Source organism: Halictus rubicundus, chromosome 3, assembly GCF_050948215.1.
Source record: "Halictus rubicundus isolate RS-2024b chromosome 3, iyHalRubi1_principal, whole genome shotgun sequence".
NCBI lineage: Eukaryota > Metazoa > Arthropoda > Insecta > Hymenoptera > Halictidae > Halictus > Halictus rubicundus.
In genome coordinates this window covers 2475643-2594677 of record NC_135151.1, presented here as the reverse complement: position 1 = coordinate 2594677, position 119035 = coordinate 2475643, and the positions used below count along the sequence as shown (strand labels likewise).

At 42.6% G+C, this 119035-nt stretch overlaps 2 protein-coding genes across 5 annotated transcripts; one reads left to right on the top strand and one right to left on the bottom strand.

The window, feature by feature from the left end:
• The first annotated feature begins 1233 nt into the window (after positions 1–1233).
• On the top strand, positions 1234–23395 carry Mrpl24 (mitochondrial ribosomal protein L24). 4 transcript variants are annotated; one of them, XR_013081907.1, is made up of 7 exons: positions 1234–1461; positions 1534–1719; positions 1845–2047; positions 2140–2326; positions 2407–2524; positions 13342–13391; positions 21652–23395. XR_013081907.1 is itself a non-coding variant. In XM_076784791.1 (6 exons), exons 1-5 carry the CDS (start codon positions 1366–1368, stop codon positions 2491–2493), a joined length of 759 nt encoding a protein of 252 aa, XP_076640906.1. In that variant the 5' UTR covers positions 1234–1365; the 3' UTR covers positions 2494–2524; positions 21652–23395. The 4 variants fall into 4 exon arrangements, 3 of the variants coding, with proteins under 3 accessions (XP_076640906.1, XP_076640905.1, XP_076640904.1); XM_076784791.1 differs by lacking the exon at positions 13342–13391; XM_076784790.1 differs by lacking the exons at positions 13342–13391; positions 21652–23395 and adding an exon at positions 8204–8319.
• Positions 3356–109791, bottom strand: Bbg (PDZ domain-containing protein big bang). The gene is made up of 11 exons (XM_076784771.1): positions 109412–109791; positions 89503–89928; positions 87485–87952; positions 84524–86163; positions 79641–79732; positions 36056–36130; positions 9762–10325; positions 7946–8865; positions 5207–7622; positions 4363–4518; positions 3356–3875 (listed from the first exon to the last, which is right to left on the bottom strand). The coding sequence occupies exons 1-11, from the start codon at positions 109412–109414 to the stop codon at positions 3706–3708; spliced, it is 6930 nt and encodes a 2309-aa protein (XP_076640886.1). The 5' UTR covers positions 109415–109791; the 3' UTR covers positions 3356–3705.
• Between the last annotated feature and the right edge of the window lie 9244 nt (positions 109792–119035).

Here is a 119035-nt window from a genome sequence, read left to right as displayed (position 1 = left end):
TATATACCAGAATGTTCGTAAAGTTTTGTAACATCGCCAGACGTCGAACTAAGGAGCGGATACGCTGGGGTTCTTATCCCGTCGGTGGTAAATGTTTTTTCCCATACATCATCTTTATTTTTTCAATTTCTTATATTATTTATTCATGTGATTTTAACAATATTTTTTTAATGTTCTAAAAATATTGAAGTAACATTGATTAGGCAATGAATATTTATGTTATTGTGATCGTCCACGATTTCCGCCAGATATGAAATTGCTTGTGAAAATTGGTAAGATTCCGTGAAAAGAATTTTGAAATCCACTTCTGTCATTTCCAGAAAATCAAGAAATCAATACTGTTTGAAATGGAATCTTTTTGCGGTTCCAATTGTTTTGACCATCTTAATCGGCTATGCCCTTTTAAATCTTATCACCTATACGTGCACAGTACCGAATGACAGGCTGTTGGAACTTCCAACTTGGAAGGTTGTAGACTGGCACATATTGGCACGAATGCGTATAAATACATATCAATATTATACAATATTTATATATCCATTCCTTTCAAAAACTATTTAACGAAGTTTAACGTTAATTTTCAACATTATAAACAATTTTGCGATAACACATTTTTACGACTGTACACTGAACCGGAGTATAATATAAAGGAATATATAAAATACCGTTCTTCACATCTAGTTATTTACATAAATCTAGGAAATAGTTGTTATTGCATAATTATTTTCAATAAGGATTATACAAATTCTGAATCAACATTTCACTATCAAAATATATAATAAAACATCGCAAACATTTAGCATTGTCAATATACTAAAATGCTTGATAATATCGATGTGCTGATCTTCCTGCTGTAACTCGCATCATGTCATTTTACGCCTGATTTTATTTCGAGCCGTTCGCTTCGTTGCGAGCAGCTCGCATCGGTGCGGATAGCTCGCATCGGTGCGGGTAGCTCGCATCGTGCGAGTACTCGACTCGACTCGAAAAGCGAGTCCCGGCTCGACTCGACCCGAGTTCGGCTCGCATATGCGAGCTTGGCTGCAGGCCTACTAGAGCCCCCCGAGCGTGAGACAGAAAAATACATTGGGTGATTGGTCTACTCCTATACCTCGTCTGTGCTCTCATTCCTCTCTGCTTATATAACTCGTCTGTGCTTGTACGTTTTTGTGGATCTAGCGTTGTGTGCGGCACATGAAGCTTCTCCTAGCGGCCGTTTGGAGCGTGGCGGTTGCTGACAAGCTTTTCTTTAACAGTATATCCTCTCTGCCGAAGGCTCGATTGTTGGTGATTGTTGGTTCTGTGTGTTTACATACAATTTGAAACTGTGAACAACAAGTGATTTTCCAGCGATCATTTTGTACGATGAGACTCACAAATGGTTTATTTACGAGAATGAAGAAATGGTCGAAAGCGTATTCGAATTTACCAGATCGCTACATAGAACGAGTCACCGAACAAGTAATGATTTAATTAGTACTTACTGCAGCTGTTTGTACGTGTTTCTTTATATACAACTTAATTTTTATGTAGGTTTATTGGAAAACACCGCGTGGAAAACCTCAGTACCTTCCGCGGACGGAAAAACGCAAAAATATTTACTTCTCCCTCCATCGACCATGGACGTCTGCTTTTCAGCTCCAAAATGCGCCTGGGAAGAACCATGAATTCGTTCACGTTGAGCCTATAAAGAATTGGAGCTTCTTCCGCGGAGATCGTGTAAGTAACGTTAATATTAAATCCTATCCCATTTGCAAGAACGCTTATTTAAGTATCACTTGTCCATGTTATTCTCCTAACCATACCTAACCTTAAACCGCAGCTACATTGTGTCTTGGTTTTAGGTGGAAATATTATGTGGCCCCGACAAAGGAAAACAGGGGTACGTAAAGGATATTTATCATGAGAGAAATTGGGTTATTGTGGAAGGGTTGAACACGAAACTGGAATGTCTGGGAAAAACTAAAACTTTCCCTGGAGTTTATTCCCGTGTTGAACAGCCTCTATTGGTCACAACGCAGGTCCAATTGGTCGACCCTGCTGATCTGTGAGTACCGCAAGAAAGGAAATTGGAATTGTACTACCTGGGCATTCGAGTACTTGCATTACTAATACATTTATGTGCATTTGCTCGTTTAGACAGGCCACTACCATCGAATGGAGGTACACAGAAGAAGGTGACCATGTACGAGTATCCATCAGAACCGGTAGAATTATCCCAATGCCAGAATCGAGCAAAGAAACTATAGATTATAAAAACCCTGATTTATACCAAGAGAAAGCTAAAGATACAGTTTCGGAAGATGTATTGGAAGTGACGTTTGATGTACGTAATCAATGTGTTTGCATCAGTCTGTATCATTAATCACGTTCGAAGTTTGTCATTTCAATATTTTCTTGATTCAGGCTCCCCTGAAAACGTTTGAGATGGATTTGATGGACAAAATGGGCATCAAAGAGAATCGCGTGCCGAGGAAATACTATTGGTATTAATGTACAAACGAAATGGAATTAATAGAACTAGGTATGTTAATATTGTTTGCAAACCTGTGTACATTTTATTTTATCATCCTTGCAAATCCTTGCGGCGGGATATCGCTACATCTAAAAAAAAGGGAAAGGACGAGAAGCAATGATACGTTGAAACATTTGCAATTCGATCATATCGTTTATTATCGACAAAAGTTACATTGCAGCGATTCCTATTCATGAATCTTGTATAGAAAATATGTACGAGGGGGTTGGGTGGGGGGGGGGGGGGTGAAAAAGCAAAAGTAAACGTTAAAGAATCAAAGCGATTAATCAAATATCTCGTAAATATTTGTTAGGTTAGAATATATTGTTATTGCGAGTGGTTTTCTGCTCTCGTTAACGTTCGTTAGTTTTTAATATTAACACACATACATATCACAGCACGATTTTTAACAAACGCAAATCTAGAAACGAATGTCAGTCTACAATTAAATAATCCAGTAAACGTAAACGCGTTATATTAACATCTTTTCCCCTCCGGCGGTTCCCTTTTTTTTTCTTTTTTAATTATGTACGACAGTTTTCTAGACACTCGTGTTGCATCTCGAATTCTTGCGCATATATTTACAAATTCCTTCTCTTCGTTTCGGTCCTGGCAAATTCGCGTTCCGCGAGATTGCGAGGACGGAAGCCTGTCTCTACTCTGTCTTTCTCTCTCTCTCTCTCTCTCTCTCTCTCTCTCTCTCTCTCTCTCTCTCTTTCTCTCTCTTTCTCTTTAAGATCTCGTTGTGATCTAGGTACTAGCTAATTAGGAAAAGCGTTCCTTCATTCCTATTGATCCGTGTTCGAAACAACGGCAACACGTATAAATTATAATTCGACGGATACCACAAAACAAAACGAACAGGACAAAGAAAAATGATCTCCCTGAAGAACGGAGGTATCCAAACAATCACGTAACAATAATACCTCGGCAGAATAAGCACGATACCGACGATCGTAAGTAACGCTCCTTACGACTGAACAGAATCCATTTGTTATCCTTAAAACCAAAAAAAGAACTTCGAACAGAGGACATTTCAGAGATACAATCTCGCGTTCGCATTGCATCGTTCGATTCTTCGAGCTCGAATCTCGTCTCGCCTCGCAATCGTTCGTTCAACAATCACGGGGGTTCTGCCCTTTCGATCGGCGTTCCTAGTAGGGCGCGTCCCCCATCTAATTGACTATCATTCACGACGATTTGGTGGCAGGATGCCTGACTAGGAGGTTCACTTCGCCGTCGTGTAGTTTCTTCATCAGCGACCACGCCTCGATCCTTGACATTCGTGTCACATCGTTCCCATTCACTTCCAACAATTGGTCACCTGCGTTCAAGGCACCTGTTTTCTCGGCAGCACCTCCTATAATTATTGTCGCCAACAGTATTACACGTCTGACGCTCGATAAGGCGCGATGATGGTCGAAAGAGGCATTCTCTTTGAGACGTGTCGGGACTTTCAGTGAGGGAGGTTCATTTATAAATAAGAATCCAAGGAGAAGGAGGATTTGAAGTGGAAAGGAGTGTTTGCACAAGCGGCAGGACTTGGGTATCAATCCGCCCGGGGTCTTGTAGCGTAGGCAATGGGGGAGGTTAACCTCTCCCCCGGGGTGTGATGATAGCTGGGAGGTGACCTGTTGAGTACTCGCGTGATCCAGGCACCTCCCCTTTAGCTTAGGTGGGCGTGGGTTTTTTAGTGGGTAGCCTTCTGGGGATTTTTCCCCAGGGGTAGTCCCACATAACCCCGGCTTCCCCCAGGGAGCCGGGGTATGCGAAAAGCATTTTCCCCACGAGAAAAAAAAAAGGACTTGGAAATCAATTTGATAAATCGAGAGACTTCTGCAACTCACCGGTAAATATTTTCTTAATCACCAGCGGCCTGTCCCCAAGAGGACTGTCTCTGCCACCCTCTAAGCTGAATCCTAAACCAGCCCCATCTTTATACACTGCTACCACCGAGGGAGGTCCCCAAGCAGTATCTTCTGCGACACCGTTCACCTCGAATCCTTTGGAAAAGAGAATATATTTGTGAAATATACCATTGCTAAAAACGCAGCTATCGTTATTGATTCTTGTCGTTCGGAGTTTCATGCTCGGAACATTCTTTTCAATGTACTGTGCCTATGACAGTGTCAATACTCAGCTACACGAATCCAGTTTGAACAGCTAGCAGTTTAAAAATTTGATTATGTACACTTATGATTTTCAATGCGCTGTTCGAGAGGTTTGCAAACAGTTTGCCACTAGTACAATCAATACTATGTACACTGATAAATTGTACTCTTAGCCGAACGTGTACTTTAAGGTGTGTCTTGATACAGTATCAGTATCATCGTTAGCAATACTTGCGAAATGGCTAATTTTTCCGGGGAGACTGACTAGAAACACTTGACAATAACTGTCAATGAGCCTACCAAACCTCAAACATCAATTTTTAATTTGCAAACTTCAAGCCTTAAGCCTCAAGCTGCAAGCCTCGACCTTCAGGGTTCAAGGTTTAAGGTTTTAACATTAAGCTTCAATCTTCAAGCCTTAAGCTTCAAGATTCAATCCTCAAGCTTCAAGGTTCAATCTTTAAGATTCTCACGCCAAGATTCAGTCTTGAAGCCTCAATCTTGAAACCTCAAGCTTCAAGATTTAAGGTTCAAGCCCAGATATGTCTCCAACACAAGGCAACGCAGTGTTCGTTCTCACCTTCGATGATAGTTTCGACGCTGGCGGTCCGTGATCTCAGTCTGCACCCGTCCTCGTTCCTGGCTCTGGAGACGACGAGGACCACCTCGGACCTGGGCTGCTTCAGCACGGCCAGGCTCTCCCTGTGCGTGAGACCTCGCGTGCTTCTTCCATTGATGCTGAGAATCCTGTCCCCCCTCTGCACTCGGCCGTCTTTGTCAGCGATCGAATGCGCGAGCACTCTGTGCACCGTGATCTCCTTGACTTCGCAATCCGCTCCTCCAGCCAGCGTGATGCCGACGCTGCCGGCAGGGTTCTCCTTGTGCAACAACACGACAACCACATCGTGAGCACCTCTGGCTTCCTCTAGACTGGCCTCCTCAACCAGCTGCGCCAGCTCCTGCTGCGAGATCAAACTAGTGCTACTTGCCAGCGAGCTGATGCTGCCGAACTGCTCGCTGCAGCACCTGTCAGTGTCAATGTCAGTGCTTGCCGGCGACAAGTTCTCATCCACACTGCTGTCGAGACTCGGGAATCGATTGTGAGCACTTGTAGGGGGTTGAAGCGGACTAGTAGGAGTGTCGATCTTCTCCAGCGCCTTCTTCATGTCCGTGACACTCGCGCTCCTGCGACTCAGGTTCCTCGTGGTCGGGATCTTCGATGTCATCTTCGACTTGTCTACCTCCGCCGTCTCCTCGACGTTATCTGCGATCCGCGGCTTGCCTAGCGTCGGTATCTTTGACACAAAAGGCTTATCGTCGTTCCAAGAATCGCTCGATGTCGTCGAGCTTCTTCTCCCATACCGATTCTCCTTCGGCTCCCACAACGATTTACTCTGGCCAACGGTATTCCTTTCAGCTCTGCCCTCTACGCTTTGCGTCCTTGATAATTTCGCCTCGCTCTTCGCGCTCAGGATGTCCTCTAAACTCATCTGGCTCTTGGACCGGCCGAAACTGCCGTCGTCCACGTGGATCGCTGATCTAGACCTGCTCTTCGTGGTCAGGATCGTTAACAAATCGTTCTGGTCTTCGGGAAGCTTCTTCGGAGTTTCACTAACTCTGCTCCTTTGCTTCGTGGTCTCCGCAACAACAGTATCGACACCGTTATGCCGATTTCTTGATGGTATTTGCTCATCATCAACCGCTTTGCCAGCTTTCACTGCGTCCACCACTGGCTCCGGTTTTTTCTCGATCTTCTTCACCGACTTCAGCTCCGCAGACCTGGCCAGGGCCTTCGCTTCTGTGCGCACCCACATCTTCAAGTCATTCGAAGGCTCCAACAGCTCAGACTTGGGCGGTCTAGCTATGGGAGGCGGGACGCTCCTCTTCGGAGGCAGCTTAGGCTCCTCCTCCTTTTGGAAGGACTCATTCTCCGGGAACGAATTATCAGTCACTTCGATGTAAGCGATCTTTACATCCTGAGGCCCAGGAACGGTGTTCTTCTCCCTACCTTTCGGATGATCATCTCCATTTTCACCAAGATGATCCGCCTCAGGGAACTTTCTCTGTATCAACGGCGATCCATTCAAGTCCCTCCCACTGCGACACCTTGCGCTAGCTAGGATGTTCTTCCGGTTGATGGCCTCGACGCTTTGCGGCTTCAGGACTCGTCTAGACAACGACTCTGCACTGGCCTGGGACCCTGATGTCAGAGTCGACGAAGTGCTGCAGTTGGTGTCGGTACTGTTCGATCGTTTCAATTGTCTTTGAGGAATCTGCGAAGTCCTGGGTAGACTCGAGTCCATGGGTTGAGGGGATCTAGGATCCGAGCTGCTGCTGCTTGAAGACGATCTGTCGGAGACAAAAGTCCTCTCATTGACGATGCTCGTGCGAGAATAATCAGTGCTGGACTCCTTAGCATAATTCCTCGTTGGACTGTCCATGATGAGAGCGCGATGTCTGTAGCTGGTTTCCGTGGACACGTAGGACCTCTCCGAAGAGACTGTAGATCTCTCCGAAGGAACCGGCGACATGGGCGGGCTGAATCCTCTTGAGATACTGCTCTGCGAGCTGCTCACCGCTGAATCATTATCCGAGTCATCGTAGTCCATCCTGGTCTTCCTCTGCACCGTTTTCGGTCTGCTGCGCAAACCCTCCGGCGAACTAGCTGTTGAAGTGAACTCGAAGCTGTAGTCGCTGCGAGTCGGGCTGCAGATGCTCTCCAGGCTCTTGGGCGGTTCTGGTATCGTTGAAGTCGAAGTCGTTGAAGTTGGTGTGGCCTCGGTGGTCTTCGTGGTCCCGTTTAGGGGTGAGCTGTTGGAAGACGTGCCGTAGACGGCCAGGCTCTTCCTCTTGAACGCTGGCGAGTACTTGGAGTGGATCTGAGGCGCTGGCATCTTGAAGGACGTTGTCGCCTTCAGCGGCACGCTCGCCGTACTCGCGTTGCTCGCTATGGAGCTCTGGGAACCCCACTTGTCCTGGATGTTGGCCTTTGGTATCTGAAACAATAAATGTTTGTGTTATCTTTTGTGTCTTCAACTGGAGAGATAGCGGGTCGGCTGAGTGGAGGGTAGGGATGGGATGAAGTTGGGATAGTTGTGCTAAGTAATGGTGGGGATAGTTGTGCTAAGTAATGGTGGGGATAGGTGTGTTAAGCGAAAGATCAGTTGATTAGTTGGCAAAAGAGTATGCTAGGGAGGATGGGGAGTTCAGCATTTTCTAAGTGATCTAGTGGTGACTCTAAACACCTTGACACTATGCTATGGAGTGTATCCAAGTTAGTGTACCGAAACCAATAAAAGATCAACTGCTGTTTGCTAACCTGGTGCAGCAGTATGGAATCGCGGGACTTAATCTCAGGTAGATCAACAATAGGGGCCTCGATGGGTATCGCCTCCTTCTCAGGGATGACCAATCCCCTCAGCTTCGAGATGGACCTCCTCCTCTGCTCGATCAGCTGATTAAGACTGGTCCTTCTGATGTCCTCGCTAGGTCTCCGTATGGTGGACGCCAAAGAGGTAGTCCTGTTGATCTGGGAGCTAGCGAGGAGGTCATTATAGGTGGATCCTCGGTCCTGCAGGTAAGGCGTCGAACCAGAAAAGCTGGTTGCTCGAGTCAACGCATTCGAAGCGATCGCTTTCGATGGCACGCCCGATGAATTCTGATGATTGCCGAAGTTAGACTGCAGGATGTTAGTCTGCTGAGTACCAGGAGGTGCGTAGCTCTTCTTTTGGGTCTTCTCGAAGGAGCCAATCAATGGAATCGAAGCGACAGGCTTGGGCGGGACTACCGGGAACGTCTTTGAGGTGTGAATCGTCGGCGGAATGAACGAGGGACTCTGGTGCAGATTGGGAGACCTCTGGCCATACTTTCTGTTCGTCTCTGGTCCCACGTTCCGTCCGGAGTCCGTCAGATCGAAGGAGCTTTGAGTTCTATCAGCAAAGAAGGACGCTCTCTCCTTCTGTCCTGGACTCTTCTCGTCACTGCACACGTCTTCCGTTGATTTATACTTGGACAATCTCCTGCCGTTGGTAGTGGCTGTTGCTACAGTGACCGAGTTTGGGAATAAAGGTCCGTCGAGGCTGCTCTGCGACGAAAACATGGCGATCTTGTCCCTGACGGATCTCTCAGACTTGTCATCCTGCCGCCATAGTTCTCCGTTCAAGGAAAACTTTCTCTGTGGTGGTTCCAGGGCTGAGACGTTCCTGGAGTAGACACTGGTGGTCTCTATCTTTGGAGGACCTACAGAAGATGCAACAGACGCCGTTTAGCGAGACGGTAGAGCTGGTGTCCAAAGAGGATGCTCTTCCGTTAAGATTTCCAAGGAATTTGCAAACAAGACAAACACCAGTGTTACAGCGTCTGTCTTGGTCTTTAACGAATCTCTAGCTGCAATGATTGTCTTAACCCTTTGCACTCCATTGTCGAGTGTGACTCGACATTTAATAGCTGTTTACAAAATTTTGGAGTACAAAGGGTTAATATTAACAACAGCATCGTTGCCAGTTAAAGGCAAAGCACAAGGCATACACTTGCACACGTGTCTACATCTACATCTCTAATGAGTAGACTGCGGATTTTCTTGTAAAATAAAAATTGTATAAATTGCGCAAACTACAAGAGCTACATAGATATTTATTTATCGTCTGAATAATTTCATAGAATTGAAAACAGTGCGGCAGTATCGTTAGATTTTCTAAATGTGTTTACTGTTTCACATTTGATCTATTAATACAGTGATTTCTCTATATGTCGCCAAGGCCTGGATGATAAACGTCGCGAAATTATCCCCACTACGAGAGGCCTCGGACGTCGAGAGGTGTAAACATAGCAGAGCTCCGGTTTGTCTCCTGGACGATAGACGACGCTGGCAAGACCCGTGTTGTTGACATATATCGAGAATTCACTGTATTGTTCGTAATTCCATACAATCCGCAGCCTATTAACCCCTCGCAGACTTGTGATGCGGATTTCAATGTGCGTCTTTCAGGAATATACAGGCATATAATAAACATAAATTATCTTTTGTTTTCTAGAAATTCTACTTACGGGAATCATAAAATAAATCGTAGTGCAAGGGGTTAATGAATCTCTAACTGCAATGATTGCTTTAATATCGAGAAGAACAGCATCCTCACCAGTCAAAGGCAAAGGTGGCGGTGTGTCCACCGCCTCCTTCTCCGCATGATCCTGCGTCTCCTCGATAACCGGCGCGTCTTTATGATAGTACCCCGTGATCTCAACCTTCTTCTCGGACACCATCACGTTCCCGTTACCCTGGTTCCCATAAGCAGCATAGTTGGACGTCGCTTTCTTCGGGAAGCTGTCCAAGACAGTGCCGTCCAAGGTGTCCTGACAGACCTTGTCGACGCCTGCTTTCCCGTTGATTTCGTTCAGCTTGCCGGCGTCCTGCCTTCCGTTCTCGACGCCCCTGTTGTCCGGCAGGATTATGCTCGCGGTGGTGACCACGTTCCCATCGATCAGCTTGAAGCTCTCGGCGCCGATGAACATTGTTTCGCTGTCGGCGCACACGAGACCACCGTTCGCCGTCATCGTCGACGCCCTCGTGGTCGCGCTCGCTGTCACGAATCGGTACTGTTGACCGCCGGTGCCAAACTCCTGATACGCCGCTGGGAACTCGTCCCCGTCAGGGGGTAGGCGTTGACCGCCTCCGCAGTTGTCCATCCTACCATTTACCGTCCCTGAAATCCGACAAAGCCCATCGTCATTTCAAGTACTGCACGCTACAGTGAATTCCCGTTGTAAGTCAGTGCAAGTTTCGCGGTTGAAAGTCATTGGAACTACCCACACCATCGCGGGGTACGAGAGAACCTCAGATTTCGTCTAAATGTCTCTCGCCAGAACCGCGCAACTGACTTATAGCGGGAATTCACTGTATTCGCTGCGAGACCGATCAAACTCTGAGCCCAAGATAATCAATGGATCGCGAATTTCTCTGCGAAATACAAAATTTCTCATTTCAATTGCAACGAACGGGAGTTAATTGAACACATATGAATGTTTTCTCTGCTTTAAATTACAGCTACTTAGTTTTCTACTCACGACATTAAAGGAGAGATTAACCCGGCAGTTTCCAATTGAATTTTACAGAACACTCGAACGTTTCCAACTATTAGTAGAATCGGAAAACGTAGACGTAGATATATTTGTTTTTATCTGAAAGACTGCTATTGCTCATTAGAAAGTCAACAATCTCACTTATCGCCACATTCTCAACAAAAAGTACGCTTCGAGCAATTACCAAAGCGGACACACCTGATTTTCCATATAAAAATCGTCGTTCGACATATCGAGTCAGCTTTTCGAATCTACAACCAGCGACTGGGTTGACGATTCTTCCGTTCCCGCTTTTCGTTCCGACAGACGGATTGTTTCGGTTTCGAGGAATTTTTACGAGCGTCAGAACGAGCGAAAACGTGACGGCCGCGGCGAACGTGTTGAGCAAGACAAAGAGGAAAAGCGACTCGCTCGTTCTCCACAATGTCGGCAATTAACATCGATCCTTTGATCTGTAAACGGCAGGATTGGACACGTACGTTCCGCGGTATCGGCGAAGCAGAATGGGAACTGGGTCGTGGTATTTTTTCCTCTGCTCGAAGATTCAGGGCACGTTCGGCGATCGGCGACCTTCGGCGGAGTAACATCGCAAATCGGAATTGCGAATCGTAAAGATGTAGCCGCGCTAAATGCGAATATCTGAATTGCCGCTCTCACGTAGATTAAAATTCCTCCATTGAGCTCTCTCTCTCTCTCTCTCTCTCTCTCTCGATAAACGCGGAATCAACCGGGGCCGAGAAACATATTCGACGAACGCGTCCGCGTTTTTAAAAACTTGAGTCTCGGTGTTATCGGGATAGACCGGCGCGTTCTGCCGCTTAGTTTATTTCAGCTTTTCTTGTCCGCTGGAATCCCGCGGATCGAAATGCTCGAGCGAATCGGTCGCGTTGCAACATCGAGCGCACGCGAGCGTGAACCGATCGGTTCTACACGCACGAGCTTTTACGCACGAGCTGCGAATCCGCTCTGGGCGATACCGATTCGGATCGGATACGTGTTATGTCTCGAAATAAAACAGAATTCACCGGTCGATCTAATCCGCGGCTTCAAACTGGACACCGAACACCAATATATTTTGTAGATTCTTGTATACCTGTTTCTACCGTGCGTGGTCAAAATGACCGGTTCTTAAAAAAAGTTATTGTTAATATAATTAAACGTAGATAATAGTCAATTTGTTGCTGAATGAATTAGTTGATGAACAACTTCCATAAAATGACGATACAAATTTATTTTTATATAATTTCAATTATCTAAAAAATACTGCGATGCTCTCTCCTCGATTTACAAAATTGTACTGTGTCGTCCACCATTACGGTTTGGATGTATTTGCCATGAAACGTGCGTAACTTGATAGTGTCTCATTCAATAAGGCGGCTCCCTTATTTTGAGTTGGCCATGCCGCATTGAGGCTTTCTTTTATACGGATTGTTTAGGCTTAGAAGAGCTATTAAAATAGGAGAGCTATTTAAATACTATATTACCTTGTGCGTTCAAATTGACCGGTCGCGATAGGTAGGGCAGGCTACAAATATTTTTTAGAAAACAAAGTAAAACGAGAAATAAATACTGAAAAATACATTGTATACATACTTTAAGAAAAGTCATCATGTTGTATGTATGAAATTGTACGCAGAAGTTTGAAAAGGTCAATTTGACCGGCCCAGGTAGGTTTAGTGTAAACTATGCAGTATTATAAAGAAAGCGGTTTTGGGAGTTTTCAATTCGTAGAATCCGAATCTGATATTGCTTTTCTGCTAATATAAAAAACAACCCTTATAGAGCTACCCTTGTAGGGGGTGTTTTATCCGATAAAATCGAAAAATCTCTAATTGATTTAAAGCATAATTTTACACAAATAATGTTATATAAATATACCCACGAAGCTGTATAATTAAAGAGTTATTGTTAATGAAATCATTGAAAGTTTATATTTCAAATTGTGTTTAATTAGATATTTTTTTACACATTTATATAGTTTATTAACAATTATTTAATTATTGAACGTTTACAGACGCAGGCGGAGGCAGCTAAATTTTAGTTTAATTACAACAATAGTGTTTACAGAAATCGATATTGGAAGAAATTTGATGCATCTATTTGTACTAAAAAAGTTACAGCATTTTTAACATAACCTTCATTGAAGAGATATTTAATGTTTTTACGTGAAAACTGTAGTAGAAAATTACTACTTTAGCAAGAGTCAAAAATTCTTAAAAATGAACAAAAAACAAATAAATACCTGAAATAAATCTTGCGTAGAAAAAATATATGTTGTTTTCAATCGTCGCGTAACATACACCGATCGATTTCCGTTTCAAGAGAGCATCGACGCTTGAATGTTTATAATTCAATGTGGTTCTAAACTATTACATTATCCATGACCGCCACCTTTTGAGTAGGATTCATACGAGTATTAATTTATCGGTAGACCAAATATTAAATCATTCCATGTAGTCAAATTTTTCGAATTTTGTCCACTTATTTTACGATTCTGAACAACTGTGCGCCGATTTGGATCGTATGAGTGTTGTGTCTGGAAAAACGATCCGATTCTCCTGGCCGATCGAATGCACAGTGAAAAATTGAAATAGACTGCGGATTTTTATGCAAAATAAACATTTTCTGTATCTGTTTCAGGAGCCAGATAGACAGTCCATTCTCACTTGAATCATTTTCATAAGTTTAAGGTAATATCGGTGTTCTTAAATCGTTCTACTGTTTTACAACGCGCCTACTCATTTTGACTTGAATGCATAAAATCCACAATTCTACCGATATATTTCCACGGAATTTATTTGATGGAAAGGCAAACACAAAAACTGGAATGGCAAGGTTCGTCGCAGTGATTTTACTTTCGATCTTTTTGCATCTGGCCGGTTCTGAATTAATTGGCTATTAATTGCCACACGAATATGCAGTTTGCTAATCGATTTTTAGTCTCAGCGACGAATTACAATTTTGAGGCGCAGAAACGACCAACTAATTAACAGTGTGTCTAGTTTAGCACTACGACAGCCGAATGGCTGGACATAAAAATTCCACAAAATCGAAAGAATTCCTGAAAGATCTTACACAAGCATAGTAATTAATTTCCAAGTCTAGACTGCTAATTGCATCGATGATGCATACGAATCGCTTAAAACGAAGTAAAAGTGATGCAAAACAATACAACCGTTGATTACTAGACGATGAAAAATGACGTATACAAAACAGTGAAAATATTAAAAAAGTTTAAAGATTCTGTTACACTATTTTGAACTCATTATAATTGTTAAGAAGAGAAATGGGTGATACAGCATCTTCGAATTAATTCAGCCGGTTTTTATTTTCCATAAAAATCCACGATCTAATAAGTACATTGTCGCTCAAAAGCATGGGGATAGCTGTAACTTCTTGTGGATCTATGACATAAATAAATCCTCGCCTCTCGAATGAGGTATTATAAGCTTCAAATGTGCAAAATTTAAAAAAAATCATACGGAATGGAAATATTCAAGGGTCAATGTTACACGATGTCCATCCTCAAATTTTCTTATGAATTTGTATACGCCTACTGGTAGTATTTCATATAATAATAATAATTCACCTATTTAAACATTTTAGGGTGTTAAAATTACCGCTAAGCAATTGATGTATGAACGACAAAGTGGTCAAGCGTTGAACATCCGAAAGACCGAAAGTTCGACGAAAAGAAATGATTCCGTTGATCGCCTGTTCGAGATTATGATTCCTCACCTGATGGACCCATCGTCCGCGATCTTCCCGAAAGCCAAGGACATCAGTCACCGGTGCAAAAAGGCCGCTTAGGTTATTTTAGCCGGTTTACGCAATCGCGTTACTTTCACGCGTCCCGTGATCTCGCGAGAGCCCAGTTTCGCCGCGTGTTCGCGCGGGAATCGCTAGCGCGAGCAAACCTCTCGTGGATCCGCGGCTGATCGCAACCTGACCGCTCGGGATCCAAGGATTTCTACATTCTAACGCGCGCACCCACTGATAAAGCCGAACGCTGTTATCTGCGCGAGCCGAGCGCTCGCAACAACCGGGCGTGTCGGCCCGCGATTTCGCTCGGAATCGCGGAAAACTCGCAATAATATTTTCAAATGCCTTTCGCAATCTGCCCCCCCCCCCTCTACTTCGCCGCCCTTTGTGCGTTTCACTTGGAACCTCGTCAAGGAATCTCGAATTTTCACCGATCAATCGATTCGATTCAAACCGGACAAAGTCGAGGAAATTCGCGAAACAGTGCGCGCGTTCAACGGATCTCGAAGTTTTTTCTAATGGCGGCCCTCGGCCCAATCGTTAAGACGAATATGTACAGAATTCTTTCTCTGTTTTCTCATATTTTCTAATCAATCAGGATTTCATCTTTCGTTGAAGTTCGTGGAGTAATTTAATAGTTCACTTCGATTTAAATGAAACATGGACCGGCGCAGTGCACAGGAAATACGATCGGCGTCGAAGAAAGAAAAATTGAAAATTCTATATCCAGTGCACGCAACGTAAAGAGTTGAAGCGCGTATCGGGATGAGATATTGTCAATCCCTTTTCGTGCAGCAACGCGATCAAGCTGGAACGGTAAACAAGCAGGTTTTACAATGCGGAGCGTGTAATCAGGCGGTATCGTTCTCCACGCGCAGCACACGTTACTTAGCGTATAATTAATTGATTGTATAAATCCATGATAAACGAGACCTGTAAAACAAGCCAGATAGCTCGGCTGGAACAAGTTGAACCCGGTCGATCTTCATTGTATAAGAGCTCGATCTACGAGCCTGGAAGCTTGTTCAAACATGCAACGATCCTGTGCGAGCGCATTATCTCGAGATTGCCCAAAACAGATTAGTTCTACACGGCGGAACACAATCGCTGCCACTGGAATGCAAAGAGTCCCGAAAAAAATCCGAGGAATTCAAGAACACGGGGAGCCGTCCAACGCGAGGCACAGGTTCTCCATAGGTTGTAGAACGGTGTAATCGCTACCTTTCTACGCGGGCTAATGCAACGCACAGCGTATGATCGATGGGCTGCGGATATTATGCACTTACGGTAGACGCGAGCCGGAGAAGAAAACGAGTCGGAGAACGCCAGCAAGAGCTGGAATTAAAATAAGTGACTACTTAATCTCGATTTTTTCGCGATCGCCTAGGTATATAGAAAAGCGTAACTTTGCATAAACATGCGCGCGCGCGGGGCGTCTGACGATGAAGATGTAGCCGAGGGAACCCAGGAGGGTTCTACCGAGGAACGTAGAATATAATCAAGTCGTGGCTCAAGGCATGCAGCATCCACCGGTGTAGAATATAATCCATGCGCCGTCTTGGTGCACGGTTTCATTGAACGAAGACCTGTTTCGTGCGATTCAACTATGTTTTCCATGTGGACGATAGACAAGAGAGGCTTTCGCGCGGCCTTAGGATACGATTTCGCTGTAAAATATCCGTCACGAACGCGTTCTGAAAAATACCGAGATTCCATCATTCATTGGCGACAGGTCTGAATGCTAATTCTGGTTCGTTTTCGTAGAAATGGGAGCTATGGATATGCTAGCAGATTCTCCCTTCGCTGCTCATCTCTGAGATCTTTGACTAATCGCGGGGGGTCGTGGGGTTAGTCGTGGGGTTTGTTTGCGACTAAAACTTTTGCTTGCGAGAGCTTCTCTTCGTGTACTCCGGTTGATAACTCTTTCGATCCTAGCCAGAAGGGATCTCCTCGATCGAGGATCGATCTCGCGTGCCGTCTCGCGTCCCGCTAGCTTCTGATCAACATTCCAGGCCGGCTGCTGCTGTCCGATGGAACTAATCGGCGATACACGTGCGAGCAGCGGCGTGTAGTATACTAGTAGCCAGCTAGATGCGTGCTGTGTGCCGTTTACACGATGCAGGATGCACCACGTGCCATCGGAAATTCCATTGACTGGCGCACAGCACACAGAGCGCGGGCATGGCGGCGCGGCGCGGCGGAGAACGCTCGACAACCGCATTATGCAATTCGTAGACGAACATCGCCTACGAGCTTCCTGTGTCTTCCGACCGGTGTGTTCCGGCCGTTTAACAGAAACAGAGCCTGGGACCATTGAAACCATCCGTGTCGCTTTAGCCGACAATTAGCCTCCGTCCGTGTACCAGCTGATTCGTACGCTGACCTGCTAATGGGCTTCTTGTATCCGCTTTGCGAGCAGTTTCGCAACCCTGACTCCGCTGACCTCGTTCGCAAAGTTTCCTTGGTTTCGCGCCACCTCCTTTCGGCAAGCAAAGCCACCTCTGGATTTTTGTTCCTCTGAATTTTAGGTTCTCTTGAAAGTTCCCTTGCTCTTCTCAGGCGCTGCTATCCGATTGCAACTTGATTCTGATTTTAACGATTTCGGTGTGACTGCAGTATAATTGCCATTGTAAATCCTGATCACACGGGCACAATGAATCATAAAGACTGTTTATACCGACTGCTTTGCTCAACCATTCTATAACTGTTTGATTGCAACTCTCTGCTCTGTTAACGAATGAAAAGAAGATATTGAAGATACCCAAACAAACTTACGTTGCGAAACGAATTTAGTAATACACCTATGCTAAATCTGCTTAAAAATACATGGAATGTACTTTCTTCTATTACGTATGATTGATTACATGAGGCAGGATATTAATCATAGCTATCAACGAAACCAGCATCGACGTCTTCGGTGCAACTCGTTTCTGGAATTCGCTCGTTTCCACGTGGAACGAACGGAGACGTCGACATTCCGCGACATCAGCGTCCCGCAATAGTCCTCCTCGAGTTGCAGTTTGCTGAGAAGAGGATTCTTCAGGCTCCTCTTTAACTTCCGTTCCCGACGATGTGAATCGATAAGTTTAATCTTCTTTCTAAAAGGTTTCAACCGACGAAGATACTATAGTTATTGTAAGAGGTGAAATAGATCATAGAGTAAGAAGTTAATAAGTCGAAAATTGTATAAGCACGTGATTCACTTCTTCTAATGTCGTTCTAGTTGTGTGTTTGACCAATCCACTTTTTCGGCATAAATGCATAAAATCCGCAGTCGAATTATTAAACTGTTTTCAACTCACTGAAATGGTTAAAAGACAAAATTCACTTTTGTCTATTTCTCACAATGAACTTAGAAAATGATTCTTTTGTATGAAAATCCATACTCTAGTCATACGTAACGAAAATATTCTAGATCAGAAGAAATGCCCGAAATCTGCAGTCAATAGAATTTCGAGTGTAAAGGGTCGAAGCTGCTAGAAGTATTAATCCTTAGCACTCGAATGGCGACTGTAAGGCGCCACTAAAAATTGCTGTATCATTATTCAAAATATTTTTTACATTATTAATTTTGTTTGTATTTAATAAATTACTAAACACTCCAGTACTGTACGAGTAAATTGCAGTATTGTACGAATATGTATAACATAAAAAAAATATACAGGGTGTTCGCGATAATTTGTACCAGAGTTTTTTTCGTAAAAGGTAAACATTAGAAAAAAAAAAACGAAGAGGAGGTAGTTGTAGTATGTTTTACTAGCAATATGATAACGTATCTCAATTTTTGTATTTTTAATATTTTTCTAGAAACAAAGGTGACCTCAATTTTTTAAATGGAATTCTACATATTTGTTTACGTCAAATGAAAACGGACATTGAAACAGGTTCAACCATGCAGTATACTATGGTCTTCAGGGTCATACAAGGGCAGAAATAAAAGAAATAGATTTAACATTTCGTAATATTGTATTTACTATATTATATATATATTATATAATATAATGTATTAACATATTATATTCGTTGTCCGCTTCTCCGTGCAACATTATATCGGAGACGGATATTCCTTCCGCTTGAACGTCAGTCGCGTTTGTATGTCATAGGTTTCTTATGATCTTCAAACGGAGAACCATCGATTTCGTATGAGTATCAGTAAAAAGAACGGCGGGACTGACATACAACGAGATTTCACTGTACTCTCTGTGGATATCTTTCTTTGTACACTAGTTTACTTTGTCTTTTATTTTTATTACACTCGTAAAAAATATTTAACATATCCACTTTTTCCTGTGTAGAATAACGAAATATAATGATAACGTATGGTTGTTTCGCGCAACTGTACTGTGGAACTAATGGAATAAGCTTGTCTGTTCAAAACAGACATAGTCAGCAGAAGTCACATTGAACACGAGATGTAGTTTTATCACTGCAACATACTAGTACATACAATACTACGAAATGTTAAATCTATTTCTTTTATTTCTGCCCTTTATGACCCTGAAGACCATAGTATACTGCATGGTTGAACTCGTCTCAATGTCCGTTTTCATTTGACGTAAACAAATATGTAGCATTCCATTAAAAAAATGAAGGTCACCTTTGTTTCTAGAAAAATATTAAAAATACAAAAATTGAGATACGTTATCACATTGCTAGTAAAACATACTACAACTACCTCCTCTTTGGTTTTTTTTCTTCTAATGTTTACCTTTTACGAAAAAAAACGCTGGTACAAATTATCGCTAACACCCTGTATATAGAAGAGAAATATGCTAGGTCGGAAGAAAAGTTTCGTTTTGGAGTAAAAATTGCTTCGAGTGCAGAGGGTTAAAAATTGAAAGAAGCTGCGTGAAGGTGCATAGAGAGGCCACGATTCGCGGGTTTCCTGAGAACCAGTAATGGTACACGGCCTTAGCCCAGAACCGTTGGAGGATAACGTTCTTATTAGCCGTCCGGTGAAGTTTTTAACACGCATTTCGCGCGTTCCGGAACGTTTTAATCCCGAGGACGGTCTCGCATTCCATCGTCGACAGTGCAACGGGCAAACCGTCGACGCGTTTACGTGCAATGTGCAACGAACGCACACTCCGACGCTCGGTATCCCCGATATCGGTACAAATATGGTGCGATCGCTGGGACACGCGCTCGCTCTCTCTCTCTCTCTCTCTCTCTCTCTCTCTCTCTCTCTCTCCCTCGCTCTCTCGCTCTCTCGGATCCCGCTCTCCTGCTCTCCGACACGAGCGTATATCGCCGATTAGTTGCATCTGCCGGCAACTCGGCTAGGAATGTTAATCGAGCGTACCGGGTCGCGCGTTTCGAAGCGAACGAGAGCGTTTCGTCGAGCGACGTGTGGGTGGACACTCGCTGTAAGCCGGATTTCGTGATCTTGGAATCTCGTTCTCAACTGCCTTGCTGCCAATGCACCGTACTCAAAAGTTCTTGGACTAGCGTGGAACAAACGCGAGACACTCGCAGGAAACTCGACCGATCGAAGTACTGTTTGAGATTGAATACAATGACTCCGCGTTATATGTCAGCAGCCCGAGTCTTATCATCCTCGGAACACTATTCTTTGATGCAGTGCCGAACGTAGAAAAGTACAGTGATAGTCTCCGTCATTTAAAGTTCGCCGCGATCCGTAAACACGTCGTAATTCGTGTGTCCTATGAGTTATCTGTCAAAGTCACAGCGGGGAAACGCTGCCGACGAGACCCTGTTATGTTCACACTCCTCGGCGGCGGCGGCTCTCGAGCTTCTTGGCCCCTCACGGGGTACACCCCGCGGTAGTGGGGATGATTCGGCGACGGCTAACTCGGAAGTCTCGGTGACGTATATCCCGGATTCACGGTATCTCGTTTGTAATTTAACCTGTCGACTTGAATCTCTTTGCCAAGCTAGAAGGATCAACGTACTAGATCATGTGTAAAATGATTCTTTCTGACGAAATTGCGTATGGTGGGAATTGCGAAGAAAATGTGAAGAAAGCGAAAGTCGCTTATTGCGGCATTAGCTGCAGACGATTAAAGATCGCGGCGAACACAGTTACGGGACGAAAATCGTGAAAATCGCACGTGTCTCTGTCGCATCTGTCCACGATCGAATTTATCGAATCGTTGTGCAAATCGGTGTGGATATTGTGCAAATGCACGCAACAACGCCTAATGATCTCGTACCAATTAACCGTAGAGCATTAATTAACCAGTGGCCGCTAACCTCGTTAGAATAAATACCCAAACAAACGCGATCACGCATAGACGACGATTCCCGCGGCGCTCCGCGTTCCTGGATTCTATCATGCGATACTAATCCAATTGGTGCTATCACTTCAGAACAGATGTGTCTATTCCGCGCGTGTTATAATCGTCTCGCTGTTCAGAGAACCGAGTGCATTCCTGCTTCGAGGCACCGTTTCGAACTGTTCAAACGAGTGTGCTTCGACATCGATCCTAGATCGTCGAAGGGAGAAGTAGTACTGACCTCGACTTCGTCGAAGAACCGGGCTTCGCGGGGGAAGCTGTCTTCGTCTGGCTTCATCGCGGCCGACTTCACTCGCTTGTAGTTCTAAAGGCACTTCCAGTTTCGATGTATTGGTGCAACGGTGTCGGGGAACTTTGCCGGGCCTGATCCACACCTGATACACACTAGATTCACACTGGATCCACACCTGGCTCCAGATTTTTCTATTTTGGCTCCTGGAGGTCTCTACGATCTATCTCGAAGCGGATCTTTCGTTCGAATACTTGATTGATAAGAAGTAGCCAACGTTAAACAATCTTCCAACTTGAAGCTTCGATCTTGAAGATTCAGTTCTGGTTTTAGCTAACCTTAGACCGTTAGTTAATTAGTTCTGAACGTCTTCTTGAATGATCCTACAGCTTCAGGAATCATTTAACATTCTACAATCGATCCTTATCCGAACCTACGCCTAGGGTCTTCTTGATTATTTAAGTTCTGGATGTGTTTTGCACTGGTCCTGCAGCTTGGGAATATTTGAGAACTTTTCTCGATTATTTAGCTTCTAGGTCCAGATCTCATCCGATCTTGATCCTAGGCCCCTCCGATCACACAAGTCCTGGAACGGTGGTGTAACTCAATGATTCTCGAACTGGAAACAGATTCTCCTCAATAATCTAGCTCCTTGAAGGATCCTCTAACTCGTGTTTCGACTATTCAATAATGTTCTTGCAGAAAACAGTGTTCCGGGTTTCTGTATCCTCTGGACACCCCTTTAAACAATCCTGCAGCCGAAGGATTCGTTTCCGAAGGCGACGGCAGCAGGTCCACGACTCTCGCGCACCGAAAAGGACCACTTTGGGCCACACCTGCGCGAAGTTTCTTAGGACAGCTCCGGGGAGGAAGAAGCAACGACTGGTGTGTTGGCGAGGGGTATCGCGGGAGGGAGAGAGGACCCGTTCTTGCCGGCAAGAGGGCTCTCGTAAGACTGGACGACATTGCTCGTCGGGGCCAGCTTCCGCGGTTACAGTCGACATCGAGCGTTACGCGTCCGCTTTGGAGAAGGGATAAAACGACTCCCGGAGCTGAACCGAGCTGATCTGAACGACCGCGACAAGGAGAAGTGTCTCCGTGTGGCTACACGTTTTCGGTCCCTCGGGACCCACGGATTCGAAATGTATTTTTTCACCGCGCATACACCTCTGACGAAACACCGTCACCGAAACCGGCTAGAAAATTTCGGAGCCGAGAAAAGTAGGCTGGGGGATCGGTTTTATGGGCAATTCCGGGCAGCTCGCGTGTCTCCTCTCGACCCTGACAACCACGGGCGGCTGCATTGTCGACGAGGAGGTCGTGTGCGGATCGCATTAACACGTCCCGGACTGTGAAACTGCCCGTGGGAGCCGGTCAAGAGAAGTTCGAGGCCCTTCTTTCGGCGAACCGGGTTTGTCGAGCCGGTCGGCGAACTCTCGTCGTCTATTCGGGGAACCGAGTCCTTCTTTCACGGATCTTCGGGGTCATGATGAAGATGTTGGCCGGACGAGGAGGCCTGCTGCATGATTCACTGGGAGCTGTTGTCTCAGCTTCGCTGTTTCCTTTTGGATCGTAACTCTTTATCGATGCTGCATTTTTTAGACGTGCTCTCCTGTTTGGATTCTACCTCCTGTTCTTTTTGTTCTTTGTCCCTGATTTTCTGCAGTCTCTTTTGCTTCACGTGTCTTGGATTTAATATAGTTTCATGTATGCTACCAATGTGTGTTCAGCTTTGCTATTTGATTCACTGGGAGCTAGTGTCAGCATGGAAATTTTGTTTTGGATCCTGGCTCTTAATCAATGCTGTATTTTGGATCTGCTCTGATGTTTATCTTACATGCATAAGATTTGCAGTTTCACGATCAATATTTATTCAGGTCATTGATGAGTAGACTGCGGGTCTTTGTGCAAAATAAAAATTGTCTGCGTTAATTACAATATTTAGGAGCCAGATGGAAACTTCTTCATTCATCCTTTGATAATTTTAACAAGTTAAAAACAGTATATTTTCACATCTTTTCATTCGTCTGCTGTTGTAAATTGTACCTATTCATTTTTATCATATATGCTGAAAATCCGCAGTCTATATTGATGAGTCAAGCCGCAAAAACTCATCGAACGAAAAAATCTGGATATTTTCCAAGATTGTAAAATTTGATATTAGGAGAAAGCACGATAGATTAACAGACATCAGGTTAATTGATTGAATACATCAGATTTCATATATAGATAACATAGTCGTATCTGGTCAAATAAAAACGTCCACTTAAAAAGGTGTATTAAAGAACGTTAAAGTGTATTAAAGTATAGTAAAGTGTATTGAAATATGCTAAGCTGTATTAAAGCATACTAATGTGTACTACTACATTGATACGTAATCTAAGGTTTACAAAGACGCTGTTTGCATTCCATATAAAATGCTTACAATAAAATACCTCTAAAATCCAACACTGGATCCGTCAATTAAAAATTACCTCATTTTATAATACATTACGTCATACTATTGAGTCACGTCTCAACGAAAACGTACTGTAACAATTTTTTTAGAATTGCAACCGAGTCATTTCGCTTGTTCGCTGCGTCCAATGCTAATCATCCTGACGATGCATCGTAAGTTGCAGAATAGCTCGACTAAGGAGAGCGTCATCATTCCAGAGGCCATGGCGCCAAATACTTGGAACCTATCTACCCAATAGAACAATCTATCCAGTCCATCAGGGAAGCAAACGATGCGTCGAGCATCAACGTCTTCCAGTTGCATCACTTCCAGAATTCACCTAATCTATTCCACACTGCCGAACACCATACCTAACAAGATAACTTAGAGACCGACACGATAATTTAAATGCGACTGTACTAATTCGTGTGCAACACATTAATTTCATCCTCACCACAATACAATCCTTAAGGGCAGAAATCACAAAATTTTCTTTATAATGAAATACGCTTGGTCCGTGTAAAGTCAAATAAAATGCCGTCCGGGGTCTGACAGCCCGTATAATATTATGTAAAATGAACTTTAAAGAACGGTGTAAAGTGAAATAAACTCTGCCAACGCAATCGCGTAGAAACAGATAAAATGCGAATAAAAACCTGTGTACAATTAAATAAAATTCGTCTAAGAAATCGTATAATATTAAATAAAGTGACCTTTAAAGAACCGTGTTCAGTCAAATAAACTGTGCCAAAAGAAACCGTGCGAAATGTGTCTAAAAATCCGTGTAAAAATAAGTATAATGTGTTCGGAAGAACCGTGGAAAAATAAGTTGAAGCGTCTCTCAACAACTCCGCGGTTGTTCTATCATTTTTTCCTGCATGAAAGTAATTTCCGAAAGGCCATCGATTCGCGAAGCACCAATCGCCGGAGCCGTTCCGAGAACAATGATACATACACGCTTGCGAGACGGAATCCGTGGAGTATGAAAAAGAGCTCCGTCACTCGAAGGTCGCGAACTATTAATCGCGGTATGACGCTTGCTATCGACGAACATGCTGGCCGGCGATTAATCAGCCGGCGTGTGTCAACGGTGCCATAAGCGCGTGTCGGTTATGACTGTGAGTCAAGCCGTGCGCGTCCCACGAAGACGCGAACAGGAAGTACTCTCCATTCCATTGTTACTCCCGCATTAATATCTGTTCGATCTTTCGGCCCCGACGCGTTATCCGACCGATCGGCCCGGAGAGATAGCTCTGATTGGATTTCGCGGTCGAATTTATGGCACCGGTTCGCGATACGCGGGATTTATTAACGATCGAATCGGAATCAAAGGTCGACCGTGGTCGTTGTTTCCACGGAAACTGACACGAGGCCGCGTAGGAGGAATTTACGACGAATTAACGGAGACGATTTTTTACCGATCTCCAGTACCTCGTGTAGTTCCACAGTTGCCATTTTATTGCGTGGAATTTATTTCAAGGAAAATCGACCATTGACATTCAAACGATTCCAGATCTTTCCTTTCACAATCAAAAAAAGAAAAAAATTATTGAAAAAACTTATTGGGGTAGATATTGTAAGAAAAATTGTGCAAAATCTACAAAAATTCAATCTTTTCATTTTTAGAAAGCAACACGTGGCATTCTCTTTTGACACTTCATACGTTCGGTGTTAAATCCAGCACGATTTCTGAGATTGTTTTGTGACATTATTTACTGTAAAATAATTGAAGAGCACTCTATTTGACCCTTTCGATGTTAAAATCCCTCCAAAACCAAATCGAAGCTACTTTCATTCACAGATAAAATGAATGCAAAGAAATTAATCTGAAACGAACCTCGCAGGAACGATTTTCACACAAAGAAATTCTTTCGAGACTAGCTAAAATTTAGCAAGTTTAGCGCTGCTAAGATAGTTAGTAGAACAACGTGAAGCGCTTTTCTGCAGCATTCTCCTTCAGCTTGCCTAATGAAACAGACTTTCGACCGCAGGATTTTTTCCAATATTTACCCAGGTTCTCGGTTCTCCGTTCGATAGTCCACGGTTACTCGAATTGCAGTGTATTGCGTCACCGTGCTAATCCGAGTACAAGATCGGTTTCTTTCGCAAACGCTTTCTTTCCGAAGTAACAGCGATTTCGTCTAAAAGCCGTCCTTGACGCGGGAGATTCGAATCGCGTGATATACATACGTACGCACACCTCTTGCCGTGTCTCGAAAGTGTGGAACCTTGTACGTGGGATTATTAATTGTTATTTTTATCTCTGGCAAGGTGGTTCTTTTGTTGCGAGACGTCGCGTCACCGGTTGGGAATGATTGGTCGTTCTTGAACCGAGCTCTGGTCGAAGCCCATTGTCGTTCTCGAAATTTATTGGTTACTGGATCGGTCCACCGGCCAGACGATTTGCATGATATGTATCGTTTTATTACCTAGCCGGCGCTGACTCATTCGAAAAGATCGCGTTTCTTTTTTGTGTGCACGCGAAACAGCAAATTCTCAAATTTCTCCAAGTTCCTTAAGAGATTCGAGGGATCTAATTTTTAACGCTTTGAGTGCCACGCCTCCCAGCGATGAGAAACAGTATTCTTTGTCTAGATTCACAAATGAATTAGTTATTATATTGAGTATAGTGAATTTTTTATTTAGAATCAGCATGCTAGAAAGTTGAGTGTGTGCTTGTAGTGTCACACATAACTTTAACTTTTTTACTTTTCTTTGATGAAATTTCTGAGACTGTGCTGGCACTCAGAATGACTTCGAGGGTCTGCCTGCTGTGTGGAGGGTGTTGATACAGGTGAGTGCAACTAAGATATTGTAGGATTGCCTCTCTCACCATGTATATTGCATATTGATAATTTTTGGTGCAAGTATCAAAGAATTCCTGAAATCTGAAATTGCTCAATTTTTACAGATTTATCTTGAAATTTGGAGGTGTTAAACGGTGCGGAGGGATTAACATGTCAGATCGTAAAAATCGTAGGATTGAATGCCTCGCTGTATATTCTATGATTCTTTGGTGCCAGAATAAAACAATGTCCGGAATCCGGACTTGCCCAATGTTTGCAACAAAACTCCGCTCGATCTCGATTGAAATCTCGACGTAGAAAGGAAGGGTGAATTCGGCAATTTTCCAAGCGGCTAGTCGCGCGATTTCGCAAAATGCGATGCCGTGGTATTATGCATTCTCGATCCGGCGATTAGCACATCGAAAAACCGATTGTCTTCACCGGGTACTTAGGCCTAGAAAAGTGGGACGCAACTTAATACGTCGAACCGCGTTGAAGGGTTAATATCACATTGCACAGATCTGCGCGCGAGTGACCTCGGCGATGGTGCACGCGCGTGCACGTTTATGTAAGTGCTCTCTCGCGCGAGTACTGTCGGTTGTTGTTCGCGTGGCAACCGGCCGTTTCAGTCGGTTAAACCGGCGTGGATTTTAATACCCGTGCGGTCTAATTGGAACCGCGGCACCGACCAGGAAAGAGAGAGAAAGAGGGGGAGAGAGAGAGAGAGAGAGAGAGAGAGTGAGAGAGAGAGAGAGAGAGAGAGAGGAACCGAGAAAGAGAGAAAGAAAGACTAGAACAGATGAACCGTGGGTATTCGATCGAACACGAAGCGCAAACGGCAGCAGACACCAGGCACAACACACATAACTCTCGTTTCATTGATCGATCCCTCTCGGGGCCCTCTCCCGCTCGTTTCGCCTTCGGTGTGTACGTAAGAACCTTGCGTGAAAACTCATTCCAACCTGTGGTTATGTTATTTGCGCGTAATGCGACGTGTAAACACCCGTTCCTGTCCCGTTCTTCACGTCCGGGCACCGCCGCGGAATATTCGATAAGGGAGGCAACAGTACAGACCGATTCTCGTTAGCGGCGACACGCGCCTTGCGAAATCGCTTTTTACCCAAGCAATCTCGCACTCTGATTTGCCAGTTACATTATGAAAACCCACGGGATCCGTAGGTTATTCTCATTCGTGGTACGGTGGCGTCGTGTGTCCAGGGTTTTGCACCTGTGCTCACCGCGAGGCGTTAGAACGCAGTCCAGTTTTTTGGAGAACCCAAGAAATATATTCCGTTGTGCGATAATGTGGATGTTTACCGTGTAACTGAATTGTCCGTTCTTTATGGTGGCTCTTACCTCTGTTTTATGAGCAGAGGTCTTGCAATCGTGGCCCTTTGTAATTCTCCGGGATTCTTGGTATGTTCATAATATTGTTCCTTGTATTCCTTCCTTTATAGCTTTGTGTATTGCACTTTGCAATCCTGTAAACTCTTTAGAATTTGTCGTCCTTTGTATTCCTAAATCCCTTTGACATCGTTGCCCTTTGTATGTATTCTTAGAATGATACAACCCACTATGTACTACATTATTCTTATTAGACATATCCGCTATTTGGAGACACACTTTGTCCGTCTTTTGCAATTTCATTTCCCTTGGGATATGAGGGGTAGAATTGTAACTTTTGACCAATTTAATGACATAAAAGGGCTCTCCGACAACCCTTAACATTTTCGCAAGAATTCTCAGAGAATTGTGTCCCCTTTTGCATACAGTCAAACCTGTTTTTGTGCCGTAGATAGGGACCGCACAAAAAAAAAAAAGAAAAATATTCAGAAACTTCATAAATAGCTATAACAAATAATTTTTTACAACATATTAAAGAAAATTTTTTTATGCTGTGGAGAGGGACCGCATAAAAGAAAGTCTCACTTTAAAAATATGTCAAAGATTTACGAAATAGCGAGAAAGTGCTTTACAAGTAAAATAAATAATTAAATTATACGTGGAAACATTAAAAAAAAATTTAATTTCCCATTTTAAACGTGGAGAAATTGTCAAAATGCAGATAATTCAATGCTACTCGTCGTAGTTCAAAACGACATCTTCTTGTGCTGAGAACATTACAAGGGTGTTATAATGCCAACACCGTTGGCATTCATATATCGCATAAAAAAAAATCGCACAAAAAGAAAATCGCATAGAAAAGGATCGCACAAAAACAGATTTGACTGTACTTAATTGACACCTATAGGAGATTGAGAGGCTTCTATGGAATTTCCAAAGAAATCCTCAGCTCTTTTTTTATTCCCAACGACCTTGGAATGACCTTCGTAAGGACAACCCACCTTGAGATGTAGACATCAGTTGATCTTGAGAATCCGAAAAGAATCCCCACCGACAATGTAGAGAAGTTGTAGAGCAGAGACAATCAGTTCGGAATGATTTGTTGACTAGAAAAATGCACGGTAACCCATCTCCCTTCGCGTACCGTGACTGGCGAATGCTTACCCTGAAATACCATCTGACGGACCACCTTCTCAAAGTACCCACGGACTATTACAACTACATTAATCTAACTTTTGGTATACCTAGTGCAACTCTTATTCTAGAAAGCCTTCCTACGTTTCTCACACTGGATTAAACAGCTCTGAACTAGTTAATTTAACATTCTCAAGATCGTAAAACTGCAATCACAAGAAATTTATTCTGCATAAATACATTCTCTTTATTTTTATGAAACTAATGAAACGATTCTGTTTCAGCTTTTGCCCGCTTTCAATCTTCGTTTAGTCTGCCCACAGATTTTCCGTCCCATTATTTGCAAGCCAGATCAGCTCTGAAAGTACGTTTCTAAAGATTTCTCTTGACATCACTCTTTTTCGAACTTTCAGCCTATACTACCCTACTTCTAAGCAATCTAACTCGTTTAAACTTTATAGCCCATACTTGCAACACTCGACTAGCCATTGTCAGTTCTGCCTAACCGCCTTTCCCCGAGTTATCTCGCATATACTGTACAACGAATAGCAAAAGCATCCTAAAACACCGGGATTCGTGGTCGGAAATCGCTCTCAGCCTGATCCGGCTCGAACGACCATCCGTCACGTTCAACTTCCGCCTGTTGTCCGGCCGTAGATCATCCGGGAGGATTTCCTTAGTGCGTTTAATTTTATAGCGCCTGCCGGCCTCGGACGAGCAAGTTTCTTCGCCAATGGAACCCCGTCTCCGTTTACGAGCAGTTTCCGCGAAACGGAACGATTTCGCGGATTTCTTCTCCGCAGCGGAACCGTGCATTTACCTTTCCTCTTTAGAAGGTTTTAGCCGGCAATCAGGAACTCCGCGAGCCTACCCGCGAGTATCTTATCAGATAATGCTCCCTATCGCTGATCTTTACCAACGTGGAACACGCCAAAACCGACCGAACAGCGATTTCCAATTATTCGAGGATTGTCTATACGATTTCGGCTCTGACGTCATGGAAATACTCGGCCCTTTGCGGAGCCAAATATTTTTTATTTTTGTTCAAAATATCAAAATATAATGTTCGTTATGTTCACTATTGGTGACAATTTGACTATGGCAATTTGACTATGGCTGTCGAAATGGGTGCCCTTTGTATGCCTGAGGTCTCTGGTAGTATGACCTTTGTGTTGCTAATTGCCCTGGGAATTCTCGTCCACCTTGGTATTCCTAAATGTTGGTACTCTTTGTATTCCGAAATTCTCTTGACATTGCTGCCCTTAGCAATCTCATAGTCCTTCGAACGCTGATCCTTTGTATTACTAAATTTTCGACACAGTTGCCCCCTGTATTCCTGACTTTTGTTGACATTGTCGTCCTTTGTAATTCTACTATAGCTCTTGAACTAGATGTCTTTTGTTTTCCCAAGGTCTCTTGTATCGTGCTACTTTGTATTCTTAAATTTCCTCGACATTGTCGCCCTTAGGAATCCTCCCTCATAAACCTTGAAATACTGATCCTTCGTATTCCTAAATTTCCTCGACGGCTAAGCGTCCACCATTTGAAAGGTCGAAGACGATTCTCGTTCTAATCATCGTAGCCCTGAAGAAAGTCATACAGTGCAGGGTTAAGAGATATTTATTTCGATCTCGGAGTCCCGGTTATCCAATCATCGCGTTCAGAACGAGATCCCGAGGCTCTTGATCAGCAGTTGCGTGCAGACGGTTGGGGTCGTCGCAAATCATCGAAACTCTCCACGGCTGATTGGGGCACGTTATCTCTGAAAAAGTTCGCGTGCGGGGCCTGACGATGACCTCGTTGAACCGTGCTTTCGCCAAGAGCATGAACGCGCTACTACGGTCTCTCTCTCTCTCTCTCTCTCTCTCTCTCTCTCTCTCTCTCCCTCTTTCTCTTTGGTCAGAGCGTTTGAACCCAGAGCGCCTCGTTTCGCGGATACTTTTACCGGTGTTGAACTTTATCGTGAGCTTGTTTGTTGATTTACGGCCGGTGCCGAGAGCGCACGTCCGCCGGTGGAGCTTCCGTTGTCGTCCAGAGCGGCCAGGAAATGGATTCGTTTGAAGAGGAGGCGCGTCCCTCGGCCCAAAAATATCGCGCCTCTAGAAAGGTCAACTTGTTGCCACTCTAACCCGCGTGTCAACGCGCTCTCGCCGAGGAAAGGAAATAATGTGGGAACAGAACGATCGCTCGGTTCGACGGAGTCGGTTCTATATGCAGAAACGGCGAGTAACGGCGGCAGCCTAGAACACTGCCACGGAATCAACCTTTCCGATTCATCACCGAATCGGTCCCGGTTTCGACACCCGACCTATGCTAATCGATCCTCGCGCCGGGAATCGCCTGCCAGACGTCAGTAACGCGGATCGAGTCGATAGCGATGGGATCAAGTGTAATATTCAGGTTCGATCCTAGAAAATCTCAAGAACATTCATCGTTTCGTAGAACAACGCCGACCGGCCTATTTCAATGGATCAACAATATCGCGGAGGAAAAAGACAATTTATAGTAGGACTTTTACTTATCAAAATTATTAAAATTAGTAGGCGAAACATAAAACAGTGTCAATATCAGATGATTTTAACAAAATTATTATATCGTCTACGCCTTAATCAAATTATCACGAGGAATAAATGTTTATGCAACTCCTATTTCTTGCGATTAATGCAGACAATTTTAATTTTAATCTGCAGTCTAATGATTATGGTGCTTCCGTTTTTTTTTCACCGCTTTGAGATTCAAATGGACCGCCAAAGGAGGAGCAAACCACGCAGATCTATAGCGCCGCAGAGCGGGAAGTTTGAAACGATCAACGTGCAGAGTTATCGGTAATTTTTGCCAGATGCTCGGTCGGCGAGGCGGCTAGGCGAATATTTCGCAGTCAGAAATAAGATTCCAGAATGCGGAAACATTGGCATTGAACGTCGGCGCGCGTCGTACGTGCCTCGGGACGCCGATGACGATGAGTCCGCTGCTCCCGCTCGACTCCGCTCGATCCCTCGTGGGAGCGGCTCGCGGAAACCAGTAGGAAGCGAATCACACCTCGAGAATCTTATCCAATTAATGTTTTTACGAGAGACTCCGCGTCCGCCGTGGGCTCCCTCGAGAAAAGAAGCGCCGCTGGAAATAATATGGTACGCGGGCAAACGCGTCCCGATATCGATTCCTCGAGAGGTTCGACGGCCGGTCGCGTGGAGACAAGCGCGGTTTTTATCCGCCCCGATGCGCGACAAGACGCCTTCCTCGTCTAAGGCACTCTTCGCAGATCCGCGGAACGAAGGAAATACTTAGATTTCTTGGAAAATCGAAGCTTTCCATCAACCTTCGACACTGGAGCGTTTTCTGGTTGAGCATTTGCTTCTTCTTCGGCGAGTTTACTGCGTCGATTCTGTTAAAGTCCTTCTCTTCAAATGTGAAATCCACTCGTATTTGTTTTTGTGTTTGACTCTGTGATTCCTTTAAAATCTCTTTCTTTCAATGTAAAATATAATATAAATAAGCAAAGCATCGAGCATTAAAAATATACAGCGTTGAAAATCAATGTAATTTACTAGAATCTGATTTATTCGAATATGACACATTCGAAAAATAAGTTTCGAACCTGGTCCAACATTGGTGTCGCCCATATATGAACGATGCGACGTGGCACTTATCGAGTTAATAATTTGCGTGAGTTGGAAAACTTCGCCTATGTAACTCGCTTGTCAGCAAATAATGGCTTAATATCGCAAACAAGAAGGAAAGAACTTCCAACTCACAATTACCTCACATCTCTAATTAGATTTACAAACGCGGAAATGGAAGACTACTTTTTAATCGAACATCCGAGTTAATCGTTTGAGGCAAACGTGTGCCAGCACGCACTGTCAACTTTCGAGAACCGTATATTTGCATTGCCACCCACCGTCACCTCAGCCGATACTCCGATGACGATCTCGATCGATGACATCACTGCTGACGGTGTCGGCCAACGATTTTATTTAGTAAATCGCCAACTTTATCGGCCATTTTCTTCAGCTGATAACAAACGAAGCGAAAATACGCCGAATCGTCGACAAAGCGGCGGGGAAAAAAGACACGAACGAAGACACCACGTTAAATAAGTAAACTCACGTGACGAAGCACCTAACGAGCAACGAGAACTATCAAGCTGGAATGACGCCGTGCCCGACAGAAGTTCTTCGGATTGCATAACCGGAGTGGATAAAGGCCAGACGAAGACACTAAGAGGGTCATAGGAAGATTATGTCAACGCTATTTCGAATGTTTGCACTTCTTCGGTGCAGATATTGTTCTGACTAATCCGCGTACGAGTTAGATAACTTTGCGAAACCCGCCGGCAAGATGGTGGAAGCCTACTTACTGTTGGGTGGTCGGGAGATCCACGAAATGGAGCTTCTTGTCTACAGAATTCAATTTTATTTGTGCTCACGCGAGAAACAAGCTCCTAAGCGTATTAACGTAAAGAAATGCTTTTGGGACCGAGTTTTCACGATGATCGAAATAAAAGTCTGCCCTCTGCAGCAATTGCAAGAAACAAGAACCGGAGCAGAAAATTCTTTCTCTAACGACTTCAATAACCTACAAATGAAGTACCTTTTAATCTTTCTACTCTTTGAAATTGCACCTACTCATTTTTGTCACGAATGCGTAAAATCCGCAGTCTAATAATCACATATATTTTCGTGAAGCGTTTCTCTAAATCGAAACCAATTATATTTATACATAGAGAAATCTTAGGAAAATGCAGCAATTTTTGTACACTATTTTTGATCCTCCTGCAATTAATTCGAGAAGTACAAATATTCTAACCAAACGCTCTTCTAGTAGCTCTAAACTAGTTAGCCCACGGAAAAATCGTGCAAACGCAATGATTTCTTTACGACCGCAGGTTAAAAACCAGTTAGCGTCTTTTTCCACTGAAAAACTTCCCCCGTTCTCGTAATTTACCTAATGGCGTAGAAGAGCTAATCGATGCTAATTGTATTTAGGTACAGATCGAGAAATCTCGAAAGCGGTCAGCGGGAGAGGATTTTTCCGACGATTACGAGTTAACGACCTCCGAGCCTCGGATCCACTGAAATGTTTAATCTCCCCGTTCAAAATGAAATCGGCTCTCGATTTAGCTCGTATGATTCGAAACGGTATCCGTTTTCCGGTTGCAGGATCGTCGTGGCGGAAGGATGATTTTTCTGAATGTTCGGAGCGGAAATGTTCTCGCGTTCCCGCGGAACGAGATCTCGCCGGAGAAATATGCCTGGAATGAGAATCGTGACTCCCGACATCTGAAAGATAGTACGCCTGGCGCAGCAGCTTGTCCGTTCGTTTTCGTCCCCGGAGCCGACACGGAGAGCCGGGGCGTTCATTACCGGTCCCGAACGGGTTCGTGACACGTCACGAGTATCTCAATGTGAAGTTCGCAACACGATCGAGGGCGAATTCTTGCGGACTTTCACCGCTCGGCTCTGCTCGGCTCCGCTCGAAGGACGAGGGGGCATCGGACGCTCTTCCGAAAGAGACTAGCTGCACAAATCTGCATTTTCACGCATGAATAGCGCAACATCTAACACAATTGTTGAACAATGCTACACAAGAGCGCCGTCGGAAATATCATTCATACATTAACACACATTCTTGTATACCTATTCCTACCGTGCGCGGTCAAAATGACCGGTCCTTAAAAAAAGTTATTGTTAATATAATTAAACGTAGGATAATAGTGAATTTATTGCTGAATGAATCAGTAGATTAACAACTTCCATAAAATGACGATACAAATTTATTTTTATATAATTTCAATTATCTAAAAAATACTGCGATGCTCTCTCCTCGATTTACAAAATTGTACTGTGTCGTCCACCATTACGGTTTGGATGTATTTGCCATGAAACGTGCGTAACTTGATAGCGTCTCATTCGATAAGGCGAATGAGATATTATTTGTTTTGAGTTGGCCATGCCACATTGAGAATAGCCTTTCTTTTATACCGATTGTTTAGGTTTAGAAGAGCTATTAAAATAGAAGAGCTATTTAAATACCATGTTATCTCGTGCGGTCAAATTGACCGGTCGCGGTACGTAGGACAGATTACAAATATTTTTTGGAAAAAGGAAGATAAAACGAGAAATATATACTGAAAAATACACTGTACACATACTTAAAGAAAAGTCGTGAAGATAAATAGCGATGTGATCATATTGTATGTATGAAATTGTACGCAGTAGTTTGAAAAGGTCAATTTGACTGGCCGTGGTAGGTTTAGTGTTAAAACGTACTATGCACTGCAAATTGCGAACAAATAGCTGTAACTAGACTGCGAATTTTATGCGCTCACGACATGAAAAGGGTAGATCAAACGGGAAACAATAGGAACATTCGAAAAATGTAAAACTGCTATAGCATTATTTTCAACTCAGTAAAAAATTATAAAGAAAACCATGAAATGTCTATGCTCCTGTGTCTTACAGTTTTCATTTTGCATAAAAAACCGCAGTCTAATTGCAATAATTATATTTTATGGATATATGAGAAAAATTGGTAGGTGTAACTTTAAGTAGCAAAAATATCAGAAAAATGTAAACATACTATTACATTACTTTCAATCTGTTAAACATAATAAGAAAGAAAATTCTATTTCACTTTAGTTCGTTGCAATTCAGGTAAAACATTTTTCTTTTGCAGACAGATCTGCAGGCTAGTAATAATAAATGGGATTTTCAAAATAATTTGATACAATTGTACAATATCTATTAGTCTTGATGAGCTCTCAAAAAAAAAAAGAGAAAAAATATCGAATGTGCGAAAAGATGTTTCTGACGGTTAACGTTCAAAGACGGTCTATCGGTAGTTGTTTTTCGGAACTTTTTGGCTTTTGACCAGTTGGTATGTTCTATGGGGAGGATTGTGGATGGTCGTAAGTGGCCAGGGAGATCTCGAAGCAGCATTGTTGCGAGGCGAAGCGATTCCCGGTCACGCCGATCCGACATTCTCGCTTGCCCCGCGCCGGAAAAATCCATTCCGATCGGTTTCTTTGCAGGAGGACGCGGTTCCGAGAACGGAATGCCGCGCGAGAGTGCCTCGAAAGTTTTAGACCAGGCGATTTATGGCCGACCGGCACCTTGAACCAGCGAGTTTGCCCCCGACTCGATAACCACGATCTCGAACACTTCGCCTTAAACGTTCCCCCTTGTGTGCTTCGCGATCTGCCGCGAAATGACGTCTGCGTTCTGCGATTCGCTGCGAACCAGCGTATTATGCTCTTTCAACACAAAAACTATGTTCCGAAATTTTTGCTTGCTCTTCCATAATCAGTTGGCTTACAATCTATTGGGCCAATAGATACCCAATCTGGCTTGGGTAGCCAGCAATTTTTGCACGACCTTTAAGAACTCTTTCGCAACATGCTCACCTGCGTTGAGATGTTCAGGCTCCGCTCCGTCGTTGTTCTCGGCTGGTTCGGCGTCGTCTACCTCGTCATTCCGCGCTGCAACAAAAACAGACGAGTTCAGATAAAAGTAGACCCGAACGAACGCAATTAAAACATCGGAAGACATCGTCGGATGTCATCGATGCGAAGCCCCGGCGGTGCAGCCTGCGCAGCGGCTGGATTTTCAATATGAATTTTCCACGATTTTCCCGCAAGCGGAGTGACACGTACGTAGAGAGGACGCGTTTCTGGTTGACGTTTCAATTAAGAAAAATTACGGTCGCGGAGGATACGGCGCGACGGTCGCGAAACGTGGAACAGGCTCGCGGCACAAAGGAGAGAAACCCAGTGATAATGAGTCGAGGTAATAGCCCGCTGGCTAGTGGACACAGCTGCACGGTTGACTCCAGTTGACCCGCCGCTTATGGAACGTCGGATACGAGGAGGGTAGCTAAGGGAACACGCGTCGTGTACGCGCTTGTGAGATATGCGTGTACCCGCGTGTAACAGCTTTCCGCTTCCTCCTGCAACCACGGCTCGTTTCCGCGTCCAGGGCACCGTCCATTCAACAATCCGAGGAATCCCCGAAACAGTCAACTATGGAAACCGCTTCCGTTCTTCGTCCATCCTATGCAATTATTTCAGAAGGAAATCGGCGAGTGAGAAGAAAATTCATGGTAAACCTACCGAGCAGTAAAAGCGAATACAAAAATGATTTAACTTCGTGGAAATGACAAGATTCGATTTATATTAGGGGGGCCCATAAGTAATCAATTATTTTGAAATCTAAAACAAACTTTGTAATAAATTCAAGTTTTTATTTCTTAATTTATTATATAATCTCCATCAGTATCAATGACAGTTTGCCATATTTCAAATTTTCAAAACCCCTCTTATAGAAACCCAGGGTTCGCGAAGCAAAATATGACTCAAGGTGCCTCCTTACATCTTCTACAGAAGTGAATGTTTCATTTCTTAAATAATGCTTCACAGATCTGAAAAGATGATAGTCAGAGGGAGCAATATCCGTTGAGTACGGGGGTTGAGGCAAAACTTCCCATTGCAATTCTTTGATTTTTTCCTGAGTGAGTTTCGCTGTATGGGGCCGGGCATTGTCAATTTGCGGTATTACACCTTTTCTGTGGACTAAAGATGCCCTCTTTTTCAATAGTTCTGAATACAGCCGTTGTAATTGCAGACAATACAACTGAGCAATATCTGTTTTTCCAGGTTTCATAACTCAAAGTTAATTATGCCGCGACAGTCCCACCAAATGCACAGTAACATCTTTCTATGTGATAAGCTAGCTTTAGGGGTTGATATTGCGATTTGATTTGCAGAAAGCCATTCCTTGGAACGCTTTATGTTATCATAAAGAATCCATTTTTCATCTCCGATAACGATTCTGCTAAGAAATGGATCTCTACGAAATCTGGATAGCAATGATAATTGACGCGGTACACATATTCCTTGCCTATACGCCTTTCCCATTTCGTGTAGGTGTCTTTGCATAGTTGACCATATGGACTCAAGGCTTCTCGATAATTCTTGTACACTTAATTTGGATCAGCTTCCACTAGAGATTTTAGGGTGTCATTATCAAATCCAACTGGTCGTCCACTTCGAGGGCTGTCAGAGAGATTATAATCACCAGCAGCAAACCTTTTGAACCAACGTTGACACTTGTTGACCTTCAATACATCTCCATAAACATCGCAATTTTTCTTTGTTGTTACCGTTGCATTAAATCCCGCATGGAAATGAAAAAGTATGCAATGACGAATATGATCCTCGGAAGGTACGGATGCCGCCATTTTATTACAGGGTTGTAAAAAAATTATACTTTTTAGAATATTTTGAAGACAGGCTGCTTTACCGAAAACTGTGAAAGAATACGTGTTTCCTCTTCAACGATCGGTACAGAACTAAAGGCAAAACAAATACTTTGCAAATAATTGATTACTTATGGGTACCCCTAATATTTAGATTTTGTACAACTTCAATCATTCCCTATCGGAAGGTCAGTCTATTAGATCTTTACGCGTTTATTGCACCTGCTAATCTTTGAAACACTCTTAGTTCAGTTTCCTTAGAACGAATCTTCAAAACCGCAAAAGAGATTTTTCTCTGAGTTCAATTTTTTCGAAAATCAACTATGAAAGTGGGGAACCGCATGAAGATCCTACAAAACACAGATTTAATTGTTCGTCTTAGGACGAAGCTTCCTGCCACGATCGCATTTCCGCGGCATGACACTATAGCACTCATTCAGCAATCAGCAGAACACGCGGAAGAGTGAACAGCAATGGTTGTCTTTCTCTATCCGTCTCGCTCTCTGTCCAGCTCTCAACCTTCTTCTCGTTCGCTATCTCTGTTTCTCTCTATTTCTCTTTTCCGCTGTCTCGTTGCCAGCGACCTTGATCGCTTAATGAACGTTGCCCAGCCCAGATCCATATCTCGAGACACGGCACGTCGAGCGTGCTCCCCCGGCAACGCTAACAAACCTTTGAACCCCGATCGATATTAATTAATCTCGACGGTGGCCTCCCTTGTTTTGCGAACGGCCCCCAGACGCCGATGGGGGGAAAGTGATTTTGATTGCTGTAATTTGCGACCGTGCTCTGCAAATAGATGCTGGAAATTACAGCGCGACTGATCGATCATCGACCATCTTCCGATCGCGAGGATCGAGATGAAGGATTCTTCTTCCCAACGATCCTTTCGAGCACGATATCGATGGTGCTCTCCGTGCTCTCGACCAATCAGGATTTACCTTTGTCGAGTTCGCTTTACTCTCGCGATAATCAGAATTGTTGTAAATAGTAGAATTGCGCCGATCGTTTGTTTCTGCGCGAAGATTGTGTATACTGTTTTAATGGCGCAGGTGTGTTTTACTTGTTCGAGCCTCCGAACGCGAAAATAGCTTTTACGACTAACGATGCTTAGAATAAAGCTGCACTTAATAGAAGAACAATCATGAAGAATTGCTTACAAACATATTTTTAAATACAAATAAAATTATTTATCGTTCAAAAAATTGTATCAAGTCACACTTGTCACACTTGCAATTTTTACGAGAAATTTAAAATGAGTTGCCTTGACTGTCGGTACTGCTTCTAGTGTTCGTATTGTTTAATAGACTTTAAAACGACGTGAGACAACTTCGTCGTTAGACCGCGGATTTTTATGCATTTACTACAAAAACGACTTGGCGCGATATAAGACAGACAGCAAAGAATTTAAGAATGTTGTTAGATTATATTCAGCTGGTTAACCCTTTGCACTCTTAGTTATTTTAATTCTAAAACGAAACATTTCTTCCGACCTAAAATATTTCCCTTCTATATATTTTTTTTCATATTGTACATACGAAAATGGTGGAATTTACTCGTACCATACTGAAATATTTAGTAATTTATTAAATACTAACAAATTTAATAATGTGAAAAATATTTTGAATAATGAAATAGCAATTTTTAGTGACGCCTTATAGTCGCCATTCGAGTGCTAAGGGTTAAAATCATTCAGAAAATATGTGAACGTCTATGTAGCTCTATTATCTTAAAATTGATGCAGACAATTTTTATTTTCATACAAATCCGCCGTCCTGTTCCGCAGTTCAATACAATAATGCCATATTTGGGGGAGGGGGGGGGGGGGCGTGGCACTCAAAATGTTACTGTGACCGAGTCCAATGTGTACAATGTGACCGTGTCGATACAATTCGGAAAATTGATTGTGAATATGTTAGATGATCAACCATGATGGAAGCTCTCTAGAGTTCCGGGGACGCGTTTCCGCGGTTTGGCGCGAGTCGCGCAGATCTTTGGCGAATTCGCGCGGATACCTGTCGGGTGCTCGTCGTTCCCGACTAAACGGCCCGTAAAATTGAAACGGACATGGAATTTTAACGGTCGATTAAGCTGCGCGTTCGCGTCGATCATCGCGCGTTTAAGTGCGCGTCGCGGTCCCGGGCCTTTACGACGCACCGCAAGAACTCGTAAAGCGGCCCTGATATCGGTCGCTTTAATCTGCTTGCGAACGCGAAAGCGTTCCGAGACCGAAGAATGCGCCAGCCGACCGTCCTCCCACCGTATCGGCGAAAACCACGACTGTTTCTCCCCGCTTTGCCGATTCGATCCTTCTTTTCGCGATCGATACGCGCGCGGTTTTCTCTGGGGAACCTGTACTCCGAGTTGGAGTACCTTGCGAGTAAATTGCCACCTCGATCGATCGAATCCGACTTCTCGATTTTGGAAAATATCGAGTCAGAACCGTGAGTTCGCGTCATTTTTCGTCAAATTGGAAAAGGGAACCTTTCGATGCATCGTCTCTAGGTTTCAAATTGTCAGATTTCAATGCATCAGTGCAATTGAACGTCTGGATGTCTTTAAATCGTTCTCGATGGTACTGATAATATTTCTAAGTACACCTATCCCCCGATTTACACAGTACCTTATTTACACGATTTCACTTTTATACTTCTATATTTCTGCATTAATTTCACTTTTATATTTCTGCAGTCATTTTTTAATTCCGTTCGCTTGGCAACATTGGCGCTTGTATTTCTCGTCATTTTTTAATTCCATTCTATTTTGGATTCCATTTATTCTGAAGCGGCCGTCTTGCTAGCGTGTATAAAGTTTACTAGTCTACGAAAGTGATAACAGTAACGAAATTTTTTGTTGAATTTTTTAATTTATATTTTTTGTTTCTATACTTAAAATGAATTACATACATATACCTTTATATTTTTGTCATTTTACGAATAGACCGTTATTTTTATGTTTTTGAAGATATATTTAGTTTTATTTTACGTTGAAATAAATGACTGAATTATGCGCATTTTAGTTTGTTTTCGATTTACACGGTTTTCTAAGGAACATTCTACGTTCCAAATTTTCTGATCTCAGAAATAGTCTCTCGGTCTCTTCTGGCGATCGTTCTGGCTTGCAAGGATGAAGCAGGATCGAGGTGATTCGGCGATTTTTTCGAGGGACCGGGAAGCATCCGTAGAAAGGACCATGGCCGGGAAGTTGACATTAGCGGGGTTCCGAAGGCAGGAAGCCAGAAAGAGAGCCACCGGCAGAGGGCTTAGGTTAGAACGAGAGAATGATAGAACCAGTCGCAGGGATGGCGAACAGGAAGAGGACAGGCGAGCCCGGGACAGGGAACGAGCGGAGAGAGCCAGTCGGAAGGAAGAGGAGGGAGAGCCGGAGGAGGTGGAAAGAGAGAAAAGGGAGAAAAGAGAGCAACGTGAAATAAGAAGAGTGGTTCTCCTCTCCGGTCGAAGAGGTTGGGAGCGGGTGGCCTTGAGCAGGTCATCACCTCCGGCTGTGCTGCTGATGCTGCCCGCGCGCTGGACCATCTTAACTTCTTCTTCTTCTTCTTCTTCTTCTTCTTCTTCTTCTTCTTCTTCTTCTTCTTCTTCTTCTTCGTCGTCGTCCTCCTCTTCCTCTTCTTACTCGAACGGAGACCCTCTTCTTCTTCTCCTCCGATCAGCTCCTCTTCGCCAACCTCTGTATGCTTGCCTCTACTCGCTCCTTTGCTCTCACCGTTCTCTCTCCTGCTCTTTTTGTCTCCCTTCGCCCTTTCTCTTTCTTCCCCCCCCCCTCTCTCTATTTCTCTCGCTGTTTCTCTACCTTTTCTCCCCCCCCCCTCCCCGCACACACGCTCTTTACACTTTTCCACCGGACCTCCACCGTGCAGCGAACAATCCGTCCGAGCTAACTCCGTGGAGACCAAACAGATACACCGAGGGACCACGTCTCTACTCCTGGTACCGAGAACCAGTCGGAGAAAGGAATTCCCTGTGTCGCGCAGGGTTTCGAACTGCGCGTGCTACCTTCACCAATCCCGAAAGCTTACCCTCGTCCACTGCTTCGTGGACAGTTTCGCTTGAGAGTTGATTTTAACCCCTTAACAACGAGGATTTTTTAACCCCCCTAACACTAAACCTGCCAAGCACAAAACATATGAAAGTGAAACGTCTTACAGAAAACCGGTCATTTTGACCGTGCTGGGTTTAGTACTACATCAAAGTCTTCAGTTCTAGGATGAAATGAAAATACACACTGATCTATTGTTACTACGATAATTCTTGGAGAATGACGAATCAATGTGGTTTCTTGAATACAAAGATAGGTCTGCCAATTTTGCACGAAACGCGTCTAAATATCTTCAAGAAAAATGTCCCTAGTTAACCGAAAGGAAAAATGAAAGTACGCGTTGTGAATTGTTCGCGAGTAAGGGTTGCTGCTAAAGAGACACCGAACGACGCGGAAAGAGCCGTTTCACCATCATCACATGTCCGAAACGAAGAAATCACGCGAATTCGTCGTTTCGAAACGTAACGCGACGCTGAAGGCATTGAAGCCCGCCGGTTCCCGTCCCGGCGACACGATAATTCGACTAATTGCGCGAGCAGGATCCCTCAACCGGGAACGGGAACGTGAACGGGAACGGGGCCGGAACGGGAATCACGCAAATCGAGTTTGACAAAGTAGATCGGCCGTAACGCCTCCCGAACGACGTAATGGCCGACGCGTGGCCGCGCAGGCGAGATTCGTTTCGGTGAAATCCGCTGCCGATCGGCCGCCGCTGCATTCGGCCTAAGTGAATGAGAAAGATAAACATAATAATTACGAGAAATTGCGGGGCTGCCGCTTGAAAACGGCCCGGCCGAGGCGAGAGAGCTGGATCTCCGACGCGCCCCTTACAGCCCCGTTCAATTAAATCGAACCATCGGCCTGTCAATGGCATTCAACCGGCGAGTCCTGTCGATTGACCAGACGCGGTCTCATTGAAAAATACGAGAGGAGAAACCTTGCGGTTGGAGGTGTCGAACGAACGTCTGTAACGAGACCTCAAAACTGTTGTAATACCAATCTCGATTCCCGAGACAGTTACGAATAAACTGATTGTTAGAAATACGCACAGACCTATGGAAGAATACAGTGAATTTTCCCGTTGTAAGTCAGTGCAAACTTTGCGGTTCAAAGTCGTTGGATCTACCCACACCACCGAGCACAGTGCGGACAAGTGGGGCACATCTCACTACACGTTCATATCACGATGTATGAAAAATTCCTTTGGCAAAACTGCATATTAGGAGGAAATTCATATTATTATTCATTTAAAAATCAGTTAACAATTATTTTTATGCATAAATATTGTTAATTTTTTTCAATTTATTAATTTTCTTGTTAGCTTCATTTTTTGTGAGTAATTACCATTACATATCAATTAGTAACCAAATTTAGATTTCTGCAAAAAATTTTTGCCATGGCCGCACTCTTTAGAGTGCCAAAAAATCGAAAAATATTACATTAACTGTAAATGAGTGTTGCAATAATAATTCTGTGCAATGGAAAGTGCTTATCAAGGTATATGCATTCCTTTTACATTGAATAAAGTAGATTTACTTTTTGTACAAATTTTCAACGGTGGTTATATTTATTAATTGCATATAAAACTTCAAATTAACATACAACAAAAACGGCAAAATATATCCTGAGATTCATACATATTCGGATATATTACTTATTATAGTTTAAGAATTTTATAGTTTTGTGTGCAACTAATTGCTACTTTTCATTTTATAAACTTTTTAAAAAGTGTCCATCCCTTTCCTTTAGGATCTTTTGTGGAAATTTGTTAATTTCTTTTTAAATGTATTAGTTGTATTGTCAAATTTCATTTTCTGTGAGTAATTAACAATACATTTACATTCGTAAACTTTGAATTTCTGTCAAAAATTTTGCCATTTGCCCACCACAGTGACAGTGCGGAATTTACTGTGCGAAATTCAATGTTCGTGTGTATCACGATATGAAATGCATTTCTTTTGCAAAAAATACGTAGTACGATGAAAATTGTTATTAATAATCATATAATAATCATTTTTATGCATAATACAATTTTGCAATAATTATATATTAATCATTTTTATGTATTCTTAATTTGTTTTTAATATATGTTTTATACCTATTGAAAAAGCAATAAGAATGTAAGGATAGATCGAGATTGTTTGGAAGAACGTGAATAGGGATCACATTCCAAGTACTAAGAATGAGTCGGATAGCGAATAGCGATTTGTTAAGTTTGTTAATTTTGTTTACTACTGTTATAGTTTGTTTAAGTTTCTTATTATTAATTTTACATAGGGTTCATTTATTATTAATTTCCTTTTAAATTTCTTAGTTTTTAAAAATAAATTTTTTAATAAAAATCCTTAATTTTTTGTTAAATTTATTAATTATATTGGTAAATTTAATTTTCTATAATAAATGTCCTATAGATATACATTAGTAACCAGAGAAGTGCCCAAAAACAGGACATAGCTTCGCAAACTAGTTGGTCTAACATCTAGAACAGATTCAAGTCATTTGGACCAATTTTAAAAAAGTTATTCCGCTTGAAAAGGTGTCCACATACTTTTGAGCGGCAGTGTATAGCTGGAATTCACTGTACTTCTTGAGCAGAGAGGCAGGGCTGCCAATTTAGGCTCAGTAACTGGAGGTTATGAAATGAGCCAGGAATTACGGCCATCGGCAAACTCTGCGGACGTTTTATGAGCGTCGAAGTTTTCGAAGACATCCACGGAATCTCGGTCAAAATTGGTCAGCGAAAGAGAGGCGCGGCCGACCGGAAGTCTTCGGACGATAACGCTCTGCGAACAGGGCCGATAATAGCCGCGCGTGGTCTCTCACGGTTACGATTCGCAATTAAGGACGACGGAGGACGAATGAGTACCTGCCCACCTGTCCTCCTCCTTTTTTCGGTCCCGCAACATTACTTTCCAGCTCGTTGCGTCGCGAACGACGCGTGGGATTGTTCAATCGTAAACCCGTTTACGGCGAGGTAAGTGTTCCGCGGTAAAAGTCTGTCTCGTAAAAAGACGCGCGACATCCTCGACGAAAGTCGGAATCGAAGTGATCGAACTCTTCTGTTTAACAGTTCGACCACCGGATTCTAGAAAATGAGGATCGAAATCTCTGACCGACAACCTCGAAGCAGAACAAAGACGTCACTGGGTCGAGGCCATCGCGTGATCGGCAAATGGTACCCGGCCCCAGAGAGTCGTTCACCCCTGCATCCTTCTGCATCCTTCCCGTTATTGAAATCTCGATCACTGTCGATGATCGCGCCTCCGGGCATCGAGCCGTACACCGCCTGGAAAAATCGGTGAACAACGCTCGCCCGCATTTGCATGATCGCGGTTGCGTTACAACCGATTACGGGCACTCTACTTTCGATAATGGCCGCTCGCCGATCGCTGAGCGGAAAAATTCGCTTTATGAGATCGCGAATCTTGACCCTGCTTCGGTACAGATTTATCTGACACCATACCATAGATCTATGTGAAACTAGTTTTCTTTCAAATTGTCTTTGTACAATTGCTTCCTAGTACTGCGGTCTCCAGTCACTGGACCTACATTGGCAGCCCTACGTGATCAAGACTCATCATCCGACAAACTTATTTTTACCTGATATCTGACACCATATCACATCGATGTGAAACTAGTTTTCTTGCAAATTGTCTTTGTACAATTGCTTCCTAGTACTGCGGTCTCCAGTCACTGAACCTACATTGGCAGTCCTACGTGATCACGATTCATCGTCCGACAAACTTATTTGTACCTTATAGATTTTCGTTCATAATTTATTTTGATGTTATCAAATCATTCTCCCTATAGAATCATTCTTCTTATAGAACTCCCTGCTAATTTTCTCACTAATGTGGAACTAATTTTTGTCGCACAAGGTAATCCCGGAACATCGGGCACTGGCACCGCGAAATAAATACTAAACGGCTTCGGTCGGTCGCGCGAACTGTACTAAACGCGGCGTGTATCTTGAACGGTTGGCGCCTGCCAGATAACACCAGGCCTCCGTTTCTCCGACGAACACATCGGCGCGTGTCGTGCGAGAATTGAATATGTACACGCTGGTACGCCACGCGGGGATGCGTCCGATGAATGAGCTAATTGTGCCTACCACGCCGCGAGCCTATCGCTTTTGTTCCGATTCGAAAAACAGCGCCTATAATCGCACGCGAGGAAAATTAGGACAGCTCCGGAGAGCCAGGGAACAGAACATTTAACCCCTCCCCGTATCAGTGTCTTCGCGACCACAATGACCAGTACTTGCTTCTGACAAATTCCCGTTAGAGTAACCGTTCCACATTTAAATTAATTTATTTTCCATCGATGCGTATTAAGCGCATCAGATAAGGTGCAATAGTACATCCCAATCTAAAACGGTCGAATTCCATTGCAAGACAGGGGATTGTGAATTGATTACAGAAGAATAGAATTTTCCATAAATTTAAAAGAATAATATTCATATTATTATTATTATTATTATTATTATTATTTAGTAGATCCTGTTCGAAACCTACATGCTGAGTCTGATTTGCTATATTTGACGGGAGAGGGTTAATAGGTTCATTTTGGAGCAGCAGGCCCTCGTATCAAAGAGAGATATTTTTGAAAGCGGAGAGTTTTAAATGTGAACTCTGAATTGATTATTATTTAAGGAACACGTTCGATCAAACTGGAACAAGTCCCGTTTAATATTGGTATCGTGTGTTTCTTTCGTTCGGAGTTCGATAAATGTTTAAATAGAGATGACACATTTTTCCTTGCACTCGTATGTCGTTTGCTGCAGAGTGTCTGCAATTGCGTAAACATCGTTAAACCGACGATAAAGATTGTCGCGGAAGAATGTTCGGCTTTGTGCTTTCCGATCAGTACGGGTTTTGTTTAACCGTGGATTAATGTTTGGGAAAAAGAGTGACGCGTCACACCATTCACGGTACCTTGATCAATTATACCCCTGTCGTCTAAAGTTAGTCGACGACTGCATCAACTGAATGAAGAATTATTTTCAGACTATTCTTCATTGGCGACGTGTTGGCAGCGAGACCTACGCTGTTAACTTCGTGATAATTCGACCATAATAGTGAGATAATGTCAATCATAACGCTGTGAATATCTTCATTACTATTGTTATATTCAGGGTTAAAAATAGCTCCTTGTGCATCATCTTGCACTTTCAAAGTTAATCACATTGCAATCCATTCCTTTTTGTACTGGATTTGTCTTTTAGCGTTTCAGTATTTTCGGCCTAAAAAACATACTTTATCAATTTTTATTGCGAGATCAGATAAAAGCATCGTGAAAAACAACCTTCTTTATTTCCATTGCAAGTTCAAACAAGTGCAATTTTTCCAAATTTTCTTTATACTTATTTATGAAATTTTCAAAGGAGCATTTCGATTGAAATTGCACCTATCCGATCAATTAAGCGAGTCACGGTACGCCAAGTACAACCTTTTCCAAATTTTCTTCATTGCATAATCTGACAATCCTAGCTTCGCAAGAAACCTCAACGAGATTAGCCGAAACCGAAAAAAAGTGATTTCAACTGAAAGTTAACGTATCCGATCGATTAAGCGATTCCTCTGTGTGCGGCAAACACGCGTATCCCTTTTTCTTCTAAGAAGCGATTAGAGCGAAAGAAATCGGCGATCGCGGCGACCACGGAGAAAATTGCGATGGGTTAACGACGGGTGCGTTCGCCGGTGCATCGCAGGTGCGTAACAAGTGCATCGTCGGTGGCTCGCAGCAGAGGATGCGTCTCGAGCGGAATAAGTTTCTGCGGCGAACGAAAGGAATCAATCAGAGGAGAGGACGCGAGGCGAGGGCAATCAAGCGTGCGCCTGATTTCTCGCTGAAACAACAGGCGGAATGGGACGGCGAACAGCAAACACCGAATGGGCAGGTGTAGCCCATCTGCACTGTCAGCTGCCAGCGTGCCAAAGCCCTTGGCGTCGTGGTCTACCCTTGAGATTCGAAAAATATCCTGCTCCGCGCGAGAACGACCGAACCAAACGAACGTCGAACGGAACGCAACGGCAACGCAGCTGTTGCTGCGCTTTTCTGTGGGTGGCGAGTGAAAGTGCAGCTTTGAGGCCGGACCCGGCGACAAATTGAATATTTTTCTTTTTTTCTTGTAACAGCATCCTGCGGCTAAATCCGACCGACGAGGATCCGCCAGAAGTTGTTAGCCCACTTTCCTCTTCACCGTTCCAATTACTGGCCCGAACCTCCCTGGCCCATCGAACCCGCAACAATCGACTTCGCGGTAGGACCTCGAGGTCCCTGCCATGAACTGGCCAATGCGAACCATAGTGGCCGGAAGGGATCCACCGTCGAGGGCTACTGGTAACAGAAGTTAGCTGTCGTTTGCCAACTCTCCGAGGAATTGCTTGCCTCTTTTTATTGGAGCTTGGCGTACTGATATATTCCACTTTTCTAGGGTTTCAGAATTGTTTGCGTCGTCTTTCTCATCTATAGACTGCCGAATTTAAACGAACATCAGCTTCATTCACACTGAAAGCAACATCAAATCATCTTGTACTTAATTTCGCAAATTCTGTCTTCGATTATTGCATCGTTGGAAGGAACGGTGGAAATACTTCTTAAGTGCAAAGTGGGGTAAAATGTTGTACCTAATATTCTTCGGTCTAATCAAGTTCTTATTTCTTCAAAGATGAACATTTATTTGTCGTTTGTCGATTGGTAGCACAATTTCAGGCTGCAAGGAGCTACGAATTCGTTCTTTAGCTAGAAAATAATCAATTTACCGCAACCAATTCCATTAGTTCATCGGTTATCAATAGACCGCGGATGTTTATGCAATTTTCAATTTTTGTAGGTAAATTTTAGGAAAGCGGAAACAAATCAAATCATATTTTCAGTGGTAGTGACCTTTGTAGATCTGAAATGAATAAAAATCGTACTGAATTCTGTGGAATTTTATATTGTAGTATTTTTTGAAAATTTTCAGAAACCATAAACGCATAAAGATCCGCAGTCTACTTATCAATTCGGTAGAGTGATTGCAAGCTTCAGGTAGCAAAGAAGTGGACACTATGACGAAAGGAACAGAAAACGGGCAATCCTCTGCAAACGATTGCGACAATTATTCATCGATTGTCAATTTAATGGAGCGATTTAACTGTCAGGGGAACTACAAATTCGTTTTTTACCTACAAAACGATCAACATAGTCCAACCAATTCCATTAGAGTTCATCCTTTATCGATTGACAGAGCGATTCGAAGCTTCAACAAGCAGATGAAAGAAGAGAATGAAGAAAGGAGAAGGAAATGAAAAATTTGCTACGAACGGTAGCATTAGTCGATCGATTAGCCGTCGCTGGAGGGACTCGAAGCATCGAATGACTACAAATAATTACACGAATTCATCGGTTATCAATCGGCAAAGCGAAGCTTCCCACCGGTAACGTTTTTCCCCGGCGGTTTTCAGCTTCGCTCGCGCTTCTGATCGGATTATAGGGATCATACGAGGATGTCCGACCGGTCGTACAAAAAGCAGCGAGCCTAAGCGCGTCGTTAGACGCCGGCGAGCCTTTTTCCGTCCCGGAGACGGGAGCTTTTTCGACGACCCGGACGGGAAGCGCTCGATCCGGGGGAGATTCTTTTTTTACCCGCGAAGCTGCACAGTGTACTCTAATGTCTCACATCCTGCTCGCTGAAAGCGTTCTCGCGACGCATAATAACACCGGATAATACTCTTCTAAATGCTAATGTTTTTTCGGGTGCGAGCCCTGTCCCTCTCGAATTAATAACAATTATTCTTGTCGAGCAGCTCGCTTCAATAGGAATTCCAAGATACACTAAGATACAAGCCTATTGTAATATCGTATTTAGAAGTTTTCTTTTTAGTCTATTGACGGTGTCTTCGGCAAGAATAAATAGTAAAAGAAGATGAAGACACTGCAAGATGGAGGAATGTTTAAACCTACCAAGCATTAATGTCTAAACCTACCAAGCATCGACAATATTTGGTAAATATTGCCTTATCAAAATGGCAAGCCTAAATTTATTAAGATTGTTCGTAATTTTCAATATGGATTGGACAAGGAAATTTATTCCACTATTTTCCATAAATGAAGTTTTACAGTTTCAATAATCGTAAAATATAAAACCGGTGATTTTGTAAACATAGAAAACATAGAAAAGTGAAACGTCTTATAGAAGGGAGAAGGTTGAATTTACTTAAGCTTTGTACGATTTTCATTATAATATGTGCTTAACAAAAGAAGCCAATGCAGTAATTTCCTATGAAAATGTTTTTATAATTTCAGTAATTGCGAAATAGAAAACCGGTCATTTTGACTGTGGTAGGTTTAGTGTTAACGAAAACGAAACGGATTCGAAAAGAACATAACTTGTACCCAAAAGCTTCAACAGTGAGAACTGCATGATCGCGAGACGCGAGAGAGCTCGAACCTCTGATAAGACCGGATCGCAATTTCGAGGCTGGCAATCGGTCGTCGGCACCGTGTCCGAAAGCAGTTTTCCCCTTTCGATCGTATTTTCGTCGGCGCCGTTGATTCGTCACTCAGGTCGCCGATCATGGCCATGATTCACTATGGATCGAGCGAATCACGTCCGGCAACCTTCTGACATTCTAATTCGCCGCGCCGGTCGACTTGTTCGATGATCCGAATTTTTGCAACTCATCGGGACGAGGATCGATCATCACTTTCGAACCGACTAACCCTTGTATGTGTATTGGTAACAAAAAATTCGTCGGCAAATCCTTGAAAACTGCTGGCGTTAAAAAGAAAGGAAAATTACAGCGAACCCTCCGTATTACGATTTTCTTTGGGACTCCAACGGAGTGATTCTTTGGCGTTTGTTACGTTCCAGTAGGAATATATTGTTTACGGTAGTATGATTCGATATTTCAAAGCATGGATTAAGAGTAGAGGTCTGTTATCGATGTAGAAGGGTTGAATATTTTCACGGTACCGAGATACGCGTTCACGGTACCGACCGTCCCAATCGGATTCCCGACGAATCGGTCGCGCGAGTTTCGAGACATACTCGAGAAGCGCCAGTTGAGCAAACATCGCCTAGGCTAGGTGGAAGTAAATATTGAAATACCTTTCGGTGTCACGAATCGAGCGTTTCCCCGAGGAACTTTCGGTAGCTGTGTGGAACGGTAACACGATCCCCTCCGGTCGCTTTTAATATCTCCAGGATCGGTCGCGATCTTCTGGAGTAGATCGGTCGATCTTCGACGAGACGCAGAAATTTCGTGATCGACAGTCACAAGTAATATCACACAGTCAACTGATTACACATTGCTTCTCGCGGTGTCCTCAAAATAAATGAATACTAGAAGCCTTTGGATCGATCTTTTTGTAAAATCGATGGAAGCACAATTTTTACCGAAGATGAAATAATTTCGTCGACGAGACAAAGGTGTTGGAGATCGAAGGAAAGACGATGGTGCGCGAAGCGGTATGAAAAATCGTTTGACAATCGCAGGGAACGCGCGAGGCGGAGCTGGCGAGGGACCTCGGAACGTTTTGACTCGGAGCGTCGAGAGGAGACTGGCGAACGCCTTTCTGCCTCTGCCCGGGACATCGCTGGGCATCCCTTTCCACCAATGACGAGGCTTCCTTACTGGTCTCACGGAGAGACCGAGGTACCTTTACTCTTGATAGGTTACCTTCGAGTTAACTCGATAGGATCGTAAACGTGCGCGTGCATATAAATCACTGTTCCGAACTCTCGAAAATCGCCAGGATTTTCGGACTCTTGGCTGATAAACCCGAGGAGGTGGGGAGCACCTCGATCCGAGATCCATGCAGTCGATCGAGCCGGTGTTCCGGTGAAATTTCTTCTGATCGATCGCTGACTCGGCCCTTTCTACAATATCGCTCGTTCGCAAATTGCTGTGATCATTGTTTGAGTGAAATTAGCATTAAAGCACGTACACAAACGTTGACTGCAAGTGTGAAGTACTCTTTCGTAGATTTTGAAGAGTCGTGTGTCGTGTGTATTTAAAATGGCTTTGTTCAAGCTGGAAAATGATTAGCCTGAAATTACTTGGATGAACTTGCTATTTATTAATGAATCAATTGTTTCAAGTAAAATGCACCTTTGGCGAGTGTACCTGAAGTTTGCGTCAACGTTGAGTCATGGGAAATGTCGCTGTGATTCAGTTATGTTTGATAAAAATGAATAGCTATCCGGAATAGATAAATACTAGACGTCGCTAGTAATGTTTGTCGAACCTCAAATACTGAATCATATAGAGGGTGTCCCAAAAATATTGTATTTTCTTGGAACGAGTGGTTTATAACGCCATTTGTAGTAACATTAATAACATTTGTCAACGAGTTATTAACGAAAAACACAGACCAATCAGAGCGCGGATACAGCAAGCGGATTCTGACACAGCCAATGTGCGGAATCCCTCTGCTATAGCTGCGCTCTGATTGGTCCGTGTTTTTCGTTAATAACTCTTTAATAAAGTCGCAGAGAATATTTTCGCAAAGGAAAAAATTACTTCAAATGATCTCAGAAATTATCAGAAGTACAACATTTTTGGGACACCCCGTATAAGAATTACAACTGGCTTTCTCTAACAATGTACAAACGAGGAAATGAAGATGAAAATGTTGTCTCTCCTGGGCATCCATGATCACTTATGATCATTCCTCTTCTTCCACAGTCATTTCAGTTTTCACTGACGATCCTTGTACGCTCTCGATCGTCTCCGAGTGTTTTTTTAACAACCTCTAACATCCTAGCTTCCAAATTCATACCTTCGAGCGTTTTTCCTGAGAAATTGGCGTCCTTGGAAGCTTTTTCAAGGTCTTCCAAGAGCCACGGTAGCTGTGCAGGGATCCTGGAGAACCTCTGAGCTTCCCAGAAAGCCTCTCAAGGACTTTATGATACTTCGAGGTGTCTCTGAATACCCGAAGAATCGCTACAGGCCTTTTAACTCTTAAAGGGTTCTGCGGACACAGTAATAAAGATACACAGTGCTAAGATGAAAGTGCCACGAGCACATCGTAAATATGCGGGCCGATTTCGCGTAAAAAGTTGCAAAGTTTACGACGAGAAAAATGTGTAGAGCTTTGTCCAGCACCGTGTAATATGAAATTCTCAAGGTGATCGATGGTGTCCCCGTGTATATCGGGTGACCGCTAAGATGCTAGACCGCAAGCAAGGGGGGCAGAAAAGGCCCCCAACAGATGGATATCGATCGCGCGAAACAATTATTGTCGGGCACAACCCCGGTTCTGCAATCTTTGTCACGGGTCAGAAGTGTATCGGCTCGATTTAGATACGTGGATCTTTTTCGACGCGAGTTCTATCGGACAAAAGAAGCGTCTCTCGAACCACGGCGTTATTGTCCGCGAGCTCTCGCAGCCACGCGAGATCGAACCTCGATAATCCATTACGATGGCCGCGGGGCGTCGGGCACGCACAATGCTCCTCGATCCGACGCGAGGATAAAAATAAGAAAGAATCCGTACGCTCCGGAGTTACACGGAACACGACCGACCTTGCGTCTTCCACCTTCGTTTGATCACGCGTGACCCGTCGCGTCTTTCTTTTCGCGGATGGAACCCGGCCCCGCCTATCGAAGGGTTCATCTGCCCCCTCGCGATTTCGGGGGGAACGTTCATGTTGAGATAGGGAATTGGCAGTGGCAATGTGATCACAGTACACGTTTGGCAACGATAGACCTCTGTTCGTGGTCCTAGTTTTCTAGAGACTCCGGTTTTACGGTTCAAAGTGTCATAAAGTTGTTAAGAAGTATTTCGTAGGCTTAACTCATGGTTTGATGGGTCTAGACATTGTTAACAACATGTCTGATGCCATTGGAAGTCAAAAGATCACACCCCTTAGGGTGCTGTACAAGTGTAGAACTATTAGGCCACGCCTACTTCAAGAATTATACTCTAAAGGAGCCACGCCTCTCAGGACAATCGAAAAAAATAGAGCAGTGAAGACACATCTACTCGGAGAAAACTACTCTGAGAGAGCAACAAAGCCACGTTCTTATGGTAATTCGTGCAGAAAGAGCAATGAAGCCACTCCTACTGAAAGAACTCTAGGAAAGCCACGCCCTCAGAGTACTCTACGCACCGAGAATAACAAAGCCACTTCTACTAGAATACTCTACATAAAAAGAAGCACTGGAACAAGGCTTCTTGAGACACTTCGCATAAATGAAGTAATGAAACCACGCCCCTTAAGACACTTTATATAAATGGAATTACGAAGCTATTCCCCTGGAGGCACTCTACACAGGAAAAAGAAGATCAGAGCAACGTATATTAAACATGTTGTACCTAAAAGAAGCAATGAAACACGCTCCTCGGGACACTTTGTATAAACGTAGCAGCGAAGTCACGCCCCCAGAAGGACACTCCGCACAAAAAGAGTATTAAAGCCACGCCCCCGGAGCACTCCACACAAAATGATTGACGAAGCCACACCTTCCGAAACTGTCCTACATAAAAAAACCAACGAATTCACACCCCCGAGGCACTTTGCACAGACGGAGCATCGGGGTCACGCCCACCGGGGGACACAATGTTGCTGGGAGGCAATCCTGCGCGCACCCAGGCCAAAGAATGTATGCCACCTAAAACCTGATTCAAAACAATGATCCGGCTGCGGGTTTTCCTTAATAAAAATCGTCTCAACTTCGATGTATATCGAGGATGTATTATTCAACGTGCGCTCGATTCGTTCGAAATTCAGAGGTGCAACCGACGAGCAACATTGTCGAGCAGCTGGCATCGCGAGGCGGATACCATGGTGAGTACGGGTACGATCCTTGAAACCTCTCGGTGGCGTGTTCCGCGATATGATATTTCGTTCGTCGATCCGCTGCGCACGGTTCATAAATGTTTCATGCTCGCTAGGATTCAATAGGATAGTCCTGCGTTTTCGAAAGTCACGCGTATATTTATGTGCGTCGATTAGCATAACGTCGCCGCATTGCGAAGTGACGGAGTATGCTCGCGGACACGTAATCGGTAATCTTGAGCGGCGGAGTCATTGTTTGGACTGCAGAAAATTTGGTGGACTTCGATCTGAAATCTTGGTGAATCCTCCGATTTTTAAACTGTCCTCGCGGCAATACATAGACGTCTCAGATTTTAAGACAGCGCGGTCTCTGTCGCTTTGTGTTTTAACAAAGCACTTGCAATTTAAGGTTTAACCCTTGTGCGAGTAACCAAAATTGTCTGCGACGTTCGGTAACAAGTGACTTCATAGTTTGAGCATTGATCAATTGTTAGCTAATGCTTCAATATTTCCTAAGCTTCGTCTTACTCGTCCAGTGAATTTGCTTCCTTCAGATTCCACTCTAAATTTGTATCGTGCTCGTGAACGCGTTGACTTATTTGTCCAGATTGAAAAATGAATTTTTACACTAATTTATATTGATTGCACGAAATTTGGTTGAGATCTAGAAAATGCAGGGAGTCACATATCTCCTGGACGATACACGACGCTGGCAAGACCCGTGTTGTTGACATATATCGAGAATTCACTGTACTTCGATTTTATGCAATTTTTGGGAATGCTACTTTGCCAGTCAAAGTGTTAATTGTAAACGAAACGAAGTTTCGGGACAACTTGATACAGTTCGAATAAAGAATACATGAACGACGAAGTGAAAGGAATAATCGAAGAGAGGTTTCAGCAACTCGCGCAGGTAGATTGCGAGTCGACGCGCGACGAGACGATCGATGGGATCGAGATCTTGCCGGGCAAGGTCGCCTGTTCTTGGCCGCTAATTACACCGAGACGCTTCGATGAAAGTTACGTTGTTGTAAACTCGCTCCCTTCAGCATTCTCGACAAGCGGAAACGCGGACGTTTTTGCCGGAGGAATTCTTCGGTGTTCCTGGAAAATCTGCGGAACGGTGTTGCGCGACGAAACGCCGCGGAAAATGTTACGCTTAACCCTTTACGCCCCGAGCAATTACCCTTGTTTCTTGCCAGTGTGTTCGTCCGAGTTGTTTCAGAGTTGTTTTACACACTCGCCGCCACTCTGGGGCCCATACAAATTCCGCGAAGTCTAATCAATTTTTTCGCCGAGGGAAGAACTGAGTTCTCCGCTAATCCGCGCCATTAACGTTTATGTTAATACCTGGATATTGCAGGTGACAAAATGAGTAGGTGTGAATTAAACCAGTAAAAACATTAGAAGAATTAAAGAATGCTATTAAACACATTGAGAAAGAAAATAAATTTCTATTTCACCCCAGTTGGTTGCAAATAATTTTCTTTCTATAATAATTTTAGTAGATTGAAAATGGTATTAAATTCTTTTAATCTTCCTGCTACTTTACATTTCACGTATACTCAGAGTTTCGTCGTAAATTCAAAATAGCATAAAATTGCTGCAGATCTCTTGGGTAATTGTAGATCGATTCGACGTGTAAAAATTCGTGTTAAAACTGTGACAGCCTAGGAAGCCTTTAAAGAAGTACCTTTAGGATTCGAGTGGCGAGGATTCGCAAGAGCCCTCCCAAGGAATTGAGCGTCACTGTCGAGTGTTTCGCCATAAGGCGACCGGAGTCGAGTGGCCGGTAAAAAAGAAGTTGGCCGGCCTTTGAGGGCTCGAATTTCCTCGAGTTCGAGTGTGCGATTCGGGTCGTGGTTGGGACCGGGATACGCGAGACCAACACGAACACCTCGTTAAACAGTCGGTTTTGCGCACGACTTGCCACTCCAATTTATTATCCTTATTGGTGGCAATATATCAGACGGGACGGATCCATTCGAAATATTGGATGTGTGACAGAGAAATGGTTGCATCATACCAGAAATTTGTAGGCGACCAAAGTTTCGCCAAGTGTGACTCTCCGAGGATTAGTTCCTAAAAAGACCAGCCAGAAACTTTAGACAAAAATGCACATTGTTCACTTTTGGATTTATTTGAATATCTTACGCAGTTCTCTTAAAAAGAAAAGAGACCGAGCTTTGAATCTTCTCAGAACGGTATTTTATAAAAATATTTATGTATTTTATAAAAATTATTTTGACTGGGATAGATGGTGAGCAGCCGGAAGAGGAGGTCCCACGGTTAGGGAGGAGGGTGTGTGTGTGGGTATGGTAGGAGAACAAAGTAGGTATTAAGTAGGTACAAGCGTTAGAGATAAGACAGTCAATAAGGTAGCTTTAAGTTAGTAATAAGGGTAGGATAAGACGGGCGTGAGGGGAAAGGCGGAAAAAGGAGCGGGTGGTGTAAAAAAAATTGTATAATCTATTTTTTTAAGAATTGATATTTTGGAAAAATTGTCGCACACGCTAAGAGCGTGCGACAAGATCATCGGCGCGACCGATCAGTAAATCGAGATCGTTCCAAGAGCAGTTGTCTGGCACAGTGCACGGAAAACCGCTCGATCGAGGGTGAAATTGATCAGGCGAAGCTCGCTCGACGCAACAAGTGTGGACGGGGCTTCTCGTAACAAGGCTCGAGCGTTTTCACGTGGCTCGGTGACACGCAACCTGCACGAATTACCGCTATCCTCTCGCGGTGTTGCATTGACATGCACGCCGCGCCGCCTGCTCCGATATCCCTGACAATGACGAACGTGATGTAAATGGCGGATGCATACTTGTAAAGGCCGACTCTTCGGCTGATTGTCACGCAACGTGTGGACGCGGCGGTTTCAAGTTGTATCCAGGATTTCGAGGATCGGCGCGGGTCGCCGACTGGGTGGCTGGCCAATCGGAACGCGGGTTAACGGGCTGGCGAATACAAATTGGCTAGTTGATTTCGGAGACGAGGTGTCGCTCTTGCATCGCCGATAACATACATAAGCTTGTCGCGTTCCTTTCGAAATGTTACGGGCACGGCCGGGCCCGAAACTCGTCCGCTTCCTAATTGGCAAACATCGATTCCTTGTTGGAATTCGCGTTGGAATGATAAGTCGTTCGAATGCGCATTTTTTTGGCAGCCAGAGCTGGATCGAATTGATTCTTAGGCACAGCAATTTTTGTCGTATTTTCGGGGCTACTTTTTTTTTAGACTGATATTAATTGTGTGAAATTTAATGCAGTACAAATATATTCCTCGAGATTATTTACAACGTTATTTAGCCATTTTTTGAAATGGATTTTTCAAGATACTCTTTCTAGACACACCGGTCTTTCTATTGCTCCTAATGGAACAACTGCCAATTGCAATGATGTACTAGAAACTCGACGATAATCTGGCAATTTCTATTCTCCGGGTCAAAATGGACCCCAGCTCCGCAGCCCAAGGGTTGAATTCGGTACTGGTAAATTAGGATTTCGATGGAATGCTTGTAACTCTCGATAAAGATGTACCTAACTAGTCCTATCGAATACGAGAGCAAAGAAGCCACGCCTACCGACGACGTTTGCCCCCCAGGGCAAATCTGAAGCACTCCCAGCGCATGATACAGGATCGAGCGAAGAAGCGAGCGTACTCTTTGGACAGAATTTCTGACGAGGAGTCTCTAAGAGAAGGAGGCAAAAGAAAACTCGGTGCCGGTCGAGCGGCGGCTCAAAGGAAAGTCACGCGCCGTTGATTAGTTAGCGCAAGGATGTCGACTGTGCAAAGCTGTGCGCGGCGCGCGTGGGAAATCGCAACTGCGGAAGAAAAGAAGAAGAGGGGTCCGTGGAAAAATCGTGGGCCGCCATTGTTCGTCTCGGACGAGCGACGAAACGCGATCGATAATGGTGAATGCGCTGAAAATGAAAGTCTGAACCAATCGAAATCACTTCTCTTGTTAGAGCTACTGTTCTATAGCACGTCTAATAAGACTCAGTTTGACGTAATTTATGACTGTCGAGTTGGACAGAATTGAGTCGATTTCAGAACCCGCGCCCGTGGAAATTTTTTAACGTTTCAGGGCTTGAATTAAAAGTGAATATGGTACTTTACGATAGACATTTTTACGCATATTTCTACTACTCCATATCGTCTCGCCAGGCTCCTCAAATCCCTACTCATCTCGATCGAGGGAAAACGGTACAGTGAATTCTCGATATATGTCATCAACACTCCTTTGTTTACACTCCTCAACCTCCGAGGCCTCTCGAGCTTCGTGGCCCCTCACGTGTTATACCCCGCGGTGGTGGGGATAATTCCGCGACGGTTATCATCTAGGCCTTGGCGACATATGTAGAGAAATCACTGTATTCTCATTCTAAACGAGACCTTATCGAATAGTCAGCCAATAGCGTTTGCTAGCTGCCTCCATAGTCTCTCATTATTCTCCAAATCAATGTAAAACCGCTGAAATTATGTTAACAAGGAAGAACTGTATGGCCGGACATGAAGCGACTCGGAATCGGTCTTCAGAATCGTCTCTGCGAGAGTCCAGAAGGGAAGAGCAGAAGAAGAGAAGAGAAGAGGAGACGCGACGATGGTCGCGTTCTAAGAGCCGCGCGACAAAAAAGAAACCGGTCGAGCTTCTTCCGTTTCGCGAGCGAAGCGGAGCAGAGCGGAGCAGCGGAGGCTCTCGCGAAGGCTCGCGAGTTCAAACTTGGCGCGAGCAGCTCTATAAATGCAGAAAGAGAGGGAGAGAAGCCGGGCCGCGCGCATCGATGGAATGCGAGAATCTGCAGCTTGCACGAATTCCTCTTGCATCCAGGGACCGGACCCTCCAATTAGAGCCGAGCTACGGAGAGACAAAGAGAGAGGGAGAGAGAACCGGAGAGGGAGAAGGAGAGAGACGGAGAGGCCAACGGGATCTCCCCATCTCGTTATCTTTCGAAACGAATTCTACGCGAGAAATAAATATCATTCGCTATCTACGGCGCGCGGTGGTCCGCATCGAGGAATTTTCGCGACGGTTGGTTAGAAAATCTACTAGTTCATCGCTGGTTTTATTTATTAACAACTAAACGACCGGCCACTAAAAGTAATTGATTTGCGTTCCTTTATGGAAATGACAATATCGAGTTTATCCAATTTTTTTGCCGTTTTTATTACAATGTACCCTTGAATTAAGAAATTTGTTCAACCATTTCGTATGAAAGAGTCTTCGTAATTTCAACAATTGAAATGGTCGGTTGGTTGGTTGGTTGAATGGTCCTGGTCATTCGACCGGTGCCGGAAGCTTTAATCTTAACATCGCGATTAAGAAAGCATGTGTAACACTCTCCGAAAGATTTCAAGCTAAGTATTAAGGAAACGTAGTCTAGAAGCTTTTAATGAAAATCGACCCCTTTTTATCTAGAATGATTCGTAATTAATCAGTCGAAATCAGGCGTAGTGTTGAAGAGTTATCCAAAAGAGTTGCATCAAAAAATGCCTCTAATACTTCCCGTAGAATCGTACCGCGGCTGTTATTTTATACGATGCATAGAACCAATGAAAAGTGGACAGTACCTTTCGGTGGAAAAAATAGTACTGTTTACTCTATATATATGTCCCAAATGCCTAGCCGATAAAAGTCCCAGAACTATCCCCACTGACGCGGCGTATACAGTAATTTCTCTATATATGTCGCCAAGGCTTGGATGATAAACGTCGTGGAATTATCCCCACTACCGTGTGGTATACCCCATGAGAGGCCACGAAGCACGAGAGGTCTCGGACGCCAAGCAGTGTAAACATAACACGGCTCGGGTATGTCTCCTGGACGATTCCTGACGCTGGCAAGACCCGTGTTGTTGACATACAGTCGATCACGAAAATATTCGGACACCACTATAGTTTTGACTATTATAGTCTGTACTTCAGAAATTTATGCAACAAGAACAAAAAGAGGTTTCACGTATGTTACTATGCAGTGTATAGTTAATAAAAACATAAGAGATATTTATTTACGATAAGTGATTACATAAATAATAAAAGAAAAATGGAAAGTACGCTCATTTTCATGTCACGAATATATTCGGACATTTGCTATACTTCTCAAGTTTCCAGGTTCCAGGAACTGACTAAAACAATGTTTGTAAACATATCATTCATACTATGTACAGAGTATGTTAGAGATCGAATATTTGTCAGTCTTGCTCAAAATTTGTGCGAAATGGATCGGAAATGTAAGAACGCGTCGTTTGATATGCGACAATTAGTGATTTTTCATTGGGAAAAGGGGAAATCGATTCGCAAAATTGCAAATTTATTAAATATTAGTAAGAGCACTGTATGGGATATTGTGTGACGTTACAAGAACGAAGATAGAATTGAATCTATCCCTCAAGGCGGACGCAAACCGATCCTCAATACTCGTGATAAACGCTCCATAATTAGGAGAATCAAATGTGATCCTTGGATAAGTGCTCCAAAGTTAGCAGCTGAATTAAATAATAACCGTGGAATATCAGTGCATCCGGAAAACATAAGAAGGGTGTTACGATCAGAGGGCTATAATGGAAGAATAGCTCGAAAAAAGCCGTATATTAAAGCGAACAGGATGAAGAGACTGAATTTTGCAAAAAACTGCATTTCAAAGGAAAATCAGTGGTGGGAAGACATAATTTTCGCGGACGAGTCCAAATTTAATATTTATGGAAGCGATGGAAGAATTAGAGTATGGCGGAAATCGAAAGGAGAATTAATTCCGAGACATTTGCAGCCGACTGTGAAACACGGTGGTGGGTCTGCGATGGTGTGGGGCTGTATTTCGGCCCATGGAGTAGGCGAATTAGTTTTTATCGACGACATCCTCGATAAAAATAGGTATCTGCACATTTTGCAAAACAATTTTTAAAAAAGTGCTGATAATGTGGGATTTCAAAGTGGGATAAAATTTTATCAGGATAGCGACCCAAAGCACAAATCGCGTATTGTGCAAGAATTCTTATTATACACTTGCAAGAATGTCCTCACTCACCACCGCAATCGCCAGATTTGAATCCCATTGAAAATTTATGGGATGAATTAGATTGCCGAATTCGAACAATTCCCATAAAGAATAAGGACGAACTAAAAAGACGTCTGCAAGAAGAATGGCTACGTATTGGGCAAGATTATTTAAAAAGAATAATTTGTAATATGCCAACACGATTACGGCAGATATCCAACAAAATATTAATTTATAAAAACAAGATTTATATATAGTGTTATAAACTTAGTTTTGATAGTGTCCGAATATTTTCGTGACATGAAAATGAGGGTACTTTCCATTTTTCTTTTATTGTTTATGTAATCACTTATCGTAAATAAATATCTCTTATGTTTTTGTTAACTACACACTGCATAGTAACATACGCGAAACCTCTTTTTGTTCTTATTGCATACATTTCTGAAGTACGGACTATAATAGTCAAAACTATAGTGGTGTCCGAATATTTTCGTGACCGACTGTATATCGATAATTCACTGTACCTCGGGAGGGGTGAAGAAGCTCGAGAGACCTCAGTCGCCGAGGAGCGTAAGGTCGCGTGGATCAAATAATAGTATCTCCTGGCCCATATACGTCGGCGACTAGACCCGTGTTTTGGACATATAGCGAGTAAACACTGTAGAAGGAAGAATAGGATCAGGACTCGTCCTGGCGACTCAATCCCGAGACGCAGTCTAAGCTCGAGCAAATCCGGGGGACGGGTTTTTGAGCGATAAAGCATTCCCTGGATGGTCAAGTCGAAGGTTATATCGATAACTCGTCGTCCTCGCGAGCACGATCGAAAGAAACCGATCCTCTACCGGTGTCTAAGCGGCGCTCGCGCAATGCTGCCGGGGACATTCCTCTCGGGTAAAAATGCTCGCTGATTGCTCGGCGTGCTCGCGTTCTCGATCGCGATCTCCGCGTCGACATACAGCGCCACTGATGTAGACGGAACGCGGAAAAACATTTGATATTTTCCGAAATGGTACACTTACCCGTATCTTTTTATTTCGTATGGTGATATTTGTTATGTCAGTCTTTAGCCAAAACATTGAATCGTCTCAATAAAAGATCGAAATTAACTCGACACAGATCATGTTGCTACTTGGAGAAGAAAAATCGTAGAGCGACATACTTAGGCTGACTGCAGCGTGAAGCCTCTGCTTTCAATTTCGTCTTAGAACAACATCGAAAATGCAGGGTATGTTTCTTTGAATGGCCCCACTGAAAAGTCGAGCAGGGACACCTCAGCATGGATCGTTTTAAATAGCTCTAACTTTGCGAAGAAAAATCGGAGGACATGCTATCTAGACTCATTTTGTAGGCTGAAAAAAAATTTTCCATGCTGGAACAGGAACAAACATAAGGATGTCTCATCAAACGGCCCGAATGAAAAGTCGAGCAGAACGATAAGAGCCAGGAATACTCCGCTTCGAGTTTTCGCGCGAACACGTGCGAGTGGTCGTGATATTTCGAGACGAGTGGATCAGTATGCACGCAAGAAGTTCCCGATGCACATCTGCACACCTGTGCCAGGATCGCCCCATGTGCGCCGTGCCGATTACGGATTCGTTTCGACCACACTCGCTTTTCTCCGCTCATCCATGCTAATTACTGTGCTTGTGAACAATTGCGGGCGATCACGGGAACCTAATCGATTCGTCGCCGCAGAGAGCCAGCCAGATGCTAATTTATCCTTTATTCTACCCGACGTTCACCGTTGAAGACATGTCCTTTAACCCGTTGCAGGAGACAAGTTGACTCGTCGGTCGTGTTTGACTTCATGTTCCCTGGACTTTTATCCGGTTGGCATTTCCAAACTGGTTAGAGTTTTTACTGTTGCGCGAATTTTTAGACGGACGAATCTATTTCTACGCCGGATCGGATAGACCGCAACCGAATAGCCGGATACGTTCGTATCAGTGCACACGGTTCTCTCGCGTTTGTCACATTCGTTCATGCTGAAAGATTGTGTTTGTCACCAAGCTGTTTAAGCAACCTCTGTATCGAAACAGGAAGCTATTCCCTCGCTGGACAGCCGCGGAGGAGACCACAATATATATTACTTATTAAAAAGTTCTGTGACCAATAGATCAGAGCATTGGCATTCAAAGAATTTGCCATTTTTATCAAAAGAGGGACAGAGAGACAGAACGCAGCCTCGAAATCAATGCTAGATCTACGGAACTCTGAAAATGAACAAGACCGTATTTATTCAGAACGAAGAAGCCAGTTTGTTGACATTCCTTCTCATAGGATTGAAAGACGTCAAGCCAATTTATTGGCATTCCTTCTGATAGGATTAAAAGACGCCAAGCCAATTTGTCGGCATTTCTTCTCGAAGGATCAAAGGATTTAATTATTAGGGGTACCTATAAGTAATCAATTATTTGCAAAGAATTTGTTTTGCCCTCACTTCTATACTGATCGTTGAAGAGGAAACACGTATTCTTTTACAATTTTCGGTAATGCAGCCTGTGTTCAAAATATTCTAAAAAGTATAATTTTTTTTATAACCCTGTAATAAAATGGCGGCGTCCGTACCTTCCGAGGATCGTATTCGTTATTGCATACTTTTTCATTTTCATGCGGGATTTTATGGAGATGTATTGGAGGTCAACAAGTGTCAACGTTGGTTCAGAATGTTTGCTGCTGGTGATTATCATCTTTCTGACAGGCCTCGAAGTGGACTACCAGTTGATTTGATAATGACACCCTAAAATCTCTAGTGGAAGCTGATCCAAAATTAAGTGTACAAGAATTATCGAGAAGCCTTGGGTCCACATGGTCAACTATACAAAGGCAGCTACACGAAATGGGAAAGGCGTATAGGCAAGGAATATGGGTACCGTATCAATTATCTGAGACCAACAAGAATATTCGTCGCTCAATTTGCACTTCATTGCTATACAGATTTCGTAGAGATGCATTTCTTAGCAGAATCGTTGCCGGAGATGAAAAATGGATTCTTTATGATAACATAAAGCGTTCCAAGCAATGACTTTCTGCAAATCAAACCGCAATATCAACCCCTAAACCTAGCTTATTACTTAGAAAGGTGTTACTGTGCATTTGGTGGGACTGTCGTGGCATAATTCACTTTGAGTTGTTGAAACCTGGAGAAACAGTTACTGCTCAGTTGTATTGTCAGCAATTACAACGGCTGTATTCAGAACTATTGAAAAAGGGGGCATCTTTAGTCTACAGAAAAGATGTAATACTGCAAATTGACAATGCCGGGCCCCATACAGCGAAACTCACTGAGGAAAAAATCAAAGAATTGCAATGGGAAGTTTTACCGCACCCCCCGTACTCATCGGGTATTGCTGCCTCTGACTATCATCTATCAGGAGCATTATTTAAGAAATAAAACATTCACTTCTGTAGAAGATGTAGGAAATCAACATGATTATTCTTGCTCAAGGTCATTTCAAGGTCAAAAAGGTGGCATCCACTAAATTCAGTTTTTTATTGTCTATCATGCTAACGTAAAAAAATATACTATTCCATTTAAAAAAACATCGGTGACCTTGAAATTTCATTAAAAAACACGACATAAAAAATTGTTTTCTTCACCATTATATTGCCCCCTGCAATAGTGTCACTTTGTCCTCTGAAGTTTTCTGATAGGACTGTAAATACGAAAGATATTTAGGAGTTCCCATTTATGTGGGACACCCTGTATAATAAATTAAGAAATAAAAACTTGAATTTACTACAAAGTTTGTTTTAGATTTCAAAATAATTGATTACTTATGGGTCCCCCTAATATTTCAGTTTCTATGCTCTGAAGCGATTGGGTTCTGCTACTTACGAAGAAAAAATACAACAATTTCAATCGCCGAGAGATTCCCGCAGCCAAAACAGTTTCCAGAAAAGCAGCGAAGATGACTCTGTCGTGACGATGCTGACTATCACAGTAAAAATGCATCTGCTGCCAAGACGGTATTGTATTCCGACGTAGTCCATCAAGAAAACCCAGCTCGCCGGACATCGACCTTTGCGAGCTTCTCCTCGTTTAAAACATCGAATTTGCATAACGATCCCCAACGAGATTCCTCGGCGAGAGGATCTCCCGCCCGGTATCCATTGCATATCAGCACTCGGCATTATTCGAACGGTGGTTCGGCCGATCGGTTCGCGTTTGAAAAATCATGGCTGGTTAACAGGTTAATCGGACTACGGGGCGCGGATCGTTGCGGCGAAATAGTTTGCGTCGGTCGTTGCGACGAACGATCCTTGGCATTCCGTGGCATGGGGGCACGGGGCACGCGCCCCGTTTGCATGGGGACTGGCATGGGGCAACACATGGGTGTATGACTTATCGGAGCAAATCGAATCGATGTCGGTGCACCCACCTTCCGGGTTGCCGCGTTGGAATGCTGTCGCTTCGATCGGACGTATTGGCCGCACGTAGGCGCGGAGAGCAGATCCTTTCAGACGCGGCTGAATTCCCCGTTCTCCACCGAGATAATCACGGTGGTTCTACTCTTCTCCCTCCCGTAAGATCCAATACCGATTTCGCAACGTCGCGTTGTGGTCCCCCAGCTACGATTTCGCAGCTCAGAGATCGGTACAAGCGAAAGACGCTTTTCAAAGAAGTTTTTCAAAGAGCACGGGAAGTTTAAATGCTTGATAGCCCCTTGAACTCGAAGATGCTCCAACGTTGGAACTCGGAAGTTCGATATTTTATTTCAGAAATCATTTTTCGAATGAAAGAAAGCGAGAAGAATTTGAGAATTTCAGAAAGCATGGTGAGTTATTTTTAATCGTTTGCTCAAGAGGGAACAGGACCATTAACATATGTTTTTTGCAATTTAAATTTTCGGTTTCAGCTAAACACTTCAGGTAGTATGCACCGTTCGAGACACGCAGTGTGTCGTCACCGTCGTCGATGACTGGCTGCTTATCTATTCGCGATACGTTCGAGCGGGCCCGATCGAAGACCGGCTCGGTGTTTCCGGGATCGAGCGATTCCCGTTTTGATCAATGCGGGATCGTGATTCTTCGCTGGGTTTATTGCGGCCGTCACCGGACCCGCCGCGACAAGCTACAACCCGTCCCGTTGGATTTATTAAATGAATATCTCCGACGCCGATTCGAATAACAGTGTCCGAGGGGACGCTCGACGTTTGATCTTCGCCCCTCGCGATTTATGCTATGTCTGCACTCGCGCGATCCCGTGACTATACTTCGGAAAAGTCCCATAGAAAATCGAGTCGGAAGATTTCGAAGATCGTAGCGAGTTTGATCTTTCGATCCGGATTGGCTTCAATCTCTTGCAATTTAGGATATCTTGCTCCAACCGTATGGTGTATCGTTTACTGTTTTAGTCATTTGTGTTCTGAAGATACGTTCAATTGATGATTTCATTCAAGTGGACTATTTGTGACTACAGTGAATTCTCGATATATGTCAACAACGTAGGTCTTGCCAGCGTTGTGTATCGTCCAGGAGACATACCCGAGCTGTGTTATGTTTACACTCCTCGGCGTCCGAGGCCTCTCACGGGGTATACCCCGCGGTAGTGGGGATAATTCCGCGACGTTTATCATCCAGGCCTTGGCGAGATATATAGAGAAATCACTGTATTGTGGATAAAATCATGCTTAGATTTTTACAAAATGTTCAATTCCGTTTATCCTATTTAGACGTCGGAGGTTATAACAAAACTGAGCAGAATTAATTTAAAACAGTGGGAACATTAGAAAAATTTAGAAATTCTGTTATGTTATTTACAATCTATTAAACATATTAAGAAAGAAAATAAGTTTGTTGTAATTCAGGTAGAGAATGTTTGTTTTGCATAAGGATCCACTATTAAAGCCTACTGTATGCATTCAAATCCTGTCGTCTGTAAGATGCATTTATGCTTAGATTTTCAGATGAAAAATTTCATTCAATTCGATCTACCCGTTGCACGCATTTGTATCGGAACACTTTCGAGTTTTTTTTTTGTTAACACTTTCGAGCCATATTACCGCTTCATCTACACCTAAGAATCCAATTCCTATATCGAATGGTTCCACTGGTTTAGTTCAACGTTCAAATAATCGTTCAGCAAACATATTTAAATAGTAAAGTGATTTCTTTGATTTCTTCCTCGCATGTTTCGTTTGGTGGCTTCCTGCTCGAGCGAAGAAATTCCAAGAACTTCTCATAATGCGTCATTACTTATGGTGAGTTTGCGATACCAACGATCATTCGACTAAACGGTTTCTGAAGCTGATGGTCAACCGGTTCCCGTTCAGAGAGGATCCATCGTCGCGAGTGAGTTACTCGAGCATCGCTTAATAAATAAGACCGAACGATCTAATTTCAGTTTCCGCGATATACTGGCGCGCATCGATCATGCCTTCGCTGCTTGACCGTAACTGTATAATTGTCCGCCTATCTTCTTGCTCTCTCTCTCTCACTTCTTCTCTTGCATCTACCCTAATTTATTCTCCGTCTCAAATTCTCTCTCTACTGTTTTAAAATTCCTCTGCTTCAAATTCTCAAATTTTCAAGATTCCTCTGTCCCACTTCTTCCGTTTCAAATTTTCAAAATTTCTCTGCGCCCACTCCCTCCGATTCTAATTCTCATTGCTATTTTTCATTTCCACCACCCTTCGACCTCCCGCCCTCATTTCCTCATTCGCCCTCCATCTTCCTTCGATTTATTCTCTCAAACTTTCCGACGTTTTCCCCGTTTTTCATCCCAGTTTCGATTTTTCTCTCACTCTTCCAATACCTCTCTCTTGGTTTTCCTAAGTCACTATCTGGCTCTCCTTACCTGTCTTTCTCTCTCCTTCTTTTGCCTTGAGGATTTGAGAGTGTCAACGATCCGTTTCGCGATCGAAGCTCTCAGCTCTCAGCTCTGAGCTCGGAGCGATTCCCGCCGCCAATAGTTTCTCCGAATGATTGATTCGACTAATCATCGCTCGTGACCGGTTCCGTGGAACTGAATAGACAACGGCCGATTCCGTGGAAGTTATCATTGCCAGGCCGGGTGAATGCACCGGAGCCTGGCTGAGCCTGGACCAAGCTGAGCAAAGCAGAGCAAAGCAGAGCAAAGGCAGAGGAAAGCAGAGCAAAGGCAGAGAGGAAAGCAGAGCCTCGATACATCATAGCGTCCCTGTCTCTGCGGCAAAGAGACGCAAACTTTACGTCCATTACGCGCATGAATATTAAAACGGGCCCGAGAGAAAGTCGACGATCGTTGTTGCTCTGATGAGAGTCCGACTGTTGCTCTCCTGTTTGAAGAACGGTTCTCTCTCTCTCTCTCTCTCTCTCTCTCTCTCTCTCTCTCCTTCTTTCTTCCTTATTCTTTTTCTCCCTGGACCAATCACTGGCTGAGAAACGGTATTATCGGTAATTGCGAGCGGACCGCCTCGGTGCCCGGTTCTTCATACCCAAGCAGATCAATATTGATTTTTCGACGCCGGGCCTTGTAGCTTTCGGCCAGCCTCCGATCATCAACTTGTCAAGAATGTCTGCATCATTTCTCGAGTTGCCCCTGGGCTTCTGTTTACACAGGTTTCGACTTTGTGCCCGTGATCCATTCCGATTTAGAAATGTGAGAGTTTCCGTGATGAATGCGCTGCCCATGATTCAGTGAAATCTGGGGAGAATTATTAGGGAGATGTGTTCTTAGGAGATGCAGTTGAGAATGGATGAGGAATTGTACCTCTAGTTTTCAGTGCAGAGCAATCAGCTTAGAACATCCCCTTGCTGTAGCATCGCTTCTCTTGTAGCTAATCACAGGGATTTCTCGATTTACAGCTCGAGATCCCGATTGATGATGAATCTCAATCGGTGTATCGTAAAGAGCGTTCTTTGGGCTTTTATTTGGGCACCAAGAAGTTATAAAAATCCTACGAGAAAGCACAGGCAGATCAATTCGAAGAAACCCCTCGACTATCACTCTCAATTTCCCGATTTTCGTCAACACCCTCGCTGTTTAACCCCTTGCCCTACATAATCGAGTCATACTCGTGATGAAGATTCTGAACAGAGTCTAACAAATATGTACGGTATTGATTTCCTTTAAACCGAAATAAAATTATATTTTCGCGTTGTTAATGTACAGCTATAGAGAAGATAATGTAGGCATACAATAGATATAAATGTTCTCCTTTTTTTTTTAGGAAATCACGAATTACTTAAAAAATTCTAATCACTGAAACCGTAAAATTAGTCGTAGCGCAAGAGGTTAAAAAACATCGTGAAACCCCAAGGCAAGTCCCCAACTATATAGCAATTAGATTTGGAAAGGGATCGACAAAATCGTCGATCGTGGTCGGAAATATCGAGCTGAGAGTGGTGGCTCATCCTCAGGCCCATGCGCAATCCGCCCCGGGGCCCGGGCAAAATTTGGTTACCCTGTTTATGCATGCCCGACAACCGCGAGCACGCATCGATATAGGATCGCGCGAGTCCCTGGCGGACGTTTATAAATCGACCCTAATCGAGCAATGACAGGACGGCCGATTATAGGGTAAGCCGGTTATCATTGGGTCAGCATACTCTGCATCTGCGGGTGCTGCACTGCACTGCACTGCACTGCACCGCCACGCCGCGCGTTGCACCGCGCCGTGGCGCGCCGTTGAGGAATGCAGTCTCCCCGAACGTCATAGTCGCGGCTATAGTACGATATATACTCGGCTGCGGCTCGCTGTTCGATTGCGGTGTCTGTTCGATTGGGAGCGAACCGAGTGAAAGATCTCGAAAAGGAAGGCGATTAAGGGGGTATGGGACCTTGAGCGCGGTCAGCCACTGCGAGAGGGCTCGATCCGGCGCGGCGGACTCGGCCAGAACACGATGGAGACGGGTATGCGCTCTCGACCGCCATATTGTTGTGACTACCATGCCCTGACAGACCCTGACCAGCCACCCACACTCACAGCCAACGAGCCTCGAGCCTGGCGACGACGATGTTGTTCGCTAGCTTTAGCTTTGGCTCTGCCAGTTCGCTTGCCTTCTCGTGGCCTCACCTGATGGAACGCGGCGACACAACCGCCTGCGAATATCTCTCTGCCTCCTGCTCCTTCGGAACCATTTATCATCCCGTCCGATTATCCAAAGGCTTGCGTAACCGACCACGTAGCTGTCGTAAGACTTTTCGTACGCTGTTTCATGGCCTCGAAACTCCAACCTCGCCCACTCCCGGAAGCCTAAACCCGCTGACTTCGATGAATCCGGTACTGTCAGCGATTATTGTCCTCTTTGTCAGCCGGCGATCCATCAAATAGATCAACCTTCCTTGGCAACGTGCCTTCAGCCTCCATTTCCATGCGGGAGGGTACAAAAATTCCGAAAAAAATCAATTCAACCCTACCCCTTGTCCGTACGTCAGGTTTTGTGGAATTTATTGGTAAATTGCAATGAATTCGCCGCGAAGAAGCGTTGTCCGAGCTTTCGTTTAAGACGTCAAGAGTTGTCAAATTCTCACAGGAAAGCATAGAAAAATTCATTCAAAGCAACCCCTTATCCGTGCATCGTATTCCCCGTAACTACTACTTGGAATTTCTCAATACCCAGGTCAAGATCGCAATTTTTTCCAAATCTCAATAGATCTATCACGAAGAGAATTTTTCTAGCTTTCATTTACAATCTTGAAACTTCAAAAATGTCTACGGGGAAGCTCAGAAAAGTCAATTCTAAAGAATCCCTTCTCGTCTTTCCCATAACTACCACTTGGAATTTCTCAAGACCCAGGCCAAGATCATGATTGTTTCTTAACCTCAGCGAATTTATCACGAAGAGCGTTCTACCAGCTTTCGTTTGAGCCCTGAGAAGTTCAAAAACTCTCACGGGAAAGCTCAGAAAAATCAATTGAACTCTACCCCTTGTCGTTAAATCGTGTTCCTGTCAGGATGAAAGATGACCAACTACGTCCAGAAAGAATGCGTGCGAAAATGTGTGTAATTTAAGTTGAATACTGATGAACGCACGATCGAATATTACTGAAATAGATCGAGACAGTATCCGAGTCTCGCGAGTGGACGGCGGTTTGGTTCGACCAGACATCGAGGTCGCGAGACGATCGGCAGTGAAGGGAGGAATGTCAACGATTCGCTGGCGAAAAGTTAACGCCAGCCCGTCTCAAGGCGACCCAACGAACCTTTATCCCCCCGCGAAGACAGCCAGGCTGTAAAGTCTCGCGTTTAATTGGATCCTCTCTTGCGCCGCGTGGAAACCCGGAGCTACTTGGGCGGGGGCAGCCTCCGCTCCTCGTTCAATGATACTTAACGGTTCCGTTCTCACACCCACCGGCCGCGAACCTCAACGAGCATCCACTTTCTTGAGGAGTGGTGCGCCTGATCACCGATCGAAAGGAGTTTCCTTATTTCTTTCGCTGATCTATCGCTTGAACAATTTCGAAACGAAAGGTGGCTCCAACGACGCCGGCACCGTCGGTGATCGCTTCTACTATCAACAGGGAGCATCGGGTCTCCTGAACATCACTTTCCCAGAATTTCACGAGTTTATGGTCGAGAGGCAAGGTCTTCAACAAACGAAAAAGCGAAACTTTCTCTCGCTGCGGCTCGAGGTCACTAGAACTACCCGGGTCATGCTCCCCTTTTGCAGGATGCACTTTGGGAATTTTTTCTTCTTCGAAACCGAGCGTGTTATCTTTATAGAACTTTCTGGGTTTGTTTCTATGGAATTAAGCTGTGATCAGGAATTTTTACAGATTCTTTTGTAGTCAATCTAATTTTGTTAATTTCTTTTCACGAAACCGAACGACGCATCTTCATGAAACTGTGAAGACTTGTTTATATAGGATCAGACTATGTTTAGGAATTTTTATAGGTTCGTATCGTGAAGATTCTTTTGTGGCGAATCAAGTTTGTCGTACCCCCGTGCGATTTTAATATTTTTCTGAAACTTCATAGACTACTTTCTGTACATTAATAGATCATACTTCTGAATGTTTATAGATTGCTATCTCAAAGAATTCTTTTGTGGCAAGTTTTAGAAAGGCCTCTATACACCCACACGCGCGAGTTTACCACATCCAGCGAGTGGTCACTCTGGGATTTTTTTTCTCTACAAAACCGAAAGAGATCCCTCTACGAAACTTTGTGCAGATATTCGCACGTATCTAAGCTACATCTCGGAATTTTTGCACATCGCCATCATCAAAATTCTCTGGTCACGGATCTCGCGAAGGTTCGCATACCCGCAGGAGCGTCTAACGAGCCTCCCTCTTGCCTCGCGCCTAATAAATGAAAGTCCGCCGTGTGTTACGAAGCGTGGCTCGTTGCAAGCACTCCTCTCGCAGCGAGCGTCCTCTTACCGCTGAAATACGAGGCGTTCGTTCGACGGGGCTGGAAATCGCGAGGCGCGAAAACTCCCGGCCGTACATTTACTGGATCACGACGCGCCGCCCGTAATAGGGCTGCCAGTGTAAATGATCCGAGTCGAGCGAGCCAACAAGCAAGCAAGCAAGCAAACGAACGAACAAGCGAGTAGGGCAACGCGTATTCACGTTCGCGAACGCCCACGATAATCGACATCCGGTACATCCAGCCAGGTAATTACTGCCGCGTCTTTTCTATCGGGTCACGTTGCGAGTAATGCCGCCGCTTATCTCGCTTACGTAAACAAATGGGCCTTGTTTAGACCGAAACGGACCGTGAATCGGTCCACGTCCGACTCGATCCTCGCGCCTTCGATTCGCCGGCCGGTATTTATGGCCGGCAATTAGGCGCATCGCGTGCCCCGTTCATACGGAAGCGTCGAACGCTAATGAATCAATCCCAGATACTGAAATTAAGAGGAACGCTCGGCGGCCCGCTTTGTTCGGATGCCTGTGGCGAGCCGACCACCTATGGGGCCACATAGAACACCGTGGAGCGCGGCCATTTTCTTCTTCTTTCCAGTAGGTGCAGTTTAATTGCCGTTTCTTCTCGATACAGTGATTTCTCTACATATGTCGCCAAGGCTTGGATGATAAACGTCGCGGATTTATCTCGACTACCGCGGACTATACCTCGTGAGTGGCCACGAAGCTCGAGACGCCTCGGACGTCGAGGAGTGTAAACATAACACGGCTTAGGGTATATCTCCTGGACGATACTTGACGCTGACATGACCTGTGTTCTTGATATTTATCGAGAATTCACTGTAATCCATTCGGAACTTGTCTGAACATTCATTGGTACACAGAGAGACTTGTACAGAGTCTCTAAACGTTTTCATTTGGAACGTGTCCGTTGTTTTTAATTGAACACGTTGACTGTCGAACAATCATCCCCCGAAAATTCCACAAAAGCAAAGTAATTTAATAATTGCAATAAAAATTGCAGAATTAATGCTTATCACGTGATTTACGTATTGAACTCTTTCAGATTGTGCGAATCCAACGACGTTCGGTTCAAGCAACTATTGCGGAAAAAATAAATTAAAAAAAGAAATTGTGTCACCCATACATGACCGACGTGGCAGTCAACGTGTTCAGGAAAATAGTGTTTGATTCGTTGTGATAGAAAGGAATTCTCTTTGAAGTGTTCGTGCATCGAATCCGCAATCTAGTTATACATTTTTTATGATTTGCACTGTCTAGGTATGCCCCAGCTCTGTTATCCTTTTTATAAACAACCCCAATAGAATCGAGAATCTATTTGCCGAAACGATGCACAGTGCGGATAAATTTTTGGGCACTTCTCGTAATTTAGTTATTAATGTACATATATATGTATATAGGAAATTGTTTACAGAAAATTAAATTTACCAATATAACTAAAAATTAACGATTTTTATAAAAAAATTTATTTTTAAAAATTAACAAATTTAAAACGAAATTAATAATAAATGAACCATATGTAAAATTAATAATAAGAAACTTAAACAAACTATAATAGTAGTCAACAAAATTAACAAACTTAACAAATCGCCATTCTCTATCCGACTCACTCTTAGTACTTGGAATGTGATCCCCATTCCCGTTCTTCCAAACAATCTCGATGTATCCTGACATTCTTATTACCTTTCCAAAAAGTACGAAACATATATTAAAAACAAATTAAGAATACATAAAAATGATTGATATATGAATATTGCAAAATTGTATTGTGCACAAAAATGATTATTATATGATTATTATTTCATCCTAATATGCATTTCTTGCAAAAGAAATGTATTTCATATCGTGATACACACGAACATTGAATTTCGCACAGCAACTTTTGAACAGTAAATTCCGCACTGTGAATGTGGCGGACAAGTGGCAAAATTTTTGACAAAAATCCAAATTTGTTTACGAATGTATGTGTATTGTTAATTATTCGCAGAAAATTAAATTTGACAATACAACTAGTAAATTTAAAAATAAATTAACAAATTTTCCACGATAGATCCTGAAGGAAAGGTGTGGACACTTCTTAAAATGTTTATAAAATTAAAAGTAGCAGTTGGTTGCAAACAAAACTATAAAATTCGTAAACTATAATAAGTAATATATCCGAATATGTATGAAACTTAGGATATATTTTGCCGTCTTTGTTATATGTTAATTTGAAGTTTTATATGCAATTAATAAATAAAACCACCGTTGAAAATTTGTACAAAAAATAAATCTATTACTTTATTAAATGTAAACAGAATGCATATACCTTGGTTAGCACTTCCCATAACACAGAATTATTATTGCGACACTCATTTACAGTTAATGCAATATTTTTCGATTTTTGGCACTCTAGAGACTGCGGCCATGGCACAATTTTCTTACAAAAATCTAAATTTGATTACGAATACATATGTAATTTTAATTATCTACAAAAAATGAAATTTTTTAAAAATTGCTGAAAAAATAGCAATATTTATGCATAAAAATAATTGTAAAATGATTGTTAAATTATGAATAATATTAATTTCCTCCTAATATGCAGTTTTGCCAATAGAATTTTTCGTACATCGAAAAAACGTCGTGATATAAACTTCGTGTAGTGAGGTGTGCCCCACTTGTCCGCACTGTGCGATGTGCCAAAGAAGATATTTTCTTCGTGCGGATACAAATGGATTTTTGCATCGCGATTTTCGACCACCAACGGTGAGGATATTATTTTCGCTTAGTCGGGCGACGATCGCGCTATTATTCAGATTTCCCACGTAAGTCGCGATCCATCTTTGGCGGACAATGATCGTAGATCCATTCGGCGTGTGTATCGGGGCGAACAAGAATTCCTGTGCAGGAAGGTGCGCCGCGAGCGAACAACGCCTTTGTCTTTCGTGTTCTGCGGGCTGCAGTGTGCTTCACCGCTCTGCACCGTGCTGCGCTGCATTGCGTTGTACTGCGCTCGACGACGCTGGCTGACTGCCTCCGTTTTGAATGCTCGGTGGCGTGCACGCGCGAAACCGGAGAACCTTAGCGGCGCGTAACGCACCGAGATTAATGCGTAACCTTTATGAAGCGCGACGCGAGCCGTGCGTGGGCGTGCGTGCACCGCGTGCAACGAGAATTGCATCGCGCCGCGTGCCGCTGCGATTGAACCCTTGCACCGGGTTCAATGGAATCGCCTCGCCCGCAGAATCCTTGCGAATTCATCCGCTTGAACAATTGGTTGCGCGTGCCGGATTTTTTCGCGTGTCAACCACTTAATCCCCTTAACCCAATCCCCCTTGATCCAATCCCCCATTAATTAATTGTAAAATGATTACAAAAAGAATCCTCAGTTGATACCCCATTCGGTATTTGCTTGAGCAATGCGGATTTTTAGGTGAAATTAAAATTTTACTGTACCAATTAAAGGAATCAGTGGTCAAGCAAAAATGTATTTCCGGCTTAATAGTTTCAGTAAATTTAAAGTATTACGAACATACTTTAAATCTGTTCTGAAGTCTAGTAATGAATGAATTTTCACCCAAGGAATGCGGAATTAATAAAGGCTTGAATTTTGAACGAGTGTAAATGAACGTAGGTTATAGAATATATTTAAACCGCCGAGTCACTGGATTGTGGCAATATGTTGCAATAGTTGTAATTTGTACGAGTCAAAGTAGGAACTAGAAAATTTTCAATGAACGTTTCTGGGATTTCATAAAACGTTTAAACTTTTGATCTATTGTGTGTTGATATGTTTAAATAGTTGAAAATTGTGCGAACCAAAGTAGCAACTAGTCAATGAATTCTTCTGAGGTTTCGTAAAATATTTGAACGTTTGATCTACCGTGTATCAATGTGTTTGAATAGTTGTAAATTGTGCGGGACGAAGTATGCAGAGCAGACTTTACTATACAATTACACGGTTCATAATAATGCGAAGTAATAATGCAACAGGTTGCACGGACAGTAAAATATTAAGGTGTTACATTGACGTACATATTAACATATAGGAAACATATATCACTAAGATTAAATTGTATGCCTGTGCGCGATTGCCTGCAAATAAATTGCAGTGGAAGGGGGTTAATGCTGATTACATCTCGTAAATAATGCTCTCTGGCAAGTCACTTAGATCTCTGCTCCGGGATAAAGCGTTGATCTGGAGTGAAATCGAACCATGCGAGTACTAATATTTATGTTAATCGAAGATATACTGCCTTACAGCTCTGCGTCATACTGAAACGATTTGTTTCTACGAAATTAGTAAAAGAAATTCGTCATACCCACATATATTAAAGTTGAAACCATTCTCTAAATTTAACGCTTCACGGGAAAGCTTCTTTTAATTAGTACAGTGAGTTCTGGATATATGTCATCAACACGGGTAATGCCAGCGTCATGTGTCGTCCAAGAGACATACCCTAGTCGTTTCTGTTTACAGTCCTCGACATCTGAAGCCTCTCGAGCTTCGTGGCCCTTCATGGAGTATACCCCGCGGTAATGGGGATAATTTCGCGACATTTATCATCCAGGCCTTGGCGACAAATATCGAAAAATCACTGTAAAGAGGGTATACAAAGTAATGGTCATCCTTCCCAAGGGTGAATCTACATTTGTCATTCGACATTTGTCAAAGAAACTTGCCGCAAAATTGTTTGTAACAAAGAAAATTGTTGTGAAAGTTTTTTTTTACATCAACATCTTCTGTACATTGAGAAGAGAAAAACTTGAAAGGGACCATACGTCGCAAACAAATAGTTGAAACTTCAAATTTCGTTTGTCTCGAGGCACGCACACGATTATGTTCCGTCTCATTGACACGGTCGGGTGGACTGTAGTAGTAGGCTTTTGTTTATACGTATAACTCCACGCAATTAAGTTTTGCAAAAACTTTAACGGCTTATATCTCGGTAACTATTTGTTTGCGACATATGGTTCGTTTCAAACTTTTTCCTTTTTCGATGTATAGAAGGTGTTGATGTAAAAAAAAACCGGATGACCATTACTTTTTATACACCCTGTACATCTGATGACAATATAACTTTTAAATATAAACCAGATAAATAGCAAAGAATCTTAATTGGCGGAACTGATAAACGCATCGTTTCTATGGAGTGGATTTGAGTATAAGCTATGTCACAATATAACAAGACGAATAGCAGAAAACTTAAAATTGCAATTTATAATGTCAAGGGGCTGTGAATGTTCGAAGCGAGGAAAGAGTGGAGGACAATTTTACATTTGAACCGTGTCACAGTTTAAGAAGACAAACATCTGAGCATGTTAACTAGTTGATCTGATAAAAACATCAGTTTGCAAAGAGTGAATTTGCATTTGAACTCTGTCGGAGCTTAACAAGATAAATAGCAGAGAATTAAAAGTGTGTAGCGGAGCATTGCCGGGAATTTTCGAAACGAGAGAAAAGGCTGGAAGAAGATTTGGCGTGTCACAGTTTAACAAGGCAAACATCCGAGAATTTTAATTGGTCCGCCCGATAAAAACGCGGTTGCAGAGGCGAGGAAATAGAGTGGGAACACAACAGTTTCGAGCGAACAGTGATTTACTAGGAACGAGGTTCCCGGATCGGTCAGTTCCAGCGATTTAACCTCGATGATCGATCTAGAGCCGAGGCCTTGCTCGCGAGAGCCAAGTGCCGAGAAACCTGACGAGCAATGAGCAAATGAACCACGGCTTCTTCTCGTGGAAATTAACGAGTGTTCAAGGTTGCGCGGATCAACGCCGCTTCACGGCGCTAACATTTTTGCGCAGTTGCGCACGCCTAATGGACGGCGAACGAGTGATTCGCGGGCCTTTTAATTGGCCCCCCAGGCGGACGGTAATTGTTTTCTATTAACCTCGAACGACGCGTTTTAATTTGTCCCGGCGAGCGTGAACTTACCGCGACAGTTTAGACAGTCGAATTAAGATAAGAGTAATGGTTCCAGCCGGGGGAACGGAATAATTGCGATGTTCTGCTGGCGAGCGTGTCAATTCAGACACTATTATCCTCTAACATCCTTCGAATCGTCCTTCATCCTATTCTTGTCCTTTCACTTTTATTTCAATTCTCCGAATTATTTTCTCAAATTGAAAAAATGATGACGAAAAATTTAGAAATTGAATGGTCATCGAGGGCTCGTTATTTAAATTAACCCTCGCGTTACAATTCTTTTCACGGTTACAATAATCATTATGTTGAGTGATAAGTAGATTGCGGATTGTTATGGAAAATAAAAATTTCTTTCTTCATTTAATAATTTCGACGAGCTGATACTAATACAACGGGGCTCTGAAATTCTTTTCATCTATCTCTTGCTTTAAATTGCACCTACTCATGTTTACCATAAATGCATAATAAATCTAATAGTAAATCCATTTACTTTTTATTCTATTCTTAACAAAAATGTATCTATATTTTGTATAAAATTGTTCTAATCATTGATTTATGTGTCAGTTTATTCTGATTTTTGTTGCCGAAATCAGCAAATCATGATTCCAAAAATTAACCTGCAGACTATACCGGAATTAAGTGTAAACATTGTGCTAGCACATCAATGTTCTGAAAATTATAAAGGACTTACCGTTTGCGATGAATGTTTCTTTTCTGTCGGTCGGTGAGTCCAAACTTTTGCATTCTTCCGTGGGTGTGTTATCGTTGCTGATTTCGGTGTTCCTAAGTAATATAAAACAAAATGACAGAGTTAACATTTTCTAAAGAAAACTCTCTTAACACTAGAATTATCGATTCTAGAATTATTGAAGAAATAAAACTGATCTTAAATCTAATTCATTTACGAATACACTAAAGTAGGAGGCAAGTGAAATCTCACAATTGAAATTGGTACTTTCAGTATGAACTCTTGCCTGGATCCATTTTGACCCAAAGTGTCAATATCGCAGTAGAACTACTCATTATTCTGAGACTGATTAACACTTTCAGTGCCAACACAGCAATCTCAGAAATGTCATAGAATCAAACTAATTTATTTACTAAAACAAAAAATGGAAGGTTAAAATGTATGATACTGACAAAGAGTACAGTGTTTACTCTATATACGTCCAAAACACCGGTCTAGCCAGGGACATACATATATCGGCCAGGAGATACTATCCTTAATTCACGCCGAACGTAGAAAAGGACAGCGATGCTCTAGAGACCTCGGTCGCCCAGGAGTGTAAACATACATGCCCACACGATGCATATCCAAAACACGGGTCTGACAGGGCCAATTATCATTTAGTTTAGGAGATTTCGATTAGTAGTGGTCTCTCACCGATATACCCGACCCGTATTATGTTGCACTCCTCGGCGACTGAGGTCTCTGGAGCTTTTTGGCCCCTCGCAGGGTATACCCCGCGGAAGTGGGGATAGTTCTGGGACTTTTATCGGCCAGATATTTGAGACATATAGCGTGTCCCACGAGCTCTGTCCACTTGAATATCTTGGTTATTTCAAACAATACGAGAAAATGTTACTTACAGAAGTTGTAGGTTTTAAGAAACTACATAATATGGTATAAATGATATTCGTGCAAATGGAGGCGTAGAGAAGATGTAGAGGTCACCTTTGTTTTTTAAATGGAATGTCCAATTTTTGATGCTCGATTTCGACATATTAGCGTATTCCGAGTATAAAAGTACTAAAGTGTATTTGTCCTAAAACTTACCGTTGCCAAGATATTTGACTGTTTTCATGAAGAATGTTCGAAATGCCGGCCATCAGCAGCGATGCAACGTTGTAGTCTTTGAACTGTTGCGTCTCTTACACGTCTTATTGTTGGAGCGTCTATTGTAGCACACGCTGTGATAATTCGTTGCTTCATATCTTCCGGAGTTGTTGGTGCATCTCGATACATAATATTTGTCAATGTTCCCCGCAAGAAAAAGTCTAGGGGTGTTAAATCTGGACTTCGTGCTGGCCAGCAAATAATGCCACCGCGTACTGTACATCGATCTGGGAATATTTCATTAAGTGTACTTCTCACCCTTCGAGCGTAGTGTGTTGGACATCCATCGTGCAGTTACCACATTGTCTGACGAACGCTTAATGGCACGTTTTCTAATAAATTTGGCAATGTATTTCATAAGAACGTATCATATTTTTGACCAGTAAAAGTGCCGTCAACGAAATAAGCCCAATTATTTGTTGCCCTATGATTCCGCACCACACATTAATGGACCAGCGTCTTTGATAATCAATTTGTCGTAGCCAGTAAGGATTTTGTACTGACCAATAATGCGTGTTATGTAAATTAGCATGCCCAGTGCTGGTAAAAGTAGCCTCATCGGTAAATAGTATTAAAGAGAAAAAAAGTGGTTTGATTTGTAGCTGCTCTTGAGCTCATCCACAAAATCTAACACAATTTACATAATCCATGTCATGCAATTTCTGGCGAAGGCTAATGTGGTGAGAATTCGTGATGCACTACTATTGCTGACTTCAGATTTGCGCTGAATCTGACGTACACTGATATGAGGATTATGATGTACCATTGCAACAACATTAATATCATTATCTTCATCACTACATACAGGCTTTTCACGATTCATCGTACGAACAGCGAGACTTCCAGTTTCTTTTAATTTTTTACACAATCTTTCAAAAATCTTGTGTGAAGGGCATATGCGGTTTGGATGTCTTTCACCGTACAAATTTCGAGCCACAATTGCGTTTCTCTTACTTTCTCCATAAATTAGAAGCATCTCTAATTGTTCTTCGAATAAAAATTTCATATTGACTATCTTATGTTCACTAACTGAGAAACTGACTGACACTGACACTGTCGAAAGCCTACCAATGTTTACATTTGACGTAGTGAGCATATCCTTGAATACGTTCCATAATGAAAGTAATAGAATGAAAACAGTCAAATATCTCAGCAACGGTACTCAGAATACGCCAATCCATCGAAATCGAGCATAAAAAATTGGACATTCCGTTTAAAAAACCAAAGGTGACCTCTACATCTTCTCTACGCCTTCACTTGCACGAATATCATTTATACCATATTATGTAGTTTCTTAAACCCTGCAACTTCTGTAAGTAACATTTTCTCGTATTGTTTGAAATAAGCATGATATTCAAGTGGACAGAGCTCGTGGGACACACTGTATATCGAGAAAAGACTGTACTCTTTTAACTTTCTTACAATGTTAATCAAATTTGGCAGCATTAGCATCGAGTATATAAAAATTGGTTTTTAAGTCTAAACACATAACTTCGTCACTTGTTTCTGAGAGACGTGGTTTTGAAAGCATTAGTCAAAATTAGTAGCAGTTTCAGTCGAAACAATGGACAGCCTAACATGTCCAGAACGAGTTCCCTCAAAGATACATTTAAAAATAGCTTGATAAATGGACCTACAAACAGCCTGAAGTACCGCGAATCGTATCATCGTGAAAAGAGGTCCATCATTCGAATGGAATAAAAGTGGATTAAACGAGTGGCAAGAAAAAGAGGGTGGCATCGGGATCTCTGGTGGGTCGCGTTACTCGATTTTCGCGGATCGAGTGGCTAAGTGGTCAATTAACTTTTTGCCCTCGCGGGATGACCCACATCCACGCGCGTTGGGGATCGATTGAAATTTTCGAAACGGCGGCGTGCCGCAGCCGTACCATTAGCCGGGCTTTAACCACAGCCCTCTTCTCAGGAAATTTCACTCTTTCACTTAAGCGACTCGCGTTCGGATTCGCGAGGATGTTCCGGAATGCTAATCGCCTCGCTTTCGATCTTTTTTGTTTTTTTTTTCTTCGGGCTGACCGCAAGCGGTGGTGCGTGTTCCGAGCATAATCTCCCTGGGTGCAGAGCGTGCGCTTCGAATTATTGCAAAAAACACACACACATTCTTGGCTAGCGGCGTCCAAACGTTTGGCTACAGTGAATCTACAGTGGAGAATCGAGCAGGCGTGGCTCGGCCATGCTATAAATACGTGTATAAGAGACCGTTTTGCAACCGTAAATCGTTCACAGGCATCCGAGTCGCGTCGGGACGCCGTGAATTCCTCGGAAAACGCGATTTGCTTACAATTAAAGAATACTAAGGCCGCCGACCCAACTCCGAGACCCCATAGTCGCTCGCTTAAATGCTATGTCTGTTTCGATTTTTACGCGGCGGGTTGTTATAACGGGGCTATTGATCTTTCTTTAGCCTTCGCGCGCTGTTTAGGCCCGTTTCGTGCATCGGAAAACATTTATTTTAGCCCTTTGCGGTCGGGTGGCGGCTATGGGGCGCCAACGAGAATTATCTGAACCAGTTTTGCCGTACTAAATTTATATGCATTCGAGAAACTGGTAGAAAGCTTTAATCGGTGGGAGAAAATACGCTCAACTTTGTGTGCATAATATGAAAATATTCTAGTCAGTTTCTTCTTTTATTCGGCGAGCTGTCTGCGTAGACTATCTCCTTTTCCAAAAAATTTCGAAGTGCAGTTTTCCGTGCAATTTATGGAATTTAAAGCGCTAACCCTTAACTTCAAGTGTGATATTTTTGGTATTTCTTTTTAGAAGCTATAATAGATAATTAATAAAGCTTAGAATTATTCTTGTATTGACACTATAACAGATGCAAATTGCAATACTTGACAAGGAGTTCTTTAACATTTCCGGATCGTGGCCTCTTACGCCAAAAAACAAATCGTGCAAACGACACGTCATCCGCTATTAATCATGATCACGATCGTCTCGACAATAATCCCTCTTATCTACGATTCCAGATTTTCCTTGTTGAATTTGAGATTGAATACGTTGCAACATTTGTTTGTAGCGTTGCCAAGGCTTGTACAATCTTCTGTGAATTACCGGAGGCAAATATATTTGTAATGTTTTACGATTTTGGAGACATACTTGCAGCGACAGTAGCGACATTTAGCGAGCTGTTCGGTCACATAAAATTGAATTCAGTTAACTTCTAAGTTCATAGAATTTCGCAATTTTGATTCACTGAAATTGTTCATGTTCGTGTTAACTTCATTCAGTGCCAATTGTTTTAAAATCTTTGTACAGAAATGTATGTTTGCATATGTGCCGCGGTATTGGCTGTAAATTGACTAGAGGTCTTTGTCTCCGTGTAAATTTCTAAAACACATAGGACCATGTCCATTAACAAAGATCAATATATCATCTCATGTTTACAACGAAGAGATTCCTGGTTGAAACGAAATCTGCTCGTATACTAATATCTATAAAACAATCTAGGAAGAAAGAGAAATTGTCCGCAAGATTAATTAGATCCTCGCTCGAACTAAAAAATAAAACATTCCACCGATTCCACTGACAGAATACTCCCACCAATCAGGCACCCGTTAAATCTGTCTCTCTTTCAACCTCCACAAAGTTCATCTACTTCAACTACTCTGAACGACCTACCAATCAACAGACAAAATACTCCACTCTCAGTTCCCCAAACGTCTCTCAGACCCCATCTACGATCATCCACCGACACTCGCAATCACAAGGGAAACTTACGCAGTAGTATACTCGAGCGAGTTCGTTTCCTCCTCCTCGCCAATGGTCGCCAAATTGCTCTGCCAGTAGTAGTCATCATCACTCTCCTCGCTAGTAGTATCGTCATCCTCGACGCTGTCCTTCTCGCTCCTCCCTCTGTTCCCTCTCAAACCGCGTACATTATGATTAACCTCATTCAACACCCTATACGAAGAATCATCCTGATCGTTCTCGCAGGCTCTGAACGCGTTCTCCTTAACAGGCGAACTCGAATCTCCAGTATCCGAACTATCATCTCCTATCGACTGTCTATCTCCCAGTTTATCGTCAGGTTCGTTGAATCTCGTGGTAGCTTCGTCGCTGTCTTCCTCAGAATCCTCCACTTCCGTCGACAGTGTGACCATAGTCCTTAGTTCAGGCTTAGGCCTCTCGCAGGCTTTGACGGCCCTCTCGGGCCCTGTCGTCCCCGAGTCCTTCGCAAAACTAGACCTGTCCTCCTCCTCTTTCTTCTCGACGATTCTTTCCTTTTTCTCGATGCTTCTCTGAGGAGAGAATGATTTCGCTTTCCTGATCTCGATAATCTCCAGCACTTTATTCGTCCTGCGGCCGCCGTCGTCTTCTAGGGTGTCAAAGCTGTCAGTCGACTCTGTGTCCTCTTTCTCTTCGACGCTTTTCGAATCCTCTGCCGTTTTCTCTTCGGGTCTTTTCACAAGACAATCTTCGTTTTTCGAAGCGGGGAGATCAGCTTTCGAAGAAACAAGTTCTTTTTCTTCGAGGCTAGCTTGCCTAGCCTCGACCAAAGGAGACCCGGTCTTAGCCTCGGACCTAGGAGCCACGGCGGGTGGTGGTGGAGGTGGAGGTGGTCTCTTTCGTCTAACTTTAACGTCTCTTCTAGGCAGCGGTTTAGGCGGCAGGATAGGTGCCTCCTGCTGAGCGTCGTTCGTTAATTTAGACTTCTGAGGGGACTGCTCCCTGTCGTTGCTGACAGATTGATTCACGCTGATCCTGTTGACGTGGTTCCTAGCAGGCAGAGGCGGAGGGGTTCGGTCCGAAAAAGTGGTCTTCTCCGACGTGGATTTAGGGTGGTGATCAGGTCCACCGTTGACGCGTTCCACGAGCTCCACGTCGTCCTTGATGGGCTTGAAGTGGGTGGAGGAGTCGGCAGCAAGATCCGCGGTGTAGAAGAGGTCTGGCCTGGCCTCGTGGCCGTAGCTCAGAGGAGCATCTTGAAAGCTCAACGGCGGCTGGAACGTGATCGTCTCCTCGATCAGAACAGTGTTCGGTGCTACAACAGCGGTGATCCTCTCGATCTCCCCTCGGGATTCCACGTGGGTCACCGCCTCCGAGCTGGCCAGTCTGCGCAACAGGTAGTCGGGAGGCGTGGACGAGTAGTCCGCCTCGAGGTTCTCCAGGCAGAGAGCTTTCGACAGGTAGTCCCTCTCGGAGGGTCTGTCCGCCTGATCCGAATCGATCCGAGAGAACTCGGGCTGCTCGGAGGTTGTCGATGCGGTCGAAGCTGTGGAGATCGTTGACACGCGATCGGATGTTGAGAACCGGTCGATCACCGTGGATAGAGAACTTCCGGTGTCGTCGGATGTGCTGCCGTGCGTTGAGCCGCACTGAGAACGGGCGTCCAGGTACACCATCGCTTCCGGAGGCTCCTGTAATTGTGCTATTGTCATTATCGAGGTTCGAGTATGCGGGTGGCGTACGGAGAAAGTGTTTGTTTTGTTGGTTTTGCGAATGTTTGGAGATACGAGGTATGTAGTTGGGCTGTCTTTCTTGGGTGTTGAACGTTAGGGCTGTGGGATAATGGGAATAGAAGTTTGACGACAAGGAGGGCTGTGAGAACTATCATTATGAAGACGAAACTGTGTAGAGGCGAAAGAAGAGCACACACTACGAACTTATTGATTTTGCAATTGGAGTATTTTTTGGCGGAGGAGGGCGGTCCTGAATGCAATTAATTATCATTGAGCTGTTCGTAACACTATTATGATAATTCTGTAGAGATTTCATTTATTTTTTATTGTTTGCTTGTTTGATCATTTTTACCTCTGGTGGACTTTTAGACGGCTCGCTTTCCATTCGCAGTTTGACAAAATCGAACATCAATTTTTCGGAGCTTACTGTAAAGATCATTGTAAAATAAATTGCAAGAAAAATATATTAAAATCTCTGTGAAATCGTTCGAATTTACAAAAGTTTTTGGAACAATATGCAACTTCCATTTTTCACTGCGAATTTTGGTACGAAGTGGCAAAATTCTGTTAAAATTCAATTCAAAGACATATGATAGTAGGATCTACCCCCTTCAAAATTAGTCATTGTAATTTAAGTAATTTAGTCATTGTAATAAAATTGTAGTTTCAGTGAGAATTTAGAGGACCAAATTCAGTCTTCGACGATATTTATTTTAATATAGTGAACCAAAAAACCGAAAAATCCAATCGAAGGATACAAAAGTAAAATGTTCACCGTCTAAAACAAGCCTAGGTACACCCACATACAATCTTTTTCCTCGAAGCTACAGCAATTCAAAAACAATCAAGTTCAATGCTCCACAATTATCCATTTGAAAGTCAATTCTTAACCTTTTAAGCACTGTACGCCACTATAGTGGCTTCCGTGGAAAGCATCAGTTTGAACGGTAACGCCACTATAGCGGCTTTTGTGGCATCCGCGGGCAGGCGCGCCGTCCCTGAGAAACAGAGTTGGGGACGAGTGCGCCGTGCTTAACCAATTTCCATCGTGACTCTAATTAAGTTTCTGTGTTTACGGCGTTCGCAATTGACGGTTGACACGTATCACCACGTATATTGGCGAAGTATTCCGCCAGCAGTGATTAAAGAAAGTCGCGGCTCGTGGAATATTCCGCTTAAGGATGCAATTGGGTTAAGAGATTAAATTTCCAGGACTCTATCCACAACTTCTAAAATTCGTGCCGTTCCTTTCTCGAGTACAAAATCCAACAATAATAACCTGTTTCGATTTCGCGAGCTCCGGCGAGCGTTCCTTGGGCGATCCCTTCGGCGTGTCCTGCGCAGATCCATTGCAGCTCTTCGGCGAGGACTCGCAGCTCTCGTAGATGCTGGACTTGCTGTCCAGTGGGCTGACGGGTGGCTGGGATCCAGGGGAGCTGTTCTGAGAGCTGGTCTGAGACCTGGTGCCGCTCCAGGACTTTTTCACTGGACTGGGATTGGCTTCTCCGTCGGCTAAGCCTCGAGCTTGTCTCAGCTTTCGAGGGGGGACCGGAGGCGGCGCCGATGGCAGTTCCGGGGGCACCTTGCTTTTCTCCGGAGGGCTCTTTTTCTCGGCGCTGACCACCTCGGGCCGCAGCGCCCCCCTGCACCTGACCATTAGCTTGATCACCAGCTGCGACTCCTTCAATCGCCTCACGCAGTCCAGCCGAGTCATGTGTGTCACTGGTACACCGTCTATCGAGAGTACCTGGAAAAGAGACGTGGTAACGTGACCGGTGTGTTGCGCACCTCAGGTGTACGTCAGGTGTACGTGATCCGGATTGTTTCTTGCGCTGGGAATGCTCTGTGTTTCTAACAGTGTCTACTAGCTGGGCGGAACCAAACATGTCCATCGCAAAGGGAATGTATGTTAATGGGGTTGAAACTACCCTCTTCATATACAGGGTATACTATTGCAATTACGTTATTAGTCGATAGCCAAAGTTCGTGTACAAATTTCAGAGACATCAAGACCACCTTTCAAGAAAAACCACGAAGTTTTAAACGAAAAGCAATCCACCAGTTTGTAAAGCGTTGGGAGACGCTTGTAAAAAATTGTGAAAGACTGCAGATCTTTTCTATATACATTTATCAAATAAACATTTGTTTCTTTTTCTAATTATCTGATTAAGCTGAGCACTAATACACCGATGTACATCAATATTTTTAATATGCTCACAGCTTTAAATTGTATTGTCATGAACGCATGAATCCGCGGTCTACTGATTAACGAATCTCTTATATTAAAATGTAACTGCTTATGTTTTATTTTTAAATCGGGCACGAACTTTGGCCATCGTATAATACCAATGATTTTTCTTTATAAGCAAACGATAGGAAAGGAGTTAGAAGTGAAAGATACAAAAATGTATGTATGTATGTACAGTCAGCTTTTGTCTCTCTGTATCACTATACGTTGCGGTGTCGCAGTCGCATTCGCAGACACAATTCGCTCTCCTGAGAATCGTAACGCAGCAACTGGGTCTCGAAAATTATAGGCAGCCGTCGCGCGACACGTCGCGTGATAGTTCTCCTTCCGGTTAATTAAAATGCTCGTGTGTTAGAACGATTTAGCTGTGTTTTCTCGTCGAGGAGAACTTGTTCGTTGATCATTGCCGGCCATTAGGTCTGATGGTTCATTGACTCTCGCGACAGCATAGGTAAGTGACCGTGTTATGATAGAGTTCGACAATTAATAATGGATTCCTGGTGAGGATAATTTAACGTTGAGATATGCTGCGATAGGGTTAAACAGAGAAGGATCCGCGGATCAACAAGCTTCAACTGGGATGCAAACAGAATCTATAAAATTCGAATTGAATAAAGAACTCCAAACATCTATAAGCTTTGACAATATTGTAAGAAGACGTTCTAAAATTTACAAATTACAAATTAAAATTCTATAAAATTCGACAAGATTAAAGAGACATTACAGAATGTATAAACATCAACATGATCAACACAAGAAAATCGTTTAGAATTTATAAACCTCGATGGGGTTGAAAAGAAAAATTTCAGAATTTGTAGCCTTCGACAGGATCTTAAGATGAACCATCATACAATCTGCAAATTCCACATCGTGTCCCCATAGAATTTCCTCTAAGATTTCCACGATACCTTCCCCACTATATTCCCTCAATCTCCACCAAATACTTTTGCTTCTTAAACCCTCCGAATCAAAAGAATAGAAAGCATCTCCCTCTTAAACGCTCCCAATAAGGATGGTATAGAAAGGTAAAATTACCAAAAGCAACTTACCTCGTCACCCTCTCCCAAAGTGCCCCAGGAACACTTGGCTCTGCTTGCAGGACTCTGCTCAGCACAGCTCTGAACGAACAGCTTCCTAACCCTCTCGGACGTCTTATTCCCTCCCTCGAACTTCAATCCGAATCCTAATCGTTCTCCGGGCAGCCTGAACACCTCGACCTCCTCCTCGAGAGATCCGTCGAGGCCATTCGCCTGTGTCTTCGAGTTCACGATATGCTTCTGCTCGTCCTCCTTTTTCCCTTGTCCGATCGACAGCACGGTGACGAAATTTTCTGGCGGAGGTTGGCTCTCGACATTGACCACCGTGACGAAGTCCTCGGTTGCAGACTTGGCGACGTCCATTTTCCGGGCCGATCCTAAAGCGTTCCATTCATCGCAAGCCCGCTGATCTTTACACTCCGGAATGCTGGCCACTCCCTGAAAGCAGGTCCAACGCATTGTACAGGCATAAAACAGTGGCGTAATCGGCCGACGATGACGACGACGACGACGAGTTTTCCCTTGAAGATCGAGGGAACTTCTCTCGCCCCATCGATTTCATTCGTCCCCGATAACCGCTCTCATAACGCCGAGCAAAAATTCCGATTTGTATCGAATTTAATTTAATTTTATCTGTTATGTACCGATTCCAAGATTCTTATAACGAATCAAAATACAAATTGATCGCGTTACGGGAGGATCGACTGTACCACGATTTTCTTCGCATCTATTTTTTCGCAATTTCCCCGAGAGGCTCGTCGGACGAGGTCGTTTGCCGCTTTCTCTATTAATTCGATTATAACACGAACAACTTCCGCTGTGGCGTAAGAAACGATATAGACGACGCGAGGGAGCGGTTATCGCGATCGTTGGATCACTTTTTTACGATCGGCGCGGGCTCGTAACAGAGATACCGCCAGCAAAAACTGATCCGGCGAACCGAGGCGATCGCCTACTGGAAAATCTAAGTAGGGAATCTTCTGATTCGTGGTATTCGAAAAATAGGACACAGTAAGCGTCTTATTAGTCTGTGTTACGCAAGACAATTCACTGGTGTACGAATGAAACGGCTGTTGCTATTAAAGCGAGTATCAAACGGTATCAGAAAGTATCGGAATCGTCGTTTAACTGCTCGGTTTCTTAGTAAATAACTTCAATCCACTGATGTTCCATCTGGAGGAATCTGGACTAATAGAGATAAACAATTCACGAATAATGCTGTAAATGATCCATCATTTAGGAATGGATTAAATTCAGTAAAAGGTTCTGAACCAGTTGTCTCTGATTTAGAGAAACACTATTATCCCTTTGAACTCGATGCTATTTCAACTCCAAAACAAAACATTTCTTCCGACCTAGAATATTTCCCTTCTATATATATATTTTTCATGTTATACATACGAAAATGGTGGAATTTACTCGTACAATACTGAAATGTTTAAAATATTAAAAAGTTAGAAATATATTTTGAATAATGATATAACCATTTTTAGTGACGTGTTATAATCGCCATTCGAGTGCTAAGGGTTAAGTATCTACAGGCGTTAAATGTGTTAAACCACCGTTAATAAACTATTGACGAATCTTCGATTTAAAACAGGGTATTAACTACAGCTGTTCGAAGTGTTAAACGAAAGGATGATTGGATCGTTGATCTCGATTGAAACTTTTCTACAGACAAAGAAGATCGAGGGGATCCGGAAGAATGGGTCCGCGTTGTTACCGGAGGCTCGTCGTGCGTGCGCACAGAGATTCGCCACGCAGAAATCTCGCGGATTGACGCGAACCGGTGCGGCTTTAACGAATAGATGCCGGCAAACTGTGTCACGTAGCGTAGATCTTCCCGGACGGTCATTAAGCGCACCTTAACTACATGCCGGCGCAACTCGCGTGACCAACTTAACGCGGAACTTTCATGTTCCCGCAGCGATCGCCCGGTTTTCCCGTCTGCCTGTGCTCTCCTACAATGTGATCAAGGTGCAAATCGCGAGCAAACATAAATACCAGCGGACGTGAACCGAGAGTCGAGTTATTAGAACCCGATTTATCGCATGTTTGCGGTCGTATATCTACTCTTAGCCAAAGCATTTCTACTGTTGCTTCTAATCTGCAGCCAACAAAGCATTCGTATTGTTTAATTGTTTACTCTTCGGGGGTGCCCTTGGTGAAGGCATTTTCATTGTTCCGTCCAATTGTTTACTTTTAGCCATCAAAGGTAATCAGAACACCGATTGCATAAAATTGAGAAAATTTTTGAAACTATTGCAAACCAAATTGCTTCGTTAAAACCTTCGTTCAATGAAAATTAATTTCGGTCAGCACGGTAGCTATATTCAAACAATTTTCGTACACTATACTCGAGGTTTATTAACCCCTTGCCCTACAATACATATGTCGCAAATACTTGGCTGATAAAAGTCGCAGTACTATCCCCACTACCGCCGGGTATAACCCGTGAGGGGCTTCGAAGATCGAGAGGCTTCGGACGCCGACGAGTGTAAACATAATACGGGTCGGGTACGACGGATGAACATGGATGAAAGAATAATAGTATCTCCTGGACGATATATGTCGCTGGCAAGACCCGTGCTGTTGACACATATCGAGAAAACACTGTATCGAGTCATACTCGAGATGAAGATTATGAACAGAGTTTAATAAGTATGTTTGTTATTAATTTCCTTTAAACTGAAATAAAATTCTATTTCGAAGTTGTTAATGTACAGCTATTGAAGAACATATAGGCATACAATAACCGTAAAATAACGGTAAAATAAATCGTAGTGCAAGAGATTAAGGGTGCGTGTCCATTTCAGAGTAAAACTGACGCGAGTTACTCTTGAGAGTCAAGTTCGTCAGTGTTTTATTTTGCATGGAAGGAATGGCACTCTCCGATAGCACTCTCAATAGCGTGTATACCGACGAATTTGTTCTCTCTCGAAAGTAACTCGCGACTATCTATATCTATAAAGTGACTTTAATCACACGACGCTCTTTAGCACTAGCAAATTAATACACACGATGAATGTAAGTATTATACATGAAACCTTGTAATGATACAGAATCTACATATTAGATTAATTAGATTCCCGAACTGGTGCAAAAATCAATGGATCAAGTACAGTGTTCAATATGGTATAATAAATTGACTGTACATCTTGAATGTGGAAGACGAACCTAGTACATACATTGATGTCCTTAAAATCTCTTCATGTACATACTGTTTTAAATTGCACCTTCTTAGTTCTGTCACAAATGCACAAAACTTGCACTCTAATAATCAGAATTAAATACCCCCACCAATTGAAATCTACAGTTTATAGAAAATCCCTGCTAATTTTTCCAACAGCTACCAAAAATTCCAAGACGAAACTATCACAAAATGTCGATGGAAATATAAGGATTGCAATAAGTAAAATCTGCAATCTATTAGTAAGAATTAAATACCCCCACCAATTGAAATCTATAGTTTATAGAAAATCCCTGCTAATTTTTCCAACAGCTACCAAAAGTTCCAAGACGAAACTAACACAAAATGTCGATGGATATAAAAGGAGTACAATGAGTAAAATCTGCAATCTATTAGTAAGAATTAGGTACCCCATTCAATTGACGTCTACAGTTTATAGAAAATCCCTGCAAATTTTTCCAACAGCTACCAAAAATTCCAAGACGAAACTAACAGAAAATGTCGATGGAAATAAAAGTGCGAGAGCTAAAATTAGTCACTATAACAAATGCGTCTACACGTTAATTCGCATTTCAGTTCGATCGTGGCACACCGTTGAAAATAAGAAAAGGAAATGGAAACCTGCAGGAGCAAGGTTGGAAAAAAGGGAAAAATCGGTCGCCCATTTCTCCAGTGGTTTAAAGAGAGATCTCTTCTCACGATAGGGAGAAACATTTTCCAGAGAGATTCCTCGCCTCTGTCCCGACCAATAAGTCTTCGAGGGTCGACGCGGGTGCTTATTCACCGCCTCCGTTCGTTTTCACTCATCAGCATCGGCGATCGTCTAACGATATGTATATTGCCGGTCTCGTCGCGAGAAAGTACGCACGGTTTTCAAGGGGCGGGAGGACGATATCGTCCTTTCGTGTCCTCCCCTCGCCGTCCCGCAATTTTGCACGATGGAACGCGCGCGAGAGTAGAAAGTAGATTGACCCCGGGTCATCGGCTGAACATCGTCGGACTCCCCCGAAACTAGCCGCTTGATGATTTTTCTGAAAATCGAAAGTCCTCGCCCACCACTTGCCGACAACCGGTCCTATAAGTCACCACAAGGAATTTCCCGACTATTCTAGCAATGAATTTTGAATTGCTCTGTGTCGTGAAGTCTGATTTTCATAGAGGAAAATAGCCGGTTATTTTTGAATGCCATTTTTACAATATGACTGCAACGAACGATAGATTCTTGAGAGCAGTCTGCAGATTTTATGCATGCATGACAAGAATGAGTAGATCAAATGCAAAACAAAAAACACAGTTGCATTGTTTACAATTCTATTACTAAGCAGAGAAATCAGCTTGTTTGATACTATTTTGAAAAAGTGATACTGTTTTAAAGGATGTTGGAACACTTTCGTGAGCCTGTGCACTTAAATGTCAAACACTGTACCATCAAGATTTTTCGAGCAGTGGAAAGTAAAATGTTCCTGTCACGACGCAGGTGATTGCTCAACTGAAGAATCACAATACAGTGAATTCTCGATATATGTCAACAACATGGGTCTTGCCAGCGTTGTGTATCGTCCAGGTGACATACCCGAGCCGTGTTATGTTTACATCCTCGGCGTCCGAGGCCTCTCGAGCTTCGTAGCCCCTCAAAGGGTATACCCCGCGGCAGTGGGCATAATTCCGCGACGTGTATCATCCAGGCCTTGGCGACATATATACAGAACTCACTGTATTTGCAATGTCAGAACGAGTGAGTGTGGTAGTCTGTCCTCCAAATAACAAAAAATTATATGGTCCAATGGTAAACTCATATCGAATGCAAAACCTGAATTTACTACCTGAAGAAAGAACCCCCTAATTAAGGGTGGAACCTTTTTACGTAGTGACAGTGTCAGTGAAAAATAATTTTAGGCAAGTTTTGAATTTGCTTGAGAAGCAGCAAATAGTAAATAGTTTGCTGTTGGAAATTATGTTCCAACTAAAACAAAGTATAGTGCAGCGTTTCACGTATGTTTACTCATTTTTATCCTCGACTAGCGTGAACATAATTTGGTCGTCGGGAAAGAGAAGCAGCATTTTCCAAGTTCGCAGACAGACTTCTGCATATCTAAATGAGAGATTTCATGACAAAGTTCCTTTCTCTGCTGTAGAAAGTCTCGCGATCATTTCTTAGTGTTTTTTCTGGACGCGGTAGATGTTCTATCGCAGCACGAAACTTTCAAGGGTCTTAAAGGTGATAGAAAACGATCTAACCTCTCTGTCTGGCTTGCATTCGACTGCCTCGAAGTACTTCGCGGAATTCCTGACCGATAAAACAGCTCTCGAGGCGGCGCGGCGCACAGTGGTGCCAAATGGCTAAAAAGCGACAAAAAATCTGTAAAAACGAAACTATCCAACGAATTTGTTTGAAAATTTGTGGAGAGATTGCCACAGGTACAACGCTTATTTGACAAAAAAAATTTTTGTAAAAAGTTGTTAACATTAAGTAATATGGGCTAATCGAAAATCTCTGTTTTCTGCCCATTTTTTATTTATGGAAGCATACAACAAATTCTTTAATAGATTTTCGACTGGAACTAATCGTTTTGGCAAGGTGTAATATTGAACTAACTTTGTGCAAAAAATTATGAGACCCTTCGAGACCCTTTCGCCACAATTTAAGTTTAAATATCAACTTTCAGAATTTCCAAGAGTGAATCGTGCGGAAGTTATGATTATTTGATGTGCCAGGAGAAATTTTTTAGGAATATTTCTAAATAATAAAGAAAAATGTGAAGTGCATATGATTTATTAATTTTTTATGTATAAAAGAATATTTAATAACAATTTTTTTTATCTTACATAAATTATTTTTATAGCGTTCATTGGACACTATATTTTTTTTATATGTATGAATGTCACTTTTTTTAATTCTCTGATATGTATCCCTTAAAAATTTCACCTGAAACATCAAATAATCGTGACATCCGCGTGATTCATTCTTGGAAATTCCGAAAGTTGATATTTAAACTTCAATTGCCGCGAAAGCATCTCGAAGCATCTCATGAAATTTTGCACAAAGCTAGATCAATATTATAACTTGCCAAAACGATTAGTTCCAGATCGAAGCTATTCAAAGGATTTTTTGTATTCCTCCATAAATAAAAAATGAGCGTAACGCAAAGGGACTTCAGGTTAGTCCATATTACTTAATGTTAAACAACTTTTTTTGGACAATTTGTTTTGCCAGTTAATAGTTGAAGCCATTTGGAATAACCCATACGATTTGTAGATCCCTAAGTATTCAATTATAGGCGGAGTAATTACATAACTATCGCACTGAAAACTGATGAATTCGCAGGAGCGAAGAAATGGTTATTTACCATGCGTATGTCTCCGTAAAAAATTTTTTTTATCTGACTTTGGCACATCATGCACGCACTATTAGGCTATACAAAAATAATTTTTTTTTTTATAAAAATCGAAGCCTTGGCACCACTGTGTCAATTATTTTACAGCCACTGTGTCAATTATTTTACAGCCGTATCGTTTTGTAGTTCCTCAGTTTCTTCCTCGGAATCTCGGCTGAAATCACTCGATCAATAACGCTGATGATTTCCAGAAAGCTTCGATCATCCGACTCTCCCGTGTGTCAATCAATTTTCAAGTTCCTACATTACATAATTGAACTATTCAAATACTTTACGAAAAATCGTCTGTATTTAAACAGTTATAATTTCGTAAAAAATGATCGTACGACAATAAACTTGGACTCGTTTTAAAGCTTGAAGCTTCTGCTTTCACTGTTCATCGTTCATTTTCTGTCAAGGTGTCTCAGCATGACATTACAGGTGGAAAACGGAAGCCGGATCACAAGCCCCATGTCACCGACTAGAATCGTCGTCTCACGCTTTCGTGACTTTGTCGAATGGTCGCGTCCGAATTTTCCTAGTTCGGGTGACTGGGTTCCTAGCATTCTTTCGCCAGGACGATTTTCCGCGAGGATATATAAATAGAGGTTCGATCAGCGCCGATCCCTTTCACCGGATCGATATTATTCGCGGGCGAAGATAGCGCGGGGGCGTTTCCCCGCACAAGCTTTACGTAATTGAACCGTAAACTGGATTTAATGTCAACGCTAGACTCGCCGACTGCCGTTCCAGGTATCCTGGACAGCGTTAATCCGGATTGCAAATACCGCAAGGCCTGGATATGTGTTATCCGAGTGCCCCACTGCTTTCCTGTTTCCCTCTTTTATGCGAATTTCGATTAGTGGTCGCTTGAAGGCGTTTAACATTAATCGCCTCATTATTAGCTGACAGAGGGTGCTGGTAAATTGCAGATTTTTTGCGATTTTAGCACGCGCGCTAAATACTATGCTCAAGCAATGACTTCGACTGAAGTTCATTAACGCTTCGATTACCGCGACTCTTAAGAATCTAACCGGGTTGTAAGGCCGGTTACGCATTAACGATATTCAGGTACCGCTGTGCGTCAAATTAATGAAGGACAGCTGTCTTTGATTGAAACGTTTATTTAACAGTAATGAATTTACAAGGCGATTGATAAAAGGTGCGTCGCAGATCGTTTTAGCGGCCGATCGAGGGGAAGGTTGGTTCTGCTGGTCTTGACAAAGGTCGAAAGACAGATAGAAATGCGGAGTGGCGAGCGCAAGTTTGAAGCTAACTGACTAGGCTAACTGATGCTGACTGTCGAAGTTAACTGACTAAACTGACTGTCAAAGCTAACTGAAGTTTCTAACTAACTTAGTTTTTCGGATGTCTACCCTTTTATACGCTTAGTTGTGAATGACTAGCGGCTGATTGGCTGGTCACCAGATGGTGTGGAAAACCCGAAAGTATAGACAAATATCGGTACATCAGGTACCCCGACCTGGCGACCGAAGTGGACGCGAATGGGCGGACCGTCGTAAACCTTGGGTCGCTTGAGGATGGGCCCGATGTCCCATTGAGCGCACGCGTATTAATTGTTTTATTCCCGGACGGTTCGGCGGCATTGATTTCGATAATTTGATTTTCTACATAATAAACCTAATATTATTAGAGGGACAACGCCCATTTGAACAATGGGTCGTCTTCATGCAGTAAAACCATTATTTGAATTGCAGCTAGTTTTGACTAAAGGAATCTAAATAGCTGGTTTGATGAATGCCTGGAAAGGGCAGTTTAGAAATTCCGTTGAGGACGGAACAACGTCTTCCAGGAAATATTTTCAATTTATTTGTTGCAAATGGTTAGAATCGACAAAATGCAAGAAAGTTAAAACAAAAACGTTCAGTATCACATATCTCAACTTTGCAATTTTTATTTCGCCAGATAAACTTCTTTGATTTTAGAAAATTTTTGAAGCTGCTGGTTAAGCATTCAAAATGCTGAAGAGTCTTCTCAATTGTTTAAGTAGATTCTAATAGTTTATATAGATTCCTTTTTCTCACTTATATTTGATTCATACGTTTAAAGAACGATCTTACTATAAACACGGGAGCTGTATTTATTAATAAACTAGAAAGAATTCAATTTTTTCCCACTCCATTAATAAGAAAATTTGTTAACTTCATCTTTTTAACTTCGGTCCTGTTTAACTTCATTACTCAGAATTAGTGACCTAGATACACTCTTGGTTCTCTTGCATTTGTTTAAAGCTCCCGAGTGATCTGACCGTAAACAGAATATTTGCATTTATAAACGTACTAGTTCGCATAAGCAGACAGATGAAAAATTTGTTTCCACTCAATGAAGCTGCCTCGATGTGTGGAAATACAATTTATGCGTAGCATTTGTCACCCGGTTCATCTTCGCAGTCTGTTTCTTGTATATTAATTTCTCGAATTTGTTTGTGTTATTTTTTATCTGGGAAAGACGAGTCGTACTCGTCGACAGTGATTGATTATCCGAGCGGATATTTCTTGATCTATTTACGCAGCTAAATATTCTCGCGCCGGCGAAATGCGTCGAATTGTTTTTATTCGCTTGTAATTGTGCTCACGCGAGCATTCTGGTTCGGAAAGTTACCTAGATAACAGGTTCGAGAACGCGCTCGTTTCTTCCTGGATAACCATCATCCGTTGTTCCAATCACTCGAGAATCTCTTTTTGCAATATCTTTCTGATGTTTTGACAAATTTATTAGAAACACGTACAATCTCCACTGAATTATTTTTCCAAAGAGTACAATTCAGTCTCTAAAAATAGGACCACGATACTACTCTCTTTTTGCAATATCAGAAGCACATACATTCTCTGCTGAATTATTTTTTCAAAGAGCACAATTCACTGGAAGAAAATCTGAATGGCAGAAGAGAACCATACAATCTCTATTGAATAGCATTTGGATTTTTCCAAAGAGCACAATTCAGTCTCAACAAAAAAAAAGTAGGATCAGTTACCAAAAATCAATTTGAAAATGCACTGGAAGAAAATCTGAATGGCAGAAGAGAACCATACAAACTCTATTGAATAGTATTTGAATTTTTCCAAAGAGCAGAGTTCAGTCTCAAGAAAAAGGATCCGTTACCAAAGACCAATTGGAAAATACATTGCAAGAGAAGCCCAATGGCAAAAGAGAGTCACGCAATCTCTATTGACTAGTATAATTCGATGTTTGCAAGGAGCACGTTCCAAACAACAGTGCCGTAAAATTAGATCAAAGGAGCTTGAAGCAGCAGTTTCGCGAGATCAATTTGGAATGGTATTGCGAGAGTAGCTCGATCGCAAAAGAAATCGCGCGAAATCTGCGAGGAAGGATTGCGGCTCCCGAGGCGGCGCGGCGGTAGTGTGTGTACGAGGGGGGAAAAAATGTATTCATGGGGGCAGGTGAGACGGGACGGGTCGGGGCGGGTCGGTGGAAGCCGAAGAACCATACAAGTGCGCGTAACGGAATTCGTAGCCGGAGGGCCGAGCGCCACATTCCCTCGATATGCTGGCTCTCTCGGGACTCTGCACACAAGCGCACACCAGCAGCCTCGTGAAAATATTACGAAATCGTGTTCCGATTCGCGGGACAAGCCCGATCGATTCGATCTCTGCCCTCGATACTTCGATCCGCTTCAAACTTGACACAGAAACCAATGGTACACGATCGAAAACAAGCTGATCTACCGGCACACCCCCCTTCGCCTAATTGTTCAAGGGATGCACCACGATTTTTATCAACTTCGAGTCATTTCCTCACCGTTCTCTTATCAGACTGTTAATCGATATCAATTTTTTGACGTCTTCTATATAAAAAATATTGCAAATTTTCATTTCCCACGCAACCAAGTTTGATTCAGTGGTGCAACTCTCCGCTCCCCTGGTGCAATTTTCTCATAGACGCTATATTTTTCCAAACAGACCTGAACCCACGCCCTTTCGTTTTTTCTCGTAATAATTGAATGAACACAGCATGCTATTTATCGACTTCAGGCAATTTTCTGACGATTTCGACATCAAGTAGTGCAAATTTCTAATCTCCGGGCCCTCAAAATGTGCATCGACTTCGCAATTTTCCGGTATACTTACGCTCTTTTACTTCAAATTTTCTTATGTAAATTAAATCGATATCCTTCTACCTCAATTAAATCGAACTCCACGAACCTGTTCGCTATACTGTCGAGATATCACGTGACCCGAAACCATACTTCCGCCACCATGAACCAGGAATCTCGTCTCGACGTCCTTGTTCCATCACAGTAGTCTAGATATAGTAGCAACGATATACATATAGATTACGTGCCTAGGACGCTTATGTACAACTGTGTTGTTATTAATACAGTACCGTTAACACCATTCGATTAGAACCAGCTTATCGAAGCTCGCACCTCGAGTCTCTCGTTAGCAATGTCAACATCTTTCTCGCTTCGTTCTGCATTTTCTAATCGGCAGGCCGAGAATCTTTATGCATTCGGGGGCAACCGGTATCTACTTTGATAACGGTCTTCGCATCTCTATAAAAATCGAGCGCAGCATATCCGTGAGACCTTCGAGGTAGTCATAAATAGATTCTGGATTTTTATGCAAGATAAAAATCGTATAAATTGCGAGGATACAGGGGCTGCAAATTTGTTTCTTTTTATTAATAATTGCATACAGCTGAGAACAGTAGAACAGTACTTTTAACACTAAGTTTTCAAAGAATTTTACATTACTTTATAAAAACAACAGGAACGTGCGTATTCAAATATTTAATGCGCACGCAAACGGATAAATGTGTTAAATAATTCTTCACGGATGCAGGTTTACAATCCGAATAATTGTAAATTAAAACTGTTAATCGTTTCGACGCGTGCCGTAAACCCAGCGTTGAATTCTTTGAATGTTTCCACTGTTCATCAGTATTCGATCTACTAATTTTCGCGGATAAACGCACAAAATCCGCAGTCTATTCGCGAGTCGTCACAACAGAGAACAACAATCCAACCAATTTTTCATCCACGAGAACACGTTCGCCAGAGAATTTGAGACTCCAATTAGCTTCACTTTCTTGGAAATTCAGGCGGCCGTCTGCTAATTGCTCGGCGCGCATTGTTCGAGCCACGCGGCTAAAGTATGTAAGTAAGTAAGTAAGTAAGTGAGTAAGTAAGTCATTGGACCGCGAGATACCGGCGCGGCCAATCTGATTCTTCCGCGAAACGGGAGCAATTAATATATTCTTCCGCGAGCGGCCGCTTCGTTTCGCGACATCGCGGTTTCGCTCGCTCCGAAAGCTATCCGCGCGACTAGCAGAAAGAAACCGATCGTCTCCAATATGTCGGTTCTCACGGAGTTCGCCGGACAGTTCCATAGCTGGTTTCCGCGTGGAATGGCACTTACGGTCCCGTCTCGTTACCGTAAACGACAGTGTAGTACCGCCGTCGAGAATGCGCTGCCCGGCCGCTGACAGTCAGAAACAGCTAGCGTTTTTTCGCAAGTCACGGTCCCTCTACTGAAACACGCTCGCGAAACCACGGTCGCTTCCTCGTGCTTGTTTGCAAATCGACGGGTAGCCGCCGCCGAGCCTAATCGAGCATTCCTCGGTCGAGTCCGTGTCAATACGTCTGTCGCCGCGCTTACGTCTGTAATTAAATTTCGTCCAACCTATTCACGAAGGACGTGTACAGACGTCGAATGCGATGTGTTTGATTTTGCTGTTTTTGTACCACTGTAGTCTCAGAATCTAGCAATCTTGATGTCTGACACGTTTAGTATCAGACAGTTGATTTTTGATAGTCGACGCTTGATGAGTCTCCTCTAGTTTGCGGACAGACAGATTGGCACAAAATTATTTTTAAATCGTGCCTGTATGGCGGAATAAAAGTGTAAAAACGGAGAATCTACGTACACCTATCCTCTGATTTACACGGCACTTTACTTACACGGTTTTTAAAATATGGGATTTAAAAAAAAAAATAACAAAAAATTTCTGCAGTTATTTTTTAATTTCGTTCGCTTGGTGACATTGGCGCTTATATATTATTTCTAGTCATTTTTTAATTCCATTCTACTCTGAATTCCATTTGTTCTGAAGCGACCGTCTTATTAGCGTGTATAAAGTTTTATAGTCTACGAAAGTGATAACAGTAATGAAATTTTTGGTCAAATTTTTCTCATTTATATTTCTTGCTTCTATATGTAAAACGAATTACACGCATATCCCTTTATATTTTTGTCATTTTATTATTTTTACGTTATTTTTACGTTGTAATAAATTACTGAATTATGCACATTTTAGTTTGTTTTCGATTTACACCGTTTTATGTATAAAAATGTACGATTTACAGAGTTTTCTAAGGAACCTATCTTCAGTGTAAATCGGGGGATGGGTGTACGAATACAGGGCCGTTGTTATGATCGAGGGCTTCGAAAGAGAGGAAATTAACAGGCGATAGGAGACAGTTTGCCCTCGAAGGGAGCCCTCTAACTGCCTATCCGCCTTGACACCCAAAACTGTACCGCATCCTAATAAATGCATGGCTCGATTATCGTCGAGTAATCGGTTTGTCAAACAACCGGGACAGCCGAACCTGCTCCGCATCGATAAGCCGCTCGAAACTGACCTACAAGCTCTACCTCCACGTATGCACGAGCCGCAGGCTACAACTTCTCACCATTCTGGCCACGGTCTAACTCGAACCGACGTATTCTACTTTTAGTGCCGTTCGATCGCCTCTCTGGATCTCGCGGCTCGATCTTTCCTGGGGATTAGGTAGAATATTTCACACGAGAAAATACTACTTTAAAAATGATGATACCATAGTCAACCTATCGAATCTTTTTCCGTTCAGTGCCAGTAGATTCTTTTAAAGCCGGCTTTTAGGCGCGCTTTACATCGACACACTTCCATTCGACTGTAGCAGACCGAATTTCAAATAATTTTCAGCGATTCACCTACTTTCCTTCTTGCAATTATCAGACCTTTCATCGGTCTTACTTTAATGGTTTAGACACTCTTCTGGGAAAAGAGTAGGTTTAATTCGACGACGTTCTACGGCTTATTTGAAATACTACTTTGTTGGAAATTACACCAGTCCCCTGGGTCTTTGCGATTCTACCAGCGCGGCGCTATGGAATGAGAATTCTAATCGCGATCCTCGGCTCGACCTTCTCGATTTAAACGGTCCGAGGTAGAATCTGGGCGCGCGATCCTCTCGGTATTCCTTCGCTAATAGTTCAATGACATTCCGGCAACAAACCATCCCTGAGCTACGTTCAAATTCGGAATTGTTCTCTTTAGCAATGTTTAGTGGCAATTCTTCGTAGCGATTTTGTTAGTGACGATTTTTAGTGGCAATTTTCAGTGACAGTTTTTAATGGCAATGTTTAGTGATCATTTCGAGTGGCAATTGTTAATAGCAATATTTTTGGTGTCAATTTTTAATGGCAATGTTCAATGATCATTTCGATTGGCCATTTCGAGTGGTAATTGTTCATAGCAATATTTTTGGTGTCAATGTTTAATGGCAATGTTTAGTCATCATTTGGAGTGGCAATTTTGAATAGAAATATTTTTGGTGTCAATGTTTAACGGCAACGTTTAGCGGCACTGTTTAGTGGCAATATTTCGTGAAAAAAGTTTAGCGAACGTTCAGCAGCGTTGTTGCAGAGTGTGCAATACTCTCGGGAGTTTAGGGGCATAATCGTGTTGGGGTTAGGCGATTAGGCACGCGGAAAAGAGACAGCGGCTCGGGTATTTTAACGGGCGGGTACGAGGACGAAGGCGGACGCCCTTATTCGGAAGTATCGAGCGTTCCGCGCGGAAATGTTTACGCTCGCCTAACTGGCGGCTCTCCGGACCTTTTGGAATCCAAGCGTTTTCCCAGCGGTGTGCGACGCCACAATGCACCGGGCTTATGCAACCGAGCCGTTCTCCGACACGCTCCACGGATTTTGACAGCGTGTTTCCATTCATTATTTTCAATCTCGGCGCGTTCATCTCGGCTTGAAAAACGCCACTAAATTTCGCGGCGCCCCGCTCTCTAATGGCGCGCGTGCCACGTCACGCGAGCATTAACCCTTTCCTTGTTCAAGACTGCCATAATCGTGCTAGCAATTCTATATGCAAAATCAAAACCGTCCGTGTTAATTACGAGAAACAGAAACCAGAACGCGATGTACAATAGATTTGATATTGAGGATTGTAGTGATTTCACTTTTCAGCTTTTTTGTGGTAACATAGTAAGCGTTGGTTGTAAATTTTTTATTTCAATTGGAGAATTAGGTAATTTATGCGCCATGTATAGTAAGTCACTGGGTGGATAAATAGAAAATGTAATTGTCTAGAGGATATTGTAAAAATTTTGGAGATTGAAAATAGAAATTAATTTGAGACAACTGGGATAATTTGTGCAATTGGGAGAAATACCAGATGCTACCAAAGGTTAACGCCCTTTCTATTTTTTTTTCAGGTGAAGATTCATCGATTACGATACTCTGGAAATATTCGAGGAACCCGGTGATCCGAATGGAAGTCGTCGCCAGATTCACTCGCTGGACACCGGGCGTCCTCCAAATTTTGTTTTCGATCAGACACGTTCTAATACTTTCGGCCGAACACGTTTTCTATTTTTGCGTTCCTAAAAATCTTGGCCTGAACGCGGAGGTACCTTTCACGCTCAAACTTGTGAATTAAATTGACCGAGCGAACGAAATGTTCACAGTAGAAAATGGCCAGTTGTAGTCGGACAATGCTGAATGTCGTTCAACGCTTCTCAACAAGAGCTAAGATCGATTACTATTTCTCTTATTGTTACATTCGTTCCTCTAAACGAAAATTAAGTTCCTTCCTCCCTATAATTAATTATCAACAATAAAAGAACAGTGTTAAATATTATGCTAGCGAGCGAGTCAAGATAGAAGACTATCTCTTCTCATCGACATTTGATCTTCAAGGTAAGTGTAAACATTACAGACTTGTGACAAACGTAAAATTCTTTTCTTGCAATTAAACTGCGGATTTTTATGTAAATTTTGACTTTTCCACGGACAATTTTCTAAAACCCAGATCAAAGGAAAAATAGATTTGGTCGTGTAAAATGTTCCTTAAATACTAAATAAATTATGAACGTTTTCTTCCTATTTTAAGAGCGTGTTCTATAAATGTATAACGGCCTACAGTCTATAACTACTAATGAGAAACACTTGTCTTGTAATTCCCAGTGATAAAGCGAGGCGAAAGGATCGTTAATTATTTCAATATCGCGGTAACAAGTGAGTTACCAGGTTCAGCAAAATTGATTGTAGAGGAACAGAAGATTGCGGAGCGCTGTTCAGGTAATTCGCAACGCTCGAGGGACTCTAGAGCACGTCCAACGACCCAGGAAAGTACCTTAAAGATACAGTTCTCGAAAGGAAGAGTCCATCGAGATAGGGAGCGTCGAATTATACTGCAGGAACTTTTTGTTTCACTCGCGGAATTAATATTTGACGCGCTTTCGCAAGGACGGCGCTCGCGCGAGTCTCTAGAAAACGCCCGTGCGCACACGGAAGCGTTGTGTAACGGAGCTCTCTGAACGCGAACTAAATGGACATGTTGTTCTACCTTTTGCCACTACATTCTCACAGAAAGTGTAACAATTATTGCCGTCTCGAACGCCTCCCTTCATCCCCATTCATGTTCGTAATAGACGCTAAACTAAATCTGCGATGACAAATTAGGTTGACGTTGAAATTGTTGTAACTTCCTGAGAAAAAATCGTACGGTGATGTATCTACGCTTCTTGTAAAGCTTAAAGTCTCTAGTTTAGCAACATTGAGTTCATTTTCATCAGAAAAAATTACAAAAGTTTCAATATCGATAATTTATTCCTTGGAGCAATCAGTGGTTATTTAAGGTAGTACGCTAGTCGAACTTAGGGGGTTGTTTTCACCCCTTGAACATGAAAACGGATACGGAAAAATACGCGTCGAATATCTTTCGATGCTCTACACATACGTATCTTTACAATCGATTAACTGTACCTGTGTGCTGTAGTCGGAATCAAAGGATTGCTAAATCTTCGACGGATAATTCGTCGATATTCGAACTGTTACAATTTAGTAAAAAAAAATTAACTCAGAGCTGCGAAAGAGAAAACATCACGCTTAAAACGAGCCCGAGTAGATCGTTGTACGATTTTTTTTCAGGAAGTAATGGCAGTTCGAACATGGCCTAACCTGGTCGAGACAGAAGGAAACATTGAGTGCAGTAATTGCTGCGACAGCGTAGTTGAAAATTGCTGAATGTAAAAAACGAAAATGGTGCATTGTAGCCTGGATATTGAACTTATTGAAAATCTTGTTTCTATATGTCGGTAAAAGGTGTTCTTTGCCGCGTTTAGGCAGGTTCGTTGCGTATTCGTCGCTTCCTAGGCGAGCAGCAAGGTGGCTCGTTGACTTTCACGCGGATCGGGAATAATTATCCATGCACCGACTCGGAATACCTCGGAGCTAGAAAATGACGGCGTCCGGCTCCTATAAAAACCGCGAAATGCCATCGGCTAAGCTTTCAAAGGTCCCGTGTGTTTCGCGTGCGCCACGTCGAAAACTGGTTTCGCGAGAGATTTCTTGTCGATCGAAGGAAACGTCGTCGTGGTCGTCGTCGTCGTCATCGTCGTCCCTCGCAATCGGCAACCTTTTACTCCCACTTCTCGCGCGGTGGTCTCCGGCTGGCGAAGGCTGTCTGGGACCAATTTGGAAAACCGTTCGGGAAGAGAAAACTTCAGAATTTCTGTTCCCGCCCAACAGATTCTACGTTTCCGATCTCGATCGGTTTCGCTCGACGACGACGACGATCGAACGATCAAGCTCTCCCGAGCTAGCAACAACGGTTTCTAATGGACCCTTGATGTAATGTCAGCATGACGTTCATCGAAGCCGTAGATCCGCCGTCCCGTTAAACGGATTACAAGGATGTTCCTTCGATAGTGAGGTGGCAGATCGCGAGAGAACTATTGCGTGTCCGGTTGAATAATCATAGTACCCGCGTTTTGCGACGCTAGCTTCGACCGTCGAGAATGAAAAAAACGGGATTCCGTGAGCATGATTCGACGACCCTGTGCTGCTCGATTCGGCTCAACTTGACCCTAATTTTTGCGAATGGTGCACGTTTAACAGGTTGATTTCACGTCGCGCCGATTTCGCGTGCTGTATCTTGAGCGATCGAATATTCACAATCTAAGAATATGATAAATAGACCGCGAATTTTACGCGTTCATAATAAAAAAATTAATCGGTCAAATACGAAACTGTAAAGACAGAAGAATTTCAGGATATATATTATTTTCAACTTATTAAAATTGTTAGAAAGGAAAATATAATTTCAAAGAAAAAAATTAATCGGTCAAATACGAAACTGTAAAAACAGAAGAATTTAAGGATATTGTTGCATTATTTTTATTAAAATTCTTAGGAAGGAAAATATAATTTCACTTCGTTTCTGTTTCTTACAATTGTCTCGGATGATTTCTAGATATTTTGCACGAATGTCAGCTGTCTAATGGTAGTTTGTGTTTATTTCGCGTTGTTGCTTCCAGAAAGTGAAACACGTTCGATGTAATTTCGTTTTTGTGCTTTTGTTATTTTCGAAAATATTCCAGGAGATACTTCAGCCTCCGGTTTGAAAGGACTAAAATCCGATCTGATTAGACTTGCATTGATCCGATCGGCAAAAAAGATTACACTCTATTTTTATCATCAGCGTACTCATTATCCCTTATTCAACGCAGTTTCAACGTCCATTGATGTCCGCATCAAAACAGAATCTCAAAGACCGACCTAATCTATTTAATCTACTTGACCAACCTGTTCCACCCGTTAGGTTGACATTCGTCTGACTAGTAAACAGTGTATACCTTGCCATCCGCAAGACAACGTCTCTGAATCATCACAATTTCTGTGTGTACCTGTGATCTGTCCAACACGGAGTCTTTCCGATAGAATATCCTACTTGATCTGATTTACGTGATTTCCCTGGTTTATGCGGTCTATCTGTTTTATCTGTTAGTCTGACCTAGTCGACCCGATCTACTTAATCCATTCACGCCATCAGTTGGGTTAACATTCGTCTAGCCAATGGATTATCGTCATCTTTATCGTCCGCATACACCCGTCATTGCCTATCACAACTTCAGCATTGATTTACAATTTGTCTACAACCGAGGCTCCTCATTTCTCATCGTCTAGACACGATCCCGACCTAATCCACTTAATTCACCTTCTCCATCTGCTCCACTTGTTACTATTCAGCTGATTAATGAACAATATCTACCTGGCTATCAACGCACCGATCATTTCTTAACACGTTTTTATCGATTTTATCAATCTGTGACTCGTTAGGACCTTCCCTGGTCAGCAAAATGCTGGTTTAGTCCGACTCGAATCACTTCGTTCACATGCTCCACCTGTTAATTCATCCTACCACCGAACAGTATCCACCTGCTGTCACTCGCTAATTCACCTCATTTATCTAATAATTCGTTGACCCAATCGCTGATTCACCTAGGATCTTTATACAAAATAAAAATTGTGTGCATTAATTGCAAGACGTAGGAACCAAATAAGAATTGATTTCTGTCTATAATATATTGATTAAGTCGTAAGAAATGTTTTGATATTCTTAAATTCCTTCAATCTTTCCACTATTTGAAATTACACTTAACCCTCACTCTCAACAATTTCCTTCGTACATGGTCCACTCATTTCCCAAAAAATCGATGAACTTTGACAATATGAGAAGCTCTTCGAACACATTTCCTTTTTCATTATTCGCAGAAAACGACTGCTCTATTTAAATGAGATTCAACGTCGAATATTATTGATACAGATTCTATGGAGAAAAAAAATAGTGGGACATCCAAATTACTAACTAGATTCACGACGAGGTCTAAGAGCATAGAGGACAGTCGAATGCAAAGGGTTCTTGTGAATGATTAATGATTAAGAGAATGATTAAGAAAATCTTACTGGACCCTTTAGAACATTTCAGCAATAGTACAGTTTTTCCTACACACCGTAAAATTGTGGCATTATTGACGAACGTAACGGGAACCAACGACACAAGTATCAGTGCAGGAATTTATGTCAAACCTGGCTCGACATAGGACCGCAAAAGGTAGAATGCAAAGAGTCAAACGATCAAGCGTTTTAAGCAGTGAAATGCCAAAAAGCTCAGAAGGTGGTCAATCTTTTTCTCCTGTGAGGGGCTGTTCGCCCATTGAATCCTAATCTCGTAAACTCCAAAAATTTGCATTTCTCCAGCGACTGGTTCGCGGGGAAAACTTCCCGCGCCACTTCCCACGCCGATTACCGGTACTCACCATTCATTCGCCACTCGTTTTCATCGTCCGGAAGAATCGAACGGGGACCGGTCTGTCCCGTGTTATCCCAGCAGAGGCGAACAGGTATCCCAGCGGTGGTCTGCCCACGTGATCTCCGATATCTCTCAGTCCTCTCCCAGGTAGTTGTCACAGCTGGACCTCGGCGCGCACCTACGGGTACCGTTAATAAAGCCTCTCTCTAATACCACCGGAGAAGAATGGTCGTCGCCGCGGTATCAAACACGTCTTCGCAAAGATGAGAAAAAAAAAAGGAAAAGAAAAGAAACTTATGTCAAGCTATCTCTCGCTGCTTCGCGGTGCTCGTTTGTTCGCGCACGAGGTAATCGGACGATCGAGAGGATCTAGGATCGAGGGGCGAACCGAACCGGCCGACACTGTGGAACGGAGTGCGTGGCGATCGAGCACGGTCACGTGGCCACCACACGCGGAAATCGATGGTTCGACGTGCATTCGGGACAACGCACCGTGCCGGACTGGCTCGCCAGTAGGCTGACTTTCTTCCACGCCGCGCCGCGGATCGCCCCTTTGATTACAAACACCATGCCCTGTCTCTTTCCACCTTTCTCTGCCTCTCCCTCTCTCCTTCCTTCTCCTCTATCTCTCTCTCTCTCTCTCTATCTCTCTCTCTCTCTCTCTCTCTCTCTCTCTCTCTCTCTTTCTCTCTCTCGCGTTCTCTCTGTACGCTCTCTCTGTCTGCCCGCGTCCCCCATTCTCTCAACCTTCTTCGCCCATCCACTGGCTCCGCTCTCCGCTCTCGATGCCCATTCGATTCCCTGCTCTCGTACGAATCTGCTATCTAGGGATGACATCGAGCTCATTACATACCACCAATTAAAGGCAATTTTAATAACTGGCCGCCCTATCGTAGATCTCGCATCGCCACACAGTGCGGACAAATTTCCTGTTTTTGGGCACTTCTCTAAATTTGGTTATTAATGTACATATGTATATAGGTAATTCTTCACAGAAAATTAAATTTACCAATATAAAAAAACGAAACATTTCTTCTGACCTAGAATATTTCCATCCTATATATTTTTTTTCGTGTTGTACAATACGAAAATGGTGCAGTTTACTCGTACAACACGGAAGTGTTTAGTAATTTATTAAATACAAACAAATTTAATAATGTAAAAAATACTTTGAATAATGATACAGCAATTTTTAGTGGTGCCTTACTTACAGTCGCCATTCGAGTGCTACGGGTTAATAAATTTAACAAGAAATTAATAATTTTTATTAAAAAGAATTTATTTTTAAAAACTAACAAAGTTAAAACGAAATTAATAATAAATTAACCATATGTAAAATTAATAATAAGAAACTTGAACAAATTATAATAGTAGTAAACAAAATTAACACGTTAAGTGCCAAATATCATTCCCAGAGATTCTTACAAAATCAGAGTAATTTAATTAATGAAGACGAAACTATAAATTTTAAATTTATTATAGGAGATGCTGTTTTAACCCTTTTCAATTCTAAAGATCTTAATAAAATTCGGTTATATGGATATGTCACAATAAAAATGAATGTCTAAACCTAGTCAAAAATCATTATCAGTCATATGTAACTGACATGGTAGTTAACTCATTCCGACTCATTCTCAATATGTACTTCTCGATCTATCCTTACATTCTTATTACTTTTCCAATAGATGTAAAACATATATTAAAAACAAATTAAGAAATTATTGATAACAATTTTCATCCTGGTACGCATTTTTTGCAAAAGAAATATATTTCATATCGTGATATACACGAAAATTGAATTGCACACAGTAAATTTTGAACAGTAGATTCCGCACTGTGACTGTGGCGGACAAATGGAAAATTTTTTGACAAAAATCCAAACTTGTTTACGAATGTAAATGTATTGTTAATTATTCACAGAAAATGAAATTTAACCATACAAGTAATAAATTTAAAAAGATTGATAAAGATCCTGCAGGAAATGTGTGGACACTCCTGAAAAAGTTTATAAAATTAAAAGTAGCAGTTAGTTGCAAACAAAACATTCTTAAACTATAATAAGTAATATATCCGAATATGTATGAATCTCAGGATACATTTTGCCGTTTTTGTTATATGTTAATTGGAAGTTTTATATGCAATTAATAAATAAAACCACCGTTGAATTTAAAATGAATGCATATACCTTAGTAAGCACTTTCCATTACACAGAACTATTATTGTAACACTCATTTACGGTTAATGTAATATTTTTCGATTTTTGGCACTCTAGAGAGTGCGGCCATGGCAAAATTTTTTTACAAAAATCTAAATTTCGTTACTAATGCATATGTAATGGTAATTATTTACAAAAAAATGAAATTTAACAATAAAATTAATAAATTGAAAAAAATTAACAATATTTATACACAAAAGTAATTGTTAAATGATTGTTAAATGATTAATAATATCAATTTCCTCCTAATATGCAGTTTTACCCAAAGAATTTTTCGTACATCGTGATATAAACGTGTAATGAGATATGCCCCACTAATCAGCACAGTGCGCCAGTCAAATTAACCCTTCGTAAACGTCTTTTCGACAAACTCAAGCTGGTAAACCAGAGGATCGTTTGCGTTTGTCATTTTTTTTTTCAACGGGTAAGAGATTTTAGAAACATTTTAAAAATTTCAGCCACTTCTTCAGACCTTCTGAATTTCGACTAGACTAAGAGATTCGAGAAATGCACTACTCAAACTCGCTGAGTTACGAACGACTTGCAGCGTGAGTCCGCGACAGGAAGATAATGTTGCACTACTGGACATGTTGTGTCCAGAAAGTAAGCCGCTATATCCAAATTAATAAATATTTTTTCTGCAGGTTAATAGCTCTGTCACTGTCATCTGTGTCAAATTTCTCTTTATCCACATTAGTAAAAGTGCATTCGGCGATTTTCATAATGAATAATTTTATCGAGCAAATAGTTTGTCCAGATCAAAATTCTGCCGTGGAAACGTTGGAAATGTTGCGGAAAGCGTTCGGCGACCAAGCTATGTCCAGAAAAAATGTCAAAACGGTCAAAAAATGTTGTTGTAGCGAAACAACTCTTTGCACCACGATAATGCGTCGTCTCACACTGCATTTTTTATTCGTGATCATTTGATGAAAAATTCGACTGATATCGTTCCACAGCCAGCGTATTCGCCTGATTTAGCACCGCTCCGGAAACACCGTTTTGAAGCTATTGAAGAGATTAAACGTGAATCGCTGCGCGCTTTGAAGGCAATTCCGGAAAAGGACTTTTTCGGCTAGTTTCGAGGAATGGAAAAAACGTTGGCATAAGCGCTGTATGTCAAATGGGGATTACTTTGAAGGGGATGAAATTGATTTGAAAGAATACATAAAAATTTTTCATTTTATAACAAAATTCACCTTATTTTTTGGACACAGTAGTATACCAACGTCAATGTCTATATAGTACAAATAAAACACGATGACAATGGTACAGCTCTTCGGTGGTTCTGAGACAGTCGAACTGTCATTGGTGAATTTTAAGCGTTTCTCAAAGTAGCTCGTCGTTCACGATCATCCGTGCATTTTTGTCATAGATCTGAGTCCAGACCTAAATTGTACCGACAAAGCATATTCGTTAAAACTTGGAACATTCGGTGTATCATTCGCAGAATTTCGACAATTGTGGCTCCTCCTCTGGGATTCTGACGATGCACCTGTGCTATCTTTTCGACCGGGAATGTATCGATATGCACCAGATGTCATATTAGGCAACTTTATCTCATTGTTAGAGGTTTAAGGACAGCAGAGTTTCACCGGAATGGCAGCGCGCGATCCAAGTTCCGCGCGCGTTTGTTTGTACACGGTTCACCGCGATCCTACGAGATTCTGCGGCGCACCGACGTCCCATATTATCCTCGGACTTTCCATAACGATTAAGCCAGGAGAAAAGTGCCGGAGGCGTACTCTCGGAGAGCCTTTTTCTTCTCCGCCGCTGTGATTATCCCTCTCTGCTCGAGGAGCCGAGGGGAAACACTTTTCTTGCTCGCGAGGGCCCCTTAACGCGGGAATTTCAATCTTTCGGCGAAAGAGACTCGATTTTTTCTTAGCGGAACTTGTAGATTAACCATTTAGGAATATCTCTGTAAAATCACAAGTTACAACTCATGGCATCTCTTGTAATGTCTTGATTATTTAAAAGATTAATACCGGGACTAAGTACCGAGCACGCCAAAATAACGAATTTCCGATTTTTTCCTTTGCAATTCGTGTGAAGTTACGGAAATATTTTCTTGAGAAATGTTTAAATAAAAATCCTATTATTATTATTATAATAACAACGGAATATACAAGGGGTTCGCGATAATTTGTACCAGCGTTTTTTTTTCGTAAAAGGTAAGCACTAGAAAAAAAAACGATGAAGATGTAGTTGTAGTATATACTACAACACTAGCAATGTGAGCATTAGCTTGTACTACTAGCAATATGATAGCGTATCTCAATTTTTTGTATTTTTAATATTTTTCTAGAAACAAAGGTGACCTTCATATTTTTTAAATCGAATACTACATATTTGTTTACGTCATATGGAAACGTACATTGTGACGAGTTCAACCATGCAGTATACAATGGTCTTCAGGGTCATACAAGGGCAGAAATAAGAGAAATAGATTTAACATTTCCTAGTATTGTATTTACTAGTATGTTGTAGTGATAAGACTACATCTCGTGTTCAATGTGACTTTCATTAGCAAGAATGCATTTCTGAGTTCCTGCTGATTACATTCCTGATAGTTACTGCCAATGTTGCACTAGATACAACATAGGCTTCTTTTATCTTAGTTTGCAAATCGTCCAATTCTCCGTGCAAAAAATATCTTTAATATGTCCCCACAAAAGAAAATCTAGTGGTGACAAATCGCGGGATCTTGCAGGCCATTTTACGGGTCCGTATGTTCCGACCCATTTATCGTTAAACATATTATGTAAGAAATGATTTACCGATCTACAATTATGAGGAGGAGCCCCGTCTTGTTGGAAGTATATGTCTCGTACACGAAACAAGGGCAGTGATTACCAGTAATTTTGAAATTCACAATTTAGAAATTGTAAATACTTATTCGCATTTAGAATTCCAGTGTAAAAGTATGGACCTAGTAAAATGTTATCAATAATTCCACACCAAGCATTTGTTCTGAATCGTACTTGGAAATTTGTCTGTTTTTTCAATTTCGGATTCTCGGTCGTCCAAAAGTGAGCATTATGTCGATTAGACATAATGTTATTATCAAAACTGGATTCATCTGTCCATAATATTTTTCTATAAAAATTGGAATCGTTCATGTTATTTGTTAGGAACCAATTACAAAATTCAGTACGTCGTGGATAAGCAGATTGCTCGGGACTTTGTACTTTGTGATATTTGAAAAGATTGTAATCGTACTATTGTAGAACTTTATGTAAATAGTTTCACTTTATGTTGATGCAATTCAAATATCACCTAGTGTGGCCACTTTTCTTATCGAAGTAGATGGATCTTCTTGAAAATGAAGAAGTATTTCTAATTGTTTGTTTTCTGAAAGAGTGATTCGACGACGGATCCTCTGATGTTTTGACTCTACTACAGATCCTGTTTCATTGAAACGTTTATTAAGATGGAGAAACTGAGTCTCACTAGGCTGTACTCTGGCTGGTGGATATCTTTCTTCGTGCACTAGTTTACTTTGTCTCTTATTTTTATTACACTCGTAAAAAATATTTAACATATCCACTTTTTCCTACGTAGAATAACGATACATAATGATAAGCTTGTCTTTTCAAAACATAAACATTCACAGAGTCAGCGGAAGTCACACAAGATGTAGTCTTATCACTACACATACTAGTAAATACAATATTACGAAATATTAAATCTATTTTTTTTTTATTTCTGCCCTTGTATGACCGTGAAGGCCATAGTATATTACATGGTTGAACTCGTCTCAATGTCCGTTCTCATATGACGTAAACAAATATGTAGCATTCCATTTAAAAAAATTAAGGTCACCTGTGTTTCTAGAAAAATATTAAAAATACAAAAAATTGAGATACGCTATCATATTGCTAGTAAAATATACTACAACTACCTCCTCTTCGGGTTTTTTCTAATGTTTACCTTCTACGAAAAAAAAAAACGCTGGTACAAATAACCGCGAACACCCTGTATATCAGTTATAACAAAGGAATAGACTTTCATATTTTAAATTATAAATTCTAAATACATTTTCGAATACATTTTTACATCTGAATTAATAATTCGGTCACTGATATGTGGGTGACATGGCAGTCAGCGTGTTCAATTGTTAAACAGAAAAGAGCAAGTTAAAGATCGAAAAGTTAACTCGAAGAGACCACAAACTGTGGAATGGATAGATTACCGATTTCGGCCATGAGAGGCAGCTTCCCAGACCGTCGCAGGATCTGCGGTTTCGCGAGAGGGGCCAATGGTATGACCGACACGTCTGACAGGGTTACCTATAGCGAGCTCTATATCGGTGAGAATCGAGACGAATCGATTCGAATCGACGTAACCCGAGCACCGCGTTTTCCCTGTGTGCATCCCGGCTGCCGATCTACCAGAGGCCGTTGCAGCTAGTTGCATTCCATTCGACCCGCGATTTCCACCTTTCGTTTTCACGTGAAAAACAACAACGAATTATTTCTCTCTAAAAATGTTCGCTGCATAAAACGCATCATTCCCGCGACTCGTTCGTCCGGTAAATTCGGGCTCGCGACAGTGAATTTTAAGGGTTGAAATTTCATGGACGAGAACCTTTAGAAACGATCTTCTGCACGGCGGTTCTTTATCTCGCAACATCGATTTCGAGCATTCTACCAAATCTGGCAATTAACGAGAGTAAAAGTGCAGCTTTCTACGAGGCCCGTGAAAAATGTAATTCATTACGCATACGAGAGAATGCATCGATCATTGTGGTTTCTACATTCCGCTCGATGCAGTAACGATTTTAATTTTCACATTTTTACAGACGAACTCTACGAGCCGAAAATAAAAGAGCGTCTCATTATAATGAATATCTGGTCTAGTTATTGCCCACGATAAAGCCGAGAGATTTGCATGAACATTCGCTGTCGTCCAGATCAGAAAACGCAACCCGGCCCGTGTTTACGTCGGTCCAATAATATGCTCATTAATTAGTTGTGCGCAAACTATGACGGCGGCTACACGCGCAAACAATCTGGTGCAATCGTCGAGGCTCTTTTCGAGTAAAAGATAAGTTGAAACATAGAGGCTGCTTGAGAGTCCGTGGTCGTTATCAGCGCCGTAACACAGGTTCGGGGCATATTTTACGAGCGCCGGATCATGTTGATCGCGAGCAGTGGCTTTCGAGCTGCTGGCAAGTCGGGCTGAATCCCGAGTAAGCCGCAATAATGGTTCAGTGAAAGCTATTTTAGGCAGCGTCCGATTCGGTTTTACGGTTCGCCAGGACCGCGAATCCCTTTTGGCAAAAAATATCGATTTCATCTTCGTTTGCAATTTTTAAAAATTAATTTATTATACATGCACGAAGTAACAAATAAATGTTCAGTATGGAGCATAAAAGATTGACATTTAAAATAAAGGAGCAACTAACCCTGCGTGTGCAAGTATGTTGTCATGGGCAACCTGGGTCGATTGTATTCACGACTAATTTTCTCACTGTTCTAGGTTTCCAAAAAATTTTTTTAAATTCTGGAATGCGTATTGAGCCAGCTACTTTAATTTTGCAATGAGCAGAAATAAATATCGAAAAGAAAGAAATTCAAGGGTGAATCTGACGGCCACGGATGAACTCGTATACCTGATACATTTGATCGTCAAAGCTTCTGAGAGTGTCGCGTTGTAGAGAAAGGCGTTCTATAAAAATGTTCTATGGGATTTTGGGTTTTTTTGGGAATCTCAGTGGCAACCCGTCGATTGACGACGTTCCCTCGGCGAGTCCGTTTGCCGATTATTCTCCGTTGAAGGCACTTTCGCCGGCAGAACCGTGCCGGTCCGTGGATACGCGGGCGAAAACGCCGGAATGCCGGAAGTCAAATTATGCAAAAGCCGCAACAATGCGGCGAGACGGCGGAGTTTGAAAGTGGCGACGGCCGTGAGAATATTGCGCGCGTTTATCGGGATCGTTGATTCAACGGGCAGAAGCAACAACGTGCGCTCGTTTTCCGTTCGGCATCTACTCGAGGCTTGTACAATGTTCGACGAAAATTTTGCAACTTCGATATCGTACGATAGATCGGCCACCAGCGAGATTCTCCGTTTCGCGCTGGAATTTCGAAGCGCGTGGAACCAGAATCGTAGAGAACTATTGAGACTTCAAGACTTTCGGCTCGTTGAGACTTTAAACTGAATTTGTATTCCTTCTTCCGTTATAGACCTTGCTCAATTCAATTGGAGATCGACGCAACTGCAAATTCTTTGCTTATCATTAGACTGCAGACCTTTATACAAAAAATAAAAAGTTTAAAAAGTTTCTGCATCAATTGCAAGATACAGGAGGTAAATATAATTTTATATTTTTCACTGATAATTTTAATGTTGTAAAATAATATATTAATACTCTTAAAGTCTTCTAGTCTTTTCACTGTCTTAAATTGCGCTTATTTATTTTTGTTGTAAATGCATAAAATCCGGAGTCCAATTGTAAAATATGGGTGCCACTTAAGAGCGTTTCCCTTTCTTTAATAAATTTACTAGATCAAAAATAATACATTAATGTTGTTCAATAACTCCAGATTTTAAATTGTGTGCAATTGCAGCTACTCAGTTTTGTCATAAATGCATGAAATCCGGCATGTAATTATAAAATATGGGTACCACTTAAGAGCGTTTTCCTTTCTTTAATAAATTTACTAGCTCGAAAGCAATATAATAATGCTATTCAATTGCAGCTACTCATTTTGGTCATAAAATTCGCCGTCTACTTGTTACTGTTATTTATAGAAAGGAGCATAGATCGTGTTCTTTATACTCTTATAGTAAGGAATCAACTATTGAATAAACGATTTTACTATCTCGTTATAGCAACGCATACAGATCTTACTCAATGGAATCCCTGGTAATTGTATGTATCCCCGAATTCTTTGACTGTTACTATTATCTAATCGTACAAGAGCGGTTCTTGTAGTTGGTCTGATCTCCATGTATTGAAATGCGGAATATTTTCCTTTATGGATACAAAAGAGGGAAATAAATAAGATCACAAAGGAAGTCGTAAAAATAAAAATATTGCGAAGACAACGTAAAATCTCGAAAAAATAAGAAAACGTTTAACCCAGACCTAGTCTATTTTTAATTTCTTGGTAAAACCTCTGCACCATCTGCTCAGAACTTTTCCAACAAACTATTTAATGGTAAAAAATTGTAGGTAATAGTCAGACTGCAGATGTTACGAGTCAGCTGTGAGGAACGGTAATGGTGTAAAAATGTATTTCCTCTTTCAACAATTTTATTCGGTCGGAAATAACAAGAGTAGCGTTGAACTGTCTTAATATGCTGACAGTTCTGTATTTCACCTATTTATCGAGAGTCTATAAAATCCTGAGTCCGATAATAATAAATTTTACTAAGAGTCAAGCTAAGAGGTTTCAACCTAACTGTGTC

Bases quoted from the DNA above. Each gene is read 5' to 3' on its own strand.
- Mrpl24 (XM_076784791.1), top strand. From the start codon at position 1,366: ATGAGACTCACAAATGGTTTATTTACGAGAATGAAGAAATGGTCGAAA. The intron at 1,720-1,844 runs GTAAGTAACGTT...TCTTGGTTTTAG, and splicing joins GCTTCTTCCGCGGAGATCGT to GTGGAAATATTATGTGGCCC. The intron at 2,327-2,406 runs GTACGTAATCAA...TTCTTGATTCAG, and splicing joins TATTGGAAGTGACGTTTGAT to GCTCCCCTGAAAACGTTTGA.
- Bbg (XM_076784771.1), bottom strand. The intron at 36,131-79,640 runs GTAAGTCCTTTA...TTTTTGTTGCAG, and splicing joins AGAAACATTCATCGCAAACG to CGCGGAATGACGAGGTAGAC. The intron at 10,326-36,055 runs GTGAGCATGTTG...GTCGGATTTCAG, and splicing joins GCCTGAACATCTCAACGCAG to GGACGGTAAATGGTAGGATG.